The sequence below is a fragment of the Saccopteryx leptura genome, chromosome 1 (assembly GCF_036850995.1).
Source record: "Saccopteryx leptura isolate mSacLep1 chromosome 1, mSacLep1_pri_phased_curated, whole genome shotgun sequence".
Lineage (NCBI taxonomy): Eukaryota > Metazoa > Chordata > Mammalia > Chiroptera > Emballonuridae > Saccopteryx > Saccopteryx leptura.
In genome coordinates, this window is record NC_089503.1 from 290,461,989 (window position 1) to 290,586,620 (window position 124,632).

The 124,632-nt window shown below is 35.9% G+C and overlaps 1 protein-coding gene and 1 pseudogene across 1 annotated transcript; both read right to left on the reverse strand.

Moving 5' to 3' along the window:
- Positions 1-14,875: 14,875 nt before the first annotated feature.
- On the reverse strand, positions 14,876-26,656 carry LOC136388366 (pregnancy zone protein-like; annotated as a pseudogene).
- A 38,838-nt stretch (positions 26,657-65,494) lies between these two features.
- On the reverse strand, positions 65,495-112,442 carry LOC136385025 (ovostatin homolog 2-like). The gene is made up of 36 exons (XM_066355783.1): positions 112,287-112,442; positions 111,819-112,002; positions 111,155-111,311; positions 109,830-109,882; positions 109,424-109,444; positions 107,033-107,201; positions 106,667-106,751; positions 103,486-103,603; positions 101,276-101,387; positions 99,545-99,654; positions 99,053-99,211; positions 98,160-98,387; positions 97,138-97,192; positions 96,566-96,711; positions 95,077-95,226; positions 91,449-91,619; positions 90,504-90,642; positions 85,644-85,740; positions 84,650-84,878; positions 83,739-83,868; positions 81,641-81,759; positions 80,924-80,975; positions 80,129-80,212; positions 79,245-79,421; positions 78,023-78,104; positions 77,287-77,443; positions 73,879-73,953; positions 72,879-73,044; positions 71,367-71,578; positions 70,199-70,408; positions 69,470-69,594; positions 68,235-68,325; positions 67,795-67,863; positions 67,047-67,149; positions 66,247-66,322; positions 65,495-65,613 (listed from the first exon to the last, which is right to left on the reverse strand). Exons 1-35 carry the CDS (start codon positions 112,349-112,351, stop codon positions 66,270-66,272), a joined length of 4,353 nt encoding a protein of 1,450 aa, XP_066211880.1. The 5' UTR covers positions 112,352-112,442; the 3' UTR covers positions 65,495-65,613; positions 66,247-66,269.
- Between the last annotated feature and the right edge of the window lie 12,190 nt (positions 112,443-124,632).

A 124,632-nucleotide genomic window follows, 5' to 3' on the forward strand; every position in this document is an offset into this window, starting at 1 on the left:
ATTGGTCAATAAATGATAATGGAATTATTAGAAAACCACATGAGAAGAAGAGTCCATTTACATACTCACTTATCACAAAATAGACAACAAAATAATTTGAAGTGGAATTTAATGGAAAACTTGAACCAGGACTTTTGTTCTGACAAATGCTGGATTTCATCACCACAAAGATTTTTCTGCCCTGGTTGGTTTGCTCAGTGCTAGAGTGCTGGCCCGGCCTGGCATGTGGATGTCCTGGGTTTGATTCCTAGTCAGGGCACGTAGGAAAAGAGACCACCTGTTCATCACTGCTCCTCCTCCCCCTTCTCTCTATCTCTTCCTCTCTCTCTCTCTCTTTCTTTCCCACAGCCATGGCTCAATTGATTCAAGCAAGTTGGCTCCAGGCACTGAGGATGGCTTTGTGACCTCTGTCTCAGGTGCTAAAAGTGGCTTGGATGTCAAGCAACTGAGCAACACCCCAGATGGGTCGCATGACCCAGTAGGGGCCTTGCCAGGTGGATTCCGGTCGAACGCATATGGGAGTTTGTCTCTATACCTCATTTCCTCTTACTTAATAAAAAAGAAAAGAAATTCTCTAATGCTATACCTTTATAGTCACACACTTACCCTTTTTTTATATCATTCATAATCCCTGGAAATAACTACTTGTTTTTCTTTTCTGTAAATTATCATTTCAAGAACATATGGGTTTCTTTTCTTTTTCTTTTTCTTTTTCTTTTTTTTTTAGTGAAAGAGACAGAGACAGAGAGAGGGACAGATGGGGACAGACTGACAAGAAGGGGGAGAGATGAGAAGTATCAATTCTTTGTTTTGGCACTTTGGTTTCATTGACTGCTTTCTTGTATGTGCCTTGACTGGGGGGCTACAGCAGAGCCAGTAACCTCTTGCTCAAGCCAACAACCTTGGGCTCAAGTCAGTGACCTTGGAGTCATGTGTATGATTCCATGCTCAAGCTGGCAACCCTGTGTTCAAGCTGGATGAGCCAGTGCTCAAGCTGGCAACCTTGGGGTTTTGAACCTGGGTCCTGACATATCCCAGGTCAATGCTCCATCCACTGCGCCACTGCCTGTCAGGCTTCAAGAATATTCTATAGAAGGAATGATACAGTATGATCTTTTGAACTTGCCTTTACTTTCACATAGCATAATACAGTATGTCCGTAAAGTCATGGTGCACTTTTGATCGGTCACAGGAAAGCAACAAAAGATGATAGAAATGTGAAATCTGTACCAAATAAAAGGAAAACCCTCCCAGTTTCTGTAGGATGATGTGGCAGCATGTGCACATGCGCAGATGATGACGTACCACCGTTTATACAGTGGAGCAGCCCACGGACATGCCAGTTGAGGTGTGGATGGTACAGAGGAAAGTTCAGTGTGTTCTGTGGCTCGCTAAGCTAAATTTGAATCCGTGACCAAAGTGCAATGTGAATATCAGTGTGTTTATAATGAAGCATCACCACATAAGAATAACATTACTTGGTGATATAAGCACTTGAAGGAAACTGGCAGTTTGGTGGAGAAACCCTGTTCTGGTAGGCCATCATTCAGTGATGAGTCTGTAGAGGCTATATGGGATAGCTACCTAAGGAGCCCTAAAAAATCTGTGTGTGAGTCCACATTGAACTGCACTGAATAGGTATGAAACTAGGAGAGTTTTCCTTTTATTTGGTGCAGATTTCACATTTCTATTGTCTTTTGTTGCTTTCCTGTGACTGGTCAAAAGTGCACCATGACTTTATGGACACACTGTATTTCTGAGATCCACCCAAGTTGTTTATGTCAACAGTTTAATTTATTTTATTGCTGTGCATTATTTTATGGTATGAATGTACCACAGTTAGTTTAGCTATTCACCTATTGATGGACATTTTTTTGTTTGAATACTTAAAAAATATTATTTTCTTTTTCTACCTTCCTGTGGTCACTTGAACATTTTTTTATTTTTATTTTTATTTTTTGTATTTTTCTGAAGCTGGAAACGGGGAGAGACAGTCAGACAGACTCCCGCATGCGCCCGACCGGGATCCACCTGGCACGCCCACCAGGGGCGATGCTCTGCCCACCAGGGGGCGATGCTCTGCCCCTCCAGGGCATTGCTCTTTTGTGACCAGAGCCACTCTAGCGCCTGGGGCAGAGGCCAAGGAGCCATCCCCAGCGCCCGGGCCATCTTTGCTCCAATGGAGTCTTGGCTGTGGGAGGGGAAGAGAGAGACAGAGAGGAAGGAGGGGGGGGGTGGAGAAGCAAATGGGCGCTTCTCCTATGTGCCCTGGCCGGGAATCGAATCCGGGTCCCCCACACGCCAGGCCGACGCTCTACCGCTGAGCCAACCGGCCAGGGCCCCTTGAACATTTTTTGCAACTCCATTTAAACTCTAGTGTTTTTTAATGCACCTCTTTTGCATATTACTTTAGTGTTTTTAAAAACACTGTGAAGAGGTCCCTGGCCTGTTGGCTCACTGGTAGAATGTCGGCCAGGTATGTGGAAGTCCTGGGTTTGATTCCCCAGCAGGGCACACAAGAGAAGCACCCATCTCTTTCTCTCCCCTCACCCCTCTCCTTTCTCTCTATCTCTCTCTTTCCCTCCTGCAGCCAAGTGTCAGGAGCAAAGTTGGCCTGGGTGCTGAGGATGGCTCCATGGCCTCAACCTCAGGAGCTGGAATGGCTCTGGTTGAAACGGAGCAATGCCCCAGATGGGCAGAGCATCGCCCTTTGGGTGGATCCCGGTCTGGCACATGCGAGAGTCTGTCTCTCTGCCTCCCTGCTTCACCCTTAAAAAAAATAAAAAAAACCTCACAAAACACTATGAAGAATAGATACATATTTCCGAATGGAAATATAACATTGATAAAAAAAAAGAGAAAAAAATAGTAGTAAATGTTATAAATGTATCATCATGCAAAATTTATCTATTTATTTTTTATTTTTTATTAATTTTAATGGGGTGAGATTGATAAATCAGGGTACATATGTTCAGAGAAAACATCTCCAGGTTATTTTGACATTTGATTATGTTGCATACCCCTCACCCAAAGTCAAATTGTCTTCTGTCACCTCCCCCATTCTTTCCCTCTCCTCCCTCTCCCCCCACCCCTGGTAACCACCACACTCTTGTCCATGTCTCTGAGTCTCTTTTTTATATCCCACCTATGTATGGAATCATATAAATCTTAGTTTTTTCTGATTTACTTATTTCACTCAGTATAATGTTATCAAGGTCCATCCATGTTGTTGTAAATGATTTGATGTCATCATTTCTTATGGCTGAGTAGTATTCCATAGTATGTATGTACCACATCTTCTTCATCTAGTCATCTATTGAAGGGCTTTTTGGTTGTTTCCATATCTTGGCCACTGTAAACAATGCTGCAATGAAATGGGGCTGCATATGTCTTTACATACCAACGTTTTTGAGTTTTGGGGGTATATACCCAGTGGAGGGATTGCTGGGTCATATGGTAGCTCTATTTTTAATTTTTTGAGGAACCACCATACTTTCTTCCATAATGGTTGTACTACTTTACATTCCCACCAACAGTGGATGGGGGTTCCTTTTTCTCCACAGCCTCTCCAACATTTGTTATTACCTGTCTTGTTGATAGTAGCTAATCTAACAGGTATGAGGTGGTATCTCATTGTAGTTTTGATTTGCATTTCTCTAATAGCTAATGAAGATGAGCATCTTTTCATATATCTGTTGGCCATTTGTATTTCTTCTTGATAGAAGTGTCTGTTCATGTCCTCTTTCCATTTTTTTATTGGATTGTTTGTTTGTTTGTTGTTGAGTTTTATGAGTTCTTTGTAAATTTTGGATATTAGGCCCTTATCTGAGCTGTTGTTTCAAAATATCATCTCCCATTTAGTTGGCTCTCTGTTTGTTTTGTTGTCAGTTTCTCTTGCTGTGCAAAAGCTTCTTAGTCTGATGTGGTCCCATTCATTTATCTTTGAATTCACTTCCCTTGACTTTGGAGTCAAATTTATAAAGTGCTCTTTATAACTTTTATAAAGTGCTCTTTAAACGAAAGGCATTTATATTGGAAAAGAAGAAGTATAGGTTTCATTTTTTGCAGATGATATGATCCTATACATTGAAAACCCCAAAGACTTCACAAAAAGACTACTAGAAACAATAAACCAATATAGTAAGTTCACAGGATACAAAATTAATATACAAACGTTCATTGCCTTCCTATATGCCAACAAAGAAACATCAGAAAATGAACTCAAAAAAATAATCCCCTTCATGGTTGCAACAAAAAAAACCCAAAACACCTAGGAATAAACATAACAAAGAATGTAAAGGACCTATATAATAAAAACTACAAAGCATTGTTAAGGGAAATAAAAAAAGATACAATGAACTGGAAAAATATTTCTTGTTTGGATAGGAAGAATAAATAGAGTCAAAATGACTATATTACCAAAAGTGATATACAAATTTAATGCAATTCCCATCAAAATTTCAATGTCATTTTTTAAAGAAATGGAACAGAAAATCATCAAATTTATATGGAACTATAAAAACCCCCAAATAGCTAAAGCAATCATAAGGAAAAAAAATGAAGCTGGGGGCATTACAATACCTGACTTCAAATTATATTATAGAGCCTCGATAATCAAAATAGCATGGTGCCTGACCAGGTGGTGGCGCAGTGGATAGAGCGTCAGACCGGGATGCAGAAGGACTTAGGTTCGAGACCCCAAGGTTGCCAGCTTGAGCGCGAGTTCATCTGGCTTGAGCAAAAAGCTCACCAGCTTGGACCCAAGGTCGCTGGCTTGAGCAAGGGGTTACTCGGTCTCCTGAAGGCCTGTGGTCAAGGCACATATGAGAAAGCAATCAATGAACAACTAAGGTGTGTGTCACAACGAAAAACTGATGATTGATGCTTCTCATCTGTCTCCATTCCTGTCTGTCCCTATCTATCCCTCTCTCTGACTCTTTCTCTGTCCCTGTAAAAATAAATAAATAATTAAAAAACCCCACAAAACAACAACAAAAAAAACCCAGCAGGGTATTGGCAGAAAAATAGACACTCAGACCAACGGAACAGAATAGAAAGCCCAGAAATAAAACCACATATATATGGTCAAATAATTTTTGATAAAGGAACCAACAACACACATGGAGAAAAGAAAGCCTCTTCAACAAATGGTGCTGGGAAACCTGGAAAGCCACATGCAGAAGAATGAAACTCGACTACAGCTTGTCCACTTGCACTAAAATTAATTCAAAATGGATCAAAGACCTAAACATAAGACCTGAAACAATAAATTACATAGAAGAAGACGTAGGTACTAAACTCGTAGACCTTGGGTATATCTTTTTTTTTTTAATTTTTATTTTAACTTATTGTGTTTACATAGATTCTAGTGTCCTCCAAAATGCATTTCCTCTCCCCGTGTTCCCCTCAACCTTCTCTTTCTCCCCTTTCTACAACGCCCTCCCCCCTTCACTCCAGGATTTGCTTTTCTGCTCTCTATAATGTTGTGTTATGTGTATATATTTTCACCAATCTTTTTCCCTTCTCTGATACCATTCTATCATCCCCTTTCCCTCTGTCCCCTTTTCTTCTGGTCTCTTAGATCTCGCCTCTGTCTCTATTCCATTCCTCAGTTCACATTGTTCATTGGATTCCTCAAAAGAGTGAAGTCATATAACATTTTTCAGTCTTTGCCTGGCTTAATTCACTTAACATAATAGTTTCCAGGTCCACCTATGTTGTTGCAAAAGGTAAGATTTCCTTCTTTTCCATGGCCCCATAGTATTCCATTGTGTATATGTTCCACTGCTTTTTAATCCACCTGTCCACTGACGGACACTTGGGCTGTTTCCACATCCTGGCTATTGTGAACAATGCTGCCATAAACATGGGGGTGCATTTCTTCTTTTCAATCAGTGATGTGGTGTTCTTGGGATATATTCCTAAAAGTGGGATGGCTGGGTCAAAAGGCAGTTCCATTTTTAATTTTTTGAGGCATCTCCATACTGTTTTCCACAGTGGCTGCACCAGTCTGCATTCCCACCAGCAGTGCAGGAGGGTTCCCTTTTCTCCACACCCTCGCCAGCACTTATTCTGTGTTGTTTTGTTAATGAGCACCATTCTGACTGGTGTGAGGTGAATCTCATTGTGGTTTTAATTTTCATTTTTCTAAAGGTTAGTGATGTTGAACATTTTTTCATATGCTTATTGGTCATCTATATGTCCTCTTTGGAGAAGTGTCTATTCATTTCTTTCACCCATTTTTGATTGAATTGTTTGTGTTCCTGGTATTGAGTTTTATAAGTTCTTTATAAATTATGGTTATTAACCCCTTATCAGATTTATTGTCAAATATGTTCATCCATTGTGTAGTTTGTCTTTTTATTCTGTTCTTATTGTCTTTAGCTGTGCAAAAGCTTTTTGGTTTGATGTAGTCCCATTTGTTTATCTTGTCTTTTATTTCACTTGCTTTTGGAGATAAATCGGCAAATATATTGCTGCGAGAGATGTCAGAGAGCTTATTGTCTATTTCAGGGGTCCCCAAACTACGGCCCATGGGCCGCATGTGCCCCCCTGAGGCTATTTATCCGACCCCTGCCGCACTTCCAGAAGGGGCACTTCTTTCATTGGTGGTCAGTGAGAGGAGCACATTGACCATCTCATTAGCCAAAAGCAGGCCCATAGGTCCCATTGAAATACTGGTCAGTTTGTTGATTTAAATTTACCTGTTCTTTATTTTAAATATTGTATTTGTTCCAGTTTTGTTTTTTTACTTTAAAATAAGATATGTGCAGTGTGCTTAGGGATTTGTTCATAGTTTTTTTTATAGTCCAGTTCTCCAATGGTCTGAGGGACAGTGAACTGGCCCCCTGTGCAAAAAGTTTGGGGACCCCTAGCCTATGTTTTTTTCTAAGATGCTTATGGTTTTATGGCTTACATTTAAGTCTTTTATCCATTTTGAGTTTATTTTTGTGAATGGTGTAAGTTCGTGGTCTAGTTTCATCTTCTTGCAGGTAGCTGTCCAATTTTCCCAACACCATTTGTTGAAGAGGCTGTCTTTACTCCATTGTATGCTCTTACCTACTTTGTCAAATATCAGTTGTCCATAAAAGTGTGGGTTTATTTCTGGGTTCACAGTTCTTTTCCATTGATCTATATGCCTGTTCTTATGCCAGTACCAGGCTGTTTTGAGTACAATGGCCTTGTAGTATAATTTGATATCTGGAATTGTGATACCTCCCACTTTATTCTTCCTTTTCAAGATTGCTATGGCTATTTGTGTTCTCTTCTGGTTCCATATAAATTTTTGGAATATGTGTTTTATATCTTTGAAGTAAGTCATTGGTATTTTAATCGGTATTGCATTGAATTTATGAATTGCTTTGGGTAATACAGACATTTTAATGATGTTTATTCTTCCTAACCATGAGCATGGTATATGCTTCTACTTATTTGTATTTTCTCTCATTTCTTTTATCAATGTTTTATAATTTTCTGAGTACAAGTCTTTAATGTCCTGGGTTAAATTTATTCCTAGGTACTTTATTTTTTTAGTTGCAATGGTAAAGGGGATTGCTTTCTTAATTTCTCTTTCTGAATGTTCATTGTTAGTGTAAAAAAATGCCTCTGATTTCTGAGTATTAATTTTATATCTTGCCACCTTGATAAATTCATTTATCAGGTCCACTAGTTTTTTGACTGAGATTTTAGGGTTTCTATATACATTATCATATCATCTGCAAATAATGATATTTTTACTTCTTCTTTTCCAATTTGTATAACTTTTATTTATTTATTTTTGTCTGATTGCTGTGGCTAGGACTTCCAGAACTATGTTGAATAAGAGTGGTGAATGGGAGCACCTTTCCTTGTTCCTGAGCTTAAGGAGATTGCTTTTAATTTTTTCCCATTGAGTATGATGTTGGCTGTGGGTTTGTCATAGATGGCCTTTATCATGTTAAGGTAATTTTTCTGTATTCCCACATTGCTGAGAGTTTTGATCATGAATGGGTGCTATATTTTGTCAAATACTTTTTCTGCATCTATTGAAATTATCATGTGGTTTTTCTCCTTCCTTTTGTTTATGTAATGAATCACATTGATTGATTTGCGAATATTGTACCAGCCTTGCCTCCCAAGAATAAATCCCAGTTGATCATAGTGTATGATTTTTTTCACATATTGCTGGATCCAGTTTGCTAATATTTTGTTGAGGATTTTAGCATCTGAATTCATAAGGGATATTGGCCTATAATTTTCTTTCTTTGTGTTGTCTGTGCCTGGTTTTGGAATCAGAATTATGCTCGCCTCATAAAAGGAGCTTGGAAGTCTTTCTTCCTCTTGAATTTTTTGAAATAGCTTGAGATGGATAGGAGTTAGTTCTTCTTTGAATATTTGGTAGAATTCACTTGTGAAGCCATCAGGCCCAAGACTTTTCTTTTTTGGGAGTTTTTGATAACTGCTTTGATCTCATTTGTTGTAATCAGTCTGTTTAGGTTTTCTGATTCTTCCAGATATTAATTTTTGAAAGATTATATGTTTCAAGGAATTTGTGCATTTCATCTAGGTTGTCTAGTTTTTTGGCATACAGTTCTTCATAGTATTTTCTTACAATATTTTGTATTTCTGTTGTGTCAGTTGTTATTTCTCCACTCTCATTTCTAATTTTATTTATTTGAGTCCTCTCTCTTTTTTTTTGGTGAGCCTGGTTAAAGGTTCATCAATCTTGTTTACCTTTTCAAAGAACCAGCTCCTGGTTTCATTGATTCTCTGTATTGTTTCTTTAGCCTCTATGTCATTTATTTTTGCTCTGATCTTTATTATTTTCTTTCTTCTACTACCTCTGGGCTTTACTTGCTGTTCTTTTTTTAGTTCTTTAAGATGCAGGGTCAAGTTGTTTATTTGGGCTATTTCTAGCTTTTTAAGGTATGCCTGTAGTGCTATGAACTTTTCTCTCAGGACTGCTTTTGCTGTGTCCCATAAATTTTGAGTTAATGTATGCTCATTATCATTCATTTCTAGGAATTTTTTTATTTCTTTTTTGATCTCATTGTTAACCCATTCTTTATTTAATAACATGCTATTTAGTTTCCAAGTGTTTGAGTATTTTTCAGTTTTTCTGTTGTGGTTTATTTCTAGTTTCATGCCATTGTGATCAGAGAAAGTGCTCGATATGATTTCATTCTTCTTAAATTTGTTGAGACCACTTTTGTGCCCTAACATGTGGTCTATCCTAGAGAATGTTCCATAAGCACTTGAAAAGAATGTATATTCTGCTGCTTTAGGGTGAATTTTTCTGAAGATATCTATTAAATCAAGTTGATCTAGTGTGTCCTTTAAGTCTGCTGTTTCTTTGTTAATTTTCTTTCTTGAGGATCTATTCAGTGATGTTAGTGGGGTATTCAAATCCTCTATTATTATAGTATTCCTGTTGATCTCGCCCTTTAAATTCATCAAAGTCTGCTTTATATCATATATTTAGGTGCTCCTATATTAGGTGCATAGGTATTTATAATGGTTATAGTTTTGGATTGCTCCCTTTTTCATTATGTAGTGACCTTCTTTATCTCTTACTATAGTCTTTGATTTAAAGTCCATTTTGTCTGATATAAGTATTGCTACCCCAGCTTTTTTTTCATTTCCATATTTTTGAAATATTTTTTTCTATCCTTTTATTTTTAATCTATGTGCATCTTTTGTTTTAAGGTGTGTCTCTTTTAAATAGCATATGTATGGGTCCTTTTTTCTTATCCATGCAGCTATCCTATGTCTTTTGACCGGATCATTTAATCCTTTTACATTTAAGGTTATTATTGATATGTAGTTTATTGCCATTTTATTCTTTAAAACTGTATTTCTTGGCCCTGGCCGGTTGGCTCAGTGGTAGAGCGTCGGCCTGGCGTGCAGGGGACCCGGGTTTGATTCCCGGCCAGGGCACATAGGAGAAGCGCCCATTTGCTTCACCACCCCCCCTCCTTCCTCTCTGTCTCTCTCTTCCCCTCCTGCAGCCAAGGCTCCATTGGAGCAAAGATGGCCCGGGCGCTGGGGATGGCTCCTTGTCCTCTGCCCCAGGCGCTAGAGTGGCTCTGGTCATGACAGAGTGATGCCACGGAGGGGCAGAGCATCGCCCCCTGGTGGGCAGAGCGTAGCCCCTGGTGGGCGTGCCGGGTGGATCCCGGTTGGGCGCATGCGGGAGTCTGTCTGACTGTTTCTCCCCATTTCCAGCTTCAGAAAAATACAAAAAACAAACAAACAAAAAAACCCCTGTATTTCTTTTTTGCTATATTCTTTTTCCCCTTTGATCTGTTTACAATAGGCCCCTTGCAGTCCTTGCAGCATTGGTTTGGTTGTAGTGAATTCCTTGAGATTTTTTTGGTCTGGAAAGCTTTTTATTTCTCCTTCAATTTTAAATGATAGTCATGCTGGATAAAGTAGTCTTGGTTGTAGGCTCTCGTTCTGCATTACTTTGAATATTTCTTGCCATTCCCTTCTGGCCTCAAGTGTTTCTGTTGAGAAGTCGGAAGTCATTTTTATGGGGGCTCCTTTGTAGATGATAGCCTTTTTTTTCTCTAGCAGCTTTTAATATTTTCTCTTTATCACTTAGCTTTGGTATTTCAATTATGATGTGTTTTGGTGTAGATTTTTTTTTTTGTTTTCTCTTTAATGGAGTTCTCTGTGCTTCTTGAACTTGTGATATGTTTTCCTGCCTTAATTTAGGGAAGTTTTCAGCTATGATATGTTTGAACAAAGTCTCTATCCCTTGTTCTTTCTCTTCTTCTTCAGGAACACCTATGATGCGGATATTATTTCTCTTCATGTTGTCACAGAGCTCTCTTAGAGTTTCCTCTGACTTTTCGAGTCTCTTTTCCTTTTTTTGCTCTGCTTTCATTCCTTCATTTATCTTGTCCTCTAACTCACTGATTCGATTCTCAGCTTCATCCATCCTGTTTTTAATTTTTTCTATTGTGTTCTTCATTTCTGATATTGTATTTGTTATTTCTGACTGATTCTTTTTTATTATCTCAATGTCTTTTTTTATACTTGCTATCTCTTTATTTAGGTGTTTGTAATGACCATCTATTGTTGTTCTAAGACCTTTGAGCATCCTAACAATTGTTATTTTAAACTCTGCATCTGGTAATTTGGTTATATCTGACTCATTCAAGTCCTTTTCTGGGGATTTCTCTTGATTCATTTGTGTTGCATTTCTCTGCTTTCTCATCTTGTCTGTATAAAAAAGGTTTGGGCCACTGGAGTCTACTGGGTTTGGCCTCTGTGTTTTCTAGGTATGGTCTGTCTGCAGGCCCGCTACCCCTTCTGCTGCTGCTGCTGCCTAGGGAGTTTGGGTATGGGCGTTTCCAGTGCCAGCCCACAGGGGCTGTTGCTGTGATTTCTGCCTCTCCTTCACAGGAGGGGCTGTGATCACGTGCTCGGGTGTACAAACCTCAGTGGCCTTGGCCTTTGCCCTGCTCCCGCAGGTGGGGTTATGCTCGGCCTTGAGGGCAGGGGTGAGCACCTTTGCTCAGCTGCAGGTCTCTGCCTGATTCTGGGCTTTTGCCCTGCCCTGGCAGGAGAAGCCCACTCACGGGACAGCTGCAAACTTTGGCTCCATGGGCCCGGTATGGCTGCGTGCCCTCACTCAGTCAAGGGACCCCACCTATTCTGGGCTTTCGCTCCATCCCTGTATCAGGCCACAAGCCTCGGTTTTGTGGGCAGGGAGAAGCTGTGCTCCTGCACCTTTGCTCAAGGGTGGGTCTCCACCCCTTCTGGGACTACTGCCCTTCCCCCACAGCCTGTGTTTCAGGCAGCCGGCAGCTGGGCTTGACTACTTTTTTGCGTCCCCTCCTCCCCAGCCAGGCAAGACTGAGCTCACACCTGGGCCTCAGTTGTGGCCAGCTGGCTTCTTCCCTTGCTGATAGAACCACACTTTTGTGTCCTGCCACTGCCCACCCTCGGGCAAGCCCTCAGCTGTGTGGGTGGGGATGCTGCAGCTCAGACCCTAAGACTCACTACTGTAGTCCCAAAAGATCCTCCCTTCTAAGCGACTCTGCTCTAAGCACCGCAAGAGAGCTTGTTTGGCTGGTGTCTTGCTTCCTTTTGCTGGTATTGCTGTTTCCAGGGGAAATATTCACTTCAGATTTGAAAAGTGACTCGTCCCAGGGGTTAGGGTGGCTGTCTCTCAAAGTGTTTCTCCCTGTGCCTCCTAGATTACACTCTCTTCCTGCTACTTGGTTCCTCTCCTCTCTCCCCATCCCCCAGAGCCCCAGGTGAGTGGTTTTGAGAGAGGTTCTGTGCAGTCCCTTTAAGAAGAATCCTGGGTCTGAGAAATCAGGGGCTTTGTTCCTGGGGCTCAGGACCTTCCTCTCTCTGCTAAACTCACTTCCCGCCACATGAGTCTCTCCTGGCTGCCGTTCGCTCTGGGGAGCTGGGCAGCCCTCTCCACATTTCTGCTTTTCCTACCAGTCTCAGTGTGGCTTCTTCAGTGTTCTTTGGTTGAAGGGTCCTCTTAGTTTAGTCCAAAGTTGGTTTTTCCAGATGATGGTTCTTAAAATTAGTTTGTAATCCACTTTGGTTCTGGAATGTGGAAGTTGGAATGTCTGCCTACTCCATCGCCATCTTGTTGTCCTCTGGGGAATTATTTTCTTAATTTCTCTTTCAAATAGTTCATTGTTGGTGTATAAAATGCCTCTGATTTCTGAATATTAATTTTATATTCAGCCCTCTTGCTGAATTCATTTATCAGGTACAGAAATTTTTGACTGAGATTTTAGGGTTTTCTATGTATAGTATCATATGATCAGCAAATAATGATAGTTTTACTTCTTCTTTTCCAATTCAGATGCTTTTTATTTTTTCTTCTTTTCTAAATGCTGTGGCCAGGACTTCCAGAATTATGTTGAATAAGAGTGGTGCAAGGGGGTACCCTTGTCTTGTTCCTGATCTTAAGGGGATTGCTTTTAACTTTTGCCATTGAGTATGATGTTAGGTGTGTGTTTGTCATAGATAGCCTTTATCATGTTGAGGTAGGTTCTCTGTATTCCCACTTTGCTGAGAGTTTTGATCATAAATGGGTGCTGAATTTTACCAAATGCTTTTTCTGCATCTATTAATATTATCATGTGGGTTTTATACTTCCTTTTGTTTATATGATGAATCACACTGAATAAATCCCACTTGATCATGATATGATTTTTTTCATGTATTTCTGGATTCAGTTTGCTAATATTTTTTTGTTGAGAATTTTAGCATCTAAATTCATCAGGGATATTGGCCTATAGTTTTTTTTTCTTTGTAGTGTCTTTGTCTAGTTTTGGAATCAGAATTATGCTCGCCTCTTAAAAGGAGCTTGGAAGTTTTTCCTCCTCTTGAATTTTTTGAAATAGCTAGAGAAGAATAGAACTTAGTTCTTCTTTGAATGTTTGGTAGAATTTGCCTGTGAAACCATCAGGCCAGGGCTTTTGTACATTGAGAGTTTTTTTTATAACTGTTTCAATCTCATTTATTGTTATCAGTCTATTTAGGTTTTCTGATTATTCCAGATTGATTTTTGAGAGATAGTATTTTTCAAAGATTTTGATCCATTTCACCTGGTTGTCTAATTTTACAGCATACAGTTCTTCATAGTATTTTTTTTTACAATCCTTTGTACTTCTGCTGTGTCAGTTGTTAGTTCTCCACTCTCATTTTTAACTTTATCTATTTGAGTCCTCTCTCTTTTTTTTTGATGAGTCTGGTTAAAGGTTCCTCAATTTTGTTTACCTTTTCAAAGAACCAACTCTTGGTTTCATTGATTCTCTGTATTGTTTTTTAGCCTCTATGTCATTTATTTCTGCTCTGATCTTTATTATTTCATTCCTTCTATTCCCTCTGGGCTTTACTTGCTTTTCTTTTTCTAGGTTTTTAAGATGCAGGGTTAAGTTGTTTATTTGAGCTTTTTCTTGCTTCTTGAGGTATGCCTGTAATGCTATGAACTTCCCTCTCAGGATTGCTTTTGCTGTGTCCCAAAGATTTTGAGTTGTTGTATCTCATTTTCATTTGTTTTAAGGAAATTTTTGATTTCTCCCTTGATTTCATTGTTGACCCATTCATTATTTAATAACATGCTATTTAGTTTCCAAGTGTTTGAGTGTTTTTCAGTTTTTCTATTGTAGTTGATTTCTAGTTTTATGCCATTGTGGTCAGAGAAGATGCTTGATATGATTTCAATCTTCTTAAATATGTTGAGGTCGTTTTATGCCCTAAGATGTGGTCTACCTAGAGAATGTACAGTGAGCACTTGAATAGAATGTATATTCTCCTGCTTTAGTGTGAAAGTTCTGAAGATATCTATTAAATCCAGTTGATCTAGTGTGTCCCTTAATTCTGCTGTTTCTTTGTTTATTTTCTTTCTTGAGGATCTATTCAGTGATGTTAGTAGGGTATTGAAATCCCCTACTATTATAGTATTGCTGTTAATCTCACCCTTTATGTCCCTCACAGTCTTTAAGATGACTTCTGGGTCTGAGAAATCTGTCTTGCAAACAGTATCCTGACTTGTTTCATAGCTAAATACTGTCTGTACTCTTCTTCTAGACTCTGGGGCTGCAGGCTGGGGCTTCTGTCCTGGGGCTCAGGACCCTCACCTCTCTGGTAAAACCTCACCACAACGGGAGTTTCTCCAGGCCGCTGCACGCTCCCAGGAGCTGGGCAGCCCTCTTTGCATTTCTGCTTTTTCTATATGTCTCAGTGTGGCTTCTTCAGTGTGCTTTGGTTATAGATTCCTCTTGGTTTAGCCCAAAGTTGGTTTTTCCAGATGATTGTTCTTAAAATTAAGTTGTAGTCCACTTTGGTTCTGGGAGGTGGAAGTTGGAATGTCTGCCTACTCCATCGCCATCTTGCCACCCCCTCCAGTGATCCTTTATCTTTTCAGTTCCAGGTGTGCCTTTCCACTTATTGAGACTGTAGTCATAGAAGAGGTGAGGTTGGTGGTGTCAATAGGAATGTTTGCAAAACCATGCTTAGTAGTAATAAAATGAGAATGGTATATAGATGGACCCAAACTGACAACTAGAGTTTTATTGGGAATTGGCTGATCCTTCCTATCAACTAGACAAACCTAAAAATATAAAAGTAATAGCTGGTTTTAAGTGTTAATAGCTATAACATTTTCCATTCTTTGTAGTGTTCATCCTTGACCTCTTGGTCACTGTTATTTACAGAAGAGCTTAGAATCTAAAAATAAGATTTGTTTTCTAGGCTCTAAACTATTTTCCTTTTTGGTATTTCAATTTAGATAACTCATAAAAATTCAACTGAAATCAACCCAAACTGGACTTATGATATCACCCTTCTAAATTTTCTTCATGTCTTGTGTTCTCTATTTTAGTGTATGGTGCTTCTATCCACCCACTGTTTATGCAAGAATATTGAGGTCTTTTATTTGTCACTTTCTCCTTCACTGCATGTATCTAACCCATTGCCACATGCTCTCTGTTCCCCTGTAAATCATATTTATTGCTATTTATTTTCCTCCAAAGCCATTGCTACCATTGCAGTTCAAATCACAATATTTTTTTACCATTTGGTTTTCATTAACTTTTTATTTAATCTTAGGCAGTCCACCCTCTTGCTGCTTCATCTTTGCTTCAAACCATTCTCAATACTATCTCAGCTAAACTGATAATGTTCTTCTCCTTAAAACCTTCAGTAATTTCTTAATCTAAAATTCTAAACATGTATTAAAAGGCCCTGAAGTTCTCATCTAGCTTACCTACAACTATTCAGTCAGTCCAGTTATACTGTCTATCTCAGTCAATCACACTGGCTACCTCTTAGTTCTTTGTTCTTGAAAATCTGTTTCACACTCAGAGCCTTGGACATTCTCTCATCTTTCTTAAATTTCTGGCCAAGTTACAGTCATCTTTCAAGTCTTCTTTTTTCTCATGATCTTCTGCCAACCTAAAATAACCTTTTCTACTTATATCTATATATTGATTTATTTTTCCAATTTGATATGAAATACAAGAATAAATGAAGATAATATAAAGTTAATGATATGCCACTTAAATGAGAAAATTGACTATATACTGTCAATTCAAAGATTAGTAACTACAAAACAAAAATGCCCCGAAATCTCATCTTTCTTAAATGAAAGAAAATTCATAGTCTACCAAATTGGACATTGGTTCTAAAATTTACCAATATTATTGCCAATATGAGCCTTGACTGAAAAAAATAACATATTTTTGAAAAAACTTATTTTTAAAAACAATCAATAATTTAAAATGTAATCATCTGGATGAAAGACTATCTGTATTTTTAAACAGAAAATTATATTACAAAATTATTGTTTATAAAAAATGCCTTCAAATTATGCAGCCAAACTACTCAAAAAATGAATTATAGAGGTGTGTTAAGTTTATTAATATAATTATGCTTTATTTTTCTGGATTTTGTGATGACATTTGGCTTTTAAGTTTATAATTTACTATAATCTATTTCTTTACTGGAAAAATATTCATTTTCTTAATAAATTTTGATTTGGTGATATGAAAACTCATTTTCTTAAAAGGCCACAAATTACAATTACAGCATACAAATTACCATTACATTGAAAAGATATTTTACTTGTCCAAAGAAAAGGAGCCCACGTCTATAATATGAAACTGCTTTTGTAAATACCAATTTGCTTAAGGTATTTGTGATTTTACCTGATCCATGCCCAGTTAATTCCAACCCTGAAAAAAATAAGTGCAGTTGAACAATTCCAAAGTATTCAACACTCTTCCTACCTCCATCCCAGCTTCATTCCATAATAACAAAATCCCATCTATATATTTTTTTCTTATTCTTTCCAGGATTTTATACACTTAAAAAACATAAGCAATTTTATATTAGCTTCACCTTTATATAAAAAATTTATTGGCATCCATAATTTACTGTTTTTTCTGGTTTCACAAGTATAATACTTGTTCTTCAGTTTTTCTCATCTCCTCTGTGATTTTGCTTCATCTTTGTTTCTATTTCTCATATCCTTGCTCTCTCCCCACAACTTTATTCATACAACACATTTTTTTCAGATTGGTCTAAAAATATCCTTAAATTTCTTACTCAACTTCTTTAGCAAGACCCTTCTTTTCACTAGCCCAGGTAGAACCAACACTTGATGCTCAGGTAGAACCAACACTTGATGCTCTTCCACTCAGTGAAGTATAACTTGTACTTTGTCTTCAACATCTAAGGTACCACTCTCTCAAAGTCAAAAAGATCTCTCATGTAATTCCAAAATAGGAGTCTCATTTCAGACTTCAACAAAATGAACCCTGAGAAGTAACTCATACATAAGTATAACTGAAACTCTCTCAGTGGTTTCTAAGAAATAATATTTAAGTTTTTTTCCTCTATCTTTCTGATCTCTAATTTTATTATGCTGTGTTACTTGATTCTATCCTCTAACTACACAGAGTATCCCTTATTCCTAAGGATATGCTCCAAGATCCCAGTGCATGCCTGCAACTATGAATAGTACTCACCTTAGATATACTATGCTTTTCCCTATGCATATATACTTATAATAAACTTTGATTTAAAAATTATGCGTGAAATATAAAACTTATGAATTGTTTATTTCTGGAATTTTCATTGAATATTTTTGGACCACGAATAACCATGGATAATTTAAACTGTGGAAAGTGAAAGCACAGATAAAAGAACTACTGTACTTGTCTCTGTCCTTGGGCACCTTCTTGTCCACATCTAACTTTAATTTATCAATACTAATTGAGCTCATTTTCAGAACAATGGTATTTACTTTTAGGAACATATGGACACAATGAGAATGGTTCCAGAAGTACTTTCTTGGTCTTGACACCGCTATGGCTTTCTTTTAAAATTATCAATCAAACTTTATTCTGATATCCCAAATTATAATTAATTATCTTGGACATATCCTTATCACCATTGTTCTTTTTCATCTAATCTGTATTTTGATTAATGGCACTTCCATTTTCCATTACTTAAATTTGTAATTATGGGGGTCATTTTTGAATAATGTTCTGATGTATCACATTGTAACACATTTTTCATCTAACTTGTCCTCTCATGTCAGTTAAAATTATCTTTAAAAATATCAGTATATTTAGGTCATTCTCCTAAAATATATTTAAAGATATCCAATGCTTTTCATAATAACATCTACCTCTTTAGTATATGATTTATTTTTCTACACACTTTAGCACACCAACCTGTGTTTTCAGATGCTTCTGAGACCAAACACATTTGCCTTATGCTTATAGAGCTTTCTCAGCCCAGAACTATTCTATACAAATCAGCTTAAATCAGATTTCTTTGGCTTTGTGTTAGAATTAATTACTTCTCTTCATACTTATTTATCGCTTATATTTTGCATTTCTTAAGGTAATTTTATTATGGTTACATATATTGATATATGTATAGATATATATGGTTATATATATGTAGATATATATGGTTATATACATATATGTATATATATATTGTACATAATTTCTTTTTAAAATTTTAATTCCTGGAGGGCAGGAATCATGCTATTTTCATAGTTCCCAGAAACAATAAAGTGTTTGACATGGAATGGAATTTTGATAAATGTTTAAAAATTAATAAATTTATGAATTAATATTTAAAAATAATATAAATTTGTGCCCTCCTTTCTGACCTTAGCTTTTACTTTTAATGACATGTCATGTACTTTTAGTCTCAGCTGAAATAGTTTAGTCTTTATGAGTTGTGTGAAACAGCCTTTACTGTCTGCCTGGAGAGAAAGGAAGATAATTTCTGGGTCCTCTAATTTGTTATCAAAAGAATCAGTTATCAACTAATGAAAATTTTTTGTTGACTATGGAAAAAGAATTTACAAATGTTTTGACCATCTATTAGTTGCCATATTAAACTTCTTAAAGTTTACAAATGTGTCATAGTATTTTGTAATTCTAACTTATTTGTATATGTTGTTCCTCAAATGATAACATTTTTTCTCCTATTCTTTTTTTGGTGCGTGTGTGTGACAGAGACAGAGAGTCAGAGAGAGGAACAGATAGGGACAGACAGACAGGAAGGGGGAGAGATGAGAAGCATCAATTCTTTATTGTGGCCCCTTAGTTGTTCATTGATTGTTTTCTTCTACTATTCTTATCTTGGACAACAGTATTTGCTTTTCTAAACTTAGCCCAGATAGAACATCTAAGAAACCTACATAACCACCTCCATGTCTCAAACATTTCTAAAAATATATTCATTGAATAGATGAATTATTATGGTATAGTCATGCATCACTTAACAAACATCATTGAGTGAAGTGTACTTCAACAAACCTAGTTGACATAACTTACTACACACCTAAGCTATATGAGATCACCTAGTGCTCCTACATAGCATGTTACTGTGCAAAAAAACACGAAGGGAAAGGATGCAACCAAGAGAGACAGAGTAAGCATTAGTTAGCTGTTTGAGGCTGCTGCTGGCATGACATAGCACAGGGTAGTTTGCAACTTTTTTTATAACTAGAAAGAGTACACTAAAATAATGATAATACGTACATAAAACATCAACATAATAATTTATTATCAAGTATTATGTAGTGTATCGAACAGTGTGTGTTATACTTTTATTTAAGACACAGAGTGTTAGCATTATTTACACTAGCGTCACCACACACAAATGTGAGTACTGTGTTGCACATTACAGAGAGAAGAGGACCAGGTCTGTTATTGACTGACACTTTATTATGCAACACAAGACTGTAATCAGATTTCCAAACTAAATATTGCGAACCATGTTTTAATAAAGACTTGTTTTTATTCTTGAACTTACATAAAAGTATTTATTGCATTATGAAATTCAATTATATTTAATTTACTTATATATTGAGGCCATGACTCACTCAAAAATAAAATTAATTTTAGTATCTCTGACATATTAAAGATTTATCTCATGTTTATCTAATCAACTTTAGATGCTTCCACATCCTTTTATGCCCTTATACCTGGCAAGTTGATTGCAGTTGGACAAAAACTACAAAACTAGCCAAGTAAATATAACTATCCCATGAGCCCAGCCCTCAAGTGGGCTCCTAATATTGTCAGACAACTATTATATATGATGTTTCCTTTATTCCACAATTTTCAAGGTAATTATTTGAAACACTACTCTTGTATTGTATTGTATTGTATTGTATTGTATTGTATTGTATTGTATTGTATTGTATTGTATTGTATTGTTTTCTCCATTATTGTAATCCAGGAGGAAACAAGATCGTTTTAATGTCCTGGGAAGAGTGGTTTCCATATTCCTGTTGACTGACTTTTTCACAGATATTTTGTGAATGTCTTTCATGGCAGGTAGAATGAAATCATGAATATTTTCTGCATACATTAATTTTCAACAAACCAGGGACAGGTTTTCCATATGTGTATCTATAACAATAAAGCAGTCATACAAAAAGATATTTAATATAAATAACTATTATTTTCTCATGATTTAATCCATTCATATGTCGATTTTATTCATCTACAGCAGTTGTATTTCTTTCAGTAGCATTTGCATTTTAAAAGCACTTATTCTGAAATTGTGTTATAATTACCTAATTAAGTATTTATCCATTAATCTAAAAAAGAATACTTGCCGAGTCTTTTGAAACATCTTCAAATAGAAAATTAACAATACGATTTTTCTCAGATCTTTCTTCCCCCTCAGTTGAGGTTTTATTATGAGCCTGTTTTATTCCTGTCTTTCTCTGTTGTCAGACTATCTAGATTACAATTACAGCTTAGAAAACATTTCCTAATTTTTATGTATTTTAAGAGAATAAAAAAATTAAATGGGAAAGCACTATCTATTCAGCAAAAATGTTATAAGTGATTAGTATCATAATGACTTAGTCTGGTTCTGCGAAATCTGAGGGAAGAATATAATGTGGTATGATCTGAATGTTTGTGTTCCTACAAATTTATATATTGAAATCCTAATCCTTAAAAAAGGATGGTATTAAGGTATAAGGTCTTTGGGAGGTGCTCAAATCATGAATATGGAGCCTTAATAAATGGGATTAATGTTTTCTTAAAACAGGTTCTAGAGAGATCCCTTGCCCCTTCCACCATATGAAGACATGGCAAGATGGCATGAGCTATGGACTGGAAATATGACCTTCACCAGAGCATGACCATGCTGTCACCTCGACCTTGATCCCCCAGCTTCTTGAAAGAACTGTAAGCAATACATTTCTGTTCTTACAAGATGCCCAGTCTGTGGTATTTTGGTATAGCAGCCAAAATGGACTAAGACATGATGGGAAGTCAAACTTAGTTTACTGATTTTCAAAATATGCTTTATGGATCACCTACATTGAAACTACCTGTGATACATATTGAGATTTAGAGTCCTGAATCTCCTCAGACTTATGGTTAGACTCCTGAAGAGTGAGGCCAAGGAATCTAGATTTTAATTAAGCACCTCCACAGATTCTCACGCTCACTTAAGTTTGAAACCTATTGCTTTAGCCTAAACTGTGAGGAAGGTGAGATTTGGACTCAATGTCCTTAAACTTTTCCTTTTTAAATAAAAATTTCCGTGAATTTCTACAAGTGCTAATAAAGTAATAGATGTGAGATGAAAATTGTAACTCACAGGCCGCAGGCAGTTATCACAAATGTTTCATCTAGAAAGTCAATATTCTTAAGCATTTTCAACTGGACCTCAAATTTGGGCAAAAATATTGTCAATAGAAGAAAAAAAGAGGTGAGAATAGGCAGGAGATCTTGCATGTATTAGTAATGATTTTATTATAGAACCTTATAACATAGGATCACAAAAATGGTTTAGATTACGTTTTGGAGCAGCATGAACATCACTGAACAAGAAGATGTTCATAACCACCAGAAGTTTGTACCAGTTTAACTTGGCTAAGCTGGTACTATATTTACTAGAATCTCCTTGTCTGAATTTTTTTGAGATTTCAAAGGTGAAAGGAAAGCAACACCACAAGTCTCTGAAAAATCATCATGGTTAGATGTGATCTCAGGTAAAGTGAGGCTGGTAGGGTCCAATTTGTTCCTATTCTTTATCTCTGTGTCCAGTTCTTCTTCCCAACTGCTAACCCTGCTGACTAACACAGGCCTTAGACACACCACCAGGCACTTGACTAGAGAAACACTGAAGTAGTAAATATGAAGAGGTACAACAGTCTTCTATAGATTCCTGTATTGGTTTTCTTTTGTGGTCCCCTCTGGCAGCTGAAGGTGCCCTTGTCATGTCTGATTTATTTTTTCCAACATTGCTTCAAGATCATTGGTTAGTAATTTCCTCTAATCCAACAACTTCTTCTGGATATTTGCTCTTCTGGCTCCTCCCACAGTTGTATAAGGTTAGTTATTAAGATAATAAATCCTTCTTCTATAATTCCCATGGAAGGTCTGGTGTGTTTTAAAAATTATGTTTTTTTAATAGGTTTCCTCATCCATGGCATGATGTGCTTAATTTACGTTAAAACAATCTATATACTGATAACTAATAAGATGGCTTAATGTCTGATTATTATGAGTTGAGTATTGTAGGTATAGGTTATAAGACAGCCAGGAGATAATCTTACAAAATACCTTCAGTTATAAGGTATAGGTCAACAGACTCATGAGTAACCCAATCTGTTGATTAACAATACAAGTTTGAATAGGGTCAAATGGACTTATTAAAATCTCTCTTGCATCTTATTAGCTCTGTGATTTTGGTAAATTATTTCCTTTTCTAGTATTGATATACTTATTTATAAAATGAACATCAATGATATAGTCATTCATAAACTGGTATCTTCCCCATAGAGCTGTTGTGAGGATTAAATGAAATAATGCATGACAAGTGCTTGAAAAATATGTAAGTAAATAAAAATCTTGCAAATTCTCAACTATTATATGCTAGATTTTTGTTTGTCACCTATATGTAAAAACTATACAATCTTAAATACTTTAATGTTATAATCATCTTGGACACATAAAATTCTTACCATATTCATTCACTTCAAAGGAGTGCTCAATTTTTTTTCCTGAGTCCTTCTGCACCATGACCACATTGTAGGTAAACTCTGCTTAGTGGGAAAGAGGGTTGATTGAGTCCTTGCAATCTGAGACTTTGCCATTGGAAAAATTGGTTCCTTTTGGGATCCTATAGGTAAAAATATTATGAGCTCATAGAAACAATTGAAATATATACTTTTGAGCAGAAGGACATTGGTGAGGGTGGCATTAAGAGTTGTATAATAGATGGTTGGTAAATTGGTACTAAAAGTGTTCAAAGCTTTCCAAGAATTCTAGATTGAGAGAAGGGCTATGAGATATTACAGATTACAGTACTTCTTTTTGATATTAGGCATATTTATTGTGGTCAGAAGTATTGGAAGAGTCACTAAATTGCCTCATTTCAGGGCATTTTGTTCCTTCATTTGTATCTTATCTACTCTTCAAAGGACTTAAGATAAACAAGGAAAACAGTGTTTATTTAGTTTTGGTGAGGTGCTAGTGGGGACAGAGGAGGTGAAGAGAGGCAAGTTAATATAACTTGTAGTTGGTCTTTGTACCAATTAAGATACAGAGTATATTACTTACCTCAATCTAAACCGCTGGGAACTGAAAAGAAAGAAATACTCTATGAGACAGAATTTAGAAAGAGAAAACCATGATATCAGCATTGCTAGAGGATCTGGTTCAGAAGAAGTGGGTCTGTGTATTTCTTATTCAAGCAAGGAATTCTACTCCAGTTTTGTTCACAGCACTTTATACGTTTGGTTTAGTACATACATGTCTTAAGAAGTCATGTCTTTCCCTTTATGAAATAATGTACAATTGAAGAGACCTTCATTTAGATTTAGGTTAAAAAGAAAGGTCCAAGTAAAATAATTTAAGCAATATTTAATTCATTTTAAGAATATAATTTATGAACTGATTTGCCCTATTCTCCAGCAGTGGTACCCTTATGAAATCTTTCTGTGGTAGATTCAAGTATCTCATATTGATCTCAGGTTCTCCAAAAGGGCAAGATTTAACTTTTTGACCTTTTCTCCCAACCTCACCCATCATTATGAGACTCATCATTTCATTCAAAGGGTGAAAACTGACATCCACAGAAACAATGCGGAATCTCACTGAAACAGAGATTTTTGTGTCATGAAACCCTCCATGGGAATCCAGGGTAGTAGCACAGAACAACATGCCAGAACTTCCATGACTGCAGAATAACATAATAAAGAATCCCCTTCCCTATCTTCCCTGCTTAAAGTTGCCATTGTTCATTTGGTTCTTTTTATACCTATTTGTCCTGGTTTGTAGATGGGTTTGTCTGATTGGACAAAGACTGGCTCTCTACGTTTGTGTGTGAATTGGCTTCCTCTTTATGAACTCCTGAGTTGGCCCTTTTACCTGAACAGTAATGAGTGCTGAGGAAGATGGCAACTCTGGAATCTGTAAAACAAAAATCTGAGCTGAAGAATCTGCCTAGACTAACCCACTTCTGAATGTCTCAGAATTTATGATGTTCTCATTTCTCTGGTCAGTTCCATAAGAATTAATAGGAGATATGGTCAAGAATTATTTTCCCTGTTTATAGATTATTATGACTGTATAAAATTACAGTGACAATTCATTTCTTTATTTAAAGGGAAAATGTCATTGCAATAAAACAAACTTCAAACAGTAACAACAGTGAGGAAATAACATGTAAGCCAGTATGATTAACTAAATATTTAATGCTTTAAGTTATAGAAGGTTACTAGGACAATGCAGTAACTATCAGCCATCTGTGAAATCTTAGGTAAGTCACCTAACTTAATGAATCTTAGTGTTTATATCTGTGATGGCCTGAGCAGTTTCTTAGAAGTATAAGAGCAAACAAAATCTAACCTATCCTCTAATGACTGTTAGCTTTTGTATACTGCACTGAATCTGTCTGTAAATATTATCTAAACACATTCAGTAGAATTTTCATGTTTAGAATTTAATTTGAAATTCACTTTGCACTTCTCATTTTTCCTTCATTGTTTCTTTTTTATTGTTGCAGGTCAAAGCAGGAGGCATCAATGAATGAGTGCTTTCATTATCACTCTCCCTTATTCCAAAGAGCGATACTGACAGTGAAAGGGCTGCAGAAGGAGTCCTTCTCTGCTACCAGGTCTGTAAGGACGGTCTTGTTGTTTATTCTATACTCCAGGATTACATTAAGTGTCGCTGTCTCATTCAGGTGATTGAGCATGACACAGGTCTTCTCAGGAACCCCAATTTATAGTTGTGATGGGACCACCACCGAGCTCTGCCTGTGGAGAAGGAATAGTCTGGATCAACCATGGAGAGGTTCAAAGACATCATTATTGTGGCTGTTTCCTAGCTACTCATTGTTACTGTTGCCAGTCAGCACAAAGATAGATATTATCAGGAGTGTATTCCTTAAAAGCCAGCCCAAAAGATCTTAGAAACTCAGAAATCCTAACAAGCTAAACATTAATATGCTTTTTTTGTAGAAATATTCATCCTCATAGTATTTGAAAATCTGTTCATAAGCTATGGATAAACAATCTGTGAGTTATTATGTATTTTGGATAGAAATAGGAATAGATCAAGAAAATGTGATTATATACAATGGAATATTATGTAGCCTTAAAAAAGAAGAAAATCCTGCTATTTATAACAACATGGATAGAACTTGAGGACATTACGCCAAGTAAAATAAGCCAGACAGTGAAAGCTAATAATGCATGATACTACTTTTATGTGAAATCTAAAAGAAAAGCAAACAAGCAAGCAAGAAAGAAAATCAAGTTCCTAGAAACAGAGAAAAGCTGTTGCCAGGTATGGGATATGGGAGAAATAAGGAGAGGTTGGTAAAAGGGTACAAACTTTCAGTTGTAAGATGAACAAGGCCTGAAGATCTAATGTATAACATAGTGACTATAGTTGATAACATTCTATTGTATAACTAAAATTTGCTGAAAGTAGTACTTAATGGTATCATGAAAAAAAAAGAATAAATATGTGAGAAATTAATGTGTTAATTGAATCAATGAGTGGAATCCTTTCACAAGATAGACATAAATGAAATCATCAGGTTGAACACTTTAAATATAATTATTTGTCACTGTCAATAAAGCTGAAAAACATTTTATTTTTTGTAGCAACAACAAAATGTGCTTAATCAATTAATCATCACTGAAAGCATTAAGAACTTGTCTTCATGTAGTCTTGGCTTTCATATGGAAGATATCACAAAATGTCACTGTTCCAGGACATACCATTGAACAAATAAGGAGGAGTTGGATTGCTTGCAACGTTAGCTTTCTTCTATCTTTCACTATCTGGTGATGAAAGAAAGGCCACGCCAGGCTGGCCTCAACACCAAACACATTACCACTTATACCCAGAAGAAAATGTTACTTGCTGTGGTTCTTTGCTGATCACTTATAATCACATAAACAAGTTGCCCTTTGCGAAGCTATGCTCACCTATATATTTTCTCCTTTGGAAGTGTCCTTGTCTACCTGGAAAACTTCTCTTGGCTTTGTAAGACTTATCATGAAAGCAAACTTCAATGACACACTTTCTCTTATAGTAGGTCCCATAGGAATTAAGTTTCCTCTGTAAATATTCTCACAGAATCCTGTAATACTTGCTTCTGATTTTGCGCTGTGTTTCATTCTGTGCACCAACTCTCTTATCTATATTGTGGCATGTTGAGGGCAGGGTCCATGTTTTGTTAATCTTTGAATTCCTGAGACCTACAGCTAGTCACTAAAGTTTTGTTGAAGGATTGAGCAAACTGACACACAAATCCTGGCTCTTGTGTAAATCTGTATCTGTTTTTTCAAGCCCTGACTTGTGAAAAGTCAAATGACTGAGTCACTTCACAATGACCATGACACTGCAGCCCTTTTCATGAGCAAATAATTTATTTCTCTTATTGGATGAGTGGGTTAGAATTCTATGTTCTTTATATTTCAGAAATGCCATAAAAATCTATATCTTTAGTTTTTATTCTTTTTTGTGGGTTATTATTATTTTAAATTTTTATTAATTTTAATTTATTGTGTTTACATGGATTCAAGTGTCCCACTGAATATAATTCTCTCAGCCCCCACCCCTGTGTCCCTTTATATATCCCCATTGTCCCCCTCTCTCTAATTCTCTCTCCCATTCCCTTTAGGATTTGCTGTCCTGTTACTTATATTTCTGTGTTATGTATATATAATTTCACTAATCCCTTCACCTTCTCTGATCCCATCCCCTCATCCCCCTTACCTCTGAGTGCCAGGATTTGTGTGTCACTGCTCCCTGTGACCCCGCCTCTGCCCCTATTTCACTCCTCAGTTCAATTTGTTTGTTACATTCCACACTTAAGTGAGATCATATGATATTTTCCTTTCTCTAACTGCCTTATTTTACTTAGCATAATAATCTCCAGGTCCACCCATGGTGTAACAAAAGTTAAGATTTCCTTCTTTCTCATGGCTATGTAGTATTCCGTTGTGTATATATACCCCAGCTTTTTAATCCACTCGTCCACTGACGGACACCTGGGCTGTTTCCAGATCTTGGCTATTAAACAATGCTGCAATAAACATGGAGGTGCATATCTTCTTTTGAGTCAGTGATTTTGTATTCATAGAATATATTCCTAAAAGTGAGATAACTGGGTGAAAAGGCAGTTCAATTTTAAATTTTCTGAGAAAACCCCATATAGTTCTCCACAGTGGTTGCACAAGTCTGTATTCTTACCAGCAGTGCAGGAGAGTTCCCTGATCTCCACACCCTCGCCAGCACTTATTGTGTGGTGATTTGTTAATAAGTGCTATTCTAACAGGTGTAAGGTTGTATCTCATTGTGGTTTTAATTTGCATTTCTCTGATGATTAGTGACATTAAACATTTTTTTCATATGCCTACTGGCGATTTGTGTGTCCTCTTTGGAGAAGTGTCTTTTCAATTCTTTTGCCCATTTTTTAGTTGGATTGTTTACTTTCCTGGTGTTGAGTTTTAGAAATTCTTTATAAATTTTGGTTATTAATACTTTATCAGACATATTGGAGAATATGTTCTTCCATTATGTGGGTTTTCTTTTTATTTTGTTCATGGTGTCTTTTGCTGTGCAAAAACTTTTCAGTTTGATATAGTCTCATTTGTTCATCCTGTCCTTTATTTCACTTGACTGTGGAGATAAATCAGCAAAAATATTGCTACAAGAGATATCAGAAAGTTTACTGCTTATGTTTTCTTCCAAGATGTTTTTTGTTTTGTGACTTACATTTAACTCTTTTAACCATTTTGAGTTTATTTTTGTGAATGGTGAAAGTTGGTGGTCTACTTTCATTTTTTTGCATGTACCTGTCCAATTAACTCAACACCATTTATTAAAGAGACTATCTTTACTTCCTCATATGCTCTTACCTCCTTTGTCAAATATCAATTGACCATAAAGGCATTGGTTTATTTCTGGATTCTTTGTTCTGTTCCATTGATCTGTATGCCTGTTCTTATGCCAGTACCAAGTTGTTTTGAATACAATGGCCTTCCAGTATAACTTGATATCAGGAAGTGTGATACCACCCACTTTATTCTTCTTTCTTAAGATTGCTGAGGCTATTCATGTTCTTTTTTGGTTCCATATAAGTTTTTGGAATATTAGTTCTATATCTTTGAAGTAAGTTATTGGTGTTTTAATTGGTATAGCATTGAATTTACAGATTGTTTTGGGTAATATAGACATTTTAATGATGTTTATTCTTTCTATCCATGAACACGGTATATGCTTCCACTTGTTTGTATTTTCCTTGATTTCTTTTATCAATGTTTTATAATTTTCCGAGTACAAGTCTTTTACCTCCTTGCTTAAAATTACTCCTAAGTACTACATATTTTTGGTTGCAATAGTAAAGAAGACTGTTTCCTTAATTTCTCTTTCAGACAGTTTATTGTTGGTGTATAAAAATGCCACTGATTTCTGAATATTAATTATATATCCTGCCACCTTGCCAAATTCAGTTATCAAGTCTAGTAGTTTTTTGACAGAGACTTTAGGGTTTTCTATGTATAGTTTTATGTCATCAACAAATAATGATAGTTTTACTTCTTCTTTTCCAATTTGGATACTTTTTATTTCTTTTTGTCTGATTGTAGTGGCTGGAACTTCCAGAACTATGTTGAATAAGAGTGGTGAAAGGGGCACCTCTGCCTTGTTCCTGATCTTAAGGGGATTGCTTTTAATTTTTGCCCATTGAGTATGATGTTGGCTGTGGGTTTGTCATAGCTGGCCTTTATTATCTTAAGGTATGTTCCCTGTATTCCCACTTTGCTGAGAGTTTTGATCATAAATGGGTGCTGGATTTTATCAAATGCTTTTTCTGCATCTATTTATATTATCATGTGATTTTTATCCTTCCTTTTTATGTAAATAACACATTTATAGATTTGAAAATATTATACCTGCCTTGTTTTCCCCAAATAAATACCACTTGATTATGATGTATGATTTTTTTCCATATATTTCTGGATCCAGTTTGCTAATATTTTGTTGAGAATTTTAGCATCTAACTTCATCAGGGATAATTGTGTATAGTTTTCCTTCTTTGTAATGTCTATATCTGATTTTGAAATGAAAATTATGCTTGCCTCATAAAAGGAGCTTGGAAGTCGTTCTTCCTCTTGAATTTTTTGAAATAGCATGAGAAGGATAGGTTTTAGTTCTTCTTTGAATGTTTGGTAAAATTCACCTGTGAAGCCATCTGGTCCAGGACTATTGTTTGCTGAGAGTATTTTGATAACTGTTTCAATTTCATTTGTTGTAATTCACCTATTTAGGTTTTCTGATTCTTCCAGATTGAATTTTTTAAGATTATATGTTTCTAAAATTTATCTATTTATGACATCAGAGAAATGGCACTGTAAGGAGCGATACTGATAAATCTCCACAAAAATGCAACAAGATCTTCAACCAGAGAGAGAAAAATCTATCCTTGGAGCCTCCAGAAGTTCTACACTAAACGCGAAGGTATGATTGAGCAAAAAATTAACTAAATATATAATCAACCCCAAAGGAAATAAGGAGGAAGAAACACTTCGCCTTCCTCACTAACCTAAATAAGAGCTGCTTTCACTGGGAACTGAGAGTATAGGAACTAAGGCAGGCGTAGGGTGTGAATAGAACCAGACTGCGGCACAAATGTCTGAACCAGGCTGTGGCATGAACATCCAAGCCGAGGAAAAACTGTGCTTGTGGCAACCCAGTCAACACCAGCTAACGCTCACGCCAAACCCAGACAAAGAAAGGCACTTGGGACAGCCATCTGCCCCGATCTCCTAGTCAGTGGGCGCAGATAGTGGGCGAGAAATTCCTCCTAGAGCCCCGGGAGTGGTCGCCCGTGTTACCGGACAGAAGGGCAGAGTCAGAGGCCTTTGTGTGGGCCAAAAGCGGAATCTGGGGGTTGCCCCTGCACCCTGAAAAGCGGCACATGGGGAGAGAGTGGGAGCGAAATTCCCTATGCTTGAACTCTTCCGTGCGGGCGGGGCACCTCACCCGGAGTGAGAGGCAGCAGACCTGATCTCCTGTTCAGCGAGCACAGAGAGTGGGCGAGAGATTCCCCTGGGAGTGGGCACCCGTGTTCCCGGAAAGAGGGGTAGAGTCAGAGGACTTTCTGTGGGCTGAAACCAGAGTCTTGAGGTTGCTCCTGCACCCCGAAAAGCAGCCCGTGGGGAGTGAGTGGGAGCGAAATTTCCTATGCTGGAACTTTTCCGTGTGGGCAGGGCACCTCACCGGGAGTGAGAGGCGGTGCGCCGGATATCCTGGTCTTCAAGTACAGATAGTGGGCAAGAGATTCCCCTGCAAGTGGGTGCCCGTGTTCCTGGACAGAGCGGCAGAGTCAGAGGTCTTTGGTTAGACCCTCCTGATTATACTAGCTGCTCTGACTGAGCATTACCCAGAGCCCTGTGCTGAGTGGGAATAGAGTGGGGCTTTGCCAGCTCTTTGAGCCTCTTACTCTCCAGGCAGAGGCAGCAGCAACCCCAATGCTAGATCATCAGGCTACTAATTCAGGAAAAAAAGACTAGGAGAGAGGCTCCGGGAATACGGACTCTCTCATTGGCTGGGCCTGCAAATGCTAATGAGCCTTGACTACCAACAAGATTGAAGCCCAATATATGACACTGCCATAGAGACTTATCAACTGCAAACCTCTACCTAAGCATGTCACAGGGGCAGAACCCGGGGTACAGAGTCACTGCCTAGAAAGAGGGAGAGAAAAGAAAAAGCAAGAAGATAACCTCTCAAAATCAAGAATAATCCACAGTCTTTATAACCTATCCCATTTTATTATATTTGTTCGTTTGTTTCTCTTATCTTCTTGCCTTGATTATTTTCTTCCTCTTCTAATTTGGTCATTTAATTCTCTGCCAGTCTTACTCTCTCCTCTCCTTGAACTACACTACCCATAAGTGTTACATCTCACATTATCTTTTTTTTCTTCTTCCTTTCTCTCTATGAGGGTTGTACTCCAAAACCCTTAACTCTCTCTCTCCTTTTATTCTTTTTTTTTCTTTTTTTTTCTTTATTTATTTTTTCTTTTTTCTCACTCTATATTAGTTTCTTCTTTTATCCTTTACTTTTCCTCCCATTCAATCCTCAATCATGAACAAATTACTTTATCTGGGACTCAAATTTTTCTTTCTGGCACTTTGGGGTTTTTTTACTTCGGTTTTTAAACTCACTAATAGTGCTCCAAACCCTGGCTCTCCATTTTATCTAGCTCTTGCTCCACTAAATACTATAGTAATTTTTAAATCTCCCCTCTTTTTAGTGTTTCCTTCTTATTCCTCTCATCATATCTCTTAGTAAACCATCACCTAAAAGCAAATCATTTTATTCTTGACCCAAATTTTTTCCTTTTTGCATTTTGAGGGTCCATACCCCCTCTTTTGCCCCTTTATCACTTCTCCCCAACTCAGGCCCTCCATTCTAGGTAGTTTTTGTTCTATTTAGCACAATATAATTCACAGTTCACCACAAGATTTTCTCAAGAAGGAGGGGAGAGGAGAGGAGAGGAAAAAAAAAGTAGGGAAATAATTTTTTAAAATTTATTCCTTTTTATTTTTTAACTTTTTATTCTTTATTAATTCTCATTAATACTATCAACAAAACCAACCTCAGCTGCCATTAAGAAAAAAAATCGAATATTATGGATACAAAAGACAGAGAGGTAGCACAGATAGAGGAGGAAAAATCTATGGAGAAAAAATTTAATATATTGGAAACCTTGGAGCTAAATGACAGAGAATTTAAAATAGAAATCCTAAAAATACTCCGAGATATACAAGAAAACACAGAAAGGCAATTTAGGGCACTCAGAAAACAACTCAATGAACACAAAAAATATATTACCAAGAAAATTGAAACTATAAAAACAAATCAAACAGAGATGAAAAACTCAATTCAAGAGCTGGAAAATGAGGTAACAAGCTTAGCTAATAGAACAGGCCAGATAGAAGATAGGATTAATGAAATAGAAGACAAGCAATTTGAGGCACAACAGAGAGAAGAAGAAAGAAACTCAAAAATTAAAAAAAAGATGAGAAATCCCTACAGGAATTGTCTGACTCCATAAAAAAGAATAACATAAGAATAATAGGTATATCAGAGGGAGAAGAGAGAGAAAAATGGAATGGAGAACATATTCAAACAAATAATTGATGAGAACTTCCCAAGCCTGTGGAAAGAACTAAAGCCTTAAATTCAAGAAGCAAACAGAACACCGAGTTTTCTTAACCCCAACAAACCTACTCCAAGGCACATCATAAAGAAATTGGCACAAACCAATGACAAAGAAAAAATTCTCAAGGCAGCCAGGGAAAAGAAGAATACAACATATAAAGGAAGGCCTATTAGATTATCATCAGAATTCTCAACAGAAACTCTACAAGCTAGAAGAGAGTGGACCCCAATATTTAAAGTCCTGAAAGAGAGGAACTTACAGCCAAGAATACTATACCCATGAAAGCTATCCTTCAAATACAAAGGAGAAATAGAAACATTCACAAATACAAAATAGATGAGGGAATTTATCATCAGAAAACCCCCACTCCACAAATTACTGAAGGGGGTTTTCCAACCAGATACAAAGAACAAAACAAAACAAAACCACAAAAGCTCCACCAAGAACACAATAAAACCAAATTTAAACTGTGACAACAAAAAAAAAGGGAGGGAGGGAGAGGATGAAGATTGACAGTAGCAAAGGACGATGTAGTGCAAAAGTACTCACAAGATAGTGCACTACAATGAACAGGGTAAGAACCATTTTCATTACTTAATGGTAACCACCAGTGAAAAAACCACCACAGAAGCACATGATTTAAAAAAGAGAGCAACAGAGGAAAGATGTGTGTAATACAACCAAACAAAAACAAAAGATAGAAAAACAAAAGAGAAGAATCAAACAAGACACAAAACTAACAGAAAGCAATGTATAAAATGGCAATAGAAAACTCACAAGTGTCAATAATTACACTAAATGTAAACAGATTAAACTCACCAATAAAAAGGCACAGAGTAGCAGAATGGATTAAAAAAGAAAATCCAACTGTGTGCTGCCTACAAGAAACTCATCTAAGCAACAAGGATAAAAACAAATTCAAAGTGAAAGGCTGGAAAACAATACTCCAAGTAAATAACATAAAAAAAAGCAAGCGTAGCAATACTCATATCTGATAATGCTGACTACAAGACAGCAAAAGTATTCAGAGACAAAAATGGTCATTTAATAATGATTAAAGGGATGCTGAATCAAGAAGACATAACAATTCTTAATATATATGCACCAAGCCAAGGAGCACCAAAATATATGACAGCTACTTATTGACCTAAAAACAAAAACTGACAAAAATGCAATCATACTTGGAAACCTCAATACACTGCTGAGAGCTCTAGTTCAGTCATCCAAACAAAGAATCAATAAAGATATATTGCCTTAAACAAAACACTAGAGCTCCTGGATATGATAGACATCTACAGGACATTTCATCCCAAAGTGACAGAGTATACATTTTTCTCCAGTGTACATGGCTCATTCTCAAGAATTGACCATATATTGGGCCACAAAAACAACATCAGCAAATTCAGAAAAAGTGAAATTGTACCAAGCATATTTTCTGATCATAAAACCTTGAAACTAGAATTCAACTGCAAAAAGGAGGAAAAAAACCCCCACAAAAATGTGAAAACTAAACAACATACTTTTAAAAAATGAATGGGTCAAAAAAGAAATAAGCACAGAGATTAAAAGATATACACAGACAAATGAAAATGAAAATACGACATATCAGAATCTATGGGATGCAGCAAAAGCAGTGATAAGAGGGAAGTTCATATCACTTCAGGCCTATATGAACAAACAAGAGAGAGCCCAAGTGAACCACTTAACTTCACACCTTAAGGTGTGATACGTAAAGACACATGCTGCCCCATGTTCATTGCAGCATTGTTCACAGTGGTCAAGACATGGAAACAACGAAAAAGCCCTTCAATAGAAGACTGGATAAAGAAGATGTGCACATATACACTATGGAATACTACTCAGCCATAAGAAATGATGACATCGGATCATTTACTACAAAATGGTGGGATCTTGATAACATTATACTAAGTGAAATAAGTAAATCAGAAAAAACTAAAACTGTATTATTCCATACATAGGTTGGACATAAAAATGAGACTAAGAGAGATTGATAAGAGTGTGGTGGTTAAGGGGGGCGGGGAGAGGAAAAGGGGGAAGGGGAGGGGCACAAAGAAAACCAGATAGAAGGTGACGGAGGACAATCTGACTTTGGATGATGGGTATGCAACATAATTGATTGACAAGATAACCTGGACATGTTTTCTTTGAACATATGTACCCTGATTTATTGATTTCACCCTAGTAAAATTAATTTAAAAAATTTATCTATTTCACCTGGTTGTCCAATTTTTTTTGAATACAGCTCTTCATAGTATTTTTTTTTCACAATTTTTTGTATTTCTGTGGTATTTGTCATTACTTCTCCAATTTCATTTCTAATTTTATTTATTTGAGTCCTCTATTTTTTTCTTGATGAATCTGGTTAAAGGTTCTTCAATCTTGTTTACCTTTTTAAATAATCAGCTGTTGGTTTCATTGATCTTCTGTTTTGTTTTATTAGCTGTTATGTCACTTATTTCCACTCTGATCTTTATTATTCTTTCCTTTTATTTCTTCTGGCTTTATTTGTTGTTCATTTTCTAGTTCTTTTAAATGCAGGATTAAATTGTTTATTTGAGCTTTTTCTTGCTTCTTAAAGTATGCCTGTAATGCTATAAACTTTTCTCTCAGGACTGCTTTTGCTATGTTCCTTAATTTTGAGTTGTTTTATGTTCATTTTCATTTGTTTCAAGGAAATTTTTTACTTTCTTCCTTGATCTCATTGTTAATCCATTCATTATTTAATAACATGCTATTTAGCCTACAAGTGTTTGAATCTTTTCAGTTTTTCTATTGTAGTTGATTTCTAATTTCATGCCATTGTGATCAGAGAAGATGCTTTTTATGATTTTAGTGTTCTTAAATTTATCGAGACTCATATTGCTTTCTAACACGTGGTCTATCCTAGAGAATATACCATGAGCACTTGAAAAGAATGTATATTCTGTTGTTTTGGAGTGATAGGTTCTGAGTATATCTTTTAAGTCCAGTGTATTTAGTGTGTCAATTAAAGTGGCTGTTTCTTTGTTAATTTTCTTTCTTTTGATCTGTCCAGTGCTGTTAGTGGAGTGTTAAAATCCCCCACTATTATAATATTGCCATTGATCTCACCTGTTATGTCCATCAAAATCTGCTTTATATAGTTAGGTGTTCCTATATTAGGTTCATAGATATTTACAATGGTTATATCCTTCTGTTAGATTTCTCCCCTTATCACTATGTAGTGACCTTCTTTATCCCTTATTCTAGCCTTTGTATTAAAGTCTATTTTGTCAGATATAGGTATTGCTACCCCAGTTTTTTTTCATTTCCATTTGCATGAAATATTTTTTTTCATCCTTTTACGTTCAGTGTATGAGTATTTTTTTTTTTGAGGTGTGTCTCTTGTAGACAGCATATGTATGGGTCCTATTTTCTTATCCACCCAGCTACCCTATGTCTTTTAATTGAATCATTTAATCCTTTTACATTTAATGTTATTATTGATAGGTAGTTGTTTATTGCCATTTTATTCTTTAAAGCTATATTTCTCTTTTATTATATTCTTTTCCCCCTTTGTCTGTTTACAGGAGGCCCCTTAACTTTTCTTGCAGCATTGGTTTGGTTGTAATGAATTCCTTGAGTTTTCTTTTTGTCTGGGAAGCTTTTTGTTTCTCTTTCAATTTTAAATCATAGCCTTGCTGGATATAGAAGTCTTGGTTGTGGACTCTTGTTCTGCATTACTTTGAATATTTCTTGCCATTTCCTTCTGGCATCAATTGTTTCTGTTGTGAAGTTGGATGTCATCCTTATGGGGGCTTCTTTGGAAGTGATAGCCTTTTTTTGTCTAGCAGCTTTTAATATTTTCTCTTTATCTCTTTGCCTTGGTATTTGAATTATAATGTGTCTCGGTGTAGATTTCTTTGTGTTTCTCTTTAATGGAATTCTCTGTGCTTCTTGAACTTGTGTGACTTTTCATGTATCAGTTTAAGAAAGTTTTCAGCTATGATTTCATTGAACAAGGTCACTATCCCTTGTTCTTTCTCGTTTTCTTCAGAAACCCCTATGATGCAGATGTTGTTTCTCTTTAGGTTGTCACAGAGCTCTCTTAGAGTTTCCTCAGATTTGTTCAGTTTTTTTTTTTTTTTTTGTTGCTCTGCTTTTGTGTTTTTGTTTATCTTGTCTTCTAAATAGCTGATTCAATTCTCAGCTTTATCCAGCCTTCTTTTAATTGCTTCTAGTGTAGTCTTCATTTCTGATATTGTGTCTGTCATTTCTGACTGGTTTTTCTTTATTATTTCAATGTCTTTTTTTTTTTTTTTTCATTTTTCTGAAGCTGGAAACGGGGAGAGACAGTCAGACAGACTCTCACGTGAGCCCGACCGGGATCCACCCGGCACGCCCACCAGGGGGCGATGCTCTGCCCCTCTGGGGCGTCGCTCTGCTGCGACCAGAGCCACTCTAGTGCCTGAGGCAGAGGCCACAGAGCCATCCCCAGCGCCCGGGCCATGTTTGCTCCAATGGAGCCTTGGCTGCGGGAGGGGAAGAGAGAGACAGAGAGGAAAGCGCGGCAGAGGGGTGGAGAAGCAAATGGGCGCTTCTCCTGTGTGCCCTGGCCGGGAATCGAACCCGGGTCCTCCGCACGCTAGGCCGACGCTCTACCGCTGAGCCAACCGGCCAGGGCTTCAATGTCCTTTTTGATGCTTGTTCTCTATTTATGTGCTGATTGTGTCCATTCATTTTTGTTCTAAGATCTTTCAGCATTCTAATAATCATTATTTTAAATTCTGCATCTTGTAGTTTGCTTATTTCCATCTCACTCAGTTCATTTTCTGGGATTTTCTCTTGTTGCTTCATTTGGACTGCACTTCTGTCTTTCCATTTTGTCTGTGTATACCCTCCTCATTTGGGTGTGTTGTTTGTGAAGCTAGCTAATTCTAGGGTTGATGTTGTCTGCCTCCAATTTTCAGTTGTGTTATTTCTAGGTCTTCTTGGGTTGGCATCAGCTGATGTTTGTAATCTGCTATTGGCTACTTATCTGCTATCACTGTTCTTTTTGCTGTTTTTGTCAGACTTTTCTATGTCTTAGCTGGGTCCGTTGTGAGGAGCTCTTCATTAAGCTTCCACTCTAACAAGGATTGTTAGGTCCTGAACTGGTGCTTTCTGTATCTGGCCACTGAATGTGCCTGTCCTGGACCTCCCTGGTGGTGTCCTGGTGAAGATCAGTGGGGGTCACTGCTTATGACTGGTTCTTATCTACCTTTTGGGAGCTACAAGCTATTCAGATCTTGTGCCTGCCTCTGCTGGATCCAGGTGCCTTTGTAAATATCAGCCACATTCCTAGGCTTGCTTTTATCTACTCTTGGCCTGGGAGAAGTTCCTTTAAAAGTTCAAGTTCCCCTAAAATCTACTTTCTGTTACCTCTTATTGCTGGATACTTGTTGGGCTAAGTACTGTAATTCAGTGAGTAGGTATGGTATTAGATTTGGCCTACACCTTGGCCTCGGGTGTCATTCTATCCAGATATTTTATTTACTTATTTCACTTTCTTTTATTTTGTTTTTTTTCTTCTTTTTCAGCACTCAGTAGGTTGTAGTCATGGGGTCCAGTGGGAGTGGCCCCTGTGTTCCTGTTGGGTGGTCAGCCACCACCGCTATTGCTCTCTGGGGCATTTGGACTCAGGTGCTGCTGGTGCCAGGCCACCTCCACAGTCACTGCTGTCCTGGTCCAAAATGTGTGCTCCCACATGCCCGTTTGGACTGCTTCCATGGCGGCCCCAGGCATTGCTGCCTCTGAGGACCAGTCTATGCCACCAGCACTTTTGCTCAATGACCTGCGCATCTGCCCAGACTTGCACCCCCATGGGTGTGGCCATGCATGCCTATTCGGATTACTTCTGAGGCTGCCTCGGCCTCTGCTGCTGTGGAGGGCTCGTCTGCATCACTGGAGGTCTGCGCCTTTGCTCAGACATCAGCAGCTGGTAAGGGGGGCCATGAGCATTGGCTTGAATCACTGCCAATGTCATCTCAGCTTCTGCTGCTGCTGAATACGTGCCCGCACCACGGACAGGTTTGCGCGCTGGCTGGGACCCCCACAGCGACTGCTGTACATTCTGCCCTCGCTGGTGGGCTCATGCATGCCCGCACATACCACCTCCACTGACGCTCTGGTCTCTGCCCCCACCAAGGGCAGGCCCACTTAGCGATCAGGACTGTGTGTGTGCCCAGACTTCCACAGCAGCAGTGGTGGTTCCTGGCTCCACTGGTGGCTTGCATGTGCTCGCTTGAACTTCTGCAGCCATGCCCTGCCATCTCCGGCCTGCCTGCCCCGGGTGAGCACTCAGTAGTATGTAGCTTAGACCTCTGCACTCCCTATTTGTGTCCCTAACATGGCACCTGTCTCTAAGCACCTTTGTTCTAGCTAGGGTAGGGGAGCCTCCGGTGGACAGGGCACTTTTTTTCCTTTGCTGGTGATTTAGTTCCCAGGAAAAATGTTCACTTTAGATTTGGGGAGTGACTCAGCCCAGGGGTTAGGGTGTTCTTCTCTCTAAGTGTCTCCCCCTGTGCCTCTGAGACCACTCTCTCCCTTGGAAATTCCAGTCCTCCCAGTGCTCTACACTCCTAGAGCTTTGGGAAAGTGGCTGTGAGTGAGACTTTCTGTGCAGTTCCTTTAATACAGAGCCTGGGTCTGAGAGTCCTGCCTCCTTCTCTCAAACTGTATCTAGGCTTTTTTCTCAGCCAAATATAGTCCATAAGCCCCTTCTAGGCTCCAGGGCTCTAGGCTGGGATTCTGGACCTACAACTCACTGGACAGCCTTGCTCGTTACAAAAGTCCCTCCCAGCCGCTGTTCACTCCCGGGAATGAGGCAGCCTTTTCCATGTCTCTATCTTTCCTACCAGTCTCAGTGTGGGTTCTTTGGTGGTCCTCGGTTGTAGAATCCTCTTAGTTTAGTTCAAAGTTTGTCTTTCATGATGAGTGTTCTCTGATTTAAGTTGTAATCCATCTTGGTTCTGGGAAGTGGAAATTGGAGCATCTGTCTACTCTGTGACCATCTTGGAACTGCCTGGCCTCAAGTGTTTTTGTTGCAAAGTCAGATGTCATTGTTATGAGGGTTCCTCTGTAGGTAATTAACTGCTTTTCTCTTGCAGCTTTTATTATTCTTTCTTTATCTCTTAACTATGGCACTTTAATTATGATGTGTCTTGGTGTAGGCCTCCTTAGGTTCCACTTTAATAGGACTCTCTGTGCTTCTTGAACTTGTGTGACTTTTTCTTTCATCAATTTAAGGAAGTTTTCAGCTATGATTTTTTCAAACAGGTTTTCTATCCCTTTTTTGTTCTCTTCTCCTTCAGGAACCCCTATGATGTGGATGTTGTTTATATTCATATTGTAACAGAGCTGTCTTAGAGTTTCATCACACTTTTTGATCCTCTTTTCTTTTTGCTGCTCTGCTTTTGTGCTTTTGTTTATCTTGTTCTCTAATCACTGATTTGATCCTCTGCCTCATCCAGCCTGTTGTTAATTCCTTCTAGTGCAGTCTTCATTTCTGATATTGTATTTGTCATTTCTGACTGGTTCTTTTTATAATTTCATTGTCATTTTTGATGCTTGCTATCTCTTTATTTAGGTTCACATTGTGTTCATCCTTTGTTGCTCCAAGATCCTTGAGCATCCTAACAATCATTGTTTTAAATTCTGCATCTGGTAGTTTGGTTACTTCCATCTCATTCAGTTTTTTTTTCTGGGGATATTTCTTGATTCATTTGAGTTGCATTTCTCTGACTGCCCATTTTTTCTGTGTATTAGGTAGTGCTGCCTGACTTTGAAATTTTTGTGGGGTCTTTATGAAGAAGAATGGACTCAGTGGTACTGACTTCCAGGCTACTTTTTATCCTTGTTCTAGGAATGCTTCTTGAGGGTACTATTTTCCCTCTTGTTGTATGTGAGTATTAGATGCAGTTGGTCCTTTCATGGGTATGGTTATTCCTTCAGGCTGGCTGGCTCTAAGGGTCAATCTTGATCATGTGTATTACACCCTCTGCAATGTCTATCCTGTGGGGTATATTTATTCTCCACAGTGTCTAGTGCCTGCTAGACTTTACCTCTGGGTGTGCTGCTTGTGTAGGTAACTGAGTCTAGGATTGGTGCTGTCTGCCACCCACTACCAGTAGTGTTGGCTCTAGTTCTTCTTGAATTGGTGTCAGTTTTTGTTTGTAATCCACTGTGGGATGCCAGTCTGCAACTATTGCACTTTTTGCTGTTTGTGTCTGCATTTTCTGTGCTTAGGTAGACTGAGAGAGGCCAGCCTTTGTATAAAGATCAGCTTTGTCCTGCTTAGAGATGACAGCAGCTCTGCAAAAGCCCCAAACTCTGTAAGATTTGTCTCCACTTTTCAGTTTCTCCTCCTCCTCTTGCAACTGCCTGATCTTTGCGGAGTCTTCTGTAGAAAGACTATAGTGTGGGCTCAGACTGGCCTCACCCAACCAACCCCTCTACAGGTTGCACACTTGGTTAGTTAGGGCAGCTGAGGTTGTGAATACAATGTTTGTGGGACCCCCTACTTCAGGAGTCTTGGTCAGCACAGTATGGGGAATGTGGCTGCTACTCTAGAGTTATATCCTTCAGCTACTGCTGGATGCTCAAATTTTATTTCTCCCAACAAGGTGACCAGCAGGTTCAGATCGAGTGTGACCAACAGTCCCCTCTGCAGAAGTTCTTTCAGCTGATGAGACCCCAGTCTCAGGAGGAAGACTGAGAGAGTCTTCTCCTGTGGCTGACTGTGCCCTCTCAAAGGGGGCTAAGCCTCTTTAACCAGATCCAACAATATACTCACAGGGACTAGCAATTTAAATGTCTATGCTCCAAGTCTCTCTCTCTTTCCTCTATGGAATCTAGCTCTGCAGGGCAGGATATCCAGCCCCTGGCCTGGTTGACTGTGAAGCTCCACCTTATCCAATGCACATGAGCCGCTGTTCTGGTGCTGATCAGAGAGAGAGAGAACTCGCCTCAGCTGGGTCAGGTGTGAGGAGCTTTCCTTAGGATACCACTCTAGCAAGGGTTGTTAGGTCCTGAATTGATGCTTTCTGCTGCTGGCCCTACACATCCCTAGCAGGGACCCAGCACATACCAGTGGGAGACACTGCCTTTGAATGGCCCTCGGCAACTTTCTTGGAGCTTCAAGCAATCCAGAGTTTGTGGCTGCCTCTGCTAGGCCCAGGTGCATATGGAAATACCAAGCTACACTCCTAGGCTGGCTTTTACCCACACTAGGCCTAAGGGAAGGTCCACTTAAACAGCCAAGTTTCCCTGAGTCCTGTCTCCTGCAGCCTCTGTCTGCTGGCTGCCTGTTGGGCTCAGCAGCTGAAAAAACCTCTGCTAGGGTATAGAACCTGTGGCAATTCAGGGATTAGAAAGGGTGATGGGTGTGGCTTTGCCCCTCAGCCCCAAATATCAGTCTGTCCAGAATTTCTCACAGACTTCAGTAGAGTGTGGCCTCTGAGACCCAGAAGTGTGGTCCTCCTCTCTCCAGACAGCTTCAACTGAATCTCCCGTGACATAAAAGCAGCAGTCATAAACTCGGGAGAGAGAGAGAGAGAGAGAGAGAGAGAGAGAGAGAGAGAGAGAAAGTGTGTGTGTGTGTGTGTGTGGGGGAAAGTTCTAGTTTCAACTCCAGAACACTGAGTCACTGACGCACCCCATTTCCTGGCCTCTCAGAACAACCAGTCACCATGACTGGGATAGTAGAGACTCCCAAGGGCAGAGCAGTTGCTTTTTCCCAGGCTGATGCTGCACAAAGGGGATGCTCCACTCAAGAAAGATGGCGACAGCAGTACTGGAGAATGACTCAGCACAGGAGTTCTGTGGCCATCCCTCACAGTGTCTTTCCCTGGGCCTCCAACTTTACACTTTCCTCATGCAACTCCAGTCCTCTCAGCTCTCTCCGCCAGAGCCCTAGGTAAGTGGCTGAGAACGAGGTTTTCTGTGCAGGCCCTTTAAGACAGAGTCTGCATCTGAAAGCTTTGTCTCTTTCTCGCAGACAGAAACCTGGCTCTTTTTACAGCTAAATGCTATCTGGGCTCCTCTTTTAGGCTCTAGTGTTCTAGGCTGGGGCTCTGGGCCTGAGGCTGAGCACCCACACTTCTCAGTGTGACCCTCTCCTCAGTGAGAGTCCCTCCAGACCCTCAGCTGCTGCTCACTCAGAGCAGCCCTTTCCACATCTCCACCCTTTTGACCAGTCTCGGTGTGGCTTCTTCAGTGATCCTTGGCTATAGATTCCTCTTAGTTTAGTCCAAAGTTGGCTTTTCAAAATGATTGTTCTTAAATTAATTGTAATCCAATTTTGTCCTGCAGGTGGCAGTTGGAACTTCCACTTATTTCATCACCATCTTGGAATCTGTATCTCTGTATAATAATGTATATATAATTTCACTTATCCCTTCACCTTCTCTGATCCCATCCCTTCATCCCCCTTCTCTCTGACAGCTGTCCCTCTGGTCCCTGTGACCCCCGCCTCTGCCTCTATTCTGTTTCTCAGGTCACTTTGTTCATTAGTATATATTTTCTTATTTTATTTATTTATTTTATTAATATTTATGGGGTGACATTGATAAATCATGATACATATGTTCAGAGACAACATCTCCAGATTATTTTGACATTTGATTGTGTTGCATACCCCTCACCCAAAGCCAAATTGCCTTCTGTCACCTTCTATCTGGTTTTCTTTGTGCCCCTACCCTCCTCCCACCCCTCCCTCTCTTTTCTCCTCCTCTCATCCCCCCCCCCCCATTACCATCACATTCTTGTCTGTGTCTCTGAGTCTCATTTTTATGTCCCATCTATGTATGGATTCATATAGTTCTTAGTTTTTTCTGATTTACTTATTTCACTCAGTATAATGTTATCAATTTCCATCCATGTTATAGTAAATGATCCAATGTCATCATTTCTTATAGCTGAGTAGTATTCCATAGTATATATGTACCAAAGCTTTTTAATCCACTCGTCCACTGACGGACACTTAGGCTGTTTCCAGATCTTTGCTATTGTGAACAATGCTGCCATAAACATGGGGGTGCATTTCTCTTTTTGGAACAGTTCTATGGTGTTCTGATAAGGGGTTAATAACTAAAATTTATAAAGAACTTGTAAAACTCAACACCAGGAAGACAAACAGTCCAATCAAAAATGGGCAAAAGAAGTGAGTAGACACTTCTCCAAAGAGGACATACAGATGGCCAATAGGCATATGAAAAAATGCTCAACATCACTAATCATTAGAGAAATGGAAATTAAAACCACAATGAGATATCACTTGACACTAGTCAGAATGGTGTTCATCAACAAAACAACACAGAATAAGTGCTGGCGAGGATGTGGAGAAAAGGGTGGGAATGCAGACTGGTGCAGCTACTATGAAAAACAGTATGGAGATTTCTCAAAAAATTAAAAATCAAACTGCCTTTTGACCCAGCTATCCCAATTTTAGGAATATACCCTAAGAACACCATAGTTTTTATTATTTTTTTAGAATTTTATATTCTTATTTTGTGAATGTTTCATAAATGTTCCTGTCCTATGTCTAAGTTTTCTAGACATAGAATATACTTCTTTCCACATGAGAAATTGCAACTTTAAAAACTTTTTATTGTATTTATTGCGGTGACATTGGTTAATAAAATGATATAGGTTTCAAGTGCACATTTCTATAATATACCATCTGTTTATTGTATTGTGTGTTCACGACCTGAATCAAGTCTCCTTTCTATCATCATGTATCCCTCATACCCTCTTCTACAAGCACACGCCCTCCTTTCCCTCTGGTCATCACCATACTGTTGTCTGTGAATATAAGATTTTTTCCTTCATCTTTTCACTTTTTTTTACCCATTCCCCTAATCCCTCTCCCTTCTGACAACTGTCATTCTGTTCTCCATATCTATGAGACTTTTTTATTTACTTAGTTTATGTTTTTTATTAGATTAGACATATAAATGAAATGCATAACAACTTAATGACCCTTCCAAGCCCTTTTGACAACAGATCATTTCATAGGGAATCAGAAAAAAAAAAAACCCATCACGAAGCAGACAACACAATGGGCAAAAGGAGGACAATAGGCTTTTCTGGAAATGTTGCTTATGGTTCTGAAGTAGCTGAAGCATCTCCAAGAATGAGCAGGAAACGTGGAATCAAGACTGAATTGGGCAGTTGGCTTGCCCTCACGGTGTGGAGAGGGAAAGGAAATAATGGGGTCTGAGCCCTGGATTCCTTGAACTCTGCTTTGGTTCCAGAGTCACTGGTTTTTATTTTATTTGATGGGTAGTGAAAGCAAACTGCTAACCATTTATTTTTGTAACGTATTAACTACTTTCAGTATAAAATAATGAATTCCAGATCATTTCTAAAATAATCAGTATTCTTTCATCTACTTTCTTAAATTTTCTAGGAACTTGAAAAATAGTGCTTTGAGGCTACACTGGTTCTAGTTATTAATCAATATTAAATATTTACATGGGAAACCAAAATAAATTGCATAGTTTGGTGAAATCGACCAATATTCTTGATATCTCTTTCCTTTTTAAAAATAATGATTCATATAAATGGGTTTTTCAAATCTCTTCATGGTAGTCCAGGAAACATTATGTTTTCCAAAGCTTTATCTTATATATTTTTTAAAGAAAACAAGAAATAAAATTTATCACAGGGTTTTAAACAAAATTAGAAGATAACCTCTCTATTGTTTAAAAGTTTAACTTTTGCTTTTTATAGCTATCTATAGATTTTTTTTTACAAAGAAAATGATAGTTCATTTGGATATAAACACCCATGTAACATGAATTTATTGTGTCTTAGTTTATGTAACATCTATAATATGAAACCAATTAATTCATATTCTCTAAGAAAAAAGACCTTTATTTGATGAATACTTTTATTTATTTTTAGCTTAAGCAATATAAACACATTTTGTTAATAATTATTCATCATCTAATTGGCTTTCCAAGGGAGATTGGCTTATTAAAATCTATTTTAATGAAATTCTGAAAATAAAAAAGATCCACACTGTTATGTTAATATAACTAGGCCCCCACAAAATTGAAATATTTATGTTTTAAGAGTTAGTTTAGCCCTGGCCGGTTGGCTCAGCGGTAGAGCGTCGGCCTAGCGTGCGGAGGACCCGGGTTCGATTCCCGGCCAGGGCACATAGGAGAAGCGCCCATTTGCTTCTCCACCCCTCCGCCGCGCCTTCCTCTCTGCTGTCTCTCTCTTCCCCTCCCGCAGCCAAGGCTCCATTGGAGCAAAGATGGCCCGGGCGCTGGGGATGGCTCCTTGGCCTCTGCCCCAGGCGCTAGAGTGGCTCTGGTCGCAACATGGCGACGCCCAGGAGGGTCGCAACATGGCGATGCCCAGGATGGGCAGAGCATCGCCCCCTGGTGGGCAGAGCGTCACCCCTGGTGGGCGTGCCGGGTGGATCCCGGTCAGGCGCATGCAGGAGTCTGTCTGACTGTCTCTCCCTGTTTCCAGCTTCAGAAAAATGCAAAAAAAAAAAAAAAAAAAAAGAGTTAGTTTAAAAATATAATATGATGAGAGACAGGCACTTCCATGGATCAGGCACATTTTGTTCTTGACATACATCTTTGTATAGCATTTGAAAGATTGAGAAATAAAGATGCTGTAACTGACAACACTTGATGAACTGTAAAATTACAGATGTGTAAGATATTAAAATTCTGATGATGATAAACTATGGGTGACATAGAGTTACAAGATGCATAATACCATTTCGGTCAGTGACAGATCAAATATAAGAAGGTGGTCTCAGGATTATCATGGATTATAAGTGAAAAGTTTGTATATGATGTTCAAAGAAAAGGCTGAACCCAACTATGATGCTGAATTTACCACTAATTCTGGGTTCTTGAAATAGGTAAATTGGCTGAGAGTTGGTGAAGGAGGAGGGAAGTGGACTGGGAAAGAGGGGAACCCAGGAGCCCTCACCCAACCTGCCCCCCACCTGCCCATGCTCTTTCTGCCTCTGCACACACCTTACCTTTTATACAGCAATTTTTACTGTATCTTTTCTATGTTTAGATATACAAATACTGTATTTCCCCATGTATATGATGCACCCTTTTTCGAACAATTTTGGGTATAAAAACTGGGTGTGTTTTATACAGTGGTTGTAGATTTTTTAACTTGCATTTCCTGCTTTTTTCATGCTTGTTTTTGCACTCATTGTTGAAGGTAGGGATTTGTCATCAGACACAGATGAGGCCAAGCTGATGGATGGGAGTTTTGACAGTGATGAGGAGTTGTATGAATTTTATGATGAATAAAACTTGAGTTCAATAACTTTATGTAACACTTTTTTTTTTTTCAAATTCCGGGCCCCAAAATTAAGATGGGTCTTATACATGGGAGTGCCTTATACATGCAGAAATATGGTACTATCGTGTTATAACTGCTTACAGTATTCAGTACAGTAATATACTGTACAGGTTCATAGCCTAGGTGCAATAGGCTATATATACCATATAGCTTAGGTATGTGGTAGGCTAGTCCATCTAGGTTTCTGTAAGTACTCTGTGATATTCATATAAAGACAAAATCACCCAACAACATGTTTCTCAGGACATATCACTGCTGTTAATTGACACATAACAATAAGGTCAGTCAAACAGAATAAACGTTAATAATACCCTGTGCTAGCCTTTGGTAGTTGGCAAATGCTTGCTGAGTGAATATAAAACTCTTTCACTTTATTGTTCTTTCTTTCACTAGACTCTTTATATTGGCTTCACTCTGACTAATCTCAGCTACCTGCCTTCCACTCCTATACTGCCATAAATAAATACCCTTATTTTCCACCAGCTTAATATGGAATAAATTAACTTATAAAAAGTAATGACTTTTAAGAAGTCTCTATATTACTTTACCCAGGAATAATTCTAATTTTTGGATATGCATCAAACATGTATTTTGGCCAAATGGCTAAGTATAAAAATACATAGTTTAATAAAGCAAAACTTAATATCACAGTTTGAATTTTTTGGAATGGAAGAATAAATCTAAAGTGTTTTACAAAACTTTATCATTGTAATTTTTAATCACAAATTTTGTAGACACGTTAAAATACTTATTATATAGCACAAACAATATTTTCTCAGCATTCACAATTGACTTCTATACTTTGTGGTCTTCAAACTTTTGTATTACTTAAAAATTATATTAAGCACATAACTCCTCACATATATTTAATCTAAATCTAAAATTTTTTATCTGCGCAAGATGACAAAAAATGTATTATAAAGACTGACATTTACAAAACAAAACTGGGCCCTGGCCAGTTGGCTCAGTGGTAGAGCATCAGCCTGGTGTGTAGAAGTCTTGGGATGGATTCTTGGTCAGAGCATACAGGAGAAGTGACTGTCTTCTTCTCCACCCTTTTCACTTTTCTGTTTCTCTCTTTTTCTTCACCTCCCACAGCCACAGGTTGAGCAAGTTGGCCATAGGCACTGATAGTGGCTCCATGACCTCACTTCAGGTGTTGAAATACAGTAGTTCTATTGCTGAGCAATAAGGCAGCAGCCCAGATGGGCAGAGCATCACCTGCTAGTGGGCTTGCTGGGAGGATCCCAGTTGGGGCACATGTGGGAGTCTGTCTCTGCCTCCCTGCCTCTAAGTGAAAGAAAAACAAACAAAACTGTAATATTACTTAAAAATATGTTCAATAAAATATAAATATTGTAATCATTTGTGGTCCACTATCATCTGTTTAAATTACGCATAAACTTTTTTTATATCAGTTAAAACTTTTACATGATTTTGTTTTTTCTTTATCTTATATTTTATTTTTAATTCCCCAGACAATTTTATACTGGTGTTTTATGTTTCAGTATATTTTAATAGCCACCCTGCCATACATTTCTGTAACCAAAGATTATAAAATGATAAAAATAATGTAATATAAAATATTTATAATATTATAAATATTTATAATATTATAAATATTGTTTTTAATTAAATATTAAAAAATAAATTTATAAAACATAAAAAATGTAAAGATAATAAAAATTATTAAAATTTATCTAATTTTTTTATTTATAAAGTTCTGTGTAGTAATATATTTTTCTGGATTAAGTTATTATTATAGGTATTATCAGTATATTATTTATCAAAACTGTATATATTTACTACAATCCTAGTAAATATTAAACATGAGAAACAAATTTTCTTTGAAAATAATTTCTCACTAATATAAATTGTATATTCTAGCCATGTGGATCCCTTAATCAGATATTGTACTGGATGACTATTACTTATTGTTAGATTGAAATAAATTTTGACTATTAACTTCTTATTTTTCCATTTTACTCTATTTCTATTTAGAATATTTCTATCCTATTTCCTATTGTATAGGCGTGCATGCCAAAAATCTTGTTCACACAAAGTGAGATAGAAATGAGAGATGCTTTGTTATAACATCTTTAATTATTTAGTCATCTAAGTTATAAGCCAAAGGTCACATCGTAATCATTATTCAAAAATAATTTTAATTATCAGCTTATAAATCAAATAAATTCTTTTTAATTTTGTTAGAAGTAAAGCATTAGAACACCCCTATGTTTGTTGCATTATTATCTACAATAGCCAAGATATGGAAGTAACCCAAGTGTCCATCAATAGAGAAGTGGATAAAAAATTGTGGAATATACACACACACACACACACACACACACACACACACACGTAAATAATGTAATCTTACCATTTACAGCAGCATGGATGAACTTAGAGGGTATTATGGTAAGTGAAATAAGTCAGACCGAGAAAGACAAAATCATATGGTTTTACTTATATGTGGAATCTAAAGAAAAAAATTAACAAATAGAAACAGACTCTTAGATGCAGAGGAAAAATTAATAGTTGTCAGAGGGGAGAGAAATTAGAAGAAAAAGGTGAAGGGATTAGGAAGTACAAATTAGTAGTTACAAAATAGTCATGAGGACATAAAGTACAGCATAGGGAATATATTCAATAATATTTTAATAACTATGTGTGGTGCTAGGTAGGTAGTTGAGATATTGGGGGGACCACTTTTAAGTACATGATTATCTAACCATTATTCTGTACAAATGAAACTAATACAAAATCATGTTGAATGCAAACTGTAATTAAAAAATTTAAAATACCATTTAATATAATTAAGAAATTTAGGAAAATTTAAATATTATTAATTTAATTATCCTTTTATCAATATAAAATGTCACAAAATGCTTTTATTTTATAATTTAAACTATGACTTACATATGTAGCTGAATAAAATTCTAGCAAATAACCACCAATAACCTAATTTGGAAAGCCTGCTCTAATTGTCAAAATAATCAGTCAATTAGACTTAATTTGATAGAAAACAATGTCACTTCACTTTTAATTTTAATAAACTCACAAATACATATCCCTGTGATGATTATCCCACTTCTGAGTTTTAAGATAAAATAGTCTTGTTGGGTATTTATTTCCTAGATGAAGTAAAACATCTACTTCAATATTTCTTTTCATGCTCTCTGCTTTATTATTTTTTTAAAATATAATTTGTTAAGTTTAATTCAACTATTATACCCAATTTTGCCTTGTGAAAAAAATGTTCCCATGGAAATTAAGTTGTGATGTAGGCATAGGTTTGCTTTTTTTGTATAGCTTTAGAAAGACATTGGTACCAAATGCACATAAAATAGTTTTAAGGTTTAATAAAAATTGAGGTTGGTAATTTTTTCTTTCTTTTATGTATGATAGAGGCAGAGAGAGAAAGACAAAGAGAGGGCTAGACAGACAGGAAGGGAGAGAGATAAGAAGCATCAATTCTTTGTTGCAGCTCTTTAGTCTCCTTAGTTGTTCATTGATTGCTTTCTCATATGTGCCTTGACTGGGGAACTACAGCAGAGTGAGTGAGCCCTTGTTCAAGCCAGGAATCTTGGGCTCATGCCAGCTACTATGGGGTCACATCTATGATCCCATGCTCAAGCCAGCGACCTCACGCTCAAACCGGTGAGCCTGCACTCAAGCTGGATGAGCCCGAGCTCAAGCCAGTGACCTCGGGGTTTTGAACCTGGGTACTCTGCGTCCCAGTCTAACACTCTATCCACTACGCTACCACCTAGTCAGGCCAGGCTGGTAATTTTTCAATGCAGTTTAAAGGTTGAGAATAGGATCCTAAGATTAACAAATTTTCCAATGTGTAGAGCATACTTTAAACCCACTCTTAAAGCCTCAGTGAGTGAAAGAAGGGGGAGAAAATCAGGTGGGGAGTTTAGTCATTGCTGTCTAGAGTTCATGGTTTGCTCATTCCCTCAGGCCTCTCTTCCCATTTCTGTTTTCCTCCATCTATAGCCCAGAAATTCCTGTCAGTGAACCAAACTAAAGAATTCTTCTATTTGGCTAACAGTAAAGGTAGGGTAATGCCCCATGGGCCAGCACTACAATGTTAGGGTTCTTCTTGACAATCCTGTTAGAAATTAAAAAATTATTTTCTTGCATATTGAAAAACAAAACAAAACATAATTGTAAATAGTAGTTCACTTCTACCATTAGAACATTTCTGTGTGTTTGGACTTAAGAGCTAACCCTCATTTATGACATTTTTTTAGTGGGGAAAAATGCTCTGAATTCCATACAACTTTTTTATAAGCTTCCATTTGAAGGATGGAGACAGGATTACTGGATTGAGTCCCAAGAAATGAGTGTTTCTTGGCACCAGAGTCAGCAGGGCAATGCAAAGGGAAAACCTGGGTTGACAAAGCGACATGCAGATCCCCTCAATGTGCCACGGGAGAAACTTTTGCCAGACAGATTAAAGCAACACAACTCTTGTCAGCCCATTATCTCTGCTGGGAAATATCATGGAACTGGTCCCAGCTGAGACTTTATGGCCAAACTACGTAATCTCTTGGCCTAAACTCTCAAAGTGTTTTCTGGAAACTGTGAATATGGTCCAGAGGTTCTGCAAAACTACATAAAAGGTGGCCTAAGCAAACTTTTCTTACTTCCGCAGGTACCTGAACAACTGACTTTCTTTTTTCTTTTCTAGAAAGGTGTCAGAAACACCAGAGTCAATAGTCACTTATGTAAAGCTGTTACTTTAGAATGGCTCTTTAGATATTATTAAATATAGTAATTCAAACCTCAGAACCCACAGTTCTCAAGCATCTCTTCACTACACCCACAGAAATAAATTAAGACACATAAAGGATTCAAATTACCTCACTACCTGGATATATCTGGGTAGAATTTTAAAGTTTTACACAAGTCAGTGAGCCTTATTTATAGGAAGACTGTAGCTTGTGAAGGGAATTGTTTACATTCATAGTGAAGAGCAAAGGCCTAGACTTTAGGCCAGGGGTCCCCAAACTACAGCCCGGGGGCCACATGCAGCCCCCTGAGGCCATTTATCGTCCCCCACCGCACTTCTGGAAGGGGCACCTCTTTCATTGGTGATCAGTGAGAGGAGCACAGGTTGTGGATGCTCCTGGAGTACTGTATGTGGTGGCGCCACAAAGCAGGGCATCGCTCACATACAGTACTACTTCCGGTGATGCAGGATGCACGCGTCAGGGCTCCAGAAGCTCGTCATATCACTTGTTACCGCTAGCAGTGACAAATATGGAACCGGACATTGACCATCTCATTAGCCAGAAGCAGGCCCATAGTTCCCATTGAAATACTCTTCAGTTTGTTGATTTAAATTTACTTGTTCTTTATTTTAAATATTGTATTTGTTCCCATTTTGTTTTTTTTTACTTTAAAATAAGATATATGCAGTGTGCATAGGGATTTGTTCATAGTTTTTTTTTATAGTCCGGCCCTCCAACGGTCTGAGGGACAGTGAACTGGCCCCCTGTGTAAAAAGTTTGGGGACCCCTGCTTTAGGCTAATGAGAAAAAAGGAAATAATTCACATGAAAAACCAGCTTGTGAAGACACCAAACCCAGTCCCTTGTGAATGAGAAGCAGAGATCCTCTCTGTAAGATCTGGCTGGCCAAGGGTTTGGATGGCAGATAATCAGGCACCTGAGAGGATCAGGGTTCAGAATCTTCCCATAAAACTTAAGACTGGGAACTTTTTGGTTTTGTAGGCAGCTTCCAAGGAAAAGCAATCAAGATGGTTCAAGAAAAGACAGCGGAACAATACACTGGAGCTGAAGTGAAAGGGAGGCACTTGGAGGTTAATAGCGGTGGTTCCAGGAAAGGGAACTACACCCATGAAAAGCTAATGGCATTAGGATCTGAGAGAGTGGGTTATCCAGAGGCCCCTTTTACCTCACTTAGTGTTTGTGCTTATGTCTCACTCCACTGTCCCACAGCAATGGAAAGGTTGTTTTAGGTTTTCTTTCGAAGGCTTTAAACTGTGCTACTATTGTGTTGTTGATTTCTAGATACCCATTTAGCTGGTAGATGGCTGATCCAACAAGGACACTGGAAGATTTCACTTTGTATAGCTGTGGCCTTGCACCTACCCCCTAGCCCTGCCCTGGATACTCCCATCTTAGAGTTCCTGCACATCTGGATCTATCAAATGAGTGTACTCCAGCGGGTCACATTTTACCCCCATGGAGATGTGTCTCTAGCAGTCTGGAAGGCAGGTCTTCTGCGGGTTTCGCCATGGCAATGGCTCCTGAGCAGCTAGGATATATGGCAGACCCCTCCCTACCCTCACTGGTTTGGACTAAAAGAAACTATAGTATTTGAAGTACTGTTTCTTGAATATTTTGTCAGGCAACACAGAGCAGCAAGTTTTCTTAGTAGAAGGAGATGCTACATTGGTCTCCTGGTGGTTCAAGACTATGTTGTAAGAGAGAGAAGTCGATGCCTAGGCTGAGCTCCCGGCTGTCACCATGGCACATGGGCTCCACTCCTGGGCACTGTCTGTTTCTCTCAGTCACCTTTCTAACCCAGCATTTTTTCTGGGTGAGGTGCTTTTTGCTGTTTAAAGGTTCAATTTTGGGTCTTCTCCTTCACTCCAGAACACATGGTCCTTGGGTTGTTTGGGTATGCCAAAGGTAAAGTGGCAGCAACTGGGGATCCAAAAAGGTCACTGGTCTTTCCACCAGGTAACCATTCTGAAAATGTCTGGTCTGCACATGTGTTATTTCATCAAAGATGCCACTTCTTTTCCATTCTAGAAAATTAGCCCTTTTAGGTATATTCTGAGGTCTTCAGTTGATCCAAAAACATTAGATGTCATTCTATTAGTTTTGCTCAAAGGAAACATTTTTTTTCTGTACTTCTAAAAAGATTGTGCCATTCTCCTCCTGGGGGCTTCTGGCCCCAGAGCCGGCCTGGCCATCCTGGCTCTCTTGACCCGGAGACATGTGTGGCTGGTCACCTCCTCACCCCTCTGCTTTGTTGTTATGGAACTTTCAGAGGCAATGCAAACATCAAAAGTTGAAGAAGGAAAGAGGTGGGTGTTTAAATGGAAATTGTTGTTTTTGCTACCCACTACTACAGTATCTATAAGTGTAGAAAACTCCAAAATGAACCAAAAGTACCCATTTTAATGTCATACTTTTTTTAAATACCAGAGAATTTGTGCAAATACCAATATTTAGTTGTCTTTTTTTGTAAAAACAAGCAAGAAGTTTATCACTCCAAAATACATCTAAAATATTACACATGTAACAATAAGCAAATATTTATATACTAAAATAAATCCACATCATTCCTTAATTATATTATCAACATTATAATAGTGATTCTATGTAATTATTACCTACAAAGATTATAAGATTATTGATCATGCACAATTTTAGAGAAGTTGAAATAGATGTGGCTAAAAGATGAACTTGAAAGGCAGATTTTAGCCTAATGTCAAAGTCAAAGATTAATGTCACAGCATTACAACTTTTAATAGTAGATAGCCACTTAACTCATGTGAATGAAAATATAATAATAAATTTCAGGCCATCAATTTAATGAGCTCTCAATTAAAATTTGTTGACTGAAAAATAAAATAATTTGGCACCTTTTTCAGGCTAAAGTAATGTTTATATTAAGAAAAATTGCCTGTAAAAAGAAGCAATCTGAAAAACAATGGGATATTTTAATTGCTCATAGCAGCACAGCATAGTGGTTAAGAGAATACTCAATTGTCAAACTGTTTGAAATAGAATTCCAAGTTTCTCATTCACTGTACCATTAGGGAAAATTATATAACCTCTTGATCTGTAGCGTACTCATCTATAAAGTTGACTTAATAATAATTCTCTTATGGTTGGATTATATTGATTAACATGTACAAGACTAAGAAAGTACCTGGCCTTCATGGAGTGTTATACAAGTGTCAGTTATTATTAGTAAAACTACCTTTCCAATTATTGTTGATTCTTATCTTAGAAACTCTTTATTTTGTAGCATTTGCTATTATAATTGGTGTATAAGATCCATGGTTTTGAGCAACAAGTATAACTGATTCAGTAAAGAAATTCCCACACAAAGGGTAAAAATGAACATAACAAATAATTCACTAAAGCAAAAATTAATATTAGTAATATTTTAGGTCAGTGGGAATGTTTAATAACAATTAAGATAACTGTTGTATATTGTCTTGAAAGAACATTATATATCTATCAAAAAAGATAAACATGAAGATTTTATCACATTAAAAGCTTTATTTACTGCTATATGAAAAAAACCAAAGAACACAATCTCAATTCTGACTCAAATATAGTGTTTACAAGGATGAGAGAATAATAAATGTGAAAAGAGTTGACTCTGTAATTGCAGTTAATGTTTATATAATGTTAATTGTTGACATATTTTTAAAAATTTTCAAAATAAAGCTATTTTAAAAAACTACAAAGACATCATTACCTTTGAACATATTTCTAAAGCAATGTTATTTCCAAAGAAAAATATATTTACAGAGGATTGAGCAAATGTGAGAGGGAGAGAATGAAAGTGTTCCTGCTACCTCAGTGTACATTGGAAGAAACAGTCAGAATCATTAGATATGTAGATTGAAATACAAGTTCATAATAACACATATGAGACATTTATAACAGTATGTTTAATAAAAAAGAAGCAGGAATCCTGCTTGTGATAATTTATCCTTCATGGTAACTTGCTGATTTTTTGTGTATTTTTTTCTCCTTTCAAATGATTGGCTTGGTAGAGAGCAGGCTGGACAATTCTGGGGTTTAAAGGATACATTTTCATTTGTTCCTGGCAAGAATTCTGAGACTTAGAACAATGATAAAAAAATAATAAGGAATGTGTTATTTTTTGTTTTGTTAGATTCATGTTTAATATTACCATGCTGATTCAGAGATCAGGCAGCTGGCTTGTCAACTGAGTTGTTCAGACTGCAGTAATATTTTCTTCAGACACATCATTAAAAACTCCACTAGTGTCCAAATAATGTTCTATCCAGCCTAATGTTGTTTCTCTGAGTCATCATGGAAGTTTTGTCCAAAAGAATGACATTTTCCATGTCTGCACACCCCCTCCCCATCATGACTCCTGGTACTTACACCTGCAGCCTGCTGACTTCTCTATCTTGTCTATTTTAGCCATACTGAACTCCTTGCTTTTCTCCAGCATTTGAGAACCTTCCTGCCTTAAAGACTGTGTTTTTTTGTTCCCTTTTCTTGTGTTTCTCTTCTCTCAGATGTCCACATAGATAGCTAACTTCCTCACTTTAAACCTTTGCTTCTCTGTCAACTTTTTAATGAGAAGCAAGTCTTATGTCTCATGAGCACATGTTTCTTCATCCATTTATTCAACAAATAATTATTGAATGCTTGCTATTACTAGATATAGTTATCATTGAGACAGAACAGAGTCCAACAAGATAAAAACCTCTGCTTTATATTCTAGCAAGAGGGGCCAGGCAATAAACAATAAATATAATAAGCGCATTATATCTCAGAAAATGACAAGTGCTATGAAAATAAAAAGCTGAGCAAGGGAAATCAATAATGTCACAAGATGGGGGAAGGTAAAACTGAAATTTTAAATACTGTGGTCAGCTTAGCATTTATTATTTATTGCCTTGCTCCTCTTGCTGAAATATAAGGCAAATATTTTGTATTGCTGGTCAACGTTCCTTGTACATTAGAATTATATCCAGTAATAGTAAGTAATCTGAAATTTCTTAAAGAGAAAATGAACATAATTTTTAAGAAACTACTCAGAAAAATAAGTTGGTTGATTGGAGGGGAAGATAACCTATTTTGAAAAATTAAAAGGGACTCTTTTGGTTCTCAGATGATGTCAAAGAGCTCCAAGGTAAAGGAGAGAGAGAGAAAGAGATGTTGGAAGAAAAAGAAGTTAGGCATAGCCTTATATGCTTTGTCCAACTATTAAGCGGGACTCAAGAGTGGGACAAATTAAGTCATGGCAAGTGCCCCTCATTCATGTATAGTAAATCCAGGAAAATAAGTAGTTGCTGATTAACTTTTTGTTTTTTATTTTAATTTTGAAATTAAATTTAATGGAGTGACACTGATCAATAAGAGTACACAGGTTTCAGGTGAGCATCTCTATACCATTTGAACTGTGGATTGCATTATGTGCCTATTACCTGAAGTCAAATCATTTTCCGTTCCCATATATTTGTCCTTCTTTACTCTCTTCCTCTCCCACTCCCTCCATCAGGTAACCATTTCACTTTTATCTATGTCCATGAGTCTCAGTTGTATATCCCAGTTATGTGGGATATATATTGGTTCCTTTTTACTTGCCTTTCCTTAACTCCCTACCTGTTACTTAACTTCTGATTTAAGACTTTGAGAACAGCAAGTCTGCTGAAGCTCTTCCTTATAGGAGACAAGGCAAGGACAAGTGAAATAGTGAGATGGTAATTCCAAAACACAACTGAAGACCATGTTCTCCCTGCCTTAGGAGGCCTAAGGATAAGAACATGTGGAATAGGAACTGTGACAAACATTAGACTATAAATATTGGGAATTTCTGAGGATTATTTCAGAGTTTTAGTTTGGGCACAGTGACACTTTGCTAACCTAAAAACTCTCCCAAGACCCTTGAGACATTTATTTCTATTATGGCCAAGGTAACTCTTCGGTCAGTAGTGGTGCTAAACCATGTGTTGTTCTCAGGAGTGATGGTCTTGGAGCAGCTGAGCCTGCCTGCTAACACATTCCCTAGCAGTATGCTCTAGCAACTGGAGACTTTTACTTTTTGCTGGCAGATAGATATTCGCTTATTTTTATTATTTTATTAAAAATAATTTTAACATTTTATAATTAAAAGATGTGTATTATATAACTACATATTTTAAAGCATTTCACTGTGTTTAATTTAACACATATAGTGTCACATTTTTTTCCCTTTAACTCCTATCAGGATTATCATCAAATAATTTAGTTACTTCTTACTGTTTTGATTTACATCATTCCCACTTCTCTGGTGTCTATGGCTCATCATCACCAGTTACTCTTTACTCAATAAACTTGACAATGAATACAGAATAATGCCAGCTAGATTTTTATTTATCTTAGATCTGATGTACTCATAAATTATTTGAGTTAGTGTGTCAGGGAGAATTTGAAGAAAGACAAAATCCTCAGGCATCCTTGAAGCTGGAAGAAAGGTCAGCTTCTCCTTCTCCAGTTGCTGCTTCTTTTCCTTTCTCATCTTTCTCTCACTTTTTTTCCTTTACACACACACACTCTCTTAGTATTGGGATGGAAAGTCTTCCTACAAATTTTAATCTTAGTCCATTGAATTGTTCTGTAAAATACCATTAGAGTGTATAGAACAAAACTTGCAGGCCAATTAGAAAAATATTTCTTTGTATACTTTGTTTTTGAAATGTGTATTTTATCTAAACTTCCAGCTGTCCAAAAATACACAAGGCTGTACAATTAATTTGAACACCTCCCCCCACCCCCAGGAAAAACTTGTTCCAAATAGCCTTCATTTTCTGAAATGAGTACTGCTTTTTTTTTTTTTAAGTTTTTTTTTTTTAAATTTTATTTATTCAGTTTAGAGAGGAGAGAGAAAGGGAGAGAGAGAGAGACAGAGAGGAAGAGAGAGAGAGAGAAGGTGGGGAGGAGCTGGAAGCATCAACTCCCATATGTGCCTTGACTAGGCAAGCCCAGGGTTTCGAACCGGCGACCTCAGCATTTCCAGGTCGATGCTTTATCCACTGCGCCACCACAGGTCAGGCATGAGTACTGCTTTTATAAGATCAACCAACTGAAAATATTTGTGAATTTTCTTTCAGTAAACTCATGATTGGTGCATTATTAGTACATTTCCTTTTCTTTTAAATACTGGAACATTATAAATATATGTTAACATTTTCTATACTAACTCTATGCTTACTTGTCAATGGAGCAGTCAGAAGTCAGAGTAAAATCTAAGTTTGAGGAATGATTATTTAAAAGAAACTTTAATTCTGATTGGCTAAGAACCTAATGAAAATAAGTTAATATAAATTATATTAAAAGATATCTAAATATTAAATTAATTCTTTATTTTGTAAATGAAACTTGGTTTATGATGTGTTCCTAGATTATATTTGATAACATTTCATTTAGAATTTTTTATCTATAGTCAATTAATATTAACATTAGTTTTATTTGTGGAATCCATCTCTTGGTTTCGGCATTATAAAATAAGTGGAGGTGCTGGAATAGTTCAAATGTTGCTGAAAGTCTCTAGCTTTCTAAGGGTTAGATGGACCTCAGTTCATAATCCATACTAGGTGACTTTATTAGTAAATTAACTTGCTAATCTTTTCAGTGGTGTTTGCTCCAGCTTTCTATTCCCCTTGGGTCAATTTGTGATTTATTTTATACTAAAAAATATTTGTTTCTCTCTAGTTTCAAATTATTTTCCTAGTATTTATTGTAATAATCTCTTGGCATTAGGGAAACCATTCACTATATTGACCAATTTCAGACTTTGAGAAAAAAATGACTACTCTCAATTATTTGAGGACGAGGCACCAACCAGTTAGTTAGTTCCAGCCAAACTGAGATTTAGAGTTTGCAATTAAAATTTTTTGTTGCTTGTATAAGCACAGCTTATGTATTCTTTATTATTCCATATTATTTTTGCTCTCTAACAGTTTTGTAAGAGGGTTAATCTTTAACATTTATTTTGAAAGAATTTGCTTTTATATTTTCCTGTGTTAGTTTGATTTTCAGTATTTTTTTACTTTGATCTTTACTCATGCACTCAAGTTTTTTTTAGTTAGATATTTGTAATATTATTTTTAATTCCATAAAGTGAGGCATGGCCATCTTTATTTATAGTCTTTCTTGGTGATCATATTTAGAGTCATATATTTTCTTCAAAGTATTAATCTTCTTTTTTGCTCTGGTGGTTATAGTATGAAGGGTCGTTGAGTTCGTTTCTCTTCAAATTGTAATCACAGTTGTATTAATCCTATAGTATATCTACAAATAATTTTTAAGATAAAATTTAAATAAGATGTCTGTGTATCTTGTGAATATATTGCAAGAATATCATTAATATATAGGGTGTATTATATCCCCCCATGTATAAGACGATCTCATGTATAATATGCACCTTAATTTGGGGGCCTGAAATTTGAAAAAAGTGTATTACATAAAGTTATTGAATTCAAGTCTTATTCATTATAAAATTCATACAACTCTTCATCACTGTCAAAACTCCCATCCATTAGCTTGTCCTCATCTGTGTCTAATGATGAATCACTGTCTTCTACAATGAGTGCAAAAACAAGCACAAAAAAGAGAGTAATTCAAGTAAAAAAACTATAATCACTGTATAAGATGCACCCAGGTTTTAGACCCCAAATTAAAAAAAAAAAAGGCATCTTAATCATGATGAAATATAGTAAGTTTTTTATTTCCAAAGTGTGTGTGTGTGTATAAAACACATTTTATATCCAAATAACTTTATCAACCCATGCAAAATTATTGAAGAGTACTAGGTAAAGGTAATCTATACTCTTAAATAAGTAAGTAGTGTATCCTTGTGAAAAGCAAAAATAAAAAAAGTATAAATTATGTTTCTAGTCATAATGAAAATATAGTCTCAGTTCCAAAGTCAATTTGGAATAGAAATTTTCTGCCCTATGTCTTTCCCACCTTTCCTGCTTCACTTCTTTAAAGCATGGTTCCTTGGATGTTATACTTTTTAGTATTAGGGAAATATAAAATTTCTGGAAAAAAACCTTAATCATTTTGTAACCTTTGACTCTTATTACTTTACATAACATTCAGTGTTAGGCAACGTTTATTCTTAGACAAAGGCTAAAGGGCTTAGGGAAAGTCTGCCAAAAGCTTACTGTAATCATGGAACAAATGAGAACTTGTTCTTCCCTCTGCAGAGCTTGTTATTGAAAATTTGAGAATTTCATTCACAACCTCGGTGGGCAGATACGTCATTCAGCAGATGGTAAGCCATGCTCATTCATCTTCTCCCTTCAGACTTCACTTTGTGTGAAGACCCACAGGATTATCTACCTGTGTTGGGATATTGTCGAGGTAACAATTTCACAGTGTTCTCTTCTAAATTACCAATTCTGAAAATAGTAAGGTGTCTGTAAACTTGTTTTGTGTTTGGCATCAAAATTGTCACAGCAAGTGATAAAAATTTTCAGAATCTTTCGCCTGCAGGGGTAGACTTAGTCTTCCAGTCAGAGTGTGGCTGGGAATGAACGCACTGCTGGGAAAGGTTTGTAATAAATTAAACCCTTTGTATAAAAAAAATTATACTTTTATTGTAGCCCAAAGGAAACGGGATTTACTCAGCCTATCTTTTAAATATTAATACATTAAGAATTTGGTTTGTACATAGAATGGTTCTTCCTTTCTTTGCAAGGCAGTTACAGAGAAGTGCCAAGGTGCTGGAGCCTCTCAGCCAGTGTTTGAGTCCTTGGGAGGAAAGGAGAGAGAGGGAGAGAGAGAAAGGGAGAGGGAGAAAGAGACAGAGGAGGAGAAAACCTATTGGTTTTGCTTTCAAAATGCACCTGGAATCTGATTACTTCTTACCCTCTCCTCTGTCACAGCCCTAGTCCAAGCTACCATTATTTTTACCTGGATTACTGCAACGGCCACTATCAGGACTCCTTGCTTCTATTCTTGCATTCCTACAGCCTATTCTCAACACAGAATCCGAGAGAGAAAAAGAGAGAGAGAAGGAGGGGAGGAGTGGAAAGCATCAACTCCTAGTAGTTGCTCTTCGTATGTGCCTTGACTGGGCAAGCCTGGGGTTTCAAACTGAAGACTTCAGCATTCCAGGTTGATGCCTTATTCACTGTGCCACCACAGGTCATGCCAGGTGATCATTTTGAACATAAACCAGATCAGGTCACTCATTCGTGCAAAACCCTGCATCAGTTTCCAGTTTTTCTCAGAGTAAAAGCTAAAGTTCTGATAGTGACCCTCAGTCTCCTTATTATGATTTTCATCTTCTTACTTCCTACAATATGCTCCTCTTTGCTTTCTATTTTTTGGCCACATCGACTTAGTTGGTGTTCCCTGAACACAAAAGATATACTTCCACCTTATGCTCCTCTATTTTACTTTTTCTAGGTGTTCCCACAGTCTGGAATATTCTTCCCACAATGTCTATCTGGCTAACTCCCTCACCTCCTTTAAGCCTTTGCTTATATCTCACTGTTTCAATAAAATTGACCCTAAATTTCTGCATGGTATTTCAGTCTTTTCTCTCTTCCTATCAGTTACAAATAGTAACTAATAGAATGAGAGATATGAGAGAGGGAAGGAGTTAAGGTTGATACTTACACGAGAGTTTGGTGATGATATTATCACACACTGAATAGGAATTTCAGTAGAATACGATTTGGGGATAGATGATGAATCTTACTGAGATGCTTACTGGATGACCAGTTAAAGACTACAGTAAATAGTGTAATGTATGGGGTTAAATGTAGATTTGGGCATATGTTTTGAAATATAAAAACACAGATGGGCCCTGGCCGGTTGGCTCAGTGGTAGAGCATCGGCCTGGCATGCAGAAGTCCTGGGTTCGATTCCAGGCCAGGGCACACAGGAGAAGCACCCATCTGCTTCTCCACCCCTCCCCCTCTCCTTCCTCTCTGTCTCTCTCTTCCCCTCCTGCAGCCAGGCTCCATTGGAGCAAAGATGGCCCGGGCGCTGGGGATGGCTCCTTGGCCTCTGCCCCAGGCGCTAGAGTGGCTCTGGTCGTGGCAGAGCGATGCCCCGGAGGGGCAGAGCATCGCCCCCTGGTGGGCAAAGCGTCACCCCCTGGTGGGCGTGCCGGGTTGATCCTCGTCGGACGCATGCGGGAGTCTGTCTGACTGTCTCTCCCCGTTTCTAGCTTCAGAAAAATACAAAAAAAAAAAAAAAAGAAAAACACAGATGGTAATTTAAATTATAAAATTTTTAGTATGTATAATGAGAAAAAAAGAGGGCTTGCTACAATCCTTAAGAAAATATTATTTAATGATTGGGAAAAGAAATTGGAGCCAAAAAAGATGAACAGGTTTCCAAAAAGTAGGAAGAAAAATGTGTATAATATGGTAAAGGAATAAAAATCTTTAAGTGATGATGGAAAGAAGCTGAGACTAAAAAAAGAGAAGACAAAATTGATGAAATGAAGAGGAGGGCAAAGAGGATGGGATTTCTAGAAGATAGTAAAAGTGATGTTAAGTGTTTCAGGTCTTACTTAAACATATGTATAATTTATTTCAAAATGCAAAAAAAAAAGTATGGTTACTGTGTAAGACCATGATAGATGGAATGAATTCCCATTGTCCTAAGTACTTTTGTATGGAAGGGAAAGAAGAGCAAGTATCAGATGATGCTTTGATAAAACAAGGCTCATCCAAACCAGAGCTATACAGGCTCCATGAAACATTCTATGGGAGTCTAGTTTACTAAGCATTCCTTCTTAGACACACATCACATCACATCACATCACATCACATCACATCACATCACATCACATCACATCACAATCACATCACATCAATCACATCACATCACATCACATCAATCACATCACATCACATCAATCACATCACATCACATATTAGCATTTATTATTTCACACTCTTTAAACTGAGATGTCCCTTATGCCCAATTTGCTGTTAAAATTTGGACCAGGGAAATGCTGGGTTTTGTGTCCAAATAAACTAGAGAGAGGATTCAATAAAAAGGGAAGTAAGAGAGCTGTATTGTTCATCTACAATCTTCAATTCTTTCGAAGATATTTTGATTTCAGTTCCTTGTTACCTCCCATGTTCACTATGACAACAAACAGTTTTGCAAATGTACACATTAAGTCCCAGACTTTCTCTCTGCCTACAACAAGTAGTTGACTCTGCATACCCTCCTTGCTTGCTTATAATTTGAGGAACAATTTTATTATGTGTGCAGACTAACTATTGAATACACATCAAGTGAAATAAAAACTAAAAATTGATTACTTATTTTGGCAAAAAAGTTTCCCACCAAAAAAAATTATTTACCAAAAGTAAATTTCCTTCATTTTTCTTGAGACTTTAACACAAAATGTACTAAAAGAGTCACATTATTCTTAAGTGAAATCCTTGAATAGCTATAGAGCCTAAATGTTTTTAAAAAGTATGAATACTAAAGTCTTATCTACACATGTGATGTTACATTTTGATAAAACAAGAGAAATTAGATGATATAAAGAAATTCTTAACACAGTAAAATAAACTTTTATAGCATCAGACATGCACTGACCTAAACAGTTCATCTATGATACACATTTATTAAGGGTAACTTATAATTTAGGCATTATTAGAAGTATATATTGGCAAGGAGGCTACAAAAATAAGTCTAATCATTTTCTCTTAATACAATACATTTTAAATTTGTTGAATATTGATAGAGTCTAGGACATGCTGCTTCAAATATTTTTGTTCCAAAAACTGAAAAATTTATCTATGGCTTGTGTTTATTTATTTTTATTGTTTTATTTATGGCTTTATTGGGATGATTGGTTAATAAAATTATATAGATTTCAGGGGTACAGACGAGATCGGGCGCGTTCAGGGTGGTATGGCCGTAGACAGATTTCAGGGGTACAATTCTGTAATATATCATCTGTACATTTTATTGTGTTCACCACCCCAAGTCAAGTTTCTTTCCATCACCATTTATTTCCCCTTGCTATGTTTTTTCCTTGTCTGTAGCTGTATCTCAACAATCAGAAGCCTGTGTTAAAGTTAATGGTGAAATTGTTTTCATTGCCATACCTATTTTCTCCAGTTTCTTTCTGCCTCTCTCTTCTCAATATCAATTCATTGCTATAATAGTAGTGTTAATTTAAGCAAAGGATAGACTTTAATTATTGCTTTTCAGGAATAAGTGATGAGCTCTGAACAATAAAATAATTTTAAAAAGATAAAATGCTCTTGGATTACCTTCTCAATCATGAACATAAATTCAATAAATCCATCAGTTAATTTGTTATTCTCTAAGCAATCTCTCTCCTAGTCTTTGACGATCTTTTACTGAAAAGACTGTGTGTTTTTGGTTGGGTTTTGTATTCTTATTTTTATTTTCTTGAGCTCACATGAAGGCCTCTTCAATTTAGTCTCTTCTCTCCTTCTCATCAACCCTGACTTTCTCTATCTCTTTTGTTGCGTGTTGGAGGATAACGTATTTTCTGTATGCCATGATACCTAAAAACTTGAATTCTGAATTGACAAAAATAAAGCAAATTATTTGCTATCAAATGAAGTCTTGTGTTTTTTAGGATGAAAATTATGAATGAAATACTGGAAGAAAAGATAGTCATAGACTCAAATGTAAAATCGCAGCATTTAATAGATAATAAGGAAATAAAATCTGAAAGGTTATAGCAGGTTGCCGACTCGGCATGGTTTTCTTTTTCTTTCAAGTTTGATTCAGAAGAATAAGTCTGCTCAAAGAAAATAGCTTTCCACCTGGGATTTAAAAACATACTTTAAACAATAAATAAATGTTTTTGTGTGTATATTACATATTTGTGCACATAAATATATAAATATACAAATTTACTTATATACACACTAATGCACACATATACGCATTTGACATATACATGAATGTGTATAAATATATGTACATACATATACAACAAACTATCACCTTATGAAACAGAAATGAGAGCTCTGTAAAAGGCACATAAGTAGCTGTACAATCCTTCATTTTAGGGAAATTAATAAAATCTTAATGACTATCAAAATACTAATCTAGTGCACATAGCTATACAAACTTTCTTTTTTTATTTTATTTATTCATTTTAGAGAGAGAGAGGGAGAGAGAGAGAGAGAGAGAGAGAGAGTGAGGAGAGAGAGACAGGGGGGAGGAGCTGGAAGCATCAACTCCCATATGTGCCTTGACCAGGCAAGCCCAGGGTTTCGAACCGGTGACCTCAGCATTTCCAGGTCGACGCTTTATCCACTGCGCCACCACAGGTCAGGCCAAACTTTCTTAGATACCAGAGACTTCTCGTTTCATTCATTGTTTTAACTTTAGGTTTTCATTTTCTTACCAGATGTGTTATTAATGGTTTTTGATATATACAATTTTCTTACCTTGTTTTGTGCTTAGTTTTGTCTCACAGGGAAACTGAAACACTGTTGACATTGTAAGAAACAATGGCATACTCATCTGGAAAATAAAGGGAAATTTTACCCTTATTAGATCTCCAGCTTTCTAGAATGATATTATGTCAGATAACTGTAGATACATTAGGTCTAATCTTTTCAGTAATTTTTCAAGAGAGTCAATCATTTCTCTGTTTTCTAAATCCAAAACCATCCTATTAAAGTTTAAGGCACTTAATGAAGTATATTGTACTAGTCAATGACAGAACCAGGATTCAAATACTTCTTGACACACTTTTTATGACATTCAACAAGCTACTAATAGTATTAACAATCCAGGGAAAATTTTTTGGTCTCTACAACACCTTAAGTAATTTGATTGGAACCTAATCTATTAACACTTTCCTAACATTTCAGAATATTGCTCACTCCCTTTCTAAAAGAAGTTCATAGAGGTAACATGAAATGATAAGTCTTGCCATTAACAACAAAATAACAACAATAAGAAAGACATGACATTTGCTCTATAGTTTGCATTTCAAGTTAAAGAGGAGCTCTTGCACATTGTTTCAAAATGATTCTAAGTGTTGAAAAATTCTGGTAACTGTAAACTGGCTCAGTCAGAAAATTTATCATGAAGTAAAAAAAAATTCAATATATAAAGTAAAACCAGTTATTGTACAGTCTTGGTAGACTGAAGGTGATTTTGAGAAATTTGGTAGATCAGGGAATCTTAGACCAGAGATGTCTCATTCAGTAGCTTTAGGGTGTGGTTGTTGCTTGCTTACCTTTTTCGTAATAATCGTAGACTAAGACTGGGGCTGGCTGAATGTTGGACACAAAATTACTTTGTTCAACAGAGAAAGTAAAACTGTTGGCTGAATCAGAAATCTATAAAGAAACCAATTATAAATACATGAGAGCAGATCTGAGGGGAAAATCACTGAGAAAATTATCTCCAGAAGTTCATCATCTACCCAATTCAATAGATTGAGGGTGTCACTATTTTACATAATCTTACATAATGACTTACTCTTAAATAACTAATTAGGTAACATCAAATTGTATAAAATTTTAAGTTCCATTGCTTATATTGAGGTGCAAGAAATTTAGTTGAAAGCAGTGATGTAGGTATTTATGTGAATAGTAACGATGTTCATACAAAAAGGATGATTCCAAAACTCATGTCACCTTCGTTGGAGTTCAAATCAAACTGTAAAAGAATTATAGATCTATTCTCTGCCCAGACTAGGTTAAATGCCATGAAGAATAAAAAACAGGGAAATTATGTTTTTAAACTTGAGAATTACCTAGTCAGGAGTAAAGCATATATGAAATAACATTAGAATGAACAGGGAGAAGATGATCACTGGTACAGAAGACCACTGATAATCTTAAATGTCCCATATTTTTTGAGAAATCCTGTCATGCATATCTATAAGAAAACAAATCATCCACTTACCCTCAGAAGAAATAAAATAAACCATAGAAGAGGAAAATGAAAACCATGGAAGAAAGCATTATTGCTCAACTTACGTTATCCAAGTAGAAAAGAACATGATCATTCTTGATTTCAGTCTTCATCACTAAGCCATTGTTTTCAAGCTTTAGAGAAATTGGCAAGAAAGAATGAAGAATAAATATTAAATATTAACGAATACTATTCTACTAGTGAATATTTTTATTTATTTAACCACTTGTCAGAATCTCTCCTATGGAATGTTGCCTTGTGTCATGATGTTTTCATAAGCACGAGTAGGAACTGATTAAGAAATAGACTATAAAATATGGGAAATAATGTTTGCTAATTTTTATAACTTACAAACATCATTTCTTCATTGTTATAGCAAAAATAAAAATGTTAACTCTTGCATGTTTGTTTAAATGAAGAATTCCATAGCTTGGCTTTGCTAACCAGTTATTTCATATATATGATATTGTTTTCTGTGCTGAAAGATTGAACTTCTATTATATACCTCTTCAATGGATGACATGACTGTAGTAAATCCTGATAGCATTTTTACATCAACAAGGACCATATTGGAGTTATTGCGCATTCCACTGTATCTGAAATTTAAAAATAAAACACTAGTTTAGACATAAATTTAGAAAAGTGATTTATTTTAGGGTAAGTGTGGTGAGTACATACATACTAATTAGCTATAAATTTGGAGGAAAGGTACATCTGAAAACACCCCAAAAAAGTCATTCTTGTATTCATTACTACAAGCACTACTAGAATGCTTATGGATGCCACATCTTAAAATAAATGCAACTAGAATGTTAATGGATGAGATGGTACAAAGCAACATATATTTGGAGTAAATAATGAATTATCTGAACCTAGAATCTCCCAAACCCTGCTTTTAAGATTACCTGAAGTCTCTTAGTCAGAACTTATAAACAACGCTTATAAATTGATACTATTATACATACACCTATGGTAACCTTAGATTTACACAAAACCTAAAGTAAATATTTGTTTAAAAATTGAGATGTTGGTATAATCATAAACTAAACATGTCCCTAAGAGATCTTTCAGGTTGTATCCCTAACACTGAATAAGAGTGTTGGTACATGAACTTATGAGTTCTACAATGTATTTACTTTTTTTTTTAATTCAGTTGTTCATGAGATTTTCATTTGAAAATTGTAAGAAAATCCTCCAAACTAATTATTTTCAGTGTTTCTTCATGTATTAACTGAAGTTAAAACTCTTTGCATTTATATTTTATATTGTAATTTAAGAGAATTATTTTGCTTTTCTACTCTGAAAATAAAAATCTAAAATTTTACTCTGTATAGCTATAACATAAGCATTTGTAGGTTTTTCCTCTAGTTCTACCTGTGCTTATTTTTAGGTAGAAAAATAGTATCTCCATTGTCCAAAATCAACAGCACTTCCATACAAAAAAAAAATGGAAGTATTATTGGAGCATCAGTGTGGCAAAAGCTTGCAAATTATATTTGTATACAGTATAAATTATACTTGCATAATTCTAACTCTGACTTAGTTTAAGATATAGATATTAAATTGTGGTATCTATACAGAAATCTATAAATTGACTGTGCTTTAGAAATTACACACCAACAAGTAAACTCATCATAGTTACCATCACTCATATTTTGTTATTTTGCTACTATTTAAAATAAGACATATTTTATTATCCCTTTTCTAACTTGAGAGTTGATATTAAAATGGGACACTTACTTGATGGTTACTGTCAGGTCAAAATAACTCTGGAATATATCTGAAGAGTTTTTCTTTACCATTTCCAAGGTAAGGAAAAATCCCGATGCCTTCTTAGGTAGTAGCACATTATACCTAAGGGTAGCCTTGAAAAGATAGCAAATCATTAAATAAAAACCCATCCACTTATTCTGTAGTAAAAAGTGAAGGACTTATTATTTTTTTATTTTCATTATTAATGCATTTAAAAAATTTTTAATGTTTATTGTATTGTACTGATTTTAGAAAGATAGGGAGAGAGAGATAGGAACATTGATTCGTTCCTGTATGTGCCCTCATTGGGAATTGATCCAGCAACCTCTGCACTTTAGGACGATGCTCTAACCAACTGAGCTATCCAGCCAGGGCCATTATTAATGCACTTTATCTCTATTTTCATCAGGAAATAAGGCTAAATATGTTTAATTTTCAGAATACACAAGAACCTTTAACAACAGAATTTAATAAAATACAGACTACTTTCTAACAGTGACATTCCTCAAAAAAACCTCTCAGTCACCCAGTTATCCTTAAGAGTCAATACCACTTCATAAAATAACTTGCATTTTCAGCTATTGAGTAGAACATATTAATGGGCAAAAGAGTAGAAATAACCATAGAATTATGAAAAGGGTAAAATAACATATACATAACTGAACAGACAAGTTACTGGTAAACATTCATTTTCTTCTCAGGTAGATTTCTTATTACCTGGATAAATGCACAACCTTGTCCTTCCACATCTGCTCTGTATTGTCCTTGTGCTTTTGTTAGTTCTGAACGTTGGACCAGTAAGCGGTTGTCATTGTTAACTTGGAAAATCTCATTAAATTCTTCATTGTTAAAGGTGATAATGTTTTGACCATTGGAAAACGTTAACTTCATGTAACGTGTTATGGCCAGAAGACAGACTGCAGTGTCCTGGAACACAGAATAGTACAAGCAACATACAAGCTCTGTTGTGCTACAAATTTAGTCACCATTTAACTGTGAACTTTGAATCAGTGCATAGAAACTTCCTAAAACAGGTAAATAGAACAAGAATAAACAATATCCTAAAGAATGAGAAAATATATTTGCTTGTGTTAGTTCTTGCCATTTAAATTAATGTTTTTCTATAAATTTTAGATTATGTTTTTCTAAAGGATTATACAAAGTATAATCTCTGCTGTTGAAAACAGTGTTAAATATTTTCAGAAAAATTAAGATGTTATACAGTTAAGTTGCCTTGGGCAATGCTTACACCATACTATCTTCGAAGATGGGAAGTCAGAATCTGGAAAGGCTGCAGGGAGATTCACTAACATGGTTTTACTCAGAAACTAAGACTGGAAAAAAGGGAAAGTAAAGACGGAAGTGAAGATTTTCCCCAGGGGAATGAAACTGCAGTTCTTTGCAATTAATTATTTTTCCTGTTAAGGAAAGACATATATCATTGTTTTCATACCTATTTCTTTTGAGAGTCATTTATTTCACCTGCTTTTCCTAAGGTGCAGACAACAGACATAGAGAAAAGTACTTCTTGGTTGATATGTAGTTTGACCATAATATCATTAGATATTTAACTTATCACCAAGGCCCTGGTGTTTATGACAACAATCCGTTCTAGACTTATATTTTATCTGTGTAAAATATAAATCAGGCACAAATACCTTGAAAAAGGACTTCATTTAATTAATTGGTACATAGAGAATTCCTGGTAGAACCCATATATACAAGAACTGACCAATAAATAGGTATTAACATAATAGAATAGAATTTATAACAGCAAATATCCTTTCTCTCGGCAAGTGTTTCTTATGATTATCTTTGCTGTCTAGACTACTGTAGAGCAGTATATTTTGCATATTATTATTAATATCATACCCGCACCAATTACCTGGGTAGATGAGAAGCCTCCGTGGGAATTCATTTGTTGGGCAAGCCACTGCACAATCTTACTGGCATAGGTGAGGTCAGGAGATTTTTGGGAAATGATGGTCAACAGCACATAGCAAGTCTTCTCAGTCTCAGCAGAAGGTGCTCGAGGAGTAAAGAATAGGGATGCTTCTGTCTTGGGTTTCTTAGCTCTTTCCCAATATATCACATTATCTGAGAAAAAGAAAAAAATTTCACAAAAAAAGAAAGACCGATGCAAATTCTATCTTTGAACTCTATTATGGGGTGGACTGTGTCCCTCAAAATTTACATTCAAGTCCTATTCTCCAGAACATCAGAATGTGAATGTATTTGGAGATAGAGCCTTCAAAGAAGTAATTAAGTTAAAATGAGGCCATTAGAGTGTGCCCTAATCTAATGTGATTTGTGCCTTTATAAGAAGAAAAATGGGGACACATGAAAGGGATATCAGGGATGTATACACACAGAAAAAAACAAACACAATGTAAATACACAGGAGATGATGACCATCTATAAACCAAGAATAAAGCCCCAGAAGAAACCTCATCTGCTGACACCCTGATACTGGAATTCTATCATCTAAATCTATGAAAAAATAAATTTTAAGTTGTTTAAGCCATCTAGCCTGTGGTATTTTGCATGGCAGCCTTACAAAACTAATACAGCTTTAAAAAGCATCTTCCTAAGGTGAAAAGTGGTATGTGATTCAGTTTTACAAACAGTTTTTATTATTGATATCTATGGCATGGCCACAATGCTTGATTTCCTTTATTTTACTCATTTAAGAAGAAACTAGTAGAAAAGAGAAAGCAAAAAATGGAATATATATATATTCATTATCGGACATACTTAGGATGTAAGAAGTTCTAGAGTAGCCTAACAATGTAAAAAACGAGCTCATTAGTCACCTCAAAATCACAGTCATCTTTCTTTTGAATGTTTTATTACAATTTAGAAAACAAAAAAAACCCAATTTTTTAAGATTTATCATGTATTTGTCATGAACTAGGTAACTTTATATCATGTTTAATATGGAGGGATAACACAAGGAAAAAAAGACATTATTTCCTCAAGGGAGGCCTTGGTGCCTCTAGGCTCCCCCTCTAAGAGGGTGTCTATCTCCATACTTCCTTGATGTTTGCAGCCCCAGGACAGGAGCTGCTCCAGGGAGAGGACTGTGCTTGGGACCAAGGTACATCATCAAGGAGTTACAGGCTTGGGCCGGGCAGGCATGTCTCTTAGCCTGCATTTCAGCTGTCTGGAGTGTTAAATGAGGCACTGGTACAAAGTTAGAGCACATATATACAAAATGTTCTTTAAAGATAAAGAACTATCAGAAATATTCTTAAGAGAATTTTTTTTTCTTAAGAGAAATTTGATAAGAGAAATAGAAATACACTAGTGAAGGGAGAGTTCCTGTATGATTGGCAAGTAAGTTACAACACTATTTTTAAGGTCACCTCTAGTAGCAAAAGTAAATAATAATACTTACTTATTTTTGTAGCAGATTGATCCAGGATCTGGAGTAAGGATTGTACTTGCTTCTCTTTTCCAGCTAATGCAAAAGCATAAGCTAGCATTGCATGATTATAGCCACTGGTGACACCATTTTCCAATGCTTCCTCCAGGCAAAAAAGCCCATGTCTTAGAGCAGGAAACTAGTCATACAGAAAAACAATATATTATAAAATAGTACCTGAACACTTTATAAGCCTGCTGAATATTAAACTAATCATTGTTTATACCGTATAGAATATATCCTTGAAGTATACTTATATACAAACCTATTCACATATATATACATACATACATATGTATTGTACTTTATAAATGTCAAAAAATAAATTTTAAATGGATTGCTAGTATTTGAGAAATAAAATTTTAAAAATCTGAAAGTGCTGATTTCTATAATTGATTAGTCACAGTTTAGTTAATAATATACATTTTTAATTTGTGGCAAAGAATACAAATTTATTTTTAGACCTAGGATATTTTATTCTAATACCTAAAATAGAAGTTTATATTTCTGAAGGTGATTTTTGAAGTGTACAATGGCCCTGAAAGTTTCCGGTATCTTCTTTCAGGAATAGATTATGCAATCAGATAATTCGACTTTTGGATTGGGAGGCAGCCAGGATAAACAACACTGAGGGTGAAATGTTTACACAGTGAACTGGTTGGAGAAACAGAATATTAGGGTATGGTTATACTTAGGATTCTTAATCTTCAGGAAATATACAAATACTTAAAATGGTATGGAACCTCCTGTACGTGTACATATGTTTATTCTCCCTGGGGAAAATCCCAACAATGATCATCAAAGGTTTCCATGAATGAAAAAAAGCTTCAATACCATCAATTTAGAGAGAACTAATGAATGAAATGTTCTTTTAATGTTTCATCCAGTATAAGAATTTAAAATCCTTGTTGTTTCACAGTCTATTTAATATGCATTCAGCTGATGGAAAAGAAAAGATGGTGAGAATCCTTACAGTAAAATTGAGCCCAGCTTCAAGGAATGCTCCAATAATATATGCAGTGAGTAAAATGTCCTCTTCTTCTTCCTCCTAAACATCAAGGAACAATGGGTCAGGAGAATAGAGCACAAAAGAATAGCTTCATCTGAAATAAAACAAGGTATAAAAGAAACACTGAAATAATTATATTTCTCACAGAAATTAGGGGATATTTTATCGCTTCATATTCATTTTGAAATATCCCCTAATTTTTGTGAGCAGTATACATTATTCATAAAAAATACCTGACAATGTGGTTTTTTTTTTTTGGTTTTTTTTACAGAGACAGAGAGAGAGTCAGAGAGAGGGATAGATAGGGACAGACATACAGGAATGGAGATGAGAAGCATCAATCATTAGTTTTTCGTTGCGACACCTTAGTTGTTCATTGATTGCTTTCTCATATGTGCCTTGACCGTGGGGCTACAGCAGAGTGAGTAACCCCTTGCTCAAGCCAGCGACCTTGGGTCCAAGCTGGTGAGCTTTGCTCAAACCAGATGAGCCTGCGCTCAAACTGGCAACCTCGGGGTCTCAAACCTGGGTCCTCTGCATCCCAGTCTGATGCTCTATTTATTGCGCCACTGCCTGGTCAGGCTGTGTATTTTTTTTAAATTAAATTGTCATTAACTGATACTATCTGAGCAAAATCTATCAAGATCCAATGTGAGAATGAAATAAAACATACAATTAACCTCAAGTATACTGAACCCTTGGAGTAGTGAGTTATTTTCATGCTCGCTCATTCCTAGGAGTGATTTTTTTTTCAAAAATGAAATTAGTTCCAGTTATAGTTTTATTAATTTAAAATCATATTTGTTTGATAATCAATTTATGTAAACAAGAAGAACATACATTTGCCATTTTTTAATTTTGTCTTATACATTTTTAAAATAAAATTTTTTGTACAATCACACTCTGGATGGTCAGGAGGCATGAGGGCATAAATGAACGTTCATACTACTCAGAGAGTTAATAACATATATAACTGTATTTATGTGGACTGTTATTCAGCATGAATTCCAAAGAATTCATATGAAGAGTCAATTTTATTTTATTTGGTACTAATTTGAAAGAGCAAACAAAGAATTTCTTATGGCATAAAGCTTCCTAAACATCCCTGGAAAAATATCCCAGGAGGTAACAATGATCAAGTCTTGGATTCTTGTGGTGTGAAATTAGAAAAACATTTGTAAGCTATGTGGTTCGCAAACTGACTGTACATAAAAGTACCCAGGGGAACTTGAGCATGACGTAAACCCATATCCACACAAGAGATTCTGATTCTGAGTCAGAAATAAGGTACTCTATAAGAAAATGAATTTTAATGGGTGCTATAGTAATACTGATGGAGATAACACTCAGATGGCATGTGGGATTCACTGATCTAGCCTAAACCCCTTGTTTCATTTATTTAAGTAAAAGCTGACTTCTCTCTTCTTCAGAAAAAAATATTTCTGAAAAGCTCAGTTGCCAAAGTATAAATAACTGCAAATGTTGGGGCTTTAAAATGTAGGGACCCAAACTACCCACTTAATTTACGGGAAGTTTTAATTTTTTCCTTGCTTCTTTCTTCTGTCCAATTCAAAATGCAAATACACACAAACACACACGGTGATGGAAAACAGATTTGGCAAGATCAGACAAACTAAAATAGTGACCAGTAATGAATTCAATAAGAAGAAATGTGGAGATGTTTTAGAAAAAGAACATGAAAAATTTTGAGCTTCTACAAAAGAACAAGTGCTATTCTCTATCAGTGGCCTTCTGCTCTGAGGAATAAGTTTTAACTGGTTGAAAGACATTTTGTCCACACTACATAATAATAAAGCAATTTGAAAACAATTCACATTACAATTAAATACAGTGCACACTTGCCATTCATCCATTATCTGAAGTGAATTAGCTTCACGTTCCAAGCTCCAAGAACAGCAGTGGTGATGACAAAGAACACAAAGGAAAAGCTCAGGAGATTTCAGAAGGTATCAGGCCATGGTAAAACATTATTATCAGGGATTTACAGAGAAAAATACAAAGATTAGGGGAATAAAGGACACTGAGGACGGATGGAGGTGGGCAATCTACAAACAAAGGAAAACCAGAGGGAAAATGCCTAGTGATTTATTTAAATTGGATAGGAAAATGGAAGAAGTTATTACTGTCAAAGACATAATCTCATTTGCATTTTGATCTAGGGCATGTTAGGTCTTCTTGCTTTGACTTGAAAAGGTATTGGAAGAGTGCTTCATTGAAACAATGTAAAAATCACTAGATACTCTCCCTGAACATTCTCCTATCCAAGTACTAACCAGGCCCGACCCTGCTTAGCTTCCGAGATCAGACGAGATGGGGAGCGTTCAGAGTGGTATGGCTGTAGACTCCCTGAACATTCTTGTCACCCCTGAATACGAGTGAACTACCTACTCAAGACCCCCTTCCTTAACATATCTTCTGGCTTTAAATTTATGAATGTTTCCTCTCTAAGTTCCATTTCTTTCCCATTCTCCTATGTCTAGTTTAGTCTTGAAATAAATTGGTTTTATGAAAGGGCTCAAGATAGTAAGGCAGCTAACCGATTTGTGAGAGGTTGTATCTAGTGTAAGGTTTGGGTTCAGGGTGCCTTTAAACCTAGAGTCCCCACTGTGAGATTGTAGTTAATTGGCTTGCTATTCTCTTGCTTAATGGCTTTCTGGCCTTCACTTTGAAATGGAGCAGAAAGTTTACCTTTGCAGGAAAGTCAGGGAAAGCTTACATTGTGAAGGGACCTGGCAATAAGGGGAGTTTAAATCACAATAGTTGTTTGTAAAAACCTAGCCACAGGCTCAGAGGCTCTGTCTTCTGATAGCTGTCTTGCGATAGATCAGACCCCCTATTCCAACGGCAGTGCAAACCAGTGGGAGGAGGGCAAACTGGCTTGTTTGAAGCCTTGGCTGGCCTCCTTTAGACAGTTGAGCCGAGAGATAAACAGTTTGGAGAAACTGTGGCCCCACTCCAATCTACATACAAAAAAATATTACCTTGTACCTATAGAGACAATGACGTCAGCCGCTTTTTCCAAGACCCCTGACTGAGCTATAAAAACATTACTCTAACCCTCCCAATGGGCAACACAGCTTTTGGTCCATCTTGGTATGCCTATACCCAGGCGTTTAAAATAAATGTTCTTTCAGAGCACACTAGCCTTGTGTTTTCAGTTCGTCCACAGTTTCTACCTTTCATCTAGTGTAATGTTGTTGACTAATATACCACAAACTTATGCTTGCAGCAGATTCAGAAGGAGTAGTATTCACAAGAAAAGATATTCAAGTTCTATAGTATTTGGCCCAGAGTTAGGGGAGGTAGGCAACACAAAAGAGCAAGGAAAACCTACTTCTGTTAGTCTCTTACCTCCCAGGCATTGTTGAAAAGCTTGCCATCACTTTTAAAGCAGCCATTGTTTCCCTGTTTGCTTGAAAGCCAGATCAAAGTCTGTTGTTGAACTTGTTCATCAATGAAAACATATTTCTTCATGCCCTCTAATGTCTTAAAAGTAAAAGCACTGAGCCTGTAATGCACACCATCAGTTAGACAAAAGTTAGATAAGAAAGAAATGGTAATGTCAGCCGCTCACCAAATTCATCACTATTGCTCCCTATTGGTAATGGGCTAATTTAATTTGGTTAATGTTGACTGCAATGAATATTGATAGTGGCTCTTTCCTTTAGGTCAGTAAAATGTTTTAAATAGCAATATGTGAAAAAATGAGTAGTTTATACACAAAATTCTTGATATATACCAGTTGTTCATTAGATTATCCATATGTGTTAAGAGAGTGGGTGTAATTAGATGCTTTGGGGGCATCTAGTTCTACTCCCCTGAATCTACATAGGACTCTGAGAAATTCAGACTAAGTTGTGGCATTTCCATGGAGTTAACAAACAGCTGTCATTAAATTTTCCATGAGACTAGTTATATTATATCAGAACTCAAATAATCAATATTTTAGTATTATCTGATATACTTCTGAAAATTCACTTTGAAACTCACTTTGCTTTTAAATTTCCACTGAACTCAACTCTTCTCATTTTCTCATCAGCCCTTTTCACATTCTACATTATTTAAAATAAAAAATTTCATGTCTCACCATAGGCTTCCTTTCTGATTCTTCTGCCAAAACACACTATATGAGCCATCAGAGTTTTTGAAAGACAACTGTTTTTGGTAGCCTAAAATACAACATTGTAAAAAAAATTATTTTTTAATCTAAGAAACTTAGAAGAAAAGAATGATATACTACAAACCCTGTGTTTTGTTGTTAGACATAAATTATTAGATGATCATTTCAATTTAATTTCTGAAACTCAGGTTCTCTATCCATACTGAGAAAAAATAACTTCTATCTTATGGGATTTTAATGATGCTATGTGACAATATGGTTATAACAATAAAAGAATAAAATCACACACAAAAATGATATTACATGTGATTGACCCTAGCTCAATAACTAGTATTTCCAAAATTTCATTAAGGTTATTTTGTTCTCTTGAAAAGAAAACACAAATAAATCATACACCTGGACTTTTTCTAATACCACATTGTACAAGGTTTATACAGCTTTTCCCTACATATAAATCCAATCACTTCATAACAATGAAACACAATTGAAAAATAAATACAGAAGTTATAAATGAACCATATCTAGCTACTATTAATAGAAACAACAAACAAAGTAGTTTGGTAGCACTAAAAAAAACCACTGAATTTGAAATGTTACAGTTTTAAATTGTGAAACTAATGACCACAAAGTATTGAAGTCTAAAAAAGCCCCCAAAAGGCCCTGGCTGGTGGCTCAGTGGTAGAGCGTTGGACTGGCATGCAGGAGTCCCAGGTTCGATTCCCGGCCAGGGCACACAGGAGAAGAGCCCATCTGCTTCTCCACCCCTCCCCCTCTCCTTCCTCTCTGTCTCTCTCTTCCCCTCTTGCAGCCAAGGCTCCATTGGAGAGCAAAGTTGGCCCAGGTGCTGAGGATGGCTCTGTGGCCTCTGTCTCATGCGCTAGAATGGCTCTGGTTGCAACAGAGCAACAGCCCAGATGGGCAGAACATCGCCCCCTGGTGGGCGTGCCGGGTGGATCCTGGTCGGGCGCATGTGGGAGTCTGTCTGACTGCCTCCCTGTTTCCAACTTCAGAAAAAAAAAAAGCTCCTGAAAATACCTAAAGCAAAAACCAAAAACACAGCTCAAACTCAGAGTACTCCCATTCCACTTTCCCCCATGACAGGACCTTATCATAAAATTTTTTTGACATCTTAGTATCAGTAACAACTGATTTCATCTATTATGGACAGAAATTACTTAAATCTTCTCACCGTTAGATAAGAAAAATAAAGCCTTAGATTTAACTTCCTCTGATAATTGTTTAGTAGATTTCAGATAATCAATGACATAGGTATCAGACGCTAGCAGGGCGATATTCTGCTCTCCACATCCGTAGGGCATCTGGAGGAGATTCTCCAGATTCTGCATTGCAAGCCCTAAAACATCCCCTAAAAAGGAAAGCAGGAAGTCACTTAATTAAAACGGGATCTGAGCATTAAAAACTATAGATTAGAGAGGCATAGTAGAAGTAGAAAATATTTTAAATTGAGTCTAAAATGTGGAAACAAGGAAAATTTTCATGAAGTAATTCTAAAGAGGAGACAGACATGAAAGGTGAAATTAAAGGAGTTTCTGACATAAAAACTGTTTCTGAAAAATCTCATTACCAGAGAGGAGAAGGTTATGAAAGTGAGTTTGCTTGCTTGTTTGTTTTTGAGAAACTGACCTTATGAACTGTAAACTGTAATCTAAACCTTTCCCCAAAAGTATTATTGCTAATGATAAAGAGGTTTGAATTTTGTAAATCAGATTTCTCCTATTGCTGAAAAAATTTCCAGCATTTATAATAAACATTATTCTGATTCTCCAAGGAGGAGTTTAATATTTCAGATTAATAAACTACAATAAACTCTTTGTTTTCTAAACACCAGTTATCATCCACCAGAACAAATGTGTCCCAGGAACATGGATTTGAAAACAGTGCTGCTGCAGTTCCTTCAGATTCCCATGTGGAAACAAGTTTAGAGAACAATCCTCAACAATGATTCTCTTTAATGATAGCATAAGACATTTTCTCCATCTTGTTATTTAAAAGACATTGTAAAGATCATCTCAATCAAGATTTTCAGGTCACTGTGAAATTTACCCAACTTACCCACAACAGTGAAAAAGGCCCTGGCTGATCCTTCTACCACATTGTTTGGCAAATCCAAAACAATTGGCTTGGAAGCTTTGGTGTCTGGAAAAAAAATATCAAGAAAATAAATAATGTGATGACTGGTGGGACAACTGTATTATGAAATATATTACATTATTTATTTTTATTTTACCAATTGTTTGTTAGAAGAGATAAATTTGAAGTTTTGATCTGGCTTAGAATAATAATACATTCAGAAGTGGTATATACATCTGTGTGTTAGATAATAGCCCCTATTGTCCGTTAGTTCAGTGCCTATACTACTTTGGTATAAAAAGTGTCAAAAACTACTGATCATGACATATATAATAATATACACAATAGGTAAATCTTGGAGATGCCTATTAGACACTAAGATCATATCATTATCATCCAGATAAAACAATAGCTGTTATGGTCATTAAGCAGACAATCGAGGGGCAGTAATTTATCAATGGATTATTTCATTCCATGAGTACAAAAGCAAAGGTTGCATTATGTGTTATAGTCAGCTGATAAAAGAAGGCAAAAACATACAAGAGAGTAAAAATAGGCTGTGGTAGATCAATGAGTTGGGTGAACTAAAAAAAAAAAAGGAAGAAAATATCATAAATACTATAGTTTTTGTTGGCTCAAATTCTACCATAAAGATAGGACAAAAAATAAAAAAATCTTCCATTAGTTATTTAGAATGAAATCTTGAATGTACCCAGTATGATAAGTGTTGATAAATATTCTTTAGGACTAATCTGACCACTTAAAAGATCCTCTTACCTTTTGTACAGATAAGGAAACTTTGAGTCACTTCTTTTTCAATACCTTCGGGCTGTCAAAGAGTAAACAAAAATAAGCACAAAATAATGAGTCTGGATCATCCTTGTATAAAGGAAATCAAGCATCAGCTTACATACGTATAGCTGGACATGCTTATCTCAAAAGAAGATCCAGTCATGGTCCCCTTCTGTTTATGTCTGAAAGTCACTGTGCATTACCAATATCCATTTTAAACCCTGTGTTCCCATAGTTTGGAAAGAGATAACTTTGATGTCATTTCAGGACACTTTGAACTCCTCTGATTCTGTCTAGCATCCCTAATAGACAAAGGGTCTCACAGAGCAGAAACAGGCCAACAGGTGAGGATGGTGGAAACAACATAAAACTGTAGGACAAATAGATTTGTCTTGGATTTGAGTAAGTTAAAAAAAAAAAAAAAAAGGGAAGTGATGAATAATAAGTACACAAGAAACATCATGGGTCAGGAGCAAACAAAAAGTCATCAAGTCTGTATTAAGTGATAAATTTTATGGTCCTGGGTCAGGTGTTAGTTAAGAGAAGGGTGAATTGTTTGAAATTATTTAAAATGTCATGTCTTATGTCATAAGTAACTATGGTCAATTAAATCTCTTCAAAGAGAATGTCTTTTAATATTTAACTTATTATATACTGTTTATTTCTTATCTGGAAAAACTTGATAGTTTTGTATGTACATACCTCTACCAACAAACTCTTGACCACAGTATCTTTCCAGTTTAGGTTTTGTTGCTCAGTTGTTCCATTTGGGCAAGCACTGCTTTGTTTGGACTCAGCAACTACAGTGATATTCATTTTACCTACAAAACATTTCCAAACATAGGTTAAATTCATAACTGGCCATTTCTATAATGGGGAATTTGAAGAGCCTGTGAACCACATTTTGAATTGGATAAACTAAATTCAATCATATTTTTGCTTAGACAAAAATACCTTCCTCTTTCTTCTGACAGGAAATAATTTAATATATTCTGTTTTACTTGTTTTAAGATTTCTTATATTAAATAAGTGATTTATTTTCTTAATTAGAACTTAAGAAATTTTGAGGAAAAATAATTCTACAAAGCCAAGTGAGAAGATTCTTTGATATTGTTTATAAAGGTTATATAGAACAATATAGGGCCATAATATCAGATAATCAGGGCTCCTAACTTATCCCAAGATTATATAAACAAAAATAATAAAATACGAGATAGTGGAAAGAGCATTGGACTTAAATCAAATGCTAGCAAGAAATCTTTTTTTTTTTTTTTAACTCCCTGGGATATCATAGGCCAGGTACTCAAAACTAAACTCTGGTTTCTTTACTTGTAAAAATTAGAGGATTAAAAACATAATTCTTTTGGTTTAATATTACCTATATACTTATATATCTATATACACAACCAAAATACTATTCTTGCTTTTTGTTTCTTTAAAAGAAAACCTTGGAACTTCACTTTTAGAACTGTGTCCCCCACTTAATGGCATAAAACTACATGCCAGTACAGTATTCTATCTTAATTGCCAGGATAAGAAGATTTTTAAGACCTTGTGTAGCAAGAAAAATTCAGAAACTTAAAATCTAATAGGAAAAGTAGTCTTAGGCAGATAAACATCACAGGTAAAGTAATCTAAAAAATACTCTTTATTGGTGATGGAAGGAGACTTGACCTGGGGTGGTGAACACACAGTACAATTAATATATATGATGTATCATAGAATCGTACACTTGAAACCTATATAATTTTTTAACCAATGTCACCCCAATAAGTTAATAACTCAAACAAACACAATAAATATGGGACATGAAATAAAATTTTAATGACAATTTTTAAAATTAGTGATGATAACCATCATGCATCTTCCACATCTGTTATTCTTTGTTTCCTGGACTCTAACTTTTTCCTTATGTTTTTAAGAAGATGGCTACAGATTTATTTTTCTTTTCTTTTTTTTTTTAATTTTCTTTTTTTTTTTTTTTTTTACAGAGACATCCAGAGAGAGTCAGAGATAGGGACATACAGACAGGAACGAAGAGAGATGAGAAGCATCAATCATTAGTTTCTCGTTGCGACACCTTAGTTGTTCATTGATTGCTTTCTCATATGTGCCTTGACCGTGGGGTTACAGAACACCAAGTAACTCCTTGCTCGAGCCAGCAACCTTGGGTCCAAGCTGGTGGCTTTGCTCAAACCAGATGAGCCCGCGCTCAAGCTGGTGACCTCGAGGTCTCGAACCTGGGTCCTCTGTATCCTAGTCTGACGCTTTATCCACTGTGCCACTGCCTGGTCAGAACAGATTTATTTTTCTATATTGCAGGTAATATGCACTGAGACAATGCTTCTTGGTGTTTGATTCTCACTTAAGTGTTCTGTGATATTGGGGTCTCTTGATATATTTAGTAAATTTGCAAATCCTGGCAATCATTGTGATTGAGGAACAATTTTTGTATAGGTGACATGTGTTCATGATGATAGGTAAGAAAACAAACTAGAAGTAAAGGAAATTGGTCAACATTAATGAAAATGGCTTTCATTTGGTATAGTTTATATAGACTTGAAAAGTCATACATATTAACTAACATATATATTATATTTTGACCACAATGTACTTTTATACAAATATTAACTACCAGAAATTAGATTATAAAAATAAATTTTTAATTGAAGATTAAAAAATAGAATTAAAAATGTGATGGAGAATGTTGTTTGTATAGAGAATTTAAGGAAAATAAATAGAGGCAATAAAAATGAGTTAATTTCCCATGAGAAATTTGCATAGATACATAGCTGCTTACCCAATGTCTTAGGTATAAGGGTCCAGACATATGTTTTCCTCTCTCCAGCTTGAATAACTTCACTGCCATTGTTTTCAGAGGTGCGGATATTTGCTTCAAAATTCTGAGATGCTTCCAGGTGAACAGAAATCTAAAACGAAGTCATGAGAATGAGGGTGGCACTCTAAATACTTAGCTGTTTTTTGTTTTTTTTTGTATTTTTCTGAAGCTGGAAACGGGGAGAGACAGTCAGACAGACTCCTGCATGCGCCCGACTGGGATCCACCCGGCACGCCCACCAGGGGCGAAGCTCTGCCCACCAGGGGGCGATGCTCTGCCCCTCTGGGGCGTCGCTCTGCCGCAACCAGAGCCACTCTAGCACCTGGGGCAGAGGCCAAGGAGCCATCCCCAGCGCCCGGGCCATCTTTGCTCCAATGGAGCCTTGGCTGCGGGAGGGGAAGAGAGAGACAGAGAGGAAAGAGGGGTGGGGTGGAGAAGCAAATGGGCGCTTCTCCTGTGTGCCCTGGCCGGGAATCGAACCCAGGTCCCCCGCACGCCAGGCTGACGCTCTACCGCTGAGCCAACCGGCCAGGGCCAATACTTAGCTGTTTTTATTGCTCCTCCCATCTTGAGAAAATTCTGTTTTATCTATTTTAAGTTAGCAGAGATAAATGATACCAAAGGACTCTTCTCACACAAAAATAAATACAGTAGAACACATATTATAAAATGATATTCTCAAAGCAGTATTTAAATCATGGCTGTGAAGGAAAGCAATTGTTTTTGTTTGAGTGCTGTGGAAACAAGTCATCACTTTATAATACCATTTTGCATTTGAAAATGAAAAGAATATGGCAATATTCAAAGAAAATATGAAGGATTTTTTTTTGCCCTTGTTAGAATTTGTCTCTAGAGTGAAGGGAACAACTTACCTCTACACATGTATTCAGGTAACTGAAGACGTTGACAATCACATCAGATTGTTCGTTTCGAACCATTGAAAAGGGTAGGGTCATTTCAACAAAGAAAGGTTGGGAGACTTCCAGAGCAATTGTTGATGAAATGCCAAACCCAGCATCACCATTCACACAGAAGCCATTTGTCTCCCATCGAGTTATAGTATCAGGGATGAGGAATGAGAGATTTGCTGAGCCTGAGGAACTACAAAAACAGAGTCTTGATAAAATGAATATTTTGTCTAAACCAGAAACTTAAATTCAGTCCAGAGCAAACAAGACAAGTAGTAACTGAAGGTTAAAATTGAGTTACAGTGTTTAGATAGACATTAGATGAAGGTATTGAGAGCTTTATTTTTATGAAATTTAACCTTAATAAGGTCACCTTCTTTTAAATATTACATTTTTGGTGACAGAGACAGAGAGAGACAGAGAGGGAGATAGATAGGGACAGACAGGCAGGAAGGGAGAGAGATAAGAAGCATCAGTTCTTCGTTCTGGCACCTTAGTTGTTCATTGATTGCTTTCTCATATGTGCCTTGACCAGGGGCTACAGCAGACCAAGTAACCCTTTGCTCAATCAAGCCAGTGACCTTGGGCTCAAGCTGGTAAGCCTTGCTCAAATTAGATCAGCCCACGCTCAAGCTGGGGACCTCGGGGTTTCGAACTTGGGTACCTCCATGTCCCAGTTCAATGCCCTATCCACTGCGCCACCTCCTGGTCAGGTTTATATTACATTATTTTTTAAAAATTGAAGAATGTTTCATCTATCTGCATAAAATTAATAAACAAGAAACAATGCTGGAGAATAAAATAAAATAAAATATGTGGTCAGCTTATACAAATGAATGGTATTACATCTTTTACAAATATGATAGTGCTTTATATACCCAGAAATAAATTTTAATAAATCATAACAAAAAATAAATAAAACAAAGACATAGCACAGAGAAAACTATTGAACGCTCACTTGACACTGACGAGATCCCATATCCACGTCTCTGGAAAGTTCATTCTTACTGTTTCCATTATAGCCCATTCCATAGAGTCAAAATTCTCCTTCGTGACTTCACCAGGTAAAAGAAAAGAGAAATGTTTTATTTTGAAAGAATAAAAATACATGTTTCAATGACACAAGCTTATAAGTTACATCTTTAGTCATTATGCTTAGTGTGAAGCAAATTAAGAATTTGCTTTTAAAACTCATTACCAATAAATGTACATCTCAACCTAGGCATAAATATTTTGATGCTCAAATCTCTCTCATGATTAACAACAAACAGTCAGCTATATTGTTCCTCCACAGCCAATTTTAGGAAAAAATGATGTCTATTCACTGCATCAAGTTTCTCATCTGACATGCCTGCCAATTTTATTATGCTAACACGACTTACCCTAAAGCTTTTAATGATGTTAGTATTGTTAATTCTAAAGAACACTTTTTCACTTTTTTGGCCTCTAAATTATATTTGACATTCTTAACCACTGTGTCCTTTTCAAGAGTCACTATTGTTAACTTCCATAATACCAGTTCCTTTTAGTTGTCTTCTTATCTCTTTTGCCATTCTCTTTTGAAGAAATAATCTCTTCATTCTTGACTTGTTGCTAAGAGGTCTGTTTCAGGTCCTCTTTTTTTTATTGTATCTCTGCATTGATGTCCTCACACATGGCTTCATTACAATACTTAAGTCAAGATCTCTTAATCTGTGTCTCCAATCTGGACTTCTCTTCTGAGCTCCATGTTCTACATGCAACACTTCTGTACATGTTTCTTTTTGGATGCTGTACACGAATTTCAAATTAAACTGTTCAAAAAGTAAATTTTTTATATCTTCCCCTTCTTCTCTGCAATATTTCCCATCTCCATGACAGGTAGCAAAATCTACCTACCTACCCAACTTGGAAATTTAAGACTTGACCTTAACCCAGACCCTTACATTCTGCATTACTTATCATAACCACCCAATGGAAACTGCTTTTTCATTAGTAGTCTAAGAACCATTGTTTCTTAACTCAATTATTAGCTTTATAATATTTCATAAAGTTTTAGACAAAGTCCTAATCCTTTTTTCCACAGAGCAGTCAGAGTTATCTTTTGAAAACTCATATTAGATTCATTGTGGAACAATCTTATTTTTCATTTTCTGTTGCATAAGGTTTCAGAACTCTTTCTATATATGTCTGTATCGCTGATTCCAAATCTGAAATCTGTTTTTTTGGAGCATGCTCTAGTTTTTATGCAATTTTAATTTCTTTTTGTTATAGTTAATGTCATGCATTGGTTTTTAAATTGGAGTTAAAGGGCAAACGACTCTTGGATTAAACATAACCACAAGGTAATTAATGTTTTACAAACATCACTTTTATATAATTGTAGTTGTTTTTAAATGTAAAAAATTATTATCTGATAAAAACATCCTATTTTGTTTTAAGATTGAATCATGGCTTCTTTGAGTAGGCATAAATGTAAGAATAGTCCTGACACCTTCTGTTACATATGTGGCTGTTACACACTTCAATGTCAAAGGCGCAATATTTCATCATTTGTGACATGTGCATATATTGCCTATTTTCAGCAGTTTCGATTGGTTATTCAACTCATCTGTGAGAAGATTATAATGACATAAAAATTGTCCTCGATTTTCTGAAGTATGAGGAGCATAACTGGATCATTTGTGTGGATCTTAAAATGGTAAATTTCCTGTTAGGACAACAGAAAGGGTTCACGAAGTATCCTTGCTTTCTGTGTTTGTGGGACAGCTGAGCTCGGGAGAAACACTGGACACAGAAAGAGTGACCGAAACGTGAAGCTCCGGAAGTAGGGATGCAAAATATTGTGAATAAATCTGTAGTTAATAGAGACAGGATCATTTTTCCCCACTTCACATCAAACTTGGTTTAATGAAGCAGTTTGCTCAGGCTTTGAATAGAGAAAATGAATGCTTTCAACATATTATTTCTGCTTTTCCTGCCTTGTCTTTCGAGAAGATAAAAGCAGGTGTATTCAATGGACCTCAAATTTGAACCCTCATACGTGACGAAGAATTTGCCAGGAAGATGAATAAGGAGAAGAAAGCAGCATGGCAGTCTTTTGCGGTAGTTACAAAGAACTTCCTTGGCAACAAAAAAAGCAGAAAACTATGAACTTCTGGTTCAAAGGATGCTGTTGGTTTTCTGCAACATTGGATGTAACATGAGCGTTAAGATTCACTTCCTGAACAGTCACCTTGATAAGTTTCCCGAAAATCTTGGAGCTGTTAGTGATGAGCAGACTACTGCTGGAGCATCAAATGAGATTGTCTTCAACAAGTACACAAATGCAAGAGCTACAAACGCAAATTTTTGCCTGAATAAAATTTAAATAAGTTTTACGCAAATTTTATGATTAAAATAAATGTTTTAATATGTTCTATTTTGAAATTGTGGACAAATTCTGATGTAATCATATCTTTTAGTGTATTAGTGTATTTACTGCCTTATATAAATTATTATGTTTTCACAAAGATGATGTCCAAGAAGACATTCTACTTCATTATGTTAAACTAAATGTTGAAAATTTTACAATAAGATGAAAACCTAAAATCTTGAATTGCAAAAAACCTGTAGCTTACAGAGAAAAACTAATGTCAGATTTGAGATCAGCACACTCGAATTAGGTAAGAACAAGTGTTTATGTGGATGCAACAAAAATTTTGTTCTCCGGTGTTATCTTCTTAAAACTTGTCATTAGTGTATTACTACATTAGAATGAATTTCAAATTCTTTAAATGCCCTGCCAGGTCTTTATGACTTGTCTGTTTATCCCTTTTGCTTTAGCCATGTTTACACTTGCCCTTGAACCATACCTTCTGCCATACTGAAGCACTTTTCTTTTTCTACCTTTTCATAGTACTTTTCTCTGCTTGGAATGCCCTTCTAACACTTTTTGTGCTATACTGCCATTTACATTTCAGGTCTTAGTATAAATGTAAATTTTTCCAGAAGGACATAATAGGCCTTTGAGAGATTTGGTTGTTTCTATTGATCTTATTTCCACTTAATGCACTTTTCTCAGGTTTTTGGAATTTTCTGTTTTTTGTAAGGCTTCCTTATTAGACTAAATGTTTAGGAAAACATTTATAATGTGTAACTAAATTTCTGACCTCAATAAACATTTGTTGAGTGAATAAATAAATGGATAACTAAAGAAAAAAGATATTAAAATGAATGACTTTGGGTTTTAGTACCCTTTATTTTAGTCAGAGATACTGAAAAGCTCACTAAATATGGTTTAACCTAGCAGTAGAAAAGAAGATGGCTTCAAAAACTTGACCAGAATTTCAAAGTGGTTTCAACTTCTGGACTTTATAGGACCACTTGAATTCACTGGCTCTAACTTTGTATAAGGTTGTCAGGCCTTTTATTTTTCTCATGTGGTGTTTCTAATCAGGACCACTTCAATTGCTGGACTAACGTCAATGGAGTCCAGAGATGTTATTCAAGTGCTTTCAGATATGGAATACAGCTTTTTTTTTTTCTTTTTTGTATTTTTCTGAAGCTGGAAACGGGGAGAGACAGTCAGACAGGCTCCCGCATGTGCCCGACTGGGATCCACCCGGCACGCCCACCAGGGGGTGATGCTCTGCCCACCAGGGGGCGATGCTCTGCCCCTCCGGGCGTCGCTCTGTCGCGACCAGAGCCACTCCAGCGCCTGGAGCAGAGGCCAAGGAGCCATCCCCAGCGCCTGGGCCATCTTTGCTCCAATGGAGCCTTGGCTGCGGGAGAGGAAGAGAGAGAAAGAGAGGAAGGAGAGGGGAAGGGGTGGAGAAGCACATGGGTGCCTCTCCTGTGTGCCCTGGTCGGGAATCGAACCCTGGACTTCTGCACGCCAGGCCAACGCTCTACCACTGAGCCAACCGGCCAGGGCCTTGGAATACAGCTTTGATTTGGGTTCCTTTTTAAAATTTTTTATTCAGTGAGAGGAAAGGAGGGAGAGACTGACTCCCACATGCACCCCCACTGAGATCCACTCAGCAAGCCCACTAGGAGGCGATGCTGTACTCATTTGTGGTGTTGCTCTGTTGCTCAGCAACCAAGCTCTTTAGTGCCTGAGACAGAAGCCATGGAGCAATCCTCAGCAACCATGGCTGCAGGAGGGGAAGAGAGAGAGAGAGGGAGAGAGAGAAAAGCGAGGGGGATGGCTGGGGCAGCAGATGGGTGCCCTGACTAGGAATCAAACCCAGAACCACCAGGCTGATGCTTTACCACTGAGCCAACCAGCCAGGGCCTGATTTAAGCTCTGTTCTGATGGCCTTGTTTCATTTTGTTTCCCTGATGAAATTTCTGTATTAGAAATTTACCTGATTATCTTATTTATCTAAGACTATGACTGAGTTTTGTGCTTACAATTCTTCCAGAAGGATGTGGACTAGTACTTGAACACACTGCTCTGATGCCAATGGCTTGGCTTTCTGGGAATCAAAATATCCTCTGCCTGAACTCTGTGAGTTATGATTTTATACATAAGGATATAAGGCACCCTAAGGAATCCACGTTCTTCTGTATCTATGCACTTATAATGACTATCCTTCCATATCACCACACATTACCTACTCCTATATGCTTCTAATATTGTATCCTACCAATAAAAATAAAATTTACCTCATATCTGAAGCCAATTCTTCCTTTTAGCCCAAACTATTGTCATCCCACTTTTTCGGCTTTATTTTGTAAGATATCTAGTTGTAGCAAAAAACATGGCAAAATTCACATGTAAAATCCCAATTTTTTATAGTTTTATTAGAAGTACACCATTGTCCATCTCCCAGGCACAAAATTCTAGAATACTCACATGCAATTCTAGATGAGGTACTATACAGTTCATATTCTTCTCTTTCTGGATACAGTAGCCTAGGAAGTGGTCTCCACTCCATTGAACATATTTCTGGTTTTCGATAATGGAGATTGGTGAAGACTTTCAGACCCATGTCCTTCAAGGAAACAAACAACAAAAGAAAAATTGTGTCTTCTTTTCATGCAACACCTAAAGAAGGTCTATCAGCTACATTATAATGATACATATACATGTTTCCTCTGTTAACAAGGGTCTGAAATTTTAGAAGTCAAATGACCTCTATTTGATGTATAAAAAAATCTCTAATTTGGAGGAAAAATTATAATCAGTCTAGCACTCATGATGTGCTAGGATTTTCCTAAGTATTTTCTATCATTTTTCATTGAACTCTTAGGGAAAAATACTTATGAAATAGGCATCATCATTATCTAATTAACATAAAAAACCACACACTCCCATACACACACATATACAATGTACAGTCAATAATTTGGAGAGCTGGGACTTAAACTAAATAAAGTCTATCTAATTCTATGCCCTTTTTCTTCTAAACTTGTGTCCTCAATTATAAAGATCCTTTTATGGAGGTCTCCGCGTAACTAATTGATAACCCTGGTGTGGATTGAACCCAGACTATATACTAGCCTCTTGATTTGACTATTTCTACATAAGATTTATCATAATAAATTGATGATTGTCTTATTGCTGTAAATCTAAAGTTTTATAATTTCAACTGCTACTTAATTTATTTTCAACAAAAGAATCAACAAAAATTAATATCTCCTTTTAGTAAAACAATTTCTGAGTGCTGTCTAAGTAGATTACTGACACCTAGCTCAAAAAATAAGAAGAGATTACATAATTAGTAAGACTTATATGTGCATTTGAGTACTAAAATTAAAATTAAGATAAAATAAATTTAAAAGTTTGAACTGATCTTACCCTGACAATTTCATAGGTGTCTCCGTCCCCATTGTTGCTTACAGGTATGTAATACAAACCATTGTAAAACATATCCTTCTGAGGAATGCAAGCTTCTGGCTTGCCATCATCAAGGTTGAGACCATGATAGAAATAACCGTAGAGTTCTATATTTGGAAGCAAGTCGTATACCTATGAGAAAAATCACATGGTTCTCAATGATTTTAAGCACTCTTTTTATTTTTACAAAATTGGAAAATCTGCGCAATAATAACTTATTATTATTTTTTTAAAGCAACATTATGATACTGACTCCAATACTTCTGAGTCAACTCATTCTTCCAGAGAAGGAAATCTTCAACTTTGTTTTAGGTGGACAGTGACATATTTACAAAGTCTTTCAGCTTTGGTGCAGGATTAGGATATTATGTTAGAAAGAAAAGTCTGAAGATCTGTGGTGGGCTTCAGCCAAAGCCCAGTGGTCAGATAATTCACTGTAATTATGATGTTAGAACTTCTAAGCCTGGAGAAAAATGGTAGCTGCCTGATTCTAAATCTTTTCACTTGTCATTTTAAAGAAAACATAAAATCAAAGAGAAGAAGAAATAAAATCTGTGCCTTTAACATTTCTAAGATACAAATAATACTGTAACTTTCAAATTACTTATTAGAGAAATAACACCGAATTCTAACTTCTACTGCTGCTGACAAGCTGAGGGTGTGGAGAGCTGCAGAGGGAAGGCTTAAGAGACTACAAGAAAAGAAGGAGACTAGACCCGAGAAAGTAGAGGACATACACATGCGATCGACTCCCGATAAAAGAAAGCACATTAAGTGCCAAAAAATGAATCATAATCTTTAGACTCGACAGGAAACAGGGAAGGGGCTTGAAATAAATGAGCCTGAAAATGGCAGCTTTGAAAAGCATGGCTGATGGGTAACCATCAAATTATTTTTTATTTTATTTATTCATTTCAAAGAAGAGAAGAGAAGAGAGAGAGAGAGAGAGAGAGAGAGAAGATGGGGAGGAACAGGAAGCATCAACTCCCATATGTGCCTTGACCAGGCAAGCCCAGGGTTTCAAACCAGTGACCTCAGCGTTTCAGGTCAAGGCTTTATCTACTTAGCCACCACAGGTCAGGCAACCATCAAATTGTTCAAGGAGGTGTGGGGGCTCTTGGGAACAGGGCACTTAAAGGAGGGAAGAATGTTGGAAGATAACATTTAGGAAACTGCAGAAACAAAAGGCAATAAAATGTACCAATCTTTCTATGTACTCCTATTTTTATCACCAACATTTTTATTTAAAAAATTGAATTTTACTTAAATAACAGAAAAAGGTACTCTTTACCTATGAATACTGTCTATAAATTATTAAGAGCTGGAAAAAATTAATTTCAATAAAACTTCTGTAAGATAAAAGTAAACTTTATACTATCATGAGCTCAAGAAAAAATAGATTAAAAGAAAACCTTTAAAAGTAGCATAGGAAAAAAAGAATAAAACTGGAGAAAGAATGAATTAAAACAGGTCCATAGGCAAAGTAGTTGAGTTGGGAAGCAGACAAGGATCAAGCATATTTATAGTTTTATCAGAAAGAGGGAAAATAAACAGTAAAAAGAAATAAAAAGTTAAAATTATAATTCAAGACAAATTCTGGAACTAAAAGATCTGTTTACCCATTTTATGGGTCCACCATGTACTTAGAAACATCCTTAGACAGTAAATTCTGACAGACACTTTACAGAAATCATTATACTCAAAATAGAAAAGAAAAAAGCCTTCAAGTCCTTTGGACAAAAAAAGTTAAATATCTTACAATTAGACTTATGTCAGAAGTCTTAAAAGCAATATTCAAAGTAAGAGTAGAGCAGCATTTCCAAAAAACGTAAGAAAAATGAAAACCAAGAATTTAGTATTCAGTTAATCTGCCTTTCTCATAACAAAATTTTAGGAAAACATTTTTTATATTGGAAAAATACATAGTTTATGTCATAATTTGTAATTATTAGGTATTGTTATTAATCAATTTTTATAGCTTAATATTTAAAATTTATTTACTATAGAGTTTTAAAGGCAAAACACAAAACTGCATTTTTCAGTGAGATCTTATTTATAAAATATATATATCTTCAGAAGAAAGATTTTAAAAATCACAAGGTGTGCTCCCCGTACACACCTTCCCCCTTCTCTTCATCCCCAGGCATTTAACTTGGCCTTTCTCTCACCTAAGCTCTGAGGGCCCTTCTTCTGCCTCTGTAACTTGTTTGCTGAGCCTGTGCAGCCTAGCAGGCTCACTTCTACTATCTATTTAACTTTTAAAATAAATTTTCTCTCATAATTTGAAAATAAATAAAAAAATAAAAATTATAATAAAAATGTACATGTCTACTTTTATGATTGAGTGGTTTTAAATATTGCCTTCTTCATCCTTTTCTTTTGCATATTTTCTACAATACACTGCTGTTATGATCTGAAGGTTTGTGTCTTCTCAAAATGTATACGTTGAAATTCCAATGCCCAATGTGAGTGTATTAGAAGGTGAGATCTTTAGAAAGTCATTAGGTCATGAGGGCTGAGTCCTCAAAGTGAGATTAGTGGCTTTATAAAAGATGCTCAAGAAAGTGCCCTGGTTCCTTCCACCAAGACATAAGAAGTCTGCAACCAAGAAGAGATGCTACACCTGACCACGCTGGCATCTTGATCTCAGACCTCCAGCCTCCAGAACTGTGAGAAATAAATATGTTGCTTATAAACTATTTTATAATAGCCCAAATGTTACAGCAGCCCAAGTGGAGTAAGACAATAAGTATAATTTTAATAATAATTTTTTAAAATATTAAATTAGTTTTAAATATGATCATAAATTTCCAAAATGAACAAATAAAATAGTAACAGACACATAAGTACAGAGAACATTTTGATGGTTGCCAGAGGGGACAGAAGTTGGGGACTGGATGAAAAAAGTGAAGGGATTAAGAAGTACAAATTAGTAGTTACAAAATAGTCATGGAGATATAAAATAGAGCATAAGAAATATAGTCAGTAATATTGTAATAACTATGTGTGGTGTCAGGTGAGTGCTATAAATAATGAGGGGACTACTTTGTAAAACATGATTTACAAACATGTCTTACATCTGAAACTAGAATAAAATAATATTAAATGTAAAGTGTAACTGAAAAGTAAAAAATTTAAAATATTTTATATACATATTCGTGTTAAAATTAAAGGGAAAACATCTAACAGTTATTAACAAACAAATTGGTGTAAAATTCTGGGATTGGTGGTCTGAAAATCCTTATGAAAAGATAGGGTGAATTGATAGATAATAACGTGAGACTGTATCCAAGCATATCTTTCGCACAGAGATTTAACTCTAGGTTTCCACATACATATAATTCCATCTACAATGTTTTAAAAATCACATTGTTGTATGATCCCCCCCCCCCCCCCGCTTATAATTCTTAATTGTTATGAGTGCTTGGTCAACTGAGAGAAATAATTAAGTATATAACCTATGAAGGAATAAAGAAAGAGAATATTCAATATTTTCAACATGATCCATCTCAAAAGTATTATTTGAAGGCTTAGACTTCTAGGAGTCCAGATAAAAAAAATGAGGAAATGGGGAAATCAGAGAACTTACACTTTCGGCGGACAGCTCCTGTACTGCTTTCAGGAGAAGAACACTTTTATCCACAGCCCGGAGCGCGCAGAGGGAGTTAGGGGCTGCCTGAAGGTAGAGGCTAGTCCTGGAGCCAGGGAGTCCCTCCTCCTTGGAGAACTTTATGCTAACCTGAAGGAGAGGAAGAAAAGGAATGAGAATAAAATAATTTCATATGAAAATGATTTAAATATACTAAATCTTTTCCAAATAAATATTTCTAGATTACTGTACCTATATTTCTCTTGCCTATTGTCGTCACTCTCAACTCTTTTTTATTTTAAAGACTTTACTTATTCACTTTATAGAGAAGAGAGGGAGAGAGAAGGAGGGAGAAGCAGGAAGTATCAACTCCCATATGTGCCTTGACCAGGCAAGCCCACGGCTTTGAACTGGTGGCCTCAGGGTTCCAGGTCAACACTTTATGCACTGCACCACCACAGGCCAGGCACCCTCAACTCTTTCTACAGGGATATCCTCTCATCATTTCAGAATTGACATTGCTGTCAAAAGTTATTCATTCTTTTTGGTATGGATGGGAAAAAAAATTCTTTAGTAAATCAAGATGTGGCAATGATCTGAACCTGAGAAGCTCAGGGAAAGCCTACACAATTTGCCTTGTGAACTCAGGGAACTAAGATGAACACAGGATGGTCTAAAATCAAACCTTTCTAACTAAAAGCAGTTTATGATGGGTAGTCATGTATAGGGAGTTATTCTCTATCTGAACTGAGGTCAATGCTTGCTTTAAAGCAGGGGTCTCAAACTCGCGGCCCGCCGAACAATTTTGTACGGCCCGCAGACTAATCCACAAAGTTCAAAATATTTATCCAAATATTTTGAGACCCCTGCTTTAAAGCCTGTCTGCCTTTTGCATCTACAATAATGTACCTACCTGATCACATGACTTTGAAATGTAAGGGTAATCTTTTTTCTGCCCCCTCAGAGTAGGCATCCCACCAGAGCAGGAACCAACAAACCTCTTCATTGTTATTATTATCATGTTAATTAACTCACCTATCTTGTGCCTCCTTATGTAAAAGAAGTTTCAGTATATACACTTTTACTTTTTACCCAGTCCCAGAGAGCCCCCCTCCACTTTGCTTTCTCCCGCCTCCCTAATCTATCACCAATTTCATGTAATCCCCTTACTGATTCCCCTTTGATTCTGATGTATAAAATAAGTGGTGAAACTGCCATTTTCCAGACCATTTTCTCAATTTGTTGAGACTTTGCTTCCTGGCAATTCTCAATAGTTTGGCTCAAATAAACTCATAAAAATTCTTACAGGTTTGGAAGTTAAAAAAAAATTTTTTTTTACATTGGCACTGGTTATTCTTTCATCCCTTAATAATTTAATTATATCAAAATTTCTTGTGAGGCTACCAAGTAGAATTTATAGTAGTGAGGTGACAAGGAGAAAACTGTTCACCCCTCTCACTCAGGACTGGCAAAAAAATAAAAATATCACCTTATTTTTAAAGCACTTGTCAACCTGGAACCTGACAGAATCAGCCACGATTTCTCCACTGGGGTGAAGGGTGTAGATGAGCATGATGGCCACAGGAGCCAGATCAGCGCTGATGTTGACAGAGAATGAGAAGTTTCCATTCCAGGCTGTGTAAATAGAAGATGTCATCAATAGATACAATGACAAAGTTCTGGCTCAGTGGGTACACTTCGATTAAAGAAGATGGCTTATGGATACAAAGAGTAAATTGGGTTTTACCTTAAAGGCAAATGAATTAAATAATGGAACCTATATATACAAATATGAACACTGCATAATTTAGGCAATAATGATATTTGGGTTTTGGGCATCACTTTTTTATAATGTACTCGATAACCTGGCAATAATAGAAACAGATTGAAATCTCTATCAAAATATTTAATAAGTTACCTTGGGCTATGTTAACTATTGTCCTCCATTCACAAATCATTATGGTAAGCATTTTTTTAACTTCTTGACTTTATTACTATAACATTTTCTTAAAAATAAATAAATGTAAGGTACATATTAAAAAATAAATGTATTGTATACACCTTTGTTTCTGATTTCCTTTTGTCCACTGAGGAAGATAGTTCCTTTTGCCATCATCTGTACAGAAAAACAAAAACACAACATGTGAAATCACATTATTTAATATATCATATAATTATGATATAATGAATAATCTGATATAATTTTGTGTAAGATAAGATATTTTCCATGAACAAATATTAAAAATGGTCTTTGCACAACTTGGAAGAAACAGAGAAAGTGACTACAATTGATTGGAAATCTACTATGTGCTGGAAACTTGCTGAATAATATACAGTGCACTATGTAAAGGGGTTGATCAAACTCTGAAATTGTCTGAATTCAAATAAGCCAAGTCATTTTACTCCCTTGCCTCTGTTCTCTTATTTGTAAAATGGAGCTATCCCGAAGGTCGATTAATGAATTAACAATGTAAAGCCCTCATAACACTGCCTGACACATAATATTTACGCTAGGAATTAAGTCTTATTATTCCCAATTACAAATATACAGCTGAGGAAGCTAAGACTTACAGAATTGAAACAATCTGTCTAATATCAACTAGTTTGCATGAAATAAAAGAGAGGGTGGAGGATGTTAATTAGAAGTCTTAATTTCCAAGTCAGTAGCTTTTTACTTTTCAATATGCCTTTTAGAGACAAAATGAATAAGTATAGAGACAGAACCAAAAAGGCTAATTTCTTTTCTTGTTATCAAAATCAGCCTTCTACTTTAGTCTCTGGTATCTGTCTAATATTTTACTTTCACAAAAGGTCATAAATACTTAATATGAGTTCTAATTAAATGCTTAATACAGCAGACTCTGAATAGTAAGTTTTTCAGCCTTTGGGAAACTAAAATGGCCTTGGATCTTTTTGGTGTTCGTTTATTTGTTTCTGTGTTTGTTTTTAATGGTTCCAATAACATTCACCAGCAAAGTGAGGCTGGCTTACTCAGATTGACACTCATGATTGATGTACACGTTCTAAACTATACTGTGCTAAGCAGACAGATAAGACCCAAGAATCCACCAGCTGAGACTTACCAAATAAAAGAAGTTAATATTTGAATCTTCCCTGTATGCTTCACTGTTTAGGGAGTAATGCACACTAACAATCTTTTGTTGATTACATCTAAGCTGCTTTGGTTCAGGAACAATCTTCAGGAAGCTGTTGGTTCGGGAGTAAAAGCGGGTAACTGAGAAATGGGCATCCATATACTCGGGTGTCAACCAGCTGGGAACATAGCAGGTCTCAGGGCGAATATATGTGGCCTGATAAGGTAAAAGAAAGCAATGGATATTAGAGGCATAAAAATCTCTCAAAGACAGTAATTATTACAGAAGGAAGGCTTCTTATCCTTTTAAAGTAGGGGGAAATCTTAGCTTATGGCTGGCTTTAAACTTTGAGTTATTGGGAGTTAACATAATAAAAGCACTTTCCTCTTCTTGTATACAAAACATAACTATAATTGTATGTCTATTTCATTAGGCCTACAATGAATTGTTTATCCTTACTTTGTAATTGAAGTCAGATAATAGTCTTAGGTCTTGCAACTTTCAGCTACATTTAAACACTGATAAATTGTTTAATTGTAAAATTCTATTTAAGAGGCAAAAAAAGAGAGAAATCATAGTTTTAAGACTCCTAATCTATGCACAAAATGACCAAAGAAAAAAAGTCAAATCATTTTCATGTGCTATTTCTAGTTTCTCAGAATAAAATAGGTTGTTATAGAATTTATAACAATTTTAGTAGGTTACAATTATCTCATCTTGAATAAGCATTCTCATGTATTATTAATGAACAAGCAAACACATAATACCTTAAGTTTTTAAAACTTTGTTAAAATACATTCTCAATACAAGATATCTTTTAAGAGATTGCTAACGTTCAAAATTCCTAGCAGTCAAACCCTTTGTGGGATCTTATGTCTTACTTTCAGGTTCAACTCTAGATCAAATATGTCTGACGTGTCAATGGATAACTGAGCTTCGCCATTCTCATCTGTGGTGTAGTTTCCTATAAACTTGTCATTGAGTTCCAATTGCAATAACTTGTTCACCATCGGGATGTTATTAGGACCAGAAAATTTAAGCTGTATAAAAAAAAAAAAAGCAGCAGCATTAATTTTTAAAATTTAAAATATCACATTTCCACTGAAAAGAAAATTTTTATTCATAAATATAATTCTTTAATTATAATTTTCTTAAATTCTAACAAACAGATGTTCTATTAAATAAATGTATAATATGGAAACAGTTGTAGTTTTATCTATTGCTTTCTTTAGCCTAAGACTTTTTCCAGTGTATCAGATGTAGTAATGCTGCAAATGTTATGAAAGAAAAATACATCCAGAAAATTTCAAATGGCAATCTATGTATGATCCAAGAAAATGAAATGAGAACATATAGTTTTTAGTCGAACCTACCGTGCCAAAATAAGGAATTCCTCTTCTATAGAAAGGGTCCATGTTCTCAAAGTTTACACTTCCAAGCAATCGAGTGATAGAAATAGAAGCCTTTTCACTGATCTGCACACCTGTAACAAAATAAAAAGTGTCAAGGAAGATGAACTGTTTGATCAAAAATTTCGGGAGAACTACTCATCTGTATCTCTCAATTCCTTCACCTTTTTCACCCAGTCCTCCAACACCCTTCCCCATTGGAAACCATCAGTCTGTTCTCTGTATTTATGAGCCTGTTTCTATTTAGTCATGAGGAGGTTAAAGTACAACATAAGAAATATATTCAATAATATTGTAATAACTATGTATGGTGCCAGTTGGGCACTAGAAATATCAGAAGAAACACTTTGTAAGGTATATGATTATCTAATTACTAAAACTCATCCAAAATAATATTAAATATAAACTGTAATTTAGAAATTGAAAATAAAGTATTTTTAGAACAAATAACTATTTAATATCTTAGGGCAGTGTTTTTCAACTGCTGGCCCCATGGACTGGTTTTGCTAGAAATTTTGTGCTAGTCCGTGAAAATTATGGACCCAATAATCTTAGTTGAAATTGCTTATGTTCAGGGTAATTTCTGCCTCAGTGGTCCCCAAAATAATTTTCCTATTTTTACCTGTCCTCAAGTGTAAAAAAGGTTGAAAACCACTGGCTTAGGGTACATGTGCAAATATCTAAACACAGAATTATATTTTTGTTCTACATTGAAAGGTAGGTATAGAAGCTATGGAGCATGTTCCAAAGTACTTGACATCTATCTGGTTATAGTACACATTAAATTGAATAATGTAATTAATATGAAAATATTAATTCAGAAGCAGGAGAAAACACTCTTAATTTTCTTGCTTCAACTATTTTATTTAGTTCTGGCTTGTAATTATTTATGATAAAGAATGTCATAGATATCTCAAGAATAAAGTTTTCACTTCCTAAAATCTTTCTTTAGCCTGCAAGATAACTATGTTTTTAGACTCTTACCAGATTTGAAAAATATCTGATAACAAAGTAAGCAGAAATGTATTGTGATATAAACAAAGTATGTAACAAGCAGAAACAAACATATCTAAGTTACCATATAATTGTGACAACATCCATATGAATGTCATTACAATATTAGTCAAAGATATTTATATAAAACATTTTATAAATAATATTATTCCAATTATTTTAAAGTAACAATAATTAGTAATTAAATTTGGTTTTCTGCACCTCATATTAAATTTCATTTACCTCTTTTTCTTTTTTATTATTTTAAGAAGTATTTAGTCAGCACTCACTATGTGCAATCTCATAAACTTCTCACTAAAAACTTTTACACTTAAAAATGTTCCTAATTGTATTAAATCAGAGGTTGACAAACTTTTGTAAAGGGTCTGATAGCTATAATTCTAAGCTTTTGAACCACATAGCCTTTCACAGCTACTCAAATTTGTTCTTGTGGCTTTTAAGCAAGGTAAACAAATGTGATTTGTTCCAAGTTGAGTGTACTATTTACATAATTATTTTATTTTAAGTACTGTTAGGAAAATCTTATTCAAATTAACCCTCAAGTAGACCTATTAACAAATGTACTCCACTTTACTATAATGAGCAACTATTGATCTGTAGTTGATGAGTATTGCTAACTCAATAATCTTTTTCTCAGTAAGCTGCACATGTCTTCAGTTACCCATAAAGCATGACCATTACCTGTCCCGATTTCTGTAGCAGTAACAGTGACAGAAAATGACATGAAAAATCCAGAACGGGAAAGTTGGAAGACTTTTGTATTTACAATTTGAGAAACACAACCATTTCTCAACTGAAAATAAAGAGAAGGTATAATGAAAAAGTTAGAGCTTCAAAAGTCATTAAAGAATATGGAGTTTTAGCAGATACATACCCCCCCTCCATCCTTACCCGATGGCTCCATCACACAAACTTGTTGAAATGACCATAGAGTTACAAAAAAATGGAGGAGGGGAGTTGTTTTTAAATCAGCAATTAACACTAAGAAGATACTGTATATATTACAGATTTCAGGGTATTTCTCCTGGAAATAGTATGGATGGGAAAAAATTAAAAGATAAAAATGAAACTGAATAATACTTTAAAGATAAGAAATTATTGTTATTTTGAAAGACACCCAGAACAGAGGGAACAGAAGCACTCCCCAAATATACAACACCAATATACGATTTAATATAAACTGGTCATTTAAAATAAGGAATAATCTAAAGATAACCTTTTATTCGTGAAACATTAGTAATTAAAGCAATGTAGATTTAGTTATATTCAAAATAAAAAAGTATTTATTAATTCTAAATTTAAAAAGTTAGAAGGCTACATCAATTCATTTGATTCTCAAAACTACTATAAGAGATAGACAGTATGATCATCTCCATCATATGAGTGAATAAACTGAAGCACAGGTAGGTTATATGATCTGCCTAAGGGCACACATTAAGGAAGTTTTGGAATAACCAACCATTTCAATATCATAGTATGTGCTCCACTGAACCATCAACTGTAATATCAACAACAAAAGAGGCAATTTTGCTATTTATCTAATTACAATGATTTGATACTACTATCAAATTAAAAAGAAATAATAAAAATAGAATAATCTTCATTGATTTGAAATTAAGAAAAAAAACATTTTCTAGTAATCCTGAGTCAAAGAGAAATTGTAAAGTAAATCAATAAGAATCAAAATATTAGTGTCAAGGAAAAAATGCTTTGTATAAAAATCTATGGTGTTTCGCTATAGTTGAGGAAAATGTAGACCACTGTGTTTTTAACTAAGAAAAGAAACTAACATTGTTTAAAATAAACAAAACTATATTTAGGGAAAATAATAAGAAGGAAACTAAAATAAATTATTTAGGAACTCAAAAGTAATGTTAGAAAGAAAATAATGAAAAAATAAAAAAAGGAAAGAAAATAATAAAAACAGTTGGAATAAGACCAATAAAATAAGTGAACTTTTTATGAGCAATATTTAGAATAAAGAGGGAGAGCAAAACTGTAGGAGATTAAGTGCCAACACAACTTAATGTCTATTTGGAAGAAATTTCTTATTTTAGAACATAATTAAAACCTACTTTAGGTTGATTATTGAACTTTTTAAAATCTTAAGAGTATAAGCTACATATATAGCCTAGTGGTAGATGAGACCGTTTCTAAGGCTGGGAACTCAGAAGTCTAGTAGACAATATTTATAATAAAAGAAAATTTCAATTTCATAGACACAGGAAAAACAAGAATGATTGAGTTCCTAAAAACAAATCCAAACTGATAACAAAAATATGAAAATATGCTCAAACTCACTAGTAAACAATTTAAACAAAATCATATCTATCAAAATGACAAAGATTTGAAATCTCCTATACATATATATTTGTTGACAGTGCTTTGGGAAATATAGTATATTCATATATTGCTGACAAGAATTTAAATTATTAAAAAATTTTTGGACAATATGCTAATATTTTTAATTAAAATTATATATGATTTTATCTATCATCTATCTATATATCTATGTATCTATCTATTATCTATCATCTATCTATCTACCATCTATCTATCATCTATCTATCATTTACCTACCTATCAATGTATATCATCTATTTGACTTGAAGTAATCTATTTTAAATAAATAAAATCTCTCATATAAAAAGATAGTTTTAGAAGATTATTTATTGCTATATTTTTTACACTGGAGGAAAAATGAAACAGCTAAGTGAAATCCATCACTTGGTAAAATGACTAAATTATATTGAAATTATATATAGTATAACCATATCACAGAATAACATGCCTTTCTTAGTCTGAAATTCCTTTTATAAATAAAATGAAAGAAAGAATAATGATGAAAATGAACAGGAAATATTTTCTGGAATAAAGATCATGATCTGTACCTGTACAATAAATTGTTCACATATTTCATTGTTGTCTTTCTCACAATTCCTAGAGGAAAAATATTCTCTGCACACTTGGATTTGGGCTTTCCCTTGCACAGGTTGGCCAAAGGAGTACCTAGTGGGAGAAGGTGTATTGGTAATTATAGATGAACAAAACCATGGTAATATTTTATGGTCTTCTTCAGAAATTATATAGAAAGCCTCTAAAGTATGACTACTCCAATAATTAAATTCCATTAGGAATCCTCATCTACTGGTAATATTGTCCCACAGAATTTAGGTTAAATTAAGCATTTGATCAGTCAACAGGATTCAGCTGTTTTTAAAAATCAAATTCAAGTAATATAAATCTGAAATTTTAGTGAATAGGATTTAATTATTAAATTGACTATTTAAAATTATATATTTTTTCTTTTAAAAAATATATTTATTCAGTGAGAGGAGGGAAGGCAGAGAAACAGACTCCCACATGCTCCCAAACTGGGATCCACCCAGCAAACCCACTAGGGGATGATGCTCTGCCCATCTGGGGTGTCTCTTAGTTGCCCAGCAACCAAGCTCTTCTTAGCACCTGAGGCAGAGGCCATGAAGCCATTTTCAGGACCCGGGCCAAACCTCTCCAATCTAGCCATGGTTGCAGGAGGGAAAGAGAGAGAAGCTAAAGGAGGGAAAGGGTGAAGAAGCAGATGGGCACTTCTCCTATGTGCCCTGACCAAGAATTGAACCCAGGGCATCCACACACTGGGCTGATTCTCTACCACTGACCAAACCTGCCAGGGCCTAAAATTATATTTTAATCTAATAAAAATACAAAGATTGTTTGTAGCACTCTTTTTCCTCAGCAGAAAAATACATAAGTAAACTAAATATACTTTGACCAAAAGTATAAAGTCTTTATGGGGTGGGTTTAAATAAATATCTCATTTTTTCTTAACACACCAAAAAAACACAGTTCTTTAAAAGTTTAATCATAGACAAAAACATTGATTTGAGGCCCTGGCCGGTTGGCTCAGCGGTAGAGCGTCGGCCTAGTGTGTGGAGGACCCAGGTTCGATTCCCGGCCAGGGTACACAGGAGAAGCGCCCATTTATTTGCTTCTCCACCCCTCCGCCGTGCTTTCCTCTCTGTCTCTCTCTTCCCCTCCCGCAGCCAAGGCTCCATTGGAGCAAAGATGGCCCGGGCGCTGAGGATGGCTCTGTGGCCTCTGCCCCAGGCGCAAGAGTGGCTCTGGTCGCAACATGGCGATGCCCAAGATGGGCAGAGCATCGCCCCCTGGTGGGCAGAGCGTCACCCCTGGTGGGCGTGCCAGGTGGATCCCGGTCGGGCGCATGCGGGAGTCTGTCTGACTGTCTCTCCCTGTTTCCAGCTTCAGAAAAATGAAAAGAAAAAGAAAACAAAAAAACAAAAAAACAAAAAAAACCCCACATTGATTTGAGGGGATTTTTGTTAGGTGAAGATTCAATCCACTAAGATTCAGAAAATAGATAACAAATGTGAAAATTAGTTTATAGCAAAGCACAATATAATTAAAATTTTCAATTATAATACTTTTTTTCTAATTGTTGGACACTAACATACATCCACTGTTTACATACATCATCTTTTTTTTCCCCCAGGTGACCGTGGTAAGTATATTATCTCATTTTACAGATTAATAAACCGAGATCAAGTAAGTTATGTGATAGAATTAAAATTCAGCCTCAGATCTTCCTCACTCCATAGTCTGTTCTTTCTATTCCATACATTTATTTCTCTCTCTATTTAAACATTCTTAATGCTACTGACATTTTGACTCAACTCAAATTTTTAAAATCCTGTCAGCTCTAAATATCAATTACATGTGAAAAAGAGGCAAGACTAAGTTATACCTGAACTATTTTATTTCTTCTGTCTTTTTTTTCAATATTCTTTGTGGCATCTGTGAGCACTACCCCCTGTTCATTAGACAGTCCTTCACCCAACGTATCTTTAATATACTGCTGAAAATATTCAAAGGTAAGTAATTTGCATGTAATCAATTAAACAATGTTTAAAAAACAGAAAATATTAATTTTTAATTGTTTACATAGAGTAGAATAGTGTTTTTGGTTAGAAGAGTAGCTCTGAAGTAAAATAACATAGATCTAAATTCAAAGTCCTGCCATCAAAAAGCTCCATTAATGTTGATAATTTCTTTTAATTCTCTGTCTTATTATCTTTCTTTATAAAATAAAAATGAGAGTAGCTCCTATATCATAGCATTGTAGTAAGAATATAATAAATGTAATGCTTAGCACAATAATTGAAACTCAATAAATATTAGCTACTTTAAAATATTATTTTAGAAATTTGAGAAAAGGCATCACATTTTTTTTAAAAGGCAATGACATTATAAATAATTTTCCAAAAAGAAAATAAAAAAATTTCAAATCCTATAGGATTTTTTTAATATTCAGAAAATTCAAATTAACTTAATGTAATAGATAAAATGACTTCTTTTTTCTAAAACATTGTCAAAAGTTTCTTTTCTTTTTTTTTTTTTTCAAATGAAAACACCCAATATGATGAGGGTTCCTAAGGCAGGTACTTTTGTATCAGCTGCTGGAATTGTACATTGACAAAACATTTTTAGCAAACTATATGGCACTCAAAAGGCTAAAAAAAATGTTACACAATTTGTTTTGGTAGTTCCAATTCTAGAAATCTTTCTTAAGTAATTTTTAATTCAAAAGTTACTACTTATACACTTATACACAAAGACATATACTATAATATTATTTATTACAAAAAACCCAAAATGGAACAGTCTACATGTTATATAATAAAAGACCGATTAAGTAAATTTGGTATAGTCACACAGAGACATTTATGCAGCAAGGAACTGGAGTTTATTGACATAATATGGGAACATTTTTTCTTAATTATAGTGGATAGAAAAGTATGATTGTAATTGTGGAAACTACCTAAAAGATTAGAGGGAAATAAATCCCAATGTTAATGGTGTCAGTAGAATTAATTACAAGTAATGTTTTTAATGTTTTCTTTTATATTTTTAAAATATCTTAAAATTACAATTCATTACTTTGGTAATTTTAACATAAGCATATAAGTAATTAAGGTTTCATGGTTAATTATATTTCTTATTCTTTTGGACCCCAGCATTGACCTGTGGAGTCAAATCTCCTGAGTAAATACTTACTTAGCACATGCATTCACTTGGAATTCATCGTCTGTAATAGTTACTGTTTGTGGTACATTGACCTTTACTTCAAACTTAGGCAACACTAGAAACAAAGAGAAGTATAGTTCAGCTCCCAGAATCACTGGAGAACAAAACTTACTGAAATTATGTAACTAAGTATACCTCTATGCACAATATTTTCCTTTGTATACATCTGTACAGAAAGTGCCCCCAATTCTGTGTGGCACCAGTAGATGGTGTCTCATTAATATTTCCCCTTTCCTTTCTCTTCTCTAGTCCCATGACTTTACATTTTACTTATAATCTCTTAGATCCTTGGAAATCTTCTTTTATATAGAACAACTATGAGCAGCATTTGATTACCATATCTATTAACAGTAAATTTGTGTGTCAATGTCTTTCCTGATGTCCTTTTTACAACAATAGTGTAATCTCCAAACATTGGTTCCGAAATCAATCGGAATGAGAGTTGGGTAATGTTTTGAAATGAAGTCACATCTTTCCATTGAAAAATTCCATTGTTTTGAGGATCCTAGAGTGTAAAGAAGAAATAAAAACAGAGGTCATACGAGAGTATTATACTTTTCTTCTTTATTTGGGCATTTTCTGTCATTATAGAAAGTAAAGCTCTACCATTTCATTGTACTAATATCTCAAACTGTAAAAACAAAATAATTTCCCTAGCTATGCAAATTCAATCTTATAGTAGATATCTCTTAAGCCAAAAAAAGATAAGAAAAACTAATATGTAATTGATGATTTGAGTTTGATATTTCTGAACTAAAGTTACATGGTTAAAGAATTTAAAATTCCATGTACATGCTTCAGAGTAGTGCTCTGTAAAGTATAGTGACACATGCCAATAGATGCTCAGTCAGATACTTATATTTACAAATACTTATAGATATTGTCACTGTGTGGTTTGTAAGTAAGATGGTCCTGAACTCTACAACAAGAAAGGATTGATAATCTCATCCTTTCTCTTTTACTTGTTTTTGGCCTCTTGCAGCTTATGTGAGTGTGGCTCAATACATTTTTTGATATTGGTATCATCCTATTGTGATTGAAAAAATCCTGATATAAAAATATTTACAAAGAAACAAAAACATTATTCTCTACTCACTTTTTTTCTTTCCTCTACAATAAGGTCTAGAAAGCTAAATTAATTTTCCAGACTTCCTTTCAATAAAGGTAGCCTATGTGACTTAGTGCTGGACAATTAAATGTAAGTGGCAGCCACTGGGTAAAAATTCTTTCTAAAAAAAACATACTCAGGCCCTGGCCGGTTGGCTCAGCGGTAGAGCATCGGCCTAGCGTGCGGAGGACCCGGGTTCGATTCCCGGCCAGGGCACACAGGAGAAGTGCCCATTTGCTTCTCCACCCCTCTGCCGCGCTTTCCTCTCTGTCTCTCTCTTCCCATCCCGCAGCCGAGGCTCCATTGGAGCAAACATGGCCCGGGCGCTGGGGATGGCTCTGTGGCCTCTGCCTCAGGCGCTAGAGTGGCTCTGGTCACAACATGGCGTCGCCCAGGATGGGCAGAACATCGCCCCCTGGTGGGCAGAGCATCGCCCCATGGTGGGCGTGCCGGGTGGATCCCGGTAGGGCGCATGCGGGAGTCTGTCTGACTGTCTCTCCCTGTTTCCAGCTTCAGAAAAATGAAAAGAAAAAAAAAAAAATACTCAGCTGGCATTGAAAATAAAACAACACCTTGAGGATGACAAAGAAGTAGAAGATGCCTTTTTCTTTGGTAACATTATGCTGTTACTGTCCTAACTGAAATGCTTACACTTAGACTTAATGGTTCATGCAAACAATACATTTTTACTCATTTAAACTAATGTTAGTTAAACTTTCTGTTGCTGTCATTGGAACACAAGACAAACTGAATTAGGCTGTGACAGTAATTTTCTTCTTAGATTATTAATCATGCAGAAAACATAAAAATAGCTGACCTGATATTTAATCTATGAGAAGGATGAGTTATTTGTCACCCATACACCAAAATCAAAAACATTCAAATTATAAAGAAGACTATTTGAAGTATGTATTTACATACACACAATCATGAACAATAAACCTAGATCTCAGTATGATAACTTTCATAATTAGGTAATAATACTGTAATAATGGCATATATATGTGTGTGTATATTGCTCACAAAAATTAGAGAATATTTCAAAATGATATGAAGCAGTAAAATATCCCCTAATTTTTGTGATCAGTGTATTTTATGTAGAAATTCAAATGAACATGTTAGAGTTGATTATTATTTACTGGCAGGTGTAAGACTCACATACATCTGAATGCCATACCACATGATACTAAAGATTTAAATTTGTAGAGACTCTATTAACTATTTTCTGAGAGAAAAAAAATTTTTTCCATAGTAATATCACCTTTAGCTAAATTTGTAGGTGTCTATGTTTTCTATTTCCTTAAAAGAAGATATGACTAAATTCAGACTGAGAATGACCAGCAGATAAAATTAAGCAATTTTAAACATAAACCTTCTTTAAAAAGATCCCAAATTTTTCCATGAAAATCTAAGTTACTGAATTTGCCACCCAGCCTATGCTAAAAGTGATAGCCCTGTATATAGGTCTTCATCTGTGTCTTACATTGTGTACGTATATAAAGATTTCTCTTCCCCATTTCAGTTATCTCAGTTTGTAACTGTGTGTAATGAAAACTAGACCCAAATGACTATTTAGTTGAATATTTAAAATAATGAGAATAAATAAACAGATCTCTTACCTGAAGTGTGATTAATGGATACTGAAAGAGAGAAAAAATGCTTATTAATATTGTAATAGTGCATTGTTTTTTAGCCACAAATTATATGTATAAAACTTACTTGACTTAATTTAAGTATTGAGTTAGTCTTCACTATCCCAGAGGGAAAACTTTCTACTACTAAAGGTTTTATGCAGCCCATGTCTTTCTTACATGATGAAAAGTCTTAAAGAAGTATAATTTAACTCAAAATAAAGGAAAATTTCTTTTTTAAATTTGAGTGTTAGCTCTGAAATTAAACCTATATAGTTCTTGTGTTAGATCTATTTTTATACTTATGAAAAGCTTCCTGATGATACTTTATATAGCAATAGATCTGTTTAATTTGCTTACATTTCATTGTAACATGAGAAATTATTGAACTCACCAAATCCTCAACAGGTTTGAACTCAGTATTCAGTGACACAATGCGAATTTGAACTAAAAGAAAAGAGGAAGAGGGACAATATATATATTTCCTGTTATTTCTCTTCCAGGTATGATTGCTAATATGGAGATGTGGAAATTAATTGCCTTGCTATCATAGAATACTGCTGTCACTTCTCCCCTAGGTCTAATTTGATCCTTTGAGATTTGAGTCCCATTTGGAAATATCTCTTATTGCACATTTGTAATTCTTCTTTTGATGATGTTGGTTGTTACAATAGCTGGCACTAGCTACTGTTACCACTGGAACTGATGGCAGGATTAGTCATAAAAGGACAAATGTGAAATATATCCTGCAGGAGTTAAACATAATTTTTCTGGAAAAATGTATTGATATTAGCAAACATTACTGTATATTAATTTCAGCAGAATTCTAGAAAACTGTTTCAGCTACTTTTGTATCATATATACCTGTCATCATAACACTTTAATAAATTCAGAGAGAATATAATGCAGCAAAATATATTCTGTTTTAATCCTTTTATTTCTTTTTAATAAGTCACACAAATATATATTAGAACAAAATATATAAATGCTTTCATTTAACCCTCTGTTTTACATACGAGAAAACAAAAGTTCTTGAAGATCAGAATATGCTTGGCAAAAGCCAATAATTTATTAGCAGGATCTAGATAAAATCTACATTTTTCCGAACAATTGTTTGGTGTTCTTTTTACTACCTTATACTTACAATAATAAAAAAAATAGAAGGATTTTGCTTTGGTTTTCAGGGGTATAATTACTTCTATTGGTATAAAAATAGTAATAGTGATAATAAATGCCATTTATGGAGTCTTTACTATGTGTTAGTTACTACTATTTTACATGATTACCTTATTTTATTCTCACAATATTTGTCTAAGTGAGATACTTTGATTACCTTCATCCTGTAGTTAAAAACTTGAGTCTAAATAGAGATTTAACTAGCTTACCCAACTGGCAAATTATGGAGCAACAATTCAAACCAAATTAAAATTTTGCTCCACATCCCATTCTTGTAACCATTGTATTATGTAAGCTTGTCATTAGAATTTGTACAAAGTGAAAGTAGCAAGCAAAATTTTAAGAGGCAAAGTGTTTAATTACTGGAGTTGGAAGGAATTATTTTATAAATGACCTGGTCATTCAGTAAAAATATTAGAAATTCATGATCCTATAACAGCAAAAATAAACTTAAGATTAAAACTTGTGTGTTTGGATTGCTCTAAGTTTGAAGAACGTGTTCTTAAGGTCAACAATACAAAGGAATTATGAATATTGACTTACCATTCTCTCCAGGTTTATAGATGGGTTTATCTGTCTGCACAAAGGTTACTGTCTCTTCTGAAATGAGTGCTATAGACCTCCTTTCAAAGATTTCAAGAGTAGCTCCCTTAGCCAACAATGTCATAAAAGCTAACTCTTTAGAGGACTTTTGAGAAACCTGTTTATATTAAATAACAGAGAATGGGAGAATTATTTTTAGATATTAAGACAGTAAACAATGTCTTAATTTGACTTCTCAGGCTGAGAGAACCTTGTAAACCCATTATTTCTTAATGTGAGACTTAGTGATTACTTGTTACAATTCTTGTATTTAGCATAACAGTTTTTAATAAACTTCTTCTGTCTTTTTGCCTTCTATTTTTTTTGCTGCTCTAAGTCCCAATTCTGCTTCCCTTTGCCTAGAGTCTGTTTTCTCATATTGTTAAACAGTTATATCAAAAGGATGTAATTATGTCTGATAATCATAGAAAAATGGCAATATTTCACAAGTTATTTTGCCTGTTAATTTTCATTTTATTTCTTGCCTTTCAGAACTTCTCTGGTTTTATTCCCCAGCTTCCATAATTCATCTGAAATCCCAATCTGTTATCCTTCTATAACTAAATTTTAAATAATGATTTCATATCCCCATCTAAAGTTAGAAATGGCAAATTCAGTGCCTCACCTTGAAATCTGCACAAGCATAGAAGCTCTCCTCCTTCACAAACTGCTCAAAAATGGTGGTATTGAATTCATCATACTCTAAAACAATACTCAAGGATACAGACTCATTAAGGTTTAAAAGGTGGAGACAAGCCTTTCCAGTAGAGTGACTCTTCATCACAGAGGAGACCCATAGAATATATTGCCTATGCGAAGAAAGTAACCAACACTCTAAACAGGTGTAGAAGTGCAGAACACGCACCACAAGCAATGTTAGCGTATTGAAATAGTTCTGAAACATACACATTTTTCTTGACAATTATCTTATGAAAAATATGTCAATTCCCTTCACACATTTGTTTAAAATTTATAAGGCAAACCAGTACTCAGTCTCAGAAGTGGTAAGATAACACATTTTAACACAAAACATATTTAATAAGGTCAATTTGCTAGTACTTTAATATGAATAGAGAGTATAATATTCCCTTACGGTTTGGAAGCCACAGCAACAGTAAAATGAAGCCAAAGGGTGCCCAGAAAAATGATGGGCACCATTTTATTTCAATGCCTGAACAATAAAGAGTTCAAGATAAATATTCTGTCTCTTTGTCACTCTTTTTCTCTAATTAGAAGTCAGCTGCCTCAACTCTCCACTGTCTTTCCTTCCTTCTACTCTGCTTCTCTTTGTATAGTGTTGCTTTTATAGCCACACTGAGAAGGATCAATTACTTTTTTAGAGCGAGTATCATGAGAACCATCAATCATACTTAGGTCACCTTTGCCATTATTTTTCAGGGGTTGTTAACTTAATATAGAACTTCCTTCTTGAATTCACTGGTGCTGCTCTGTTTTGGAATTAACTGCATGCGCTAGACAGGATGAAAGGGAAAAAAAAAACAAAGAAAGCCATTGTGTGACAGTTATGAGTTCATTAGTTTAATACCTCCCTCACAGGAGTGACAGCAGTGTCAAAAGCATGAATTTGTAGGAATTAACACTCCAATTCCCAAAAGGCAAATTTTCTAGGCTTCTGAGAGAAGTAGCGTACCCGATGTTGCCAAAACCCAGATGCAAATATATATCTCAAAATGGGCTCATTTTACAGATCATTGAAACTGTTATTCTTTTATAATTTCATAATACAGCATATAGCATTGAAAATGTTCATATGCATGGCAGATTTGCTAGGATTTTCTTAGTGAGTATTTTTTTAAAATTAATTTTAATGGGGTGACATTAATCAAGGTACATAGGTTCAGAGAAAACATCTCCAGGTTATTTTGACATTTGATTATGTTGCATACCCATCACCCAAAGTCATATAGTCCTCCATTACCTTCTATCTGGTTTTCTTTGTGCCCCCCCTCTCCCCCCAACCCTCTCTTCTCCTCCCCAACCCCGGTAACCACCACACTCTTGTCCATGTCCCTGAATCTCATTTTTATGTCCCACCTATGTATGGAATCATATAGTTCTTAGTTTTTTCTGATTTACTTATTTCACTCAGTATAAAGTTATCAAGGTCCATCCATGTTGTTGTAAATGATCCAATGTCATCATTTCTTATGGCTGAGTAGTATTCCATAGTATATATGTACCACATCTTCTTTATCATCCAATCAACTATGGAAGGGTTTTTTGGTTGTTTCCATGTCTTGGCCACTGTGAACAATGCTGCAATGAACATGGGGCTGCATGTGTCTTTACGTACCAGTGTTTTTGAGTTATGGGGGTATATTCCCAGTAGAGGGATTGCTGGGTCATATGGTAGTTCAATTTTTAATTTTTTTGAGGAACCATTATACTTTCTTCCATATTGGTTGTACTACTTTACATTCTCACCAACAGTAGATGAGGGTTCCTTTTTCTCCACAGCCTCTCCAACATTTGTTATTACCTGTCTAGTTGATAATAGCTAATCTAAGAGGTGTGAGGTGGTATCTCATTGTAGTTTTGATTTGCATTTCTCTAATAGCTAATGAAGATGAGCATCTTTTCATATATCTGTTGGCCATTTGTATTTCTTCCTGGGAGAAGTGTCTGTTCATGTCCTCTTCCCATTTTTTTATTGGATTGTTTGCTTGTTTGTTGTTGAGTTTTATGAGTTCTTTGTATATTTTGGATATTAGACCCTTATCTGAGCTGTTGTTTGAAAATATCATCTCCCATTTAGTTGGCTCTCTGTTTGTTTTGTTGTCAGTTTCTCTTACTGTGCATTCTTCTTAGTCTGACATAGTCTCATTCATTTATCTTTGCCTTCACTTCCCTTGCCTTTGGTCATAAAGTGCTCTTTGTAACCAAAGTCCATGAGTTTAGTACCTATGTTTTCTTCTATGTAATTTATTGTTTCAGGTTTTATATTTAGGTCTTTGATCCATTTTGAATTAATTTTAGTACACGAGGACAAACTGTGGTCAAATTTCATTCTTTTGCATGTGGTTTTCCAGTTTTCCCAGCACCATTTGTTGAAGAGGCTTTCTTTTCTCCATTGTATTTTGTTAGTCCCTTTATCAAAAATTATTTGACCATATACATGTGGTTTTATTTCTGTGCTTTCTATTCTGTTCCCTTGGTCTGAGTGTCTATTTTTCTGCCAATACAATGCTGTTTTGATTATCATGGCTCTATAATATAATTTGAAGTCAGGTGTTGTAATGCCCCAGCTTTGTTCTTTTTTTCTTAGGATTGCTCTGGCTATTCAGGGTTTTTTATAATTCCATATAAAACTAATGATTTTTTTTGTTCCATTTCTTATTTCTTTAAAAAATGACATTGGAATTTTGATGGGAATTGCATTAAATTTGTAAATTGCTTTGGATAATATAGTCATTTTGACTATATTTTTTCTTCTTATCCAAGAACAAGGAATATTTTTCAATTTCATTACATTTTTTTTTATTTCCCTTAACAATACTTTGTAGTTTTTACTATACAGGTCCTTTGTATTCTTTGTTATGTTTATTCCTAGGTATTTTATTATTTTTTTGTTGCAACCATGAAGGGTATTATTTTTTTTGAGCTTGTTTTCTGATGTTTCATTGTTGGCGTATAGGAAGGCAATGGACTTCTGTATATTAATTTTGTATCCTGCAACCTTACTGTATTGGTTTATTGTTGCTAGTATTTTTGTTGAGTCTTTGGGGTTTTCAATGTACACGGTCATATCACCTGAAAAAATTGAAACCTTTACTTCTTCTTTCCCAGTATGAATGCCTTTTATTTCTTTCTCTTGTCTGATTGCTGTGGCTAGAACTTCCAGCACTATGTTGAATAAGAGTGGAAAGAGTGGACAGCATTGTCTTGTTCCCTATTTTAGGGAAAAAGTCCTCAGTTTTATGCCATTTAATATGATGTTAGCTGATGGTTTATCATAGATAGCCTTTATTATGTTGAGATATTTTCCTTCTATACCCATTTTGTTAGGTGTTTTTATTTTTTTATTAATTTTAATGCAGTGACATTGATAAATCAGGGTACATATGTTCAGAGAAAACATCTCCAGATTATTTTGACATTTGATTCTGTTGTGTTAAGTGTTTTAAACATAAAATGATGTTGTATTTTATTGAATGCCTTTCTGCATTTATTGATAAGATCATATAGTTCTTGTTCTTTGTTTTGTTGATATGGTGTATTACTTTAACCGTTTTACATATGTTGAACCATCCTTGTTATTCTGGGATGAATCCCACTTGGTCACACCGCATTATTTTTTAATGTGTTGTTGTATTCAATTTGCTAGTATTTTGTTTAGTATTTTAGCATCTGTATTCATTGGAGATATTGGCCTGTCGTTTTCTTTTTCTGTGTTGTCCTTGCCAGGTTTTGGTATGAGGGTTATGTTGGCCTCATAAAATGTGTCTGGCAGTATTGCTTCTTCTTCAATTTTCTGGAAGACTTTGAGTAGAATAGAAACCAAGTCTTCTTTGAATGTTTGATAGAATTCAGTGGTATAGGCGTCTGGCCCTGGACTTTTATTTTTGGGGAGGTTTTCAGTAGTTGTTTCTATTTCCTCCATGCTTATGGGTCCGTGTAGGCTTTCTGCTTCTTCATGACTCAGTCTAGGGAGATTGTATTGTTCTAGGAATTTATCCATTTCTTCTATATTGTTAAATTTGGTGGCATATAGTTATTAATAGTATTCTAGAATAATTCTTTGTATATCTATGATATCTGTGATGATTTCTCCTCTTTCATTTTAGATTTTGTTTATATGACTCTTTTCTCTTTTTTCCTTGGTGAGTCTTGCCAAGGGTTTGTCAATTTTGTTGATTCTTTCAAGAACTAGCTTTTTGTTTTATTAATTTTTTCTATAGTTTTTCTGTTCTCTATTTCATTTATATCTGCTCTTATTTTTATTATTTCCTTTCTTCTGCTGGTTTTAGGTTGTCTTGTTCTTCTTTTTCTAGTTTCTTAAGATGTGATGTTAAGTGGTTTACTTGGGCTCTCTCTTGTTTGTTCATATAGGCTTGTAGTGATATGAACTTTTCTCTTATTACTGCTTTTGCTGCATCCCAGAGATTCTGATATGTTGTATTGTTATTTTCATTTGCCTGTATGTATCTTTTTATCTCTGTGCTTATTTCTTCTTTGACCCACTCACTTTTTAAAAGTATGTTGTTTAGTTTCCACATTTTTGTGGGTTTGTTTACCTCTTTTTTGCAGTTGAATTCTAGTTTCAAGGCTTTATGATCAGAAATATGCTTGGTATAATGTCAATCTTTCTGAATTTGTTGATGTTATTTTTGTGGCCCAACATATGATCAATTCTTGAGAATGTTCCATGTACACTAGAGAAAAATGTATACTCTGTTGCTTTGGGATGAAATGTCCTGGAGATGTCTATCATATCCAATTGTTCTAGTGTTTCATTTAGGCCAATATTTCTTTATTGATTTTCTGTTTTTCTGAATGATCTAGAGCCATCAGCAGTGTATTGTGGTCTCCAAGTATGACTGTATTTTTGTTGGTTTTTGTTTTTAGGTCAGTTAGTAGCTGTCTTATATATTTTGGTGCTCCTTGGTTTGGTGCATATATATTAAGAAGTGTTATGTTTTCTTGATTCAGTGTCCCCTTTATCATTATAAAATGACCGTTTTTGTCTCTGATTACCTTTGCTGTCTTGTAGTCAGCATTGTTAGATATGAGTATTGCTACACATGCCTTTTTTTGGATGTTATTTGCTTGGAGTATTGTTTTCCAGCCTTTCACTTTGAATTTTTTTTTATCCTTGTAGCTTAGATGTGTTTCTTGTAGGCAGCATACAGTTGGATTTTCTTTTAAAATCCATTCTGCTACTCTGTGTCTTTTTATTGGTGAATTCAATACATTTTTGTTTTGCATAATTATTGACATTTGAGTGTTTTCTATTGCCATTTTATATATTGCTTTTTGATAGTTTTGTATCTTGTTTTGTTCTTCTCTTTTATTTTTCTATCATTTGTTTTTGTTTGGTTGTAATCCATACTTTTTTTCTCTGTTACTTCTTTTCTCAAGCTATGTACTTCTGTGTTGGTTTTTCCAGGGGTGGTTACCATGAAGTAATGGAAACCATACATATCATGTTCATTGTAGTACATAATCTTACTTCTGCACTCCATCCTCCTTTGCTACTGTTAATCTTTGTCCTCTCTCCTTTTTGTTTCTTTGTCACAGATTAATCTTGTTTTTTGGTTTTTTTTGCCATCTTGATGGAGCTTTTACTTATAGTTTTGTTTTGTTCTTTGTGTCTGGTCAGAAAATCCTTTTAGTATTTCCTGAAGTCGGAGTTTTCTGGTGATAAATTCCCTCATCTTTTCTGTATCTGTGAATGTTTTTATTTCTCCTTTGTATTTAAAGGATAGCTGTGATGGGTATATTATTCCTGACTGGAAGTTCCTCTCTTTCAGAACTTTAAATATTGGGGTCCACTCTCTTCTAGCTGAGTTTCTGCTGAGAAATCTGTTGATAATCTAATGGGCCTTCCTTTATATGTTGTATTCTTCTTTTCCCTGGATGCCTTGAGAATTTTTTCTTTGTCATTGGTTTGTGCCAATTTCATTATGATGTGCCTTGGTGTAGCTTTGTTAGGGTTAAGATAACTCAGTGCTCTGTTTGCTTCTTGAATTTGAGGCTTTAGTTCTTTCCACAGGCTTGGGATGTTCTCATCTATTATTTATTTGAATATGTTCTCCATTCCATTTTCTCTCTCTTCTCCTTCTGATATACCCATTATTCTTATGTTGCTCTTTCTGATGGGGTCAGACAATTCCTGTAGGGTTATCTCATTTTTTTTTAAATTTGTGAGTCTCTCTCCTCTTCTCTCTGTAGGACCTCTAGTTGCCCATCTTCTATGTCACTAATTCTCTCCTCTATCTGGCCTATTCTATTGGCTAAACTTGTTACCTCATTTTTCAGCTCATGAACTGAGTTTTTCATCTCTGTTTGATTCATTTTCATAGTTTCAATTTTCTTAGTGAAGTATTCTTTCTGTTTATTGAATTGTTTCTTGAGCTTCCTAAATTGCCTTTCTGTGTTTTCTTGTATATCCCTGAGTAAATTTAGAGTTTCAATTTTAAATTCACTGTCATTTAACTCCAAGGTTTCTAAGCTACTAAAATTTTTTTCTATAGATTTTTCCTCATCTATCTGAGCTACATCGCTGTCTTTTGTATTCATGATATTCAATTTATTTTTCTTTATTGACATTTGAGAGTGGTATTGTTAATAACACTAATAAGAGTTGATAAAAAAATTTTTTTGAGAAAATGCAATGAAAAACTGAATATTCTATTATGCTAAGTGGAACAAAAATATGTAGAACTGATGGCCTGGGTTGGGGTAGAGTGACAAAAGCAAAAAACAAGATAAAAACTTACAAAATGCCACAAGGAAAATATTTGGGTCAAGAATAAAATAATTTGTTTGTAAATGATGGTCGAATGATAGAAATAGTATAACAGAAAAGAGAAAAAAGAAAAAAAATACAGTAAAAGATGAAAATTCTATTGTATTAAGTGGCACAAAAACTATAGAACGAAGAGCTGGAATTGGGGGAAATGCTGAAGAGATAAAAATGAAGTAAAAAGCACACAAAATGCCACAAAGAAAAAATTTGAATCCAGAATAAAATAACTTGTTTGTGGGTGAGATTCAAATGAGAGAAAAAGTGACAGTGAAAAGAAGAAACAAAAATAGAGAGACAAAAAAATGAGTTAAGTTTTTTGAAATGTAACACTCATAGAAAAAAAACAAAAAAGAATGGAAAAATGTAACTCCTATGGGTAATAAGGTTCAAAATGAAAAGAAAAGAATAAAATGGAAAGAGAATAAAATGACCAAGGCGGAAGGAAAAAAAAAGATAAAAAATACAAGAAAAAAATAGAAAAGTTTTAAAGACTGTGGATTTTTCCTGGTTTTGAGAAGTTATCATCTTCCTTTTTTTTCCTTCTCTCTCCTTTTGGCTGGTGGTGCTGTACCTCAGGTTCAGCCCCTGTGGAACTCTTAGGCAGAGAGTTGCTTTTGTGTCGCTATAGTGATGACATAAACTAGGCCTCAGTCCCTTTGGTAGGCAGGGCTTGTTAGCATTTGCAGACTCCAACAATGGGAGAGTCTATTTTCCCAGAACCTCTCCCCAAATCTCTCCTTCCTGAACCAGCAGCCTGGGACCCAGCTGTGAAGTTGCCCCAGCCACTGCCTGGAGAGCAAGAGGCTCTAAGAGCTGCCAAATCCCCCCTCTATCCCTACTCAATGCAGGGTTCTGAGTAAGGCTTTGCCAGCTAGAGCTGCCAGTGTAATCAGGCAGGACTAGGAGCTGATTGCCTTTCAGATATCTTTCTATGAGCCTCCGGGCATGTCTGGTATGCCTCAGTACTCCACAGGTCTGCTCTTCAGGGGCTGTTTGCAAGCTCCCTGTGCACCCTTCCCCCCACCACCACTGCAGTTCTCTTCCCCAGCAGTGTGCTTTGTTAGCCTGTATGGCTGGCGGAGGTTCCACACCCAGACAGGTTCGGGTGTAGGGAAGCCAGCTTTTGTGCACTTACCGCGCGTTGTTGTCTGGAAAGCTGAGATTATTCAGAAACTCTGGTCACAGCCCACACAGAGGGTCACTACTGATAGTCCCTGACCCAGCCCCTCCATCCGGGAAGGTGGGCACCCACGCCCGAAATGCCAGGTAGATCCACTCACACACCGCCCATATTTGCTAACTGGGATATTGGGAGTAAACAAGGCAACTGCTCACCCACCTCTGCTGGGGTCTGCTGCTGGCATTAGCTCTGTGTGGGCTGAGCTGCGGGCACACTCTCTCCTCTACTTGAACATCTCTGCCCTAGCCCAGCTTTTTCTGTGCCCCCAGCCCTTGCTTTTTCTCAGTTCCTAGTGAAAGCAGCCCTTGCTCAGGTCAGTGAGGAAAGTGGAATACTCTGTTCTGTCTTATTTCCTTCAGAGTGGATTATATATTCAGCCACCTTTTTGCCCAGTTGTACCTTTGTTTGATGTATGTGTATTTCAGATGCTCCTGAGATTGTTTTTCTGTCACTAGTTGTTGAATTTGTTGAAGTTTCAGGGAGAGGTATCAGGAGCACTCCTCACAGCGCCATTTCTCTGATGTCACTAGTGAGTATTTTTTATAGTGTTCAATGTCCTTTTATATTCTAAATATAAGAAAAAAATTAAATAAAATGTGTTAAATATATGTGTGTGTACATAAATATACTAGTCACTTTGGGGAAAAAAAGATTTACCATAATTTTTTTTTTTAATTTATTCATTTTGGAGAGGAGAGGGAGAGACAGAGAGAGAGAGAGAGGGGAGAGAGGCAGAGAGAGAGAAGGGGGAGGAGCTGGAAGCCTCAACTCCCATATGTGCCTTGACCAGGCAAGCCCGGAGTTTCAAACCGGCGACCTCAGCATTTCCAGGTCAACGCTTTATCCACTGTGCCACCACAGGTCAGGCAAGATTTACCATAATTTTGATTGCAAAACATCTTTACAAGGAAAATGAGTCACGCTAAAGAAACTGGCAACTTCTTGACACGGTCTCCGGTGTGATAATTGTCCTATTTCTTTCTATTTCTATAGATGGAATCATGTCTCTGGTTTGAAGAATATTATGTTGGGTAACAAGTGACAGGAACTGTTGTCAGTCTTTTAGAAATAGGCTTGCAACACTGCAGTAGCAAATACAAAGGAAAGAACAACATAACCAATTATAATCGATGAGAGTTGTAATAGAAGGTATTTCATAATACAGACAACTATGAAACCTATGGAAACCTTGTTGACCACATTTTATATTCCAAGGCAGAACTATGTTCATGACAACTCTGAGTAGGTTGTACTCTCTATTGAATTAAAACACTGTTCCCTTTCACATTTTGTTTAGGACTTTTGTTTCTCTCTACCTTTCCTCTAAAGAGCTATACTTAATTGTTGATCTGCCCTATCCTTTTTAAGATTTACTGTCTTTCCACTGTATCATCAAACTGTTAGTCTCTGTTTTTGACCAATACCTTTCCTTCAGCCCCTTAAGCTTATTCTTAGAACCACTCTCCACACTCCACTCTTCACAGTCGTAAGATAAATTAAGTCACTAGCTTTCAAAACAATTGAAGCCCACAACTTTCATCAGCATTCAAGACAAGCAGCACCACAAGACAGATTGTTTATAAATCAAAGCAACCAATTCTTTATTTCCAATGCTAATAAGTCTAAAGTAATAAAGCATCTCTAAAATAGTTTTCTTTTTCCAAATGTAAATTTTTTTGTTGTAAATGACTCAACTTATGTGGTTAATATGGTTATGAGGTTAATGGGCTCTTCTTCCAGAAAATTCAGATATGAATCCAACAAAATTTATTGAGTAGTTATTTTTTATTAACAACAGTGCTAGTTTCTATATAGATAACAAGATAAGCAAGACACAATTCCCAAAAAGAGTTTGCCTTTCTATAGTAGTAGAGATGGGAGGAGAGAAAAGGGTAAAGGGAAGGAGGAAGAAGAACAGTAAAGAAGAAAGGAAGAAAGGAGAAAGGATGGGAGGGAGGAAGAGAGGGAGTATAATGAGAAAGCAAGGGATGAACTATTGAAGGGGTTAAGATGTTTGCTGAGTACTTAACAATTAGCAACAATGTGCTAGATGCTGATATTGAAAGTATCTCATTTAATCTTCAGAAAATACAATTTTAAATTTATTTTTTATTTTTATTTTACAGATAAGAAAAATACAGCATTAGAGCATGGGGTCATCAAGATAGTGATTGAGAAGAATTTCTTTAAACAATTACAAATTCACTGAAATTGTAAGGTATTTTTCTATGTAAAAAATAATGGGGTGTAAAGATGGCAGCGGAGTAGGCGGATGCACAGACGCCCAGCTCTCAACACCAAACTGGAATACAAATCAATTTAGGAAAAATTAGCATGAAAAACCAACACTGAACTGCAAGAACAGCTCTCAAAAACCAAGGAGCAAAGAGGAAGCCACAATAATCCTGGTAAGGAGTGCCTGAATCTCCTCTGCTTACAGGAACGGAAGGGAGGGGGGGTGAGGCTGAGAGCCCAGAGAGGATTTCACAGAGGAAAAAGAGCAGAAACTACTGCTCACAGCCACTTACCTGACGACCAGGGAGCAAGGTGGGTTGAAAAGACCAGCTTATCTCCCAAGTGGAAAGGACAAGGAGAGGGACAGACTGTGAGGGGCTAAGGTATGCAAGAAACGAAATAAAAAAGCTGACTCATTCATGCTGGAGGCGGCCATAGCTGGGGGAGGGACTGAACCTTTCACAAAACAGAGCTGAAGTGCTTCCGGATCAGAGATCTCTGGACATCTATCCAGCTCCAATCAGCGCAACAAGACACAGCTGAAAACAAGAAGTGGGGAGGAGGGGCAGTAACTCAGGTCTCCATGGAGATCTGAGATACACCTCCCCCTACTGAAGCTGAGAAAAAACCCTGCCCCCAGTGAGATTAGTTGGTGGAAGAGACCTTCAGCGTCTCAGGTTACACCCACAGCATTCCTGGTTACAGTTTCAAGGAAGCCCCCTGCTGAGATCAGTTAACAAGACTATCACCTGTTAAGAAAACAAACAAATCAAGACTTCAAAGCTGCCCAAATCCGAAAGTGGATTACAAATAATAGCTGATACCAACCCAAGAAGACCTAGAAATAACACAACTGAAAACTGGAGGCAGACAACACCAAGCCTAGACTCAACCAGTCTACAAATAAAACACCATTATGAGAAGACAAAGGAGTGCAACCCAAATGAAACCACAAGAGACACCTTTGAGAGATGAGCTGAGTGATATGGAAATAATCAAACTTCCAGATGCGGAGTTCAAAATAATGATTATAAGGATGCTTAGGGATCTTAGAACAACAATGGAGGGGCAGTTTGAAAACCTAAATAAAGAAATAGCAAGTATAAAAAAGGATATTGAAATATTAAAAAAGAGTCAGTCAGAGATGACAAATACAATATCAGAAATGAAGACCACAATAAAAGGAATTAAAAACAGGATGGATACAGCTGAGGATCGAATCAGCGAGCTGGAGGACAACTGGAATGAAGCCATGAAAGCAGAGAAGAAAAGAGAAAAGAGACTCAAAAAGTCAGAGGAAACACTTAGAGAGCTCTGTGACAACATGAAGAGAAATAACATCCGCATCATAGGGGTTCCTGAAGAAGAAGAAAAAGAACAAGGGATAGAGACTTTGTTCAATCATATCATAACTGAAAACTTCCCTAAATTAATGCAAGAGAAACTCTCACAAGTCCAAGAAGCACAGAGAACTCCATTAAAGAGAAACCCAAAGAAACCTACACCAAGACACATCATAATTAAAATACCAAAGCTAAGTGATAAAGAGAAAATATTAAAAGCTGCAAGAGAAAAAAAAAAGTTATCACCTACAAAGGAGCCCCCATAAGGATGACATCCGACTTCTCAACAGAAACACTTGAGGCCAGAAGGGAATGGCAAGAAATATTCAAAGTAATGCAGAACAAGAACCTACTACCAAGACTACTTTATCCAGCAAGGCTATCGTTTAAAATCGAAGGAGAAATAAAAAGCTTCCCAGACAAAAAACAACTCAAGGAATTCATTACAACCAAACCAACGCTGCAAGAAATGTTAAGGGGCCTGTTGTAAACAGATCAAAGTTGGTAAAGAATATAGCAAAAAAAGGAATACACCTTTAAAGAAGAAAATGGCAATAAACAACTACATATCAATAATAACCTTAAATGTAAATGGATTAAATGATCCAATCAAAAGACATAGGGTAGCTGTGTGGATAAGAAAACAGGACCCATACATATGCTGTCTACAAGAGACACACCTTAGAACAAAAGACACACATAGATTGAAGGAAAAAGGATGGAAAAAAACATTTCATGCAAACGGAAATGAAAAAAAGCTGGGGTAGCAATACTTATATCAGACAAATTGGACTTTAAAACAAAGGATATAGTAAGAGATAAAGAAGGCCACTACATAATGATAAAGGGAGTAATCCAACAGGAAGATATAACTATTATAAATATCTATGCACCTACTATACGAGCACCCAAATATATAAAACAGACTTTGATGGATTTAAAGGGCGAGATCAACAGCAACACTATAATAGTAGGGGATTTCAATACCCCACTAACATCACTAGATAAATCCTCAAGAAAGAAAATTAACAAAGAAACAGCAGACTTATTAGAAACACTAGATCAACTCGATTTAATAGATATCTTCAGATCCTTTCACCCTAAAGCAGCAGAATATACATTCTTTTCAAGTGTTCATGGTACATTCTCTAGGATAGACCACATGTTAGGGCACAAAAGTGCTCTCAACAAA

Bases quoted from the DNA above. Each gene is read 5' to 3' on its own strand.
- LOC136385025 (XM_066355783.1), bottom strand. From the start codon at position 112,351: ATGGTGCCCATCATTTTTCTGGGCACCCTTTGGCTTCATTTTACTGTT. The intron at 97,193-98,159 runs GTAAGTCTCAGC...TTTTCTGTACAG, and splicing joins ATATTAACTTCTTTTATTTG to ATGATGGCAAAAGGAACTAT. The intron at 95,227-96,565 runs GTGATATTTTTA...CCTCTCCTTCAG, and splicing joins ACAAGTGCTTTAAAAATAAG to GTTAGCATAAAGTTCTCCAA.